The 129165-nt window shown below is 52.7% G+C and overlaps 2 protein-coding genes and 1 long non-coding RNA gene across 9 annotated transcripts; 2 read left to right on the top strand and 1 right to left on the bottom strand.

Moving 5' to 3' along the window:
• Positions 1 to 48235: 48235 nt before the first annotated feature.
• On the top strand, positions 48236 to 78562 carry LOC123933778 (mucin-17-like). Its single transcript, XM_045993330.1, has 14 exons — positions 48236 to 48351; positions 53525 to 53626; positions 54213 to 57291; positions 66157 to 66359; positions 68985 to 69086; positions 69585 to 69715; positions 70094 to 70152; positions 73696 to 73847; positions 74234 to 74299; positions 74418 to 74583; positions 75488 to 75649; positions 75801 to 75898; positions 76642 to 76721; positions 77995 to 78562. Exons 1-14 carry the CDS (start codon positions 48270 to 48272, stop codon positions 78034 to 78036), a joined length of 4524 nt encoding a protein of 1507 aa, XP_045849286.1. The 5' UTR covers positions 48236 to 48269; the 3' UTR covers positions 78037 to 78562.
• Positions 78563 to 78644: 82 nt separating this feature from the next.
• On the bottom strand, positions 78645 to 98824 carry LOC123933781. Of its 2 annotated transcripts, none has more exons than XR_006816673.1 (4): positions 98766 to 98824; positions 81818 to 81947; positions 80189 to 81720; positions 78645 to 78776 (listed from the first exon to the last, which is right to left on the bottom strand). It is a non-coding gene; the product is annotated as an uncharacterized LOC123933781 (long non-coding RNA). The 2 variants fall into 2 exon arrangements; XR_006816674.1 differs by lacking the exon at positions 98766 to 98824 and having other exon boundaries at positions 80189 to 80362; positions 81104 to 81720; positions 81818 to 82104.
• On the top strand, positions 94225 to 114068 carry TRIM56 (tripartite motif containing 56). 6 transcript variants are annotated; one of them, XM_045993335.1, is made up of 5 exons: positions 94225 to 94237; positions 98012 to 98017; positions 106102 to 106122; positions 106881 to 107021; positions 107138 to 114068. In XM_045993335.1, the coding sequence occupies exon 5, from the start codon at positions 107139 to 107141 to the stop codon at positions 109452 to 109454; it is 2316 nt and encodes a 771-aa protein (XP_045849291.1). In that variant the 5' UTR covers positions 94225 to 94237; positions 98012 to 98017; positions 106102 to 106122; positions 106881 to 107021; position 107138; the 3' UTR covers positions 109455 to 114068. The 6 variants fall into 6 exon arrangements, with proteins under 6 accessions (XP_045849291.1, XP_045849288.1, XP_045849292.1 ...); XM_045993332.1 differs by lacking the exons at positions 94225 to 94237; positions 98012 to 98017 and adding an exon at positions 105844 to 105860 and having other exon boundaries at positions 106045 to 106122; XM_045993336.1 differs by lacking the exons at positions 94225 to 94237; positions 98012 to 98017 and having other exon boundaries at positions 106017 to 106122; positions 106916 to 107021.
• The last annotated feature ends 15097 nt before the right edge of the window (positions 114069 to 129165 follow it).

Genomic DNA, 129165 nt, shown 5'->3' with positions numbered 1-129165 from the left:
AATCATGAGCTCCGAGGGAGGACAGGGACGGCTTATAGCCCAGATAGTTATCAACCAGTGATCCCTTACATGGATTAGAAGGTGAAAGGTATGTTGTAGGAGCTGGCCCAGCTCCTCCTTGGAGGGGTCAATGCTGAGTTCACAGTGGATCTGCCTTTGAGTCAAGGACAGGGCACCCAGGACGGTCTGGGATCTCCCAGGGGGAAAGACCCTGTATTCGGCTGGGTGGGAGTAAATGGATTTTGCCAAAGGGAAATGGTGCGGCGATGTGTCTGCTGGGACTGGAGTTGAGAGCAAGGACAAAGGCAGTTCCTGCCTGCTTGGGCATGGCCTCCGCGGGTTAGTACCTGAGGGATATTCATGGGAGGTAAGGGCAAAGCAGTATTGTGAAGCCAGTCAGAGCTCTATTCTTTCCAGGGACAGGGGTGGGCCATGGAAGTTCAGCCAGCAGGAGAAGGAGGGGAAAGTGGCATCGGAGGATGCTTGAGAATCTGGGGCGGGAAGAGACAGAAGCAGCCATTATGTCAACACCATCCTTGCCATCCCCCAGGCATGGGGAGGGCAGGGCGGGGCTGCACAGGGAAAGGAGAGGGAAGGCAGGCAGGTCTGGTAGAGGCTGGGCTGGGATCCCAGGAGCGTCTTCTGCTCCTGGAGAGCCCTTGATGTGCTCCCCCAGGACCTGGCTCAGGGAGGGGTCAGCTGAATGGCCAGTCAGCTGAATCGGCAAGTCTGCATGGAGGCCCAGGGTATGCGAGGTCTGTTCCTGCTTAGCGGGTACGGCCAGAGCTCTGCAGTGCAAACCAATTGGAGAGGTGTGCTCAGGGGACACAGGGGTATCCCTCAGCCTGCTGTTTGTCCCAGGATTGTGAGGTTGGAGGAGACCGTGCGGATTGTGTCCGATCTCAGGCAATCTTTGAATAGCAAGGGACCACCTGAGGGGGCCAGGACAGAGGATTCACAGGGCATTGGAGTAAACCTTGGACTGGGGTGCTGATTATTGGGTTCTTGCCCAGTGCTCTTCTGTCAGTGAGACTTCTGGAGAGTTCCACTCCTTTCCCGGGCCTCAGTTTCCCCACGAATAAAATGGTGGATCAGACTTGAGTGTATGTTAGAATGCATGGGACCACTAGAGGGATTGATCCCGCCAGTGTTGGGTGGAGTCCTTGAAGTCTGCGGTTTTAGCAAGTCATTAGGACAGTCTCATGAGGGTAGTCTGAGCTATGCTGAACTAGGTATCCCCACATTCAGTCTAAACTGACCTCCTGAAAGTGTGTGGATCAGAAGAAGTTGCTGTGGGCAGCCAGCAGGTAGAAGAACTAACAGGGACCCGCTCCGGCCACGAAGGGAGACAGTCAAGAATTTGAGCCTGTTCTTAGAAATGGTTAGAAATTTCAGTAACAGTCCTCTTTTTACCTTGAGCTTCTCCCTAACTTTTGTTAACACAAGGGGCCCCTACTTCTAGCACATCCTTGCCCCACTTCTGCCGACAAAGAGGATTTTTATCTCCTCTGTTTATTGGTTAGGATTCAGTTCAGCGATGTGAGACAGAAAACCGTACAATAATGGTGTGAATGAAATATAATGGAAATATATTTCTCACTTACATAAAAGAGACCCAGGAGTAGACCACACAGGATAGACAGAGCACCCTTAACATCAGGAACCAGGCTCCTTTGAACAGAATTTTGTTACTTAACATCCTCAGCATGTAGCTTCCACCACATGGGGTAATATGGCTGCTTGTGCATCGGTCATCACCTCTGCATTCCAGCCAGCCAGCAGGAGGAAGGACTGATGAAGATCACTTTTCCCTTTTTTTTTTTAATTTTTAAGGGTTAAACAATTTTTTTTTTTAGATTTTATTTATTTATTTGACAGACAAAGATCTCAAGTAGGCAGAAAGGCAGGCAGAGTGAGAGAGAGAGAGAGAGGAAGAAGCAGGCTCCCCGCAGAGGAGAAAGCCCAAAGTGGGGCTCGATCCCAGTACCCTGGCATCATGACCTGAGCTGAAGGCAGAGGCTTTATCCCACTGAGCCACCCAGGCGCCCCCCCAAAATCACTTCTCCCTTTAAGGACATTTCTTGGAAATCATACAGCACTTCAGTTTATATTGCTTTGGCCAGAATTTATTTATTTTATTTTATTTTTTTATTTTTTTAAAAAGATTTTTATTTATTTGACAGAGAGAGATCACAAGTAGATAGAGAGGCAGGCAGAGAGAGAGAGAAGCAGGCTCCCTGCTGAGCAGAGAGCCCGATGCGGGACTCGATCCCAGGACCCTGGGATCATGACCTGAGCCGAAGGCAGCGGCTCAACCCACTGAGCCACCCAGGTGCCCCGCTTTGGCCAGAATTTAATACTGAGGTCATAGCTGGCTATGCTAAGGTTCAGAGATGTAGTTTTTGTCCTGGAAGACTGTGTACTCACCTAAAATTTGGCTGTTCTAATACCCAGGGAGGAAAGGAAGCAGATACTGGGGGACAGCCATCCTCTGCCAAACTCCGTGGTGCCTTCCTTTGCCTCTGTCAGTGCAGGACTGAAACACGCTTCTAGAATGTCTCAATTCCGGGACGACTCTCCCCGCGCGCTTATTCTCATGAACACCGCCACACCCTGTGGGTTTTTTGTGACCTGTGACCCCCCTGCTCTAGCGGCTTCTCCAAGGAAACGCAGTTTCTCTGGCCATCCGCTGGAGGGCGCTGGGCAGAGGCCTGGCGGGGCCGCGGCTCTGTGGCCGGTGCTGCTGCCGGTGGTGGCGCTCGCTCAGCGTCTTCCTCGAGAGCTGCCGGAGGAGGGGCGGCCAAGGCGGCGAACCGGTTGGCACGCTGGGGTGGGGGCGAGGGCGGCAAAGGGGTCCCAAAGAGGGGACGGTCCGGCTCTGGAGGCGCACCGCCCCGACCTGGGTCCTCCCACCTTCCCCGCCTGCGGAACAAGGCAGGGACATTGGCACCAGATGTCCTCAAGGGAGGACATCCCTCAAGGGAGTGCCCCGCACTTCAGGCTGGAGGGCACCTGGCGAAGCCACCGTCCCTATCCCCATTTGGTGGGGTGGTTGACCTAAAGAGTTGGGAGCATGAGCCATGCAAGACACTCTCCTCCCCGTCCTCTGACCCCTTCTGCAGGCTGGGCTAAAATTCACACTTGGTCCAAGTTACCTCCTTATGCATGATTCCTGCTTGCAATAACCCATCCATCCTATTTGTACCTTGGTGTTTGTTTGTTTTTTTCCTAGTTTTGAGCATTTCACACAACTTTTAGCTTGTCTCTGGATAGACTCACTTTTGGGGAAAGATTTTATTATATTTATTTCTCAGAGAGAGCAAGAGCACACACAAGCAGGGGGAGCAGCAGGCAGAGGGAGAAGGCTGTTCGCTGAGCAGAGAGCCGGATGTGGGACTCAATCCCGGGACCCTGGGATCACGACCTGAGCCAAAGGCAGATGCTTAACCGACTGAACCACGCAGGGGTCCCTGGATAGGCTCATTTTTTCACCATTTTGTTACATACGTAACTGGTTTGCAGTATCCCCCATGCAGTTCATCAAACATCCTTTGACTTATCCTCACCCTCTCTCTGGCTGGGGCTGGGGAGAGGACGAGTGGGGGGTGTCATACCCTTGTGCCCCCAGATTGATTAATTACAGACATCAGCATGATTCTGGGGTTGATCTCCGCCCAGGAGCTGTAATGGTCCAAAAGGAGGGAGATGTGTGCTGTAACTCACCAGGTATGCCTTCAGTCCCATGTTTACCATTTAGCTGCCCACGTGTCAGAACCTCAAAGGAACCCAGGATCCTGGAAGAGAACTCAGCGCCCCCCCTGACAGGGTCGCTGGTGTGCTGACCCACAAGCCTGCTCCAATCCCATTTCCGCACAGGCATCAGCCAACACCGATGCTGGCTGTGATTGAAATGTTAGCAGCACATGCTGGGTGACTTCTCAGAAGCAGCTGGTGGTGAGGTCGCACTAGGTACTCTCTATGTTTGACACCCAGGGAGATCCTGAAAACATTGCCAGCCGCTCCCGGCTGCCCCGTAGGTATCAGCCAGGCAGGGAGAGCCATCCCGAGGCGGAGGTTGCCCTTGGATGAACCTGGCTGTGGTTACAGGGACAAGAAGCATCAGACACACACGTGGGGCAGAGGTGGGACGGGCGTGTCTGGGATCCCCCCACCTTGCCTGGGGACTGTGCAGGCTGGCTGCAAGGTTGACTTATGGCCAGCGGTCTTGTGGTCAGGGGAGGCCCCGAGGTGAATAGCCACACCGTTGGGGACACCAGAGTGCTGTTGGCAAGGAGTCGCAACCCCGTGTGGTGTCCACAGTAGCGTTACTGGCGGCCTGTGGCTTAGCAGTCACTGGCCTGAATGCTTTGCTAAGTGTCATCCCACTGAATTCTGGTTCCAGCCTTGCGGTGCGGCCGGTGCCCCGGTTCTTTCATCCTCGTGACGTAACAGTCAGGAAACCGAAACTGACGCACAGCGAAGTTAAGTTTTTGCTTACTTCCTCCTCCGCTGCTAAGTGGCGGCCCTGGATGAGAACTCTGACTTAGGACCGCGTTGCCATGCCTTGGAGTCACTGGCTTTTTTTCTGTGACTTCCAGAAAATTAACCCCTAGAGTCCGAGACAAGAGAATGTGTGGGGGCAGGTGTCCTGTGCTTCCTGGACAGCTTCGTCCCTGCCTCCCACTCTCCCCTACCGCCTTTCTGTCCCTCCGCCCTCTCGGGCCTCACTCAGGTCTGGCCCGGAGGCACTGGGCATCGCCCCAGCATTTTGAATGAAGAGAGCAGGTGCAGAACACCCAGCTCTGGGGGAAAAGAAGGATGTGTGACCGTCTCCGCGGTCTCCAGGCACCCTTCCTCCTCCCCATTTGGGACCTCACACCTCCACCTGACTCCCATAGCCAGAGACCTCTCCCGATGGGTGAAATACGGCCGTCCCGAGCCAGGCCAGAGCCCAGGGGTGTGGAATGCCCAGGCTCCACCATGGCCAGAGGAACTTAGTGCCTCCTGAGGCTCCCCGTTCTGTCCCGGACCCACAGCCTGGGGCAGGGGCCTCTCAATCCCAGGCTCCCTCTCCCCGACTCTTCCCTGATCACCTCCCATCTCAGGGTCTACTTCTGGAAACTCTTCCTTCCTCCCAGACCACTCCATTTCCTGGGGTTCCATGATTTTCATGATCAAGACTGAAGGGGGGATAGGCACCCCATCCCCTAGGTCCTTCTCTGTAGGCTGGAGGGCTGGCGGGGGTGGGGAGCATGAAATCCACAGGGAACCTGGGGTTGGAGGAAAGTGGCAGGACTTTGTCATGAGATGACAACACTCTAGCCCCTTCCACGCCCCCTTTCCCCAGCCCTCCCCCCCCCCCTTATGTGTCCCTTTGTCATCTCCTTCACCCAGGTGCCCTGGCCTGAGGCAGAGCCTGGTTCTCAGGCACAGGTGCACTTTTTTTTTTTTTTTTAAACGTAATCTCTACACCCAGTGTGGGGCTCAAACTCACGACGTGGAGATCAGGAGTCGCAGACTTCACCAACTGAGCCAGCCAGGTGCCCCACATAGGCACGTCTTTCAATTGCAAGACGGGCTCCTGGGTATCTCTTCTTCTCTCCCTGGCAGCCTGTACTTGGTGGGGAGCGGGGATACTCTGGAGAAGTCATGGGGGAAGTAGGGAGCATCTAGCTTTCTGTGAGGAAGGGGGCCTGGCAGGGCCAAAAGGCTGGGCTCCGTCCCAGTAGCGGGGGTAGGGCAGCACGTGTAACTTCTATTAGGCCAGGGGAGGGGCTGGGACTGTGGGAGGCAGGGTTTGGGCCACTGGCAGGGAGATGGATTAGCTTGAAGCATCTGGGGCTCTTTGGATTTAGAACGAGGCTCCCCCCTTTAGTTCAGCCGTGATACCGTAGCTCCCTTCCCCTCCTGGGCACCCCCCACAATGCCTGCAGTGATGGCCAATGCCATGTCCAGAAACGAGAGCTGAAGGATTTCGGAAGAGAGGGAAGAAGTTATTTCCTGGCTGGGGAATTTCTCTTGAAATTAGATTTTACTTCTTTGAACTGTTAATTCAAAAGGCGTAAAGTGCAAAGTCCCCTTCTTACCCTTGCCCCAGACACCCAGTTTTCATCTTTAGAAACGGGGTAACTATTGCCTGTGCATTGTGATCACTGGCAATAGATATTCTTCTACTCCCCACCACCCCGCCATTTTCACATAAATTGTAGCATCTTCTCTTTCTGTACCTTGACATTTTCTTTTTTTTTTTTAAGATTTTATTTATTTATTTGACAGAGAGAGATCACAAGTAGATAGAGAGGCAGGCAGAGAGAGAGAGGGAAGCAGGCTCCCTGCTGAGCAGAGAGCCCGAAGCGGGACTCGATCCCAGGATCCTGAGATCATGACCTGAGCCAAAGGCAGCGGCTCAACCCACTGAGCCACCCAGGCGCCCCCCCCCCCTTGATATTTTCTTTTAACCAAACAATGTAACCAAGGAATAGTTCCACATTGCTACATAGACTTCTTTATTCTTTCTTGTTTTCCTCCTTTAAAAAATTTTTTTAAAAAATATTTTATTTATTTGACAGAGAGAAATCACAACTAGGCAGAGAGGCAGGCAGAGAGAGAGGAGGAAGCAGGCTCCCCGCAGAGCAGAGAGTCCCACCTGGGTCTCGATCCCAGGACCCTGGGATCATGACCCGAGCTGAAGGCAGAGGCTTTAACCCACTGAGCCAACCAGGCGCCCCTCCTCCTTTTAAAAAATTTAAAAAAGATTTCATCTATTTATTTGAGAGTGAGAGGGAGAGAGACTATAAGTGGGGTTGGGGCTGGAGAGGGAGAGGGAGAAGCTGACTTCCCACTGAGTGGGGAGCCTGATGCGGGGCTCAATCCCAGGATCCTGAGCGGTAGGCAGATGTTAAACCAACTCAGCCACCCAGGTGCCCTGTTTCCCACCTTAAAAAAATATATTTTATTTATTTGTTTGAGAGAGAGAGAGAAAGAGAGAGGGCGGGTTGGGGCAGAGGGAGAGAATCCCAAGCTGAGGGTAGAGTCATCTGCCCAGCTTGATCTCATGACCTGGAGGTCAAGACCTGAGCCGAAATCAAGAGTCAGACACTAAACGGACTGAGCCACCCAGGTGCCCCCGTTTTCCTCCTTTTTAATGAAAAGCTGGGTACTTCACATTGCATGGACGTTACTCATGTTAATTTGCCCCACACTAAGGGATATTTAAATTGCTTTCAGTTCACTTCCTATTACAAACTTTATACATAAATCCTTCTGCAATGCTGCGAGTGGATCCTAGGATAAATTCCTAGATTTGTGTTGCTCCGGCAAAGAAAGTTACAGGTTTTCTACAGTCTTGCCAACACAGCCTGTTAGTTTTTTCCCTCCCCCCCCTCCTCCTTCTCCTTCTTCTTTTTTCCCCAAATCATGGTTCATTTAAGAGGCACATGGTATTTCAATATAGGTTTAATTTGTACTTCTCTTATTATGAGTGTGTTTGGGCATCTCCATTTTTCTGAGTTGGATATTTAATTCATTTCATTTTTTATTTATTGATGTAATTACTTACATCCTATGAATTTTCCTCTGAGTGTTGCTTTAGCTGTATCCCATAGACTTTTGTGGACTCTTCTCAGTATTTCTGTTTTCTAGTTGCTCTGTAATTTGGGTTCATACCTCCACTTTGTCCAAAGAGTTTTTAAGAAAGTGTTTTAAAATTCTAGGTGATAAGATTTATTTTTTAATGGGTTTGTTACTTAATCTCCAGATTTTTTGCATTAAGATCAGAGAATGTTGTCTGGTCTACCATATTCCGTTGAACCCAAGATGTTCAAGTTGTAAGATGTGTCATTATTTTATTTCTATACTTTTTGATTTTGGAACTTTCTTTTCTAAGGTATGGATTCAATGCTATACATTTCCCTCTAAGCACTGCTTCTGCCTATCCAACAACTCTTTGTGTTTTCATTTCCATTAGTTGAGCGTATTTTAAAATTTCTCTTGAGATTTCTTACCTGACTTGTGCGTTGTTTAGAAGTATGTGGTTAAATCTTCACATATGTTGGGATTTTTTTCCAGTTATCTTTCTGTTATTGAGTTCTAGTTTAATTGCATTTTGGTCTGAGAGCAGACATTTATGATTTCTATTTAAATCTGTTAACATGTGTTTTATGGCTCACCATGTGGTTTATCTTGGTGAATGGTCCGTGTGAGCTTGAGAAAAAAGGATTTGCTATAATAGTCCAATCAACAATGTTTTATTTAAAATCCATTGGGCTAAATTCCCTGTAGTATAAAGTATAAGAATAGTAGTGGGCCTGGTAATATTTTTTAAAAATATGCATTCATTCACACCATAAAAGTGGAACTATATTGTAAAAGCAGTTTCTGGGAAAGAAAAATGTTATGTAAATGTATGTATGTAAATGTTACCCAGAACAGTTAGTGACCCAACATTGTGCCCCAGAAACTCAGTTTTCTAGATCTCTATGCGTATAGCGTATATTTTATCTTAGATTTTACTTTAAAATAAAATACACACTTTAACAAATTCGGTAAGACCACATGGTATAGATACTTATAGATTGCAGTTTATGAATAGTACTTAGTAGTATTTTAATTAAGTTTTATTATAATAAATAAAACTGCTTACACTGTTGGTGGGAATGCAAGTTGGTGCAGCCACTTTGACACTTTGGAAAAAACACTTTGGAGATTCCTTAAGAAGTTAAAAATAGAGCTTCCCTATGACCCTGCAATTACACTACTGGGTATTTACCCCAAAGATACAGATGCGGTGAAAAGAAGGGCCATCTGTACCCCAATGTTCATAGCAGCAATGGCCACAATCGCCAAACTGTGGAAAGAACCAAGATGCCCTTCAACAGATGAATGGATAAGGAAGATGTGGTCCATATACACGATGGAGTATTATGCCTCCATCAGAAAGGATGAATACCCAACTTTTGTAGCAATATGGACGGGACTGGAGGAGATTATGCGGAGTGAAATAAGTCAAGCAGAGAAAGTCAATTATCACATGGTTTCACTTACTTGTGGAGTACCAGGAATAATAAGGAGAAGGAAAGGAAAAGTGAATTGGGGGAAATCAGAGGGGGAGATGAACCATGAGAGACTGTGGACTCTGAAAAACAAACTGAGGGTTTTGGAAGGGGTGTGTGTGGGGAGATGGGTGTGCTGGTGGTGGGTATTAAGGAGGGCACGTATTGCATGGAACACTGGGTGTGGTGCATGAACAATGAATCTTGGAACACCGAAAAAACAAAATTAAATTTAAAAGACCCCTGCTAAGCATACTTTTTAAGATCACCAACACAGAAAAACCAGTTTGGCTTTTTAAAACATTGCAGAGATTTGGGGGGCAAAAGCATTTACCAACATGGTTCAAGTTGGAGGTTGACCTAGATATCAGGGTTGAAAAGAACCCCAAGAAAACCAAACCCCAAACTCAGCAAGAACTGAGACTCTCCAAAGCCAAAAGGTGAATCGTACATTAATTTCTTCTTTTTTTATTTTTTAAGATCTTATTTTTAAGGGGCACCTATGGTTCAGTTGGTTAAGCGACTGCCTTTGGCTCAGGTCATGATCTTGAAGTCCTGGGATCGAGTCCTGCATCGGGCTCCCTGCTCAGCGGGGAGCCTGCTTCTCCCTCTTCCACTTTCTCTGCTTGTGCTTGCTTTCTCTCTGTTAAATAAATAAATAAAATCTTTTAAAAAATCTTATTTTTAAGTAGTCTCTATACCCAGTGTTGGGGATTGGGCCCACAACCTCAAGATCAAGAGTCACATGCTCTAGGGACTGAGCCAGCCAGGTGCCTCCGTCAATTTCTTAAACAAACAATGCTAGGAGAAAACATGAGTCAATTTCTTAAACAAACAATGCTAGGAGAAAACATGAGCTTTAGAGAAGTAAACCAGAAAACAGACCAAACCAAACCCAAGCCGACTTTGGAAGCAGCAAGACTGTAATTCATAGGGAGTAAAAACTGAGTGCTGTTTATGGCCTCGGCAAAGGGTTGGGTGTCATTAGCTTGGTTCAGAGCTTCAATCGTGGTTTGGGTGAGCGTTTACAATGCAGTATTCTGTTGACAAAAATGGCATCCTCTGTACTTACAGAAAACAATAGCTGTTCCCGGGCTGACCGTGGTGGGTAGGCTTGTGTTAACAGAACTTCCCAACACACCAGACTCTAGAAAGAAAACTGGATCAGAGACAAACAATGTCAGAGAACGGTAAGTTTCAGTTTCCCGGATTTGATATCACTTTGTTGAGCCATCAGAAAAATCCTCAAGCTGATGTGACTTCCTTATGCTCAATCTTTAGAAATCAATTCTCTGAGAAATGTTTGCACAAGCTTTCCTTGAATTTTTTAAAATATATATATTTTTAAAGATTTTATTTATTTATTTGACAGAGAGAGAGATATCACAAGTAGACAGAGAAGCAGGCAGAGAGAGGGGGAAGCAGGATCCCTGCTGAGCAGAGAGTCCAAGGCACGGCTCGATCCTAGCACCCTGAGATCATGAGATCATGAGGTTAGCTGAAGGCAGAGGCTTAATCCACTGAGCCACCCAGGCGCCCTGAGTTTGTTTTTTTTTTTTTTAAATCCTATCTTAACTTTCATTTCTCTAACTTAATGTGAGCATTTCTCCTAAGGGGATAAATCCCATGCTTAAGTTTATTACGATCTTTGTCCTCCTTAGGATAAGAAACAACAGCTTATTAAGTCATATTATGAGTAGAAGCTGGCTCTAGCTCTCTCCCTCCCTCCCCCTACTTTTCTTTTTTCAAGCCGGAGTGTTTGCTTTAAATCATACAGCCTGTGATGAATTTACAGAAACTAGATTATGGCAAGGGTGATCAAGTAAAATTGTCAATAAGAAAGTTAAAAACAGAACTGAAATGCCAGTTTGTGATCTTAGTTTGCTGAGTAGTGTAGGCTAAATCACTTGGTTTTATTCTAGGACTCACTCTGCATGCATAAAACAAACAAGGAGAGAGAGAGAGAGAGAGCGTGAGAGAGAGAGCATGGGATTCATGGAAAAATTTCACGTGGAAAAATTACACGTGGAAACGGAAGTTTTGAAAAATATATTGAAAAACATTTGCCCATCACGTCCCTATATCATAAACACATTACAGACATACAGTTGACCGCCGAGTACATGAAAAGATGCTCAGTGTCATTCATCATCAGGGAAATGCAAAACAAAACCACGAGGAGATCTCGCCTCGCGCCTGTTAGAACGGTTGTCCTCAAAAAGACAAGAAGTAACAAGGGTTGGCGAGGAGGTGGAGAAAGAGGGACCCTTGTGCACTGTTGGTGGGAATGCAAATTGGTAACAGTCACTAAGGAAACAGTACGGAGGTTCCTCAAAAAATTAAAAATAGAACTGGCCGATGATCCAGCAATCCTACTTCTGGGGATTTATCACAGGAAGCAGTAAACACTAACTTGAAAAGGTACCTGCACTCGGTGTTCACTGCAGCAGTATTTACAGTAACCAAGACATGGAAACCACTTGTGTCCATTAATGGATAAGGAAAGTGTCTCACACACACACACACTCACACACACAATTAAAGAATAATAATAAAAGAATAAGAATGAGGGGCGCCTGGGTGGCTCAGTAGTTAAGCCTCTGCCTTCAGCTCAGGTCATGATCTCAGGGTCCTGGGATGGAGCCCTGCATTGGACTCTCTGCTCCGCGGGGAGCCTGCTTCCCCCTCTCTCTGCCTGCTTCTCTGCCTACTTGTGATATCTCTCTCCCTGTCAAATAAATAAATAAAATCCTTAAAAAAAAGAATAAGAATGAAAGAATAATATAAGAATAAAATAAAAAATATAATAATAAAATAATAAAAGAACATGATAAAGAATAATAATAAAAGAATGAAAGAAAAGTAAAACTACACCCATATACCGACTGTCCAGCTCAGGAAATTGACCATTACATCCTTTAAGAAACTCCCTGCATGGGGGCGCCTGGTTGGCTCAGTGGGTTAAAGCCTCTGCCTTCAGCTCAGGTCATGATCCCAGGGTCCTGGGATCAAGCCCCACATCGGGCTCTCTGCTCCGCAGGGAGCCTGCTTCCTCCTCTCTCTCCCTGCCTGCCTTTCTGACTAGTTGCAATCTCTGTCTATCAAATAAATAAATAAAATCTTAAAAAAAAAACCTCCCTGCATGATTCTCACTGATTACATATGGCTCTTTCCTCCATGATAACTTCCTGAATTTTATATTAATGATTAATTTTTTAAAAAAATTTTACTTATTTATTTGACAGAGAGAGAGAACAAGAGGGAGAGCACAAGCAAGAGGAGTGGAAGAGGGAGAAGCAGGCTCCCCGCTGACCAGGGAACCTGATGTGGGGCTCCATCCCAGGACCCTGGGATCATGGCCCTAGCAGATGGCAGACGCTTAACTGACTGAACCACCCAGGCGCCCCTATTAATGCTTACTTTTATATTCTTCAGAGCATTTCTATACATGTATGAACTCCTAATCAAAATATCATTTAGATTAGCCTTTCGGATCAAACTGTATATATTTTTCTGTGAATTGATTGTTATCCTCAATATTACCCTATTTCAAGATGTGGAAGATCCTTTCCTACCAGCTCCCACCATTATTAAAATTCTTTCCATTGCTGCCTTATCTCTTCTGCTGAGTGCCCGGAAATGCCGCCAGGTACTCACGTCTTTGCTTCTCACACCAATTCCTGTGTCGGCACAGGACCCTGTGTTGAGAGTGCCTCCTTCCCATTGTTGTATTCACTTCCTGTGCGTCTGTGAGCACTTCGTCAGATCTCCTCTGTTCTGGGAGGACCCTCCCTCTCCCCACTTTTCAAACATAACTTCAGTGTTTAGTTTCTCCCTTATAGGAATTCCCTCTCCTTCACTATGGGTGGTTCGCCCATAGCCTTGACCGCTGGGTTGAGCCTACCAGCACCGGTAATTCTATCATCTCCATTAGCAGAGCTCTGAGAAGCCCACAAAGACCCATGGGGGGTCAGGGGGATGCCTGGGTGGCTCAGTCGGTTAAGCATCTGCCTTTGGCTCCAGTCATGATCTTGGGGTCCTGGGATGGAGCCCCACGTCAGGTTCCTTGCTCAGCCAGGAGCCTGCTTCTTGCTCTCCCTCTGACCCTCCTCCGACTTGTTCTCTCTCTCTCTCTCTCTCTCTCAAATAAATAAAATCTTAAAAAAAAAAAAAAGATCGCCAGGGGTTTGAGCATGTCTACCAATGTCACTGATGGCTCTTTTTTAAAATTAAAAAAAAAATTTTTTTAAAGAGAAGGACAGAGGTGGGGGGAGGGACAGAGGGAGAGGGAGAGAGAGAGAATCCACGCCCAGTGTGGAGCCTGAAGCAGGGCTCAGTCTCAGAACCCTGAGATCATAAACTGAGCCAAAATCAAGAGTCAGACGCTTAACCGACTGAGCCACCCAGGCGCCCCGCTGATGGCTCCTGATTAACATAAACCATAGCTACTGGTAGGATCCTAGCCATGGTAGGTTGTGTTATGGTTCAACGTGTTTGTTTTCCCTCCCTGGGGTGGATTATATCTCCCCATGCCACTGATAGCAGGCTTGGCGTCTGATGTGTGGTTCCCCTCCCTGACGAAGGATTTTACATTCTTGTCCCTCAAACTCAGGGCACCCAAGCGACTTGCTTTAGGGTGGAACGTATGTGACATCATGTCTGGAAAGAAGCTCTAAGAGGCAGCTCATGGTTTTGCCATCTGTCCTTTCCCAGCACCGTGAGGCTGGCAGTGTCCCACACAGGGGCTGCTCCATCAGCCCGGGTCCCTGAATTAACAGCACAGATGTTGGGATGGGCAGGTAGATGAGAGGGAAAGAAAGGTCTGCAGTGGCAAGCCACCTAGTCTTAAAGCATTGCCTGATCTCTCCTCATTAATAGGCCAACCATCACTGACTCCCACTTGTCGTAAAGCCAAGTATCAGGTTTTCATCTGCCATCATGCAAATCGATGTCCCCTCCCCCCCCCCCCCCCCCCCCCCGCCAACTTATCATGACTTCAGAGACAAATCTAGTCAGCACCTTTACTCCTATTACCTGACACCATCCATGATAATTGCTACCACAATCCAGATTATGACACAGTGGAGGGGACGGTGAGCACGTTTGTCCTAACCTTTCCAGCAAACTTGACTCACTCATGAGCAGCAAAGGAGTGACCTGCCCTTGGTCTTATCTTTACACTTTGTCCTTAAACCTTGGCTTTTGAAGGACGGTCCCAGCCTGTATTTTCCTGGGTTGATGTCCCCCCCTCCCGCCCACCGAGTACCTGTAAAAATAGTGGACTCTTGGAGAGAGACCAGTACCCCTCACTGTCCTTCCATGAACGACATTTTAATGTCACCTGGCCTGGGGGGTGAGGTGTGGGTGGTGGGAAGGGGTCAAATGGTGGGGGTCACTGATGATGGGCCTCATCTCACCAACCTCAGCCCCCAATCTCCCCACCCCCCAGCAGGCTTCTTGTTCATCTCAAACTTTGGCTGGGACCATATTCATTTCTGGAGGCACCTCTGGGTCTCGAGTGTAGGTTTCCCAGTTCCAGTGTTGCACAGTGGTATAGGGGGGCTAAGGTGCTTGCTGCTGTGTCCTTCCTTTCCAGCTTTCTCATGCAGGCTGGAGCCTGGCATGGGGATGAGGCTTCCCCCCAAAGCAGCAAGAGGACTCTGGCTGTTTTAGATCAACCATGTCCTCTGTGAGTCAGGTGGGGTTCTGCTAGCTCAGGGAGAAAGTGGCCACTGCCCCAGCTCAGGGTACGCTGGTTTCACCTTCCCCTCCCCTTCTGGGCAGGCATTCAAATGACTAATACCTGCCACCGAATGATAACTGAGCGCCATGGGAGAGATGTCAGCAGTAAATACCAGGACATTTCAAGAGTGGGAGAGGTCGCTTAATGATCACACATGGCTTCCTGTCGGAGGAAAGAAGCAAAGCCATTAAGAATGGGTAGGATTGGGGTGCCTGGGTGGCTCAGTGGGTGAAGCCTCTGCCTTCGGCTCAGGTCATGATCTCAGGGTCCTGGGATCGAGCCCCGCATTGGGCTCTCTGCTCAGCAGGGAGTCTGCTTCCCCTTCCCCCTGGGCCTGCCTGTCTGACTACTTGTGATCTCTGTCTGTCAAATAAATAAATAAAATCTTAAAAAAAAAAAAAGAATGGGTAGGATTTTTACAGGTTGAGAGAAAGAGAATGGGAGGAAGACAGGGCCATCCTAGTGTGGGAAACAGTTCAGGCCAAGGCCAGAAGGTAGGAGAAGCCTACTGGGTGGAGTAGAAACAAGTTTGTGCAGGAGAGGGAGAAGAAATTGAAAGGAGGGGATGGGAAGGAATCAGGGAACCTGATGTTAGATTGGGATCTGTCTCCCCAGGAGCCTGGTGGCCCCTTACAATAGGGGTCCATTCTCATCTGTATCCTTGGCATGGTAACTGGCTTTTCATGCTTTGTTTCCAGAATCTTGGCCAACACTGGTGCTTGACCACATAGCTCCAACCCCAAGGAGACTCTTCTGAAAAACAAGAACAAATCTTTCCAAAAACAAACTCGTTACTGTTTTGCAACTGGTCAAAGTGGAGGATCCCAGAGATGTGTTCCCCCACGAGATGTGAGAGGCACAGGGCCTCAAGGAGCTCCCAGAGGGTCTGGCATAGGCGAGTTTGCCAACTGCCTTTCCACTTTGCAGCACCCCCCCCCCCCAAACCTCCTGAGTCTTGGGCCTCCCAGGAAGAGGAGGATTTATGGGGTTCCCCTCTCAAAGACTCCAAGGCCTTAGGAATTGTCATATCCGATTTTAGATTCATAATTTTGTATTCTTTTCTATAAAGAGAAACCCCCAGTTGTGGCAAGTAGTACGTTGACTTCTGCCTTCAAATATTCCCCCCCTGGACTCTAGTCCTTCCCACACCTACCTCTGCCTCCAAGCTTTCTGGGCCCCCTGCACACTTCAGTTCACCTGCAACAGAAGCACCACCCAACTGTGTCAATGTGGGCTGGAACTGATGGCCCCTTCTGGTCTGAAGTCACATATGAAATCCATTTCTTGGCTGAATGGGGCTTCCATGGTAGACTCCACTTTCTGGGGTAGCAGCCCACAGTACCCCATGTGTATGTTCACATTCCTGGGCAGCCAGCCTCACCATCCACTTTTCTTCAATCTTTTTTTCCCAATCTTTCTTCCCATTTCACTGATTTAATAATCCATGGTCCTGTCTTCAAGTTTATTGATTCTTTCTTCTGCCTGCTCAGATATGCCTTTGAATCCCTCCAATGGATTTCTCATTTCAGTTGTTGTGCTTTACAGCTCTTTCTTTTCGATTTCTTTTTCGTTTTTCCATTTCTTTATTGACTTTTTTCATTTTGCTCATGCATCATTTTTTTTACTCTCCCCATATTTTCCTTTTGTTCTTTGAATATCCTTAAGCCAGTTGTTTTATTTTTTTTATTTTTTATTTTTTTAAAGATTTCTTTTTTTTTAAATTTTATTTATTTATTTGACAGAGAGAGAGATCACAAGTAGGCAGAGAGGCAGGCAGAGAGAGAGGAGGAAGCAGGCTCCCTGCGGAGCAGAGAGCCCGATGCGGGCCTCGATCCCAGGACCCTGAGATCATGACCTGAGCTGAAGGCAGCGGCCTAATCCACTGAGCCACCCAGGCGCCCAAGCCAGTTGTTTGAAAGTCTTTGTCCAATATATCTTCTACTAGGTCTTCTTCAGGGATGTTTCTATTTAATTCTTTTTTTCTTTGAATGGGCCATACTTTCCTGTTCCTTTGTATGCCTTGTGTGGTTGCTGTTTGGTTTTGTTGTTGTTGTTTTATTTGTTGTTGTTGTTTTTTTGACACAGAACATTTGTGTCTAATAATGTGGTAACTCTGGAACTCAGATTCTCCTCCTTCCCCACAGTTTTCAGTTACTGTTTTTGTTGGTTATTGTAGAGTGTCTCTGGCTGAAGATGGACACAAGGTGTAAACTAAGGTCTTCTTAGGTTTGTTCTAATCCTTTCCCTGAGCATGCTCGGTCACTTTCCAAAATTTCCCACATATACAGTCATGTTCGAATGTCCTAGTCTTTAACGTGCAACTCTCAAAGGGGGAAAAGCAAACACTGAAGGGGAGGAAAAAGGAGCTCAGCCTTTTAAATCCCCTGGAATTCATTTCAAATGGAGGAGGAAGGGCTTGTAAGAGCGGCTGTTTACCTCTTTGTTTGAACCTTTGTGATCTGAAACTATAATCAGGGACCGAAGTATGTTACATCAGACAGATTTTGCTAGAGCAGTTGCAGTTATAGTCTAGGTGGGGAGCTGGATTCCTGGTTCCTCCTCCACTATCTCTCCAGAATCTTCCTCCTCCTCCACTTATTCTCCTCCTTCTCCCCCTCCTCCTTCTCTTCCTTCTTCCCCTTCTCTTCTTCCTTCTCCTCCTCCTTCTCCTCAAGGATTTATTTATTTTAGACAGAGACAGAGCATGGGTGGGAGGGAGAGGGAGAGAGAGAGAAAATCTGAAGCAGACTCCCTACTGAGTGGAACCAGATGCGGGGCTTGATCCTACGACCACAAGATCGTGACTTGAGTCAAAATCGAGTTGGAGGCTTAGCCAAATGAGCCACCTAGCTGCCCCCAGAATCCTCTTCTAAATTACTTTTGCATTAGCTTCAAAAGCATAACACCATCTTTAAGTTGTCAAGGATAAACAAAGTCATACCCTAGTTAAAGTGTTAAGGACATATTTTAATCAGTAACATACTGTTGCAACAGGTAAGAGTCCGGCACAGAGGTCGCTGGGTGATTTAAGGGAGAGCGAGAGAGAGGGGTGGGAGGGAGTGGGGCTCGGGGACTGGGGGAGTGAACAGTTACAGGAAGGGGAGGGGATGTGGTCCATGTGAAACCCATCTGGGTTTGCTAACTGGTGCTTATCAAAGTTAGGCTTCTGCCCTTCCCCAAAGGCTGGGAGACAGAAGCCCTATCTTCGGGTGTTCTCTGGGACAGATAGTAAATCCTTTCGGTGGCCTTGAGTTCTCTCAGGCAGGCACTTTAAGAGAGGCTGGGGTCAACCTGGAGTGGGGCCTTGAGCTCTGAGAACTGTGTTAGTGATTGTTCAAGTCTTTATAGGCCACAGATGAGGGTTAGTTGGGAAGAGGGCTCAGGGGAGCCTGGTCAGAGTTCGGTCAAGGACAGAATCTTTGTCAAAGTAAAAAGTAAAAACTACGGATAGAGCTAATGTTCCCTGATTGTCATTCTGAACCCCAGCTACTTCTCGTTTCTCTGAATTAACCTTACCCTTGTTACTGGTGTAGGTGGTTTTTTTTTTTCCTTCAAATTTTGAATGCACTTACCTGTGTGTTTGTGTCTGTCTGTGTATTCATAGGAAATACATATGCGTGTATTTTAACAAAATTGTGTCTATTGGTTTCACTGAATAAGCCATTCTGAGAGTCTTTCCTTTACTCTTTTTTTTAAAGATTTTATTTATTTATTTGACAGAGAGAGAGAGAGAGATCACAAGTAGGCAGAGAGAGAGAGAAAGAGAGGAGAAAGCAGGCTCCCTGCTGAGTAGAGAGCCCAACGCAGGGCTCGATCCCAAGACCCCGAGATCATGACCTGAGCAGAAGGCAGAGGCTTTAACCCACTAAGCCACCCAGGCACCCCTCAGAACATCCTTTTGTTTGATTACTTCCACTGGCCATCTGTATTATCTTTTCTGGAGCGTGGCCCACAGCCTCAGATATGAAAATGACCTCCGACTGAACGCTGCATTGCTCCCATGGCTTTGATTATGGGGTCTCAGCCCAAGTCATGCTAAAGGGAGGATGGAGGGAAGCACAGGGGGCAGGGGGAGTGAGGAGAACAAATTTTCACCTCCCTCTCCTGGAGCTAGGACTGAAACTAAGGAGAGGCTGCGAGAGCCAGCCCCAGACTCCAGTAGCGTAGTCTCTGTCCAGTTTTGCTGGTTCTTGGTGGGGGCAGGAGAGGGGAAAGGCAGGGTTCCAGGCAGGGTCCCCCTCCTCTGAGCGGGCCCCCAGCAGCTCTCCCTGACACCTCCTGGGCTAGTCCTCCCTTCTTGGTGTCCTTCCCATAGCAGTAAAGTCAGCTACCTGCAGAAGGGGGGAGAGAAGGACAGCAGAGGGTGCAAAGGTGAACCTGTGCGTAGCCCCTTGTCCAGTGGGGCAGAGACCCACACCTTCCAGCTCCAGCTGGGTGCTGCTATGTACACAGTGGCTGCCTCCTGTAGCTGTCCCCGGTGCTGGCGCCTGCTTACCCGCTGCCCGAGGCCCATGAGGCTGCCCAGGGTCCTCGGCTTCCTCTGTATGCTCAGGGCCTCCACGGGGGCCAGAGGTGAGGGGGCCGGTGGGAAAAGGGCTGCAGAGACCCTCCTGATGTTCTAGGGCAGGGGTGTGTGGGGAAGTGGCTCTGAGGCCTCAGGGGAGACCGAGGAGGGATTCCTCAGAGCTTGCGGTGCGGGAGGCATTAAGGGGAAAGGAAGCTGGGTTTATCTGGTGCTGTTCTAACCCCAGGACCAAGCAGGTTGCAAGGGTTGGTGCGTGCATTGGGAGGGTGGGCATAACCTCTCTCCAGAGGAGCGTTCTTCCCTTTGATTTGGTGTTCTGAGTCCTCACTCCTCTTCTGTCCCTCCCCTTATCAGCCCCGGGGCTCTGGTCCACTCAGGACGCTTCCTTTACTTCCAGGGGCGCTCTCTCCATGACAGCTCCGCTTCTGCCCCTGGGGTTCTCTCCTCCCTCCGGGGCATCTCTGCCTTTGGCCCCAGTCCCCTCCTAAGCTCTGCCTCTATCTCTCCCTGCCCCCACCCAGCCCATGTTTCTGGGCACAGTTGTCATCGGCAAGGCCGGGCTGGGAGATCCCGATGGCTCCCAAAGGGTCGGTGTGTACCACCCGGCATGGGTTCAGGACTTTCTCTTTCCTGTCCCTTTGGAATTCCACAATTCCCTTGTATTTCCCTTCCCTCTTTCTCCTGCTGTCTGTTCCTGACCCCCAGTCCAACACCTTCCCAACCTAGAGGCCCGTGGACCACCCTCTCACTTACCTCCAGGGCTGCCTCCTGGCTCTAAGGGCTCCAACCCAGGAATCTTCATAATCCCTTCTCCCCACCTCCCTGACACACCCAGCTAGGCTGGGAAATGAAATCCCAGCCTCAGAACAAAGATGTTCTGGGTCCAAGGTGAGGAGGAGGCCAATGGTGAGTGGGCAGGGGGTCTGGGCACTTCCTGCCTTCAAAGGCTGTGGCTGCAGGGGTCTCTGCCACTCACCCCTTCATGACGAGATCTCTGACCCTCACTCTTAGGGAGGGGTTCAGGCTTGTAAACTAATTACCCTAGTGGGCAAAACAGAATGGGAGACAGAAAATATGTCTGTTTTTATTAACACTCACTGCTAAACCTTAAGGTCTTTGGAACTCATGCCTACTTTTTTTTTTAAGATTTTATTTATTTATTTGACAGAGAGAGAGAGAGAGAGGTAACACAAGCAGGGGGAGCAGCAGAGGGAGAGGGAGAAGCAGGCTCTCTGTTGAGCAGAGAGCCCTAGGGCTCAATCCCAGGACCCTGGGAGCATGACCTGAGCTGAAGGCAGACACTTAACCGACTGAGCCATCTGGGCACCCCTCACGCCTACCTTCTGAGTTATCCCTTTCTGGAAGTTTCCTTTTCTGTCCTGTCCCTCAGCCTGTCAGTGTGGGCCTCTCTCCCTGTCTCAATAGAGTCTGAGCCTCAATCTCTGGTTTTCCCTTTGCTGTTCCCTATGCAGCTTTCCCCTCTCTGATCCAATGGTTCCAGTGTCCATGATGTGCTCCCCACCCCACCCCGCCAAGCCCAGGCTTGCTGGGTTCTTTCAGAAGAGGAGAGTCAGCCCAGACAGCAGTGTGGCATAGGGAGAAAGGCAGAGGAGAGCCAAAGAGTGGGCATCCGGGGCAGGAGGTGGAGAAGAGGAAGGAGCAGGGTAAGGGAAACATGCGTGTGTGGAGAAAGGGGCGAATTGGGAGGACCCTTGGCTGAACCTGCAGGCTTGGCATAGCCATCCCGAGAGCCGGAAGGTCCCTGCTCAGAAGGCAGGCCAAGGACTGTGGGGGTCCCCTTGAGACCCTGAAAGGCCCTCTCCCCAGACTGCCTCAGATGGAGGGATACTTTCTGTGATACTATCTGGAAGTCGGGGCAGGGGATAACCCACGTGGTGTTTATGGTGTCAAGGCGATCTGCAAACGAATCCCGCTCCAAAGGTGCGGCAAGGTGGCCACTGAGCTCCCCCCACAGGGCCCCTCCAGCTCCCAATAGTAGGGAGCACACACTCCCAGCTTCCCCCACCGCCCCCCACTTTAAACCTATTTCTGAGCGGTTGCTCAAAACTACAGTCAAGTCCAACACCTCAACGATCCCAATGGCCAAGCTTGTCCTCAAGGTCGAAACCACCCCACCCACCTTCGCTGTCTACAGGAGCACCACAAAGGGCATCAACCCCCCCCCCCCGCAGCCTTAACATCACTACCACTTAGCCCACCCCCTGCACGACCCTGACCACCACTGAGAGACTCATCTCAGCCATGACCTCCCCTCCCACTACCACCAGCACTCTGTGGGGAAAACTCCCCCAACCATGACCCTCCTCTCTTCTCTGTCTCAGCCCCCCACACAACCTCCATTCCCCGCCATCCTCTACAACGGGTATCACAGAAAGGCCTCGCCTGACCCCAGCAAGCAGTCACACTCAGGTCTCTTAGCCCAGTAATCACTTCCGCCTCTATCACCCCTTCTCTAACGGCCGCGAACATCTCAGCAACCGTAACCAATAACAACTCCTCCTGTCACCGATTTCTCGATCACAACCACAGCTTCGTTTCCTCTCACTGCCAGTACATTCAAAACAGCAACCGCCCCCACTCACGATCCCACATCAACAAATACATTAACAACACCTACACCACGAAGTACATCTGCTCCTACCGAAGCCACGGCCATGCTCAGTGCACCAACAATTACTTTGAAAACAACGAGTTCCATGAAAACAAAGCTTATTCTGGGGAGGGACAGCCCGAGAGAAACTCTCAGAGCAGGCATTACTTCGATTTCTCCAACCCCATCATCCATCACTCCAACGAACACACAATGGTTTCCGCCACATCTGCCGCCTCCGAACCACTCTGGAACCCACCACCACCAATATTTACACAACATTCACAGCCACAGAACCACACTCCCCCACGACAGCCGCTACCTGCTCAGGCAAGATGGCCGTCGCCCCCTTCTCATGCCTTACCCACCCGGAAAACTACACTTATTCCTACAGAAGACATTTCCCCAGGACTCCTGGGTGGCTCAGTTGGTTTAGCAGCTGCCTTCAGCTCAGGTCATGATCCCAGGGTTCTGGGATCGAGTCCCGCATCGGGCTCCTTGCTCGGCAGGGAGCCTGCTTCTCTCCTGCCTCTGCCTGCTTGTGTGTACTCTCTCTCTCTGGCAAATAAATAAAATCTTTAAAAAAAAAGACATTTCCCCAGTGTCTCTCATGACAGAGATGACTTCTCCTCCCACAATTACATCCTTAACTACGCCCGGTAATACAGTCAGTTCTCCAACACCAGCCTCTTCTCCTCCAGTCACCACAATACCTTGATGTCGGCCGTGAGGATGCGTCTGTCTTCTCCACCTGCCCCAAACACAGAATCAGTCTCCACCTGGAGCACAAACACTAACCCTACATCCACCTTGATTACTACACTCCCTCCAACCCATGTCAATCCACCCCTATATCTCCCACGAGTCCTGGCACCATGGCCACCACTGAAATCACCACGTTTCAACCACTGCCACCTTGAACACAGCCTCTCTGCCCCCTTCCTGGAGGAAACTACCACCATGATTGTGGTAACAACACCCACACCCACAATGCCACACAGTACCCCAGGTGTCACTTCTTCAAACATCTACTCTAAAGGAAGCACAACCATGTCAGCAATGACCCCAACTCCCTCCACCGCTGCTGTCCCGAGGATGACCATCAACATAAACTCATCCTCTGTTAGTACAGGCATGACTAACTCAACACTGGCAACCATCACCCCTACATCCAGGGGCACCACTGGTTTGCTGACTACCATTATTGACCTCACCTCCACAATGATGGCTTCCATCATATTGGCCCCCCTCATTGTCCAAAATACAGACTTATCATCTGGTGTCATTCCAAGCTCGACCACAATGCCTGCTGTGGCAACCATGCTCCCAAGTACCCACACCACTCCACATCCCACCCTTGCCACCAACACTCCAGTTACATCTGTAGGCTCCTTCCATGTCTTCCAGCAGTACTGGGACCACACAGACAGCCAGTACCGTCTCATGTGCAACAGGCACAAATACATGGCCCACAAACGCTGACCCCACCCCAGCATCCACTACCACTGACACACACACAACACCCCTGACCACTGGCCTGCCCCCCTCTACTACACTTACTGTATACGCACACAAGCTGACTGTCACACTCTCTCATGCCCCATACCCCTGGAAAACCACACCAAGACTGGGGATGTCTGGACGCTGTCTCTCACCACGGAGATTACTTTTCCTCTTGCAACCACATCATCAATCATCCTACCATTACGGCTGATTCTCTGACATTGACCACCTCTACTCCAGTCCCCACCAATACCTTGACACTGGCCATGAGGATGCGTCTGTCTTCTCCACCGGCCCCAGCCACAGAATCAGTCTCCACCTTGACCACAAACCCTTTCATCCACCTTGATTACTACACTGCTTCGTACCAATGCTGTCTCCACCCCTGTGGTCACCACAGCCACAACTGACATCACCACTCCCACCAACACTTCAATGTCAACCTCCATCACAGCCATCTGCCCACTCCCTCTACCCCAGAAACAGCCGTGACTGTGACTACAATGTTGGTAACAACACCCACCCCCACAATACCACCCAGGACTTCTTGTGTTTCTCCAACATCATCTTTCCCTAGTCTGAGTACATCTACAAATGTAATAACTACTTCTCTTGATACTGTTATCTCTTCTTCAATATCCACAACAATAATGTCCTCTTCTCTATCCTCCACTAGTTCAAATTCAATGCTCACTACCACCCCTAACTCTCTTTCTACATCCTCACTTCTCTCTAGTGTGGAAAATACAGGCTCTTTTGCTACTGCTTTCCCTGCTCCTTTTTCATCTGAAACTGTAAGAACGTCTCCAGCCACATCTTCTCTGAAGACCTTTGCTACTGAAACAACCACCACGCTGGTTTATTTCTTCTGCTGCCCCATGTCCAGAATCTGTATCCGTTACCATAGCACCTGCCTCTCCCACTACTTCATTTGCGGGAATGGGTCCAAGTAGTGAAGTTTCTTCTCTGCCCACCATCCCAATGTCAGTGTTTACTCCCACTGCTGAGATGGCCACCTCCCCTAGTTCCACCAGTATGACAACCGTGTTTCCTGTGCATATGGACACTTCTACCGTTCTGGAAACTCATCCTACCAACAGCATAACAGATGCTCCTAGTTCTGTCAGCACTGGGACTGTCCCCATTCGCCCAGTTTTGACAAGCACTTGAAGACCCACCAGTGGAAACTGGATGGGCACCAATTCTGTAACCATCCCACATACGCCTGGATTCACTAGCCTCCCACTGACCACAAAACCAAGCAGCAGCTTTCCAACTGTGATGGTGACTTCAATCAAGTCGACTTGCTCCACCCCAACCACCATCGAGACTCCAGAAACACCAGCGGTCACCTCTCAGAGTGCTATCATCCTTATATCATCGAGGACAACTTCGACCGCCACTCAGATGACCACACGGTCTAGGTGGACCACCACCCCAGGCTGGAACTCCTGCTTCTCTGTTGCTTCCTCTCTCTCCTCTGATAAATTTCTGTGTCACCAAGGGCAAGCCCTATCCTGAACTTCTTCTTTTCCTTATGCTGTGACAACGGTGGCACCTGGACGCAAGGCCTCTGCCACTTCCTCTTGGGGTTCTCTGGGCCCCACGGTGAGCTCCAGGAGATCAGGTGCCAGCATGGGGGTAAATGGGATGGCCTCAAGTGCCACTGCCTTAGCACCTTCTATAGCTCCCGTTGTGAGTTTGTGGTGGAACAGGTGAATCTGGGTGAGTTGCCAGGACCCTGCCTTCTGCATTTTCTCCTGGGAGATGCCACTGACTCTCCCCGGGTCCGGCCCCGGGTTTGCCTGTCAGCACTCATGTCCTTTCGCCTAATTGCTCCATCCCTGCCTTCTCTCCCATGCTTTCCTCTACCCCACGTCATGCCTCCTTTCTACTCTCACCCCCAGGAGGTGGTAGGGATCACACGCCCTCCTGTGGTCTCCTTCCTGGTCTGGGCTGCTAGAAGCGGTATTAGCTTCTAAATGCTGCTGTAACAAATCACCATAAACTTAGCAGCTGAAATAATGCAAACGTGTTGTCTTACAGTTCTGCAGATTGGAGTCTGACATGGGTCTAAATGGGCTAACATCAAGGTGTCGGCAGACCTATGTTCCTTTCTGGAGACCTTAGGGGAAAATCTATTTCTCTGCTCTTGTCATGTTCCAGAGCCTCTCACATTCCTTGTCTCAAGCCTCCTTCTCTCCATCCTCGAAGCTGGCAACATTACATCTCTGCGCCTTTCTTCTGTAGTCACATTTTGTGACCGATTCTGACCTCTTCTGCCTCTTTTCCACTGCTAAGGACTCTTACAATTATGTTGAACCCACCCAGTAATCCACATTAATTTTCCCATTTTAGTCAGTGGATTAGCACTTTTAATTCTATCTGCAATCTCGATTCCTCCTTGCCATGTAGCATAATATATCCAGAGGTTCTGGGGATGAAGGCACGGGCATCTTGGGGAGCCATTATTCTGCCTGCCACTGGGTCAGACAAGGGAGAGACCCCAGGCCTGGCTGCTGTGCCTCCTTACGTCTAATCTTTCCCACGTCTTGGCACAATTCATCCTAGAAATCCTATCTCCCTTCTTCCTACTGTTCAGTCAGTCCTCAGGGAACGTGGAGAGGGGCAATGGGAGGAATGTCTAGGTCATGGTGGTGTGAGACAGGAGTGGATGGTGAAGTGACCAGAGTGGGGTATGCTGTGTGCAGATACCACGGATGCCGAAGTGGGCATGGAGGTCTCTGTTGACCAGGAGTTCTCCCCGGATCTCAGTGACAACACTCCCACAGCCTACAAGGATTTCAGTGCCACCTTCTGGGATCAGGTGACAGGGAAAGGGAGGGAACTCAAGGGTCCTTTGCTGAAGCTGAACTTGGGCCCCTGGGTAGGCACAGGTCACAAGGGTCAGGTGAGAGCCTAAGGATCTTGGCATTTCAGATGCAGAAGATTTACCAAAATGTGAAGGGGTTCAAGGATGTGGAGATCCTGTCATTGAGGAAGGAGACCCTTATGGGGCTGTGGAGGCAGTGTTGGGTGGGGGGAAGGGGGCACAAAGAAAAGCTGGAGAAGCTATCTTTTCATTTTGGAATTGTCAGATTTTAGAGAGAGAGAGGTGGAGGAAGGAGATAGGGGAACCAATCACTTCAGGGGAGATTTTTTTCCCAATCATTTTCTGTGGTCATTTCTCTGTAGGAGAGATGCCACCCCTCCTTTTTAAACATGATTGGGAGGAGAGATTACATGGGACACGCGGGGAGGTGCACATGAGGGAGGCATGGTGTCTGGACGGTGGCTCCTGGCCTCCTGAGTGGGTCAGCATGCGTGAGGCAGAGAGCGCAGAAGGGCCTGGTTCGGTAATGGCTTGATGAAAGGCAAGCGAATGTCAATCATTCCTTGTCCCGCCTTCTGGGCTGACTAAATCAGGGATGCTGGTGGCTCCTGTGAATCCTGTTCCTGGAATCCTCCCCGGGCTTCCCCGCTCTGCTCACCTGTCCCTGAGCCTTTAGCCTCCCCCAGTTCCCCCTGTGCCTGTGTCCCCTCAGCCCTGTGTTTTAAGCCTGACTCCATCAAGGTGAACAATAACACCAGGAAGGAGCTGACCGTGGAAGGTAAGGGTGGGCAAAGGGGCTGCGTGGCCCTGGGAGGCCATGACCCTCCCACCAGGAACATCTGCCTCTTGAAATTCCCTGGAAAGGAGGAGGAGACCTTTCAGGGAGGTGAGTGATGTGGCCCCAGGCAGGGCTGCCCTTCCTGGCCTTTGTTAGGAGCTGCCCCCTGAGGACCAGCAGGGAAGGTGGGGAGAGGGTGGCGGGTCCTGGAGGGTCTGCCCTCCCCTCATCTAATCCTAGGATCTCATCTAATCCACGACACCCCGCCCTCGGAAATGCGGTTTCCCCCACCTATTTTTGGAGCCATTATAACCAGGCCCCTGAGTACAGTGGATGAGGTTCCTGTTTTTCTGCAACCCTTTACCCACCCCAGCCATCGGTCGCCGCGTCACTGCCAAAGGCTATGAGGATTTCTACTTCGCCTTGGGGGAGGAGAACTGGCTTGGCTGCGTCACCCAATGCACTTCGGGCGCCATCCACTGTCAGCGGGGCCAGTGCCTCGTGGAGAAGAGCCGTCCTGCCTGCGGGTGAAACTCTGCGCACGCGCAGGAGCCCCGCCCACAGCCCGCCTGGCGGCCCCGCCCACGGCGGCGCACGTCGTCGTCGTCGTCGTCGTCGTCGTCGTCGTCGTCGTCGATGAGAGCCGAGGGGGTTGGGGGGAAGAGGAGAAGGTGTGAGGGTCTGTGGCTTGTGACCTGCTCCAGCTGCTGCTTCTCCACGGACACACTCTGGTTCTCGGGCCTGCGCTGCGAGGTGGCGTCGCTTGGAGGGCGCTGGTCGGGGACCTGGTGGGGGTCTTGGCTCAGCTGCGGCTGCTGCTGGCGTCCCTGGGCCTCTTCGTCGTCCCGCGCGCTCCCGCTCCGGAGAGATGGCCAAGCTGGAGCCCGATGAGCGCCCTGGGGGTGCGGGGGAGGGCGGCAAAGGGGTCCCAGCTGGGGCGGCCCTGCTCTGATGGTGCGGTGCGTTGCCCCGACTCAGGTCCTGCGACGACAGAAATGGTTCGAGATCTGGGATGAGGACACTATGGGGACTTTTTCAGACTTGGACTTGGAGGACGACCGTGGACAGGTGAGTCCTGCCTCCTAGGGAAGGGGGACAGGGGCTTTCCTGGGCACCATTGTGTCCTGGGAAGGACCCAGCGTCCTCCCTTGCCCAGGGCAGACACGTACCTCACGTACCTCGTGCAGGGAAGCTCGAGTCTCCGCTTCCGTGGGCACCTCCTGAGAAAGGTGAAGGTCCTGCGCCGGCCATTCCTGTAGGGCAGACACTGGGGCACAGGAGCCCCCCTGCCAGGCCTTGCCTTCCCCACCTTTCCCGCCCTTCTGAATCTCTCTTTCCACCAGTTGTCTCCTCCCCTCCTCTTTTCCCCTCTCTCTAGTCAAGGATGAACACGTCCAGGTGGCCTTGGAGAACGTGGACACCAGTGTTAGGGCGACGGGGCAAGGGGGGATGGTAGGAACTCTCCCACATCCAAGTCCAGGATGGCCTCCCTGCCCCCGCCAGGGCAAGGTGCTGGGCTAGGACCAGGAGGCGGTGACCTTCCAGCCAACCGGAGCAGGGTGGCTCCCTGTTCTCACTCCCTCTTTGACACGCACTCTCTGTGGCAGGTGCATATCCAGAGACCTAAGGTTGGCCTTGTGCTTGCTGTAAGCCCTGCCCTTCCCCCTCCAGCCTGCCCCGGACTGTGGGAAGAAACCCTCTGAACCACATCCTTTTCAGGGAATGGCTCGAGGACTTGGGCAGCTCTCTCTCCTGGTTTCCTGGAGCAAACTCAGACCACCTGCCCGACGCTCATCCTTCTCCCGACAAACACGAGTTTCACCTGGAGTTTCAACCAGTTCAACCAATGCAACCAGTTCAAATCCAGGTTCTTGCACTGTGGGGCGTTGGCCAAGTCAGTAACTTCTCTGAACCCTGTAAGATGAGTAGAGCATACCTGTCCCCATACGTTGTGTGGTTACTGTGAAAACCAGACACTGTCTGTCAGATCTCTGTCCCCGTGCACCTTCCTGTGTCCGCCTTTGTGCTTATGTGGTCTCTCGCAGATCCCTGTCCCCACATCCTTTGGGGGGGTCTCGGACCTCAATCTCTATTCTCCTGTGCTCGTCCTGACACCCATTCCCCACCTACACCTGTGACCATCCTCCTACCTGCTCCTCTGTAACATCTCGCTGCATCCCTTGCTCCCACTATTAAATCTCCCCCTATAAGGAACTTTTTTTTAAAAAGATTTTTTAAATTTTTATTTATTAATTTGTCAGAGATAGAGAGAGAGAGCGCGCACGCACACAAGCAGGCAGAGTGGCAGGGAGAGGCAGAGAGAGAAGCAGGCTCCCCACTGAGCAGGTCAGGCTGTCACGGGAGAGGGCAGGGGGGTGGTGATGATGAGGATGAAGGGCCCCACAGACAGCGAGTGTTGGCACCGTGCGCCTTGCCGTGAGTTAGAGATAACCACCAGTACAAGCAGACACCCCTCTTCCTAAGGTGCTCGGTATTTTTATGAAAAAGACAACACAGACATCTGTGAGTCCATTAGCATGCCAGAGTCAGAAAACATCTGTCAGGAGTGGAGAGGTCAGGCAAGTAGGGCCATTCTAGAAGACTCCAGAAAGTCTGATGGTACCCAGAGGGCCCCCCACCTCCTACCCACAGAGGGCTCTGCTTTTCACAAACTCATTTCACAGCAGGTAGCTCACACTTGTGTAAGGACATGTAGGCGGACAGGAGATCGAGGTTCAGAGAGGGTGAGTGACATATCTGTGGTCACACAGCAAATCATTAATATGACGTCCCCCTTTGACAGAAGGTTTGAACTGCCCCGTCCCTGCACTGGAGGACCTCAGCCCTCAGCAACGCCCCCCAACCCCTGGGTCTTCGGGGAAGAGTTCAGATGAAGGTTCAGGGACCCCGGGTGGCATCTGTCATTTTCTTTCTAATTGGCACTCTCGTCCGGGTATTCTGTGAGGACTGATGAGGTTTTGGACAAGCAAACAGTAGGGGGAAAGAATGCCAACCTGAGGAGGTAGGAAAGCACGGGCAGGGCTGTGTGGGGGAGCTGACCTGTAGGAATGCCCAGGTCAGGGGGCATGTGAGGGAGCGACCCTGGGAGACCAAGGCATTAGAGCCAGGTGGAGGCTTGGAGACCCCAGAGACCTCCGTGGACTGAGCAGGGGTGGATTGACCTGCCAGGGCAGACCCCTGTGTTGCCCTGAGAGCCATCCTGGTGTGGCTCTAGCCGGGAGCCCCACTTCCCTTGATGATGGGTTGTGCGGTCACCAGGATACACCATCCTAGACCGTGTATGAGTGGGAGAGCAGGAACTTCCTTCTGGTGGTTGATGGTGGCCTTCTGGGAGACCTGTTGCATTTGAGGGGACCATGGAGTTTCTGGGTGCAGCCGTCCTGCAGGCCTGGGGCTTGGGGGTGGATGTGAATAGGGCACAGGCTAGAATTCTCCATTCTCCATGTGCTACAGGGGCCACAGGGACCGACAATGCTGTGGGTCAGCATGAGGACTGGAGCCTGTGTCCTGTTTTGTACGCGTGAAGTTCTACAGAGTTCATGGGTGGGGAGGGGGAAGGGAGCGTCTCAGGAAGGCAGGGCGACAGGGTAGCAGTGTCTGCCCCGGAGGGGCTGGGCCAGGTACCTGAGGGGTCAGAGCTCTGGGGCTGAGCAAGGGGGAGGCGGAAGTGGAAAACGCTCCAGCGCAAAATCAAGAAGAGTGTGGTGAAGACGAGTGATTTGTTCACAATAGACAAAGGGACAACCTTTGAAACTTGCAGAGTATAAATTTAGAGCAATTAAAAGGAAGTGCTGTTTTATATGGAAAGTAATAAACTTACTCATTCAGCAAACACGACAGGCCTGACTCCTCCTGGTCAGGTGTTTGGTACTCTGGATGAAGAATGCTGAATAAATCAGTTTATAGTCAGGTTTACTGTGTGGAACCATGGCAACAGTACGGGAAGTACTCGAACCCAAGCGGGTGTTGGAGCTCTGAGAGGGACCGATGATGGAGGAGAGCAGGCGGGGCCTCAGAGTCTGCTTCAGCCCCCCCCACCTCCGGCCAACCTGCTTTTTGGGGAGGCTGCAGGGGGAGGAGGTAGCATTGTAGGTTGGTGGCTGTTGAGGAGTTGGGCCAGGAGGAAGTATTTTTCTTTTCTTTCTTTCTTTCTTTTTTTTTTAAGATTGTATTTATTTAGTTGACAGACAGAGATCACAAGCAGGCAGAGAGGCAGGCAGAGAGAGAGGAAGGGAAGCAGGCTCCCCGCCGAGCAGGGAGCCCGATGTGGGGCTCGATCCCAGGACCCTGGGATCGTGACCCGAGCTGAAGGCAGAGGCTTCAACCCACTGAGCCACCCAGGCTCCCCGCTTCGCTTCTCTTTCTTTTCTTTTCTTTCCTTCCTTCCTTCCTTCCTCTCTTTCTTTTCTTTTCTTTCTTTCTCTCTCTCTCTTTCTTTCAAGATTTCATGTATGTATTTGACAGAGAGAGAGCATAAGCAGGGGTAATAGCCTCGATCCCAGGATCCCGGGATCATGACCCGAGCCGAAGGCAGATGCCTAACCGACTGAGCCACCCAGGCACCCTAGAAGGAAGTATTAATAGATACTCAATGGCCTTAGATCAATTCTGAACTGAAAAAGCTGTATCTAACTATGGAGAGAATTGGAATATTGATAGGTGTGTGCAGCGGGGAAAGGGAGAGAGCCAAGGTGGCCTGGCCTGGCGTTAGCTCTGTGGCCAGTCTGCTGGGTGGGAATGGCCTTACAGAAAAGGAGACAGTCCCACGCCACTGAGCTCCTGTGTGGCAGGGCTGAAAGTACACTGGGACCTGGGGGGCTGAAGCACATCCCAGTGGCCCCCACACTGCTCTTATAGAATATTCTAGAGTGAGCAGCATAGTCATGGCAGGCATCATTGATCCCCATTTTGCAGGGAGAAATGGAACGCACTAGATCCTTCGGTTGTGCGATGACTTGTCTTGGAGGCGCTCTTGGGCTCTTCTGGGCCGCTCCCGGGGACCCCACTGACTGAGTTCACCACAAGCACAAATGTGTTTTGGAGGTGGCAGGAGGAAAGAGCCTCATTTTGCGGTGGTCGTCTTCAGACTTGCTTTCTAGAGCTTTTCCCCAAGGATGCCACCAAGTGAAAGGCTTGTCCAGCAAACTGGCTGCCTCACTCCAGTGCTTATCTTTCTAAGAAAAAAATCTAAATACACGTTTTGTGAAGAAGCAGTGAAAACTATCAACAGGGCAGGAAAGTAGGGAATTCGGCTTGTTAGGTAGGAGAGCCTCTGTCTTTGATGATGGGTATGTGGTTATAACACAGGCAAATCAGTTGACCCTTGAACAACAGGGGGGTTAGGGGCGCTGACCTCCGTGTTGTCGAAAATCTGCGTATAACTCTTAATTTCCCCCAAACGTATCTACCCGTAGCCTTACTGTTGACCGGAAGCCTTACCGAGAACATAAACAGTCAATTGACACATATTTTGGCTGTCATCTGTATTATACAAAAAAGTAAGCCAGAGAAAGCACAGTGTGATTAAGAAAAATCATAAGGAAGAGAAGATACATTTACAGTGCTGTCCTGTAAAAAAATACGGATGCAAGCAGACCCGCACAATTCAAACCTGTGTTATTCAAGGGCCACCTTTAGATCATTTCTTTTGAAAGATTTTACTTACTTATTTGACAGACAGATCACAAGCAGGCAGAGAGGCAGGCAGACAGGGGTAAGCAGACTCCCCACTGAGCAGAGAGCCTGATGCGGGACTCGATCCCAGGACCCTGAGATCATGACCTGAGCCAAAGGCAGAGGCTCAACCCACTGAGCCACCCAAGTGCCCCTAGATCATTTTTCTTAAGCATTTTGATGGCGAGGGTTTGGAGAATCCCAGCTTGGGAATCATTAACCGTGAGTGAATTTCCCTGCATTTTCTGAGGCTTGGGCTACACCTAACCTTTGGCTTTTGTGGCACGTATGTTTTACACATTAGAACACGGGTACATATTTGTTAAGAAACGTTGAGAAAGTACAGGCAAATGAAAGGAAGAAAATTTCACTTAATCTTATTGGTCAGAGCAACACTGAGCATTTTGTCTATTTCTGAATATGTATTTGATGTATTCTGTGGGCAATGTATTTTTTTTCTTTTATTAACATATAGTGAATTCTTTGCCCCAGGGGTGCAGGTCTGTGAATCATCAGGCTTACACATTTCACAGCACTCACCAGAGCACATACCCTCCTCAGTGTCCATCCCCCAGTCACCTTAACCCTACCCTGCCACTCCCTGGCAACCCTCAGTTTGTTTCCTGAGATTAAGAGTTTCTTATGGTTTGTTTCCCTCCGTGGTCCCATCTTGTTTCATTTTTTCCCCCTCCCTTTCCCCGAGGAAACTCCCCCCAAATTCCTTATATCAGAGAGATCGTATGATAATTGTCTTTCTCTGATTGACTTACTTTGCTTAGCATAATATCCTCTAGTTCCACCCATGTCGTTGCAAATGGCAAGATTTGGGGGTTTTTTTGATGGCTGCATAGTGGGCAATGTATTTTTTTAAGGAAGATTTGTTTATTTATTTTTGAGAGAGAAAGAGAACGCTTGAGCCGGAGAGGGATGGTGGTGGTCGTGGTGGTCAGGGCAGAGGGAGAGAATCTCAAGCTGACTCCCTGCTGAGTGTAGAGCCTGACTCAGGTCTTGGGCCCCTGAGGGCACGATCTGAGCCAAAATCAGATGCCTAACGGACTGAGCCACCCAGGTGCTCCTGCTTAGTGTATGTTTTGCTGGCAGATCAGCATTCCATTCTGTGGAGGATCATAGTCCTAAGTCCTTTAATCAGTTTCTTATTCTTCTATCTTGGCCACCTTTAGCCTATTTTTTGTTGTAATAAACAATGACATAATAAACATTCTTGTATGAAAACTTAAAAAGAAATCTGCCGCAGGTTTCTTTATTTTAGAATCAGTGTCTAGAAAGGAGATCATTAAGAATGGTCAGAGTCTGCCAATGGTCCCTGGCGCGTGTTTTCAAATTCTCCTTTGGAACCGATTCCGGGTGCAGTCCATGGGCATCCTGTGCGAATGCCCCAAGCAGCCCCTGCTATCATTATCATTTACTGTTAGAGGGGGGTGCAGTTTGGTAGGTGAAAATCAGTAGCATCTTGCTTTGTTTTGAATTTCTTTGCTTCCTGGTGAAGGTTATTTACTTTTCTTACAGGCTTGTTGACCATTTGGGTTTCTTTCCTTGGAGAATGGCTGTGCTTTTCTTTTAAAAGCTCAGCTTCCGGGGTGCCTGGGTGGCTCAGTGGGTTAAAGCCTTTGCCTTCGGCTCGGGTCATGATCCTGGGGGTCCTGGGATCGAGCCCCGCATCGGGCTCCGTGCTCAGAGGGGAGCCTGCTTATCCCTCTCCCTCTGCCTGCCTCTCTGCCTACTTGTGCTCTCTGCCTGTCAAAGAAATAAATAAAATCTTTAAAAAAAACTAAAAAACTCAGCGTCCTAGCGAAGCATCCCTGACCTGGACCTGGCCTTGGGCAGGACAGCCTGACGTGCTCTGCCACATCTTTGGGGACTCTGCCGCCACTAGAAACCTGGGCTCGGAGGGGCCGGAAGCTCTTCACCCAGGGTGCTGTTCAGGTCATGTTTCCTTGTCCCTTCTAGGAATGAGTGAAAGCCGTGAGCACACAACGGGTTGCCTGCTGGGAGGTGGGAGGTGCGGCAGAGCCTTTCCCTTGGGGGTTCCTCTTAGACAGTGAGCAGGAAGGGGAGCAGGGAGAAGGGTGAATAAGGTGTGGTGATGACTTAGAACCTGAAGGACATGAGAGATTCCAGAAGGGGGGAAGGCAGCCCGGTGAGATGGACAGGGACGCTCGTACTCAGAGCCTGTCCCTGTGCCCTGAGAGGCAACTGTGGTGGCGGATGTGGGGGTTTTAAGGACAGAGGAAATGGCAGCTGCGTGACGTAGATGCTATGAATCCAGGAATACAGATGAACGAGCAGGATGTCAAGGGTCCGTTCCAGTGAATGTCCCAGCTTTTGTTGGGGTCCTGGGTGGCCCACCATGTCCCTGCAATGTCGTCATCAATCTCCCGGCTTCTACCCTTGCTACCCATTCACTCCAGGGCTCCCTCCTCCTCCTCCTCCTCCTCCCCCTCCCCGCTCTTCGGGCTCTCTGCTTCTAAGGCACAGTTGGGACCATGGCCTTTTCTGGACGTTCTTCACTGCTGCTCGGCCGAGTCCAGAGCTGGCCTCACACCCACTTCACGAGCCTTCCCTCCGTCCCACTTGTCTCTCTACTCTCTTGGATTCTAGCCTACCAGCTGGTTGAACTTGGGGAGAGTTTACCCTCAGAACTCCAGGGTATGGGTGAGACAGAAACAGGAACGCCTGCCTCACAGGATAACAGTGAAACATTAGGGAAGAGCCTGGGGGACTTTTCACTATTCATTCACTCATTTGCTTCAGAAGTGCTCCCTGAGCACCTGCTCTGGGGCTCCGGGGTCGTGGAGACTCTGCTCTGAGTGGGGGAGGGGGCTGTCGGGATCGTGTGGGCTGTTCCCACAGAGCCGATGGGTTGCAGTTGTGATAAGGCTCGTTTGGGACTGGGACGCTGATAGGCGGCCAGTCAGTGCCGGTGCTCCCCACCCCTGTTCATTCTTTGTGATTCAGTTAGATATAGGACCATAAACGGCCTTTTCGCGTCTGCGTTGTTTGACTTGTCAAAACAAACAGTCTACTTTTGTGACTTAAAAAGTCCAATAAAATTTATAATGCCTAAATCCACAAAACCGTTTTTTAAAGGAGGAGGAACGGCAGCTCAGATATTACTTCCTGGCTGTTCCCTCCCTCCCCACACCGCCCTCTGGGGTTGCTCCCACTCCCATCATGTGGACCTCGACCACCCCCACCTTGCCCTGGAGGGGCCGGGAGGCCCAGCAAGGGCAGAGGGCGGAGTGGTCAGCCATCCCACGGCTGGTATGGTCTCAGCAGTTACAAGGACAGGGGTTGGCCAGAGCTGAGCAGTGGTTCTCCCAGGGGCACATGAAGGTAGGGAGGCTGAGGACTGTGGTCACCCCCGGGTGAGATACGCAGAGGGCTTCAGAGAGGTGAGCGGAGGAGGCACCCTCTGAGACCAGGAGGGCAGAACGGCCACCACTCAAGGGAAAGATGAAAAGAAAGTGTAGGCAGCTCTGAGGTCCTACAGCCAGGCCTGGCTTTACTCTGAGCCCTGCCACCCTCTACTTCGTGTTGACCAGAGCCCCTGAGTGCCGCCTCTCTCTGATCTGCCTCATGCCCACGACTCAGGGACGCTCCCCACCTTGGCAGCCTCCCCTCTGCTCCCCCCACACCGCATCAGACAAAACCGAATTCAGAGGCAAGAGGACTGGGTGAAGCCAACGTGTCTACTGACTTAAAAAAAAAAAAATCAGCCAAGCGATCTTTTCAGTCTTTCTCATTAATGTAGAATCCCCAAAGTCTTAGGGGTTTTTACACCTTTGACCTGAACTCATCGATTTCGGTGATTTGGTAGAGCTGTTCCTTAAGGGTTCCGATGGTGGTCTGCCAGACCAGAGATCCGGAACTGTTGATGTGAATGATCTGTCTTGACTCATTGTCCACTCCCTGTTGACCCTGGTTTCCAGTCCTTATCCAGCTCCTGGTCTCTCCCCGGGACTGTCTGTCCCGGGGACGCTTGTGAAAAGGGAAGCGTCTGGAATGGCAGGGGGTGACTCTGCTCTGAAGGCCTCCGTGGTACTTTCTGGCAGTGGCAAAGGTCCATCCTCATGAGAGCTGAGGAAGAGGCAGCTCCGGGCATCTTTGGGGAGGGGTGGGGTCCTGGCAGGAGGGGCAAGAAGCCGTATGCCCTGCCCTTTCAAGGAAGTCCCCTCGTCCTATCCTGGAGAATTCCTAGTACTCCCTACCTTTACGGCCCTCTTGTCGCAAAGATTCTTTTCATCTTCGATCTTCTTCTTCTCATCGGCTGAGAAGAGGAGCCAGGATTAAAGTCCCACCTTACATAGGAGGATAGAGTCCCGCACATGCAATCCCAGGTCCTAAGTGGTGAGGGGATGACAGGAGGAGACCTCCAGGTGCAGGGTGCCTTCCCAGCACTCTTCCCCTCAGACATCTACAGTCTGTAGGGTTGGCTGTGGGGCCAAGGAGCAGGAGGAGCTCACTTGGGCCACAGGGTGGTGACCAGGTAGAGGGGGTAGCGCGGCTGGCTCTCCAGGAAGTGTGTCTGGAGAGAACGCACAGGGGCTGAATTATCCACGGAAATGTCCCTTAGCTCCCCCGTGCCTCCTGGCTCTGTGAGAACTGCTAGGCCAGAGTGTGTGTGGGCGTCGTCTCCCACATGAGAGATGGGGAAGAGACTCTTGTCCGACCAAGTAACAGCCAGATGACTCAAGGTGACTGTGTGGCCTGCAGATCACAGAATGTGGGGAACAAAAGTCCATGTGTCATTTGCGTGAGTGCAAATGTCCTTTCAGATTTATGCCAGAGTGTTTATGTTTATGTTATGTTTATTTACTTAATAAACATGTCCCAGAGTGCTGAGGGAAGATGGGGCAGGCAGTTTGGGGCGGAATACATGTGTTTCTGAGCGGCCATACGGATTTGTCAGGATCTGTAACCATACAACCAACAATCCAAGTCATAAATCTCAGGCCACATCCAGAACCTTATCTAGCGACAAACTGGTATATTCCAGAAGGGACAGAAGGCTAGACCGTTGCCCTCTAGACAAACTAGAGAGTCACTGGTAAATTGTCCTAATACAGAGTTTCCTCTGATATTTCCGGTACCTCTGAAGAGAGAAGTTGTGCCCCAGTATCATAGGTTGACCAGCTATCCGGGACAGATTGTCACGAAATTCAGTGACAAATTCACAGACCACAGCATCATGTCTGATTTTATTTATTTATATTTTTAAAAGATTTTTATTTATTATGTGACAGAGAGAGACTCAGAGAGAGAGGGAACACAAGCAGGAGGAGTGGGAGAGGGAGAAGCAGGCTCCCCACCAAGTAGAGAGCCCGATGTGGGGCTCGATTCCAGGACCCCGGGATCATGGCCTGAGCAGAAGGCAGCCGCTTAATGACTGAGCCACCCAGGTGTCTCAAGTGTCCAATTTTTTTTTAAACCCAGAGGGTCGTGTGCAACCACCTCTACCAACTATGCGTCCACATCGACTTCCCTCGACCCATTCAGCCACATCCCCTTCTGCGGAACCCACTGTCCCCACAGCCGGTGCAGGGTCACCAGATTCTGTAGTCTCGGTTTATACTACAAGTTCTCCTAATTCCTCGAGCCCCGGTGGATTTCCTACCACAACCATCAACACTGGTCGCAGCATGACAGCTTTTACTGAACTGACCTCTGTCTTCACAACCAGTCCTGAATTGTCCAAACCGGCTGTTCCCTCCTCTCCCTGGGAAGATAGAAGTGCGTTCCATTCAAGGCCTGGCCATCCAGGTACCACCCCCGCTGACTCGCCGTGTATGCAGGCACCTCTGATGTGTCCAAGCCTACGGTCCCCTCAGCGCCCTGAGCAAAGGGGGTGGGATGCGCACTTCCTCATTAGGGCCTCTCTGGACTCTTCACCCACCAGCAGTGATCATGGGCAGGTGACCCCATCTTTGTCTCAGGATGTGACCTCAGAGGTTTCCTCTCTGACATTTCCTACACACCGTTCCCACGGCACAGACAAGGCAAGTCCGGCTTCCTCGTCAAGCCCTGGTAAAATCTACACCCTCACCACGTCTGGGGGACAGAGCGCCGCACCTCTCCCAGAGGCCATAACCACCTCTACCACCGTCTCTGATTTTACCCTTTTCATCTGAGCCTTCCCACACTGCAGACCTAGAGAGTTCTGCAGCTGCATTGAGGCCTGGAGACTTCTGTACCAGCCCCATTGGTTCCGGACCAACCGTGATCACCCTGAAATCCACAGACCACAGGCCCATCTCTGACTCCCCTCAGCGCCTGGACTCAGCGGCAACCACTTGTTTATACCAGGGGTGACGGAAGTCCCGGGTCTCCATCAGGTCCCACTGAGTCTGTAACTGCCTCTCCAGGGTCGGGACCATCAGCCTCCCCCAGCGCTATGGAGTCCTCACGCATCTCAGAGTCTCCCGAATACACAGTATCTTCCTGTACTCCCGGTTCTCCCAAGTTCCTTACACTAGGGTGGATTTCCCACCACCTCCCTGACCACAGCGCCACAGCTTTCACGGGCTTGCCCTCCAATCTCCCCAACTGTGTCTGATTTGTCCCCAACGACCGTTACTTCTGGAACCTCCCATACCGAGGATGACGGAAGTGCTGGGCCCCCTTCAAGTTCTGGCCTACCGTCTACCGACCTCTCTGTCTCAGCACAGACAAGCACGGGCCTCTTGGGGGGATCCCGTGCTGATCTGGGCCCCCCTCATTCATCAGATCCCAGTTATGTCAGACGGCACCGTTAGTGGAGGGGACGGAGTTTCTGCTCCCATGCCGGGGACCGCCACCACCTGGAGTCCCCCGGCCAATGGCCAACAAACAGCCACGTCCTTCGCCGCGAGGTCCACTCTCCACGGCGCCCCCTCAGCGTCGTCCTCACCAGGGTTCGCCACCCAGTTCTCCCACAGCACAGACGGTGCGAGTCCTGCCCCTGCTTCGAGCCCTGGTGAGCTCTCTACCCCCACGCTGGTCCCCAGCCAAGCGGACTCAGCTCTCAGCGGGCGAGATGCCTGTCCTCGCCACCGTGCCAGTTTCATCTGAGCCCCCAGTGTCCTCCTGCTTTCGCCTGCCACAGGCACTGGGGGCTCCGCGGCTCCGTGGAGCCCCGGGGAGGCATCCCCCAGCCCAGCTGTCTCAGGAACAGCGGCCGCTGGTGTCACCCAGAAACCCACAGACCACAGCACCGTCTCTGATTCCTCTGCACCCACAAACTCACCTGTAGCCACCGTTACCGAAGAGGATGGCAGTTCCGTGTCCACATCACGGTCTGTTGATCCTTTTGCCACTTCCGGTGATGACCCCACGACCTTTCCTCCAGGATCCACCTGGAACACGATAATCTCACCAGCGTCCACAGCAACATCTTTCCACCTTCCTGCAGCACAGACGAGACTAGTCCTGGGTCCCATCAAGCCCTAGTGACCGCTCGCACCCAAGTCTGCTCTCGGGACTAGCCACACTGACTCTCACAGAGCAGTCAGCGGTGTATACCGTGTTTCTGACTTGCCCAAACCTCCTGTTTCCCCCGAAACTTCTTTTACCAAATTTGAAGGACGTTCTGCCTCCTCTTCAGGTTCTGGCCACCTTTCTATCGCCACAGGTGCCTCACAACATACATCTGTAAGTCTAAGTGATGGGGCTGCTGTCTAGACCGGCAGCCCTGATATGCCCATACTGACAGCGATTTTGGACAAGACTTTCCGAAGAGCGCGGGTTCTGCTTCTCCTTCAAGTTCAGGTGAAACTTTCCCCACTGCAGGTGGATAGCAAGAAACACGCACATCCTTCACTGTGGAATCAACTGTCTCTACAATCAGATTCATCAAATCCAGCCGTCCCCATGATGCCTTCTATACCACTCATAACGCAAGTCCTTCCTCCCCACTGGTCCTGGCGTGTTAACTTCCCCCACTCTGGTCTCTTTACGGAGACTGTTGTGAGTGTATGGGGTAGGGGTCAGATTTATAGACTCTGGGAAGCCCCCCTCCCTCTGCTGTCTTGTCTTCTCCCATCTTGAATGAGTATCAGTACCTAGCTGGCCCAGAGGGGGCCCCAGGCCATTTCTTTAGTCATTCATTTATCCTTCATCCTTTCAACAAGCTTGTACCGAAAGCCTGCCCTGTGCTAGGTGCACGGAACACAGTGGTCCTGGTGTCCATGGAGCCAAGACTGGCAGAACACAGCAGTATGGCTGTGCGACATGGTTCGAGTTGATGGTAAGAGACACACGGGGTGCCGTGGGAGAGGTTGAATGCAAGCTGGGCGAGGTAGGGGGAAATCTTTCTGGAAGAAATGACAACTAAGCTGAGACTTGACTCGTGAGGGGCAGTAAGCCAGGTGGAGGGAGTTGACGAGGAGCCTACAGGTGAGAGAGAGGAGGCTGGATTCCAGGGACATACAGAACAGCTGGCAGCTTGAGATCACGCTGGGAGAGGAGGTGGAAAGATGACCCGTACCAAGTCACTCAATCTTTAAGCCTCAGTAGTTTTGGCTCACCCGGAAAAGTATCTGATTTGCCCTTGAGACGGCTCAGTCTGGCTACAGGACTGGGAATGGGCGGACAGGGATGGAGACTGTAGTGACCTGGACCAGAGGGTAACAATAGGGAAGAAAAGTAGGCCAGTGTGAAAGGTCTTTGGGAAGCAAGACCAACGATCATAGGGATTTGATGGGTGTTTGGAGAGAAGGAGGAATGACGCCAGATTTCTGGGCCACTGGGGTGTGGAGCACTCTTTGCTGAGATGAGGGAGGTTAAGAAGGAGGGGGGTGGGAGAGATGATAGATGGGGCGTGTGGAGTTTCAAGTGCCCGGGGCCCGGCCACACTGAATGGTTGAGGAACGGAGCGACGTGTGGTAGAACGTGTAACAGACAGTGTCTGCTACGGAGACGCTGGTGCTGGTTTCCCTGGACAGAAGATGCTGGAAGCCCTGGGAGTAGTCCAGATGGCCTGGGAATGGTCACAGCACAGGGGCAAACATTTCCCAGGAAAGACTCATGGGAAGCCCCAGCATCTAAGCGACAGGGAGGAGAAGCGGAGCCCCCAAAGGAGAGTGGCAAGAAGTAGACAGATGCGTGGGAGGGGAGCCTGGAGGGTGTCTTGTCCCAGCAGGGGAAGAGGGAGATCCATCCTGGCAAGGACCCATGGGGCTCCGTGGCTCAGCGTCCTCTACCCCACCCTCACCCCCTGCCCAGTACCAGCGCTTATTTCCATCTCCATTTTGGCACAAGGTTTTGTTAGTTTTTGTCCTTCTGTGTCCTGTTCCTGACTTCTCTGTCACAATGGCTGTGACTGAGGACACACCTTGTCTTAAGATCTCTCAGTGCTCCATCGGCTGTCAAACAAGGAGCTTCTGGGCTGGAATGTTAGATTTCTTTCTTTCTTTCTGTTTTTTTTTTTTTTTTTTTTTTTTAGATTTTATTTGACACAGAGAGATCACAAGTAGGCAGAGAGGCAGGCAGAGAGAGAGAGGAGGAAGCAGGCTCCCCACTGAGCAGAGAGCCCTATGCGGGGCTCGATCCCAGGACCCTGAGATCATGACCTGAGCCGAAGGCAGATGCTTAACCCACTGAGCCACCCAGGAGCCCCTGGAATATTATATTTCTAAAATGACCTCATGTTTCTTCATTTCTAAAACAATGCTCATTTGGTCTTCAAAATATAATCCAACAGCCTCTATTTAAAAAATTTTAACTTAAAATTTTTTTTGAAGATTTTATTTATTTGACAGAGATCACAAGTAGGCAGAGAGGCAGGCAGAGAGAGAGAGGGGAAAGCAGACTCCCAGCGGAGCAGAGAGCCCGATGCGGGGCTCGATCCCAGGACCCTGAGACCATGACCTGAGCCCAAGGCAGAGGCTTTAACTCACTGAGCCACCTGGGCACCCAACTTAAAATATTTTTTATTGTGGTAAAATACCCATAACATTTGCCGTTAACCATCAAATGAATCATTTTAAGTGTACAGTTCCGTGGCATTAAGTACATTCCCACTGTTCTGCAATCACCACGGCAGTCCATCTCCAGAACCTTCTCATCTTCCCAAACCGAAGGTCTGTACCCTTTAAACAACAGCTCTCAAGCCCCCCCCCCCCCCCGTGCCCCAACCCACCTTGGACAACCCCCATTCCACGTGGTGTCTCTGTGAGCTGTATATTCGGACTCATGTAAATACTCATACAGTATTTGTCCGTTTGTGACGGGCTTATTTCACTTAGCACAGCGTCCTCAAGGTTCATCCACATCATAGTACGTGTCCAAATTTTCTTTTGTAAGACGGAATAACATTGCTCTGTACCGCGTACCACATTTGGTGCATCCATTCATCCATCCATGGGCGCTTACATCATTTGCTTCTGCCTTTGAGCTGTCACGAAGAATCACGAAGGGACATGGGTGTACAATGATGTCTTCAAATCCCTGCTTTTTGTCCTTATGGGTGGATACCAAGAAGTGGAATTGCTGGGTCATAGGGTAATTCTATCTTTAATTTTTGGGGGAGCTGCCGTACTGTCTTCCGTGGTGGCTCTACCCTTTGCGATTCCCACCCACAGAGCCCAAGGGTTCAATCTCGCCCCATCTTCACCCAGGAGACTGCCATTTTTACAAATGAACTTCCCCCAGGGGCATTTACTGAGATCGCTGGTATTTTGGAACATTCGGATCATTTGACCCTGCAGCTTCCCTCTAGGATGTTAACTGTCGGAGGGAAGAGTTTCGAGTCTGTCCTGCCTCTGGGTCACGCAGCTCATTGTCTCTCATCACCCCTCTTGCTTTGTGGGCCCCGCTTTCGGGGAGGGTGGGTGGCCCAGGGTGACTGATGCATCACTGCGTCCTCGTTCTAGCAGTGGCAGTATTGTGGCGGCACATGACACCGTCATGGGGACAAACTACACTTCCGATCTCCGGGAACTGTTTGAAACCCTCACTGAAGTCATAAAGGTCAAGATTATGAATGAGACGGGCGCCTGGGTGGCTCAGTGGGTTAAAGCCTCTGCCTTCGGCGCAGGTCATGATCCCAGGGTCCTGGGATCGAGCCCCTCCTCAGGCTCTCTGCTCAGCGGGGAGTCTGCTTCCTCCTCTCTCTCTGCCTACTTGTGATCTCTCTGTCAAATAAGTAAATAAAATCTTAAAAAAAAAAAAAAGATTATGAATGAGACCAAAAGGCTCTCTGGTGATTCTGAAGCGGACAGAGGTAGGCCCGACCCAAACCTTTGATGGTGGTGGGGAAAGGATGGGACGGGTCCCAGAGGGAGGTCTCAGCCTCTCCCTGCCCTGCATCTCTCCCCTTTTCTGGAACTCCAGAGGCTTCCCTGTAGGGATCCGGAAGCCAGGCCGGGGTGCCTTCTCCAGACTGCGGCAGGCGCAGCAGCTGTTCCCAGTCTCGGGCTCAGGTGGTCCCCAGCCCTAGAGCCCCTGTCTGAGCTTGCTTACAGACCCAGCCACATCTAGGGATGGGCCGAGCCCTGGCAGGGCAGAGGCCAGTGTCTGTTTTGTGTTTTCCACCATGCTTGGCAGCCTCCTCACCTCTGTGCCACGACGAGGCCAGCATCGTGGGCAAGACGGAGCTGGGCTTTGACCTGCAGGGTAAGGACCTCCGAGGAGTGCTGGGTGTTTGGGGGCAGAGTGTGGGCATCACGTGGGGGCTGGGGGCACTTCAACCAGCCTGATGCTTGCTGCCCACCCTCCCCCCACCCAGAGCAGTGCTCTCAGAAGGCCACGAAGGACTATGCCCAGTTCTACTACATGGACGAACTGGATGGGAAGCTGGTCTGTGCCACCAGGTACACCGCAGGGACGAAGTTGCGACTGAACTGTCATGAGGGTGAATGCCAGCTGCGACCACGTGGCCCCTGCTGCCTGTGAGTATCCAGCCCCTCCCAGGCCCCCACCCTCCCCGGTGGTAGGACTGCATTCTCCACCACAGTCCTGGAGCAGGGATGAGGAGGGGGAGGCAGAGGGGGTCAGGCGGAGCTCGCAAGCCGCTTCCTCCCCCACCGTCCCTCTTTCTCCCACCTGGGTGTCCCTTCACCCCCTCGCCTCCACCAGAGGGAGGAGCCCATGCAGCTTATAGACGTGGGCATCCTAGGACTGAGCGAGCCCTTCCCGAGACAGTTCTCGTTCCCAGTTTCCAAATCTGCATCTGTAGATCCGTCTCTCCGTTTCCTTTTCCTCTCCACACCCTAGCACAGTGCTAGGGTACAGCGCCTCTAGCTATAGCTGGGCACTGAGTTCAGGAGGTGCCAACCAGAGGTTAGATGGGTGGATGTCGAGTGTCTGGGACGAGGCGTCCAACACTGACTCTGAAGCCTGCTCTGTAGTAGGGGGTGCCCCACCCCTCGCTGCCCCTCAAGTGCTGGGGAGCCTCCCTGCCTGAGTCCCTCCTAACTGGTGCCTGCTCTGGAAGGGAGAGCCGATTTCCTATGCTTTGGCATTCGGTTTTTTCTTTTGGGAGACTTTTGGGTATAAGGGACGCTAGTGGACTGGCTTGATCTCGCATGTGTCCCCAGATGCCCGGCCTCAGATGCTCAGTGGTGGGGGGAGAGACTTGTTCCTTGAGTGCCCCCAAGAGCCTGGTGTCCGGGAGTGTGGGGGCTGTGGGAGCGCGACTGGTGGTCACGGTGGCGGTCCTCACCGTCTTCCTCTGCTGATTCCAGAGAAGACGGCACAGGTGAGCTTCTGGGGCCGGGCCCGGGGATGGGGGACCACAGTTGGAACCTCCCAAGGCTCTGTCCCTTTCAGCTCAGCGTTCCGGGGCCTGATGGCCACCCAGCCCCTCTCAGCTTTGGGAAACAGCAAAAGGCAGCCTGCTGATCTGATCTGATCTGTTCCGCAGAGAAATGCCTCCAAAACCTGGGGGCCCGAAATTGGATTCTTTAACAACAGTACCTGGTGTTAACCCTTTGGTTGCCACAGTGCCCCATTGTTGCACCAGGACACTGGGGATGAGCTGTCCTACGTGGCTGTCCCAGCTGTAAAGTGGGGGGAAATCAATGGACACAGCCCCTCTGACTGTCAGAGGGAGTGGCTCTGGCTGGGTCCGGAGCTCCCAGCTCATAGATAAGGGAATGGAGGCCCACTGAGGGCAGGGCAGGCAGGTCGAGGTGACGTTGTTTTGTTTTCTGCTGCTGCCCTGGGGACAGGCCCCTCCCTGACCTAGGGCTTGGCTGCGACAACCCTTTCTAGAAGACAAGGGTCAGGGCCCTCTAGGCCCCCTCCACCTCCCTGCTCCCAGTGGTTCCCCGCGTTTCTGTGGGCAGGCAGGAATAGGATTTGTCTCAAGAGTGGCACAGAAAAGATGTTCCTGGCAGCTTCCAGAACACAGGCATCTGGGAAGGTGCTTCTCACCAGGGGCAAGCTGGTGGGTAGAGAAAGGCCTAGAACATGCTACGACCAGCCCCAGCGTGGCTGTGGGCCACCAGCCTCTGCCAGCCACTGCGCAGTCTCCTGACCCCAAGCCCCCATGCAGCCGCTGCAAGCCTCACCCTTCCTCTCTATCCCTCCTGCCTGCGTGCGACCCACACTCAGTTTCCCTCCTCCGTGCCAGCCTGTACCACTGTCTGGAAGGTTCCCCTTGCTGGGGGCTCTGCACGTCCCAATCCTGCTCCAAGATCTGGTCTGTTGGCCTCATCCTCTCTCGGTCCGTTGCTGTACGGAGTGGGTGCTGGTGACCCCAGAGCAGCGCCTTCCTCCTGTTCCACCCCTCCCAGGTCGCCCGGGCGCCTGCCTGTGGCCATGACTTTTGACCCCGAGGCACATCAGGAGGTTGCCGTTCCCTCCTGTCCTCTTGTCACACGGGGCCAGCTCCCCGGGCGCGGGCGCGCTGCAGAGTCCCGTCACAGGACATGAGTGGCGGGAGAGTGGAGACACTTCAGGGAAAATGTGGGACTGCTCTTCAAACCTGTCCCTTCATGGGAAGAGGCCCCTCTCTGTGTCTCCAGCCTCCCCCAGCCTCACTCAGCCCGGCCCCTCTCTCTGCAGGTGAGCATCTGAAGCGGGACCCAATCAGCCTTGAAAACATCCACAGCCACTTCCAGCCCTCCCTGGAGAACGTTGACCCTACCACGGAGGTGACGCGGGGGCCCGTCCCCAGCTAGGAACTGTGCCGTTCCTCCTTCCTCTGCCGCCCACCACCCTGGGGCTGCCTGGGGAGGGTGGGCACCCTTGGTCTAGGCACAGGTAACTTCCGCTGGATGTGGTCGTTGCTGAAGGGCCCGTTGGCCTCCCCTCCTCTCTCCCACCCCCAGCTCCACATCCAGAGGCCCAGAATGGTGACTGCGGCAGAGAGTGAGTGAGTCAGCGGCTCCCGCCCATCATCCAGGTTTGGACAACAGAGCGGCGGACGGAGCCCACCACAGTGCTACTCGCCCACCTCCCCCACTGGTCCGAAAGAAACAGGCATCGGGGCCCAAGGTGGTCCTGCTCAGAGCTGGTGGGCTTGGCCCGGCCCCTGCTCTGAGCCCCCCTCTCCTCCCTTGCCCTCCATCCGGGAGCCCCAGGGCTGCCCAGATACCCCAGCTTCTTTGTTTGCTCCAGTGACTCTCCACTCTGGAATTTGCCTCCCAATAAGAGCAAAGCTTAAAGCAGAGAGCAGGGAGTAGTTTCCTTCTCTCCCCTGCGGGGCCTGCCTCTCCACCCGGGGCTCCAGGGGGCCCTTCCTGGGGAAACTCCTGCTTCCAGGATTAGAGACCAGACCTGCACAGGGGATACTCACCACTCTTAGCCCCTTCCTGTGACCACATGTTGAGCAGGGAGCATGGTCCCCCTTTTCTGCTCCAGGCTGGGGCAGGATCAGGCCCACCTGTGCCTGAGGTCACTGTGGCAGAGGAGCCTGGGATCAGCCCCCGGGAGTGAGGCGTGGCGGCCCACAGAAGGAGTGAGCACTTGGCTTTGCTGACCTTGGGTGGGGGCAAGGTCACTCTGGTTGGCCATGGAAACTTGCGCTGACCTGTGAGTGAACTCAGAGATCGATCTCTAGACCCACAGAGCAGCCATCCTAGAGCGGGGCACTAGCCCAGGTGTGGCCATGATTTGCTTCCTGGTGGGGTCCACACAGGGCCAGTAAAGAGAGCTTGAGAAGAAGGGAGGAATGTCCTTACTGGGAGTTGGACAACGGGCGCCCTTCTCCTCTGCGGTTCAGGCCCAGCATCTTCTCTTCCACCCCCGCCTCCCTCCACACGTCTCCGTCCTCCCAGGCTGCTTCCGGCCGCTGCGCCTGCCCCTCTGTTGGGATGAAAACTCTGACGGCTGATATGCTCGTGTGCTGCCCGGAGAGGGAAGGGCTCCCCGCCCTCTGCCCTTTGGCCTGAAATAAAATCCGTGCCCCCACCCCCCACCACTCGTCATGGGAGAAACTCATACACTGACTCAGGTGGGCTGGCCCCAGTTGGCCAGTGTCTCAGGGATCAAAGGGCTCTGGGGCCCATTTATTACTGGGGTTCCTTGGCTGACAGTCATTTTGCCCGTTCTCCCAAGGGTGGATCGCAGGTGCGCTGCCCTCCGAGCTCCGATGTCAAGACCCGCAGCCTTAACGCTTTGCCTGCTGCCTCTCGTCCTCCACCTCCTGTCGTACCAAGCTGTTACCGGCCATGGTGAGTGAACCCCGGCCTCACCTCCTCTCCTGGATCTGCCTAGGCCCAAAGGAGGGCTGCTTCCTGGGGGGCACAGGTGGGGGTACCCTCTGCCTGGAGCTCAGCCTTATGCCCATCGCCCTCTCCTTCCCTCTCCAACTACGTTTGGGAGAAGAATTGAGACTTTGGGTTGCCTCCAAGTCTCTCTGAGCCGCCTTCCTCTCTAAAAAGAGGATAAGAGCTCAGACTCAGGGACCCTGGCATATGGCAGATGCTTGGCCAATGTTAGGATCTGTCCTAACCCTGTGGATTTGTCCCTCCAACCCACCAAATGTCCAGGTTTTCTTGTTATGATGGGGACAGATGCCTGAAGTCTCCGCTTTCACATCCGAGCCATTTCTGCATCACCCCATCCCGAGGATGTCCCAGGGATGTCAGGCCTCCCAGAACCAGGCAGGGGGCCACTGCTGTAGCCAGATGGGCACAAGATGGGGTTTCGGGAGCCCCAGATTCCAATCCTGCATTGAAACAGCTGTGCACCACAGGACAGCTCCATTCATCTCTGGCCTCAGTGTCTTCCCCTAAAGGATACGGGTTGGATGCCATACGGGTTCCAAGGCCATGGGGACGGGGCTCAGGTTGGCAGAGGTTGATGGGGGGACCTGATCAGACCCTGTATGGGTTCCCTCTCCCACTCGCCTGCCCCCAGAGAGAGAGGGAGGGGAAAAGGCAGGAACCAACCTGCCAGCCTCAGGCTCTCCCTCCCTTGAGATAGATGTCCTCCTGGGATGGTCCGGGTGGGGTGAGAAGGGGACTTGGAGGCAAAAGCGGGAGGCTGATACTGGGCCAATGGATGGCATTCAGACTGCCATAGCCTGGGCTCTGTCCTGCATGAGCTCCGTACGCCAGGAGCAGTGGGGGCTCCTGGTCCCCCAGCCCCAGACCTTGGGCAGCTCTTCTCGGAAGAGAGAAAGAGGTGGGAGCAGAGGAGAAAGTACCTGGGACTGCGGTCCTGGAGCCCGAGGCCTCTTTGGTCCACCACCCCCCCCCCCCCCGCCACAGGAACAGGGCCTTCTCTGGGGACCAGCCTGAGGGCTGATGGGCCAAACGAGGAGGGTGAGACGAGGCAGGGGGTGACATTCTGGGGCAGGGTGGGGCAGTGCTTGGCTTGGTCTAAAGGGCTGGTTCACTGACCCGAACCCTGCCATCTCTTGGCACAGACTCCCAGTGTGACAGCACCCAGAGCTGTCACCTTGTTAGTTACAGGAACGACACCCTCGGAAGGATGCATACCTACCATTTACACTGGCCTGACGGAACCAGAGGGGATGATGCGAAGTGAAATGAGTCAATATGAGAAAGACGAGATTACGTGATCTCACTAGTATGTGGAACGGAAGAAATAGCGCAGAGGATCATGGGGAAGGGAGGGAAAACTGAATGGGATGAGATCAGAGAGGGAGACAAACCGGGACAGACTCTTGACTCTGGGAAACACACTGAGGGCTGCTGGGGGGGGGCGGGGGTAACTGGGTGATGGGCATTAAGGAGGGCCCGTGACGTCATGAGCACTGGGTGTTCTGTGTAACTAACGAATCGTTGAACACTACATCAAAAACTAATGATCTGCTATTTGTTGGCTAATTGAATTAAAAAAAAAAAAAGAGTGACACCGTCTTCCTAGGCACTGTCTACGCTGTCTAGATTCTTAGTGACTTACTTCTAACAAAGCCATTTGAGGCACAGTGATGTGCCTTAGTTGGGGAAGATGTTTCTAGCTCCCTCTTCCTCCGCCCCCACCTGCCCCTTTCTGGCCCGTCTCTCCCCCCCACCTCTCTTTGCCGCCTTCTTTCCCTCCTCTTCCCTGCCCCCAGCCTCTCCCACAGGCTGCACGCTGTGGTTCACTGCATCTCTTGCCTCAGTCTCCCCCTCAGTGAAACGGAGCCTTGCAGACTCTCTGCTTCTGCTCTCTGGGATCCCGGGGTCCCCATTCTGCGTCTGGCATCAGCTGGTCTGTGAAGCTCTGGCCAGCTTTGAGCGGCACCTGACTCTCCCGTATGCCCTCTCTGGGGACCCAGCGCCGCATCCCTTCTCGGGCTGCTGGGCAGGGGATGACTGAGTCGGGTGTGGACCGCAAGGAAGAGCCTCGTGGCCTTCAGCTGGCTCTTCCTGGCAGGCGCACCCTCTCATGGCCACCTGGTCCCCCCTTCCAGCACGCCCTGGTTATATAGTGCTTATCAGCAAAACAACATCCCGCACCCAGCTCGGCCCTGTCCAGCTGTGGCAAGTGCCTCTCCCCTCCCACGGCCAGCACAGATGTGTCCGACGCTGGGTGCTCAGGCCTCTCCCCGTGCCCTCTCCCCGACTGCCTGTCCAGAGTGTTTCGCCGACCCACGTCCTCAGCACTGTCCCACTGTCAGCCTCCAGAGCGAGTCTAGAGGCTACCTTCTCCTCCCCTCCATCAACACGGTCCGCCTCCTCCGAGAAGCCTTCCTGGGTGTTCACCACGGACTTCTCTCCCCTTGAACCCATGGCTGCAGCCACAGATGACCAGAAGGAGTCTCGCTCCCTGGACCACCACAGCAAATTAGCATGACCTGAGTGGCTTAAACAACAGGGAAAATCCTGACTCACAGGTCTGGAGGTCAGAAGTCCAAAACCAAGATGTCAGCAGGACCATGCTCCCTCTGAAGGTGGTGGGGAAGGAAGGATCTGTCCAGGCCTCTCCTCTGGCATCTGGTTGCTGCTGGCAAGCTTGGCATCCCGTGGCTTGCAAGCACGTTGTCTCTGCCTTCATCCTTCCCGGGCGATCTCCCTGTGCGCATGTCCCTGTGTTCAAAACATGGACCCGGGTCCTTCTTAGAAGGATACCAGTCGTTTTGGATGAGGGCCCACTCTATTCCGGGGTGACCTCCTCTTACGTAATTACATCGGCAACAATCCTAATTCCAGATGTAACGTGCTGTGGTCCTAGGGGTTAGGACTTCACCATACAAATCTGGGGAGGGGGCCACAGTGGGGGGCTAAAGCACAGAAGTAACCCCACACGTGTGTCATGAAGGGATCCCTCTAGCTTCAGCGTGTAGGAGTGCTTGGCATGGAGGCCTGGCTGGGAAGTGTGGAGACGGGGCAGGAGGCCAGGTGGGAGTCCACGGCAGGGCTGATCCAGTGGCTTCAGGAGCCACGGAAGGAAGTGGACACATCCGGGATGTGCTCTGCCGGGAACACCAGCAGGCCTGGGTAACACTGCAGAGGTGGGAGGCGATGCGGGGGAGGGGAGAGGCAGTGCCCTTCAAGGGACTGCGCTTCAGCAGTCCGTAGAAGGCTGCTTGCTCCAAGGGGTCTAGCAGAGAACCCAGCAGCTCTGTTTTAACTGAGTCTGGCATGTCTACTTAATGTCGCCTGAATATGTCCGGTCAAAACGGGAATCAGCTTGCCGTTGGGGTGGGGAGGACGGAGCAAGAGGCGCACACACGGTGTGTAGGGCTCTATTTCCTAGGACTGAAGTAAGATCTTCCCGAGTTCTCTGCCCCATCCCCTGAGAAGTATAGGTTTTTCCAGTTCGGCTGGTGGGAACAGCACTGTTCCCATCCCTGCACGAGAGCCTGGTCAGCTTCCTTCTGATCTTTTCCAGTGGCACTTTCTGGATCTTGGGGAGTTGTTTCCTAAGCACGCTCTGGTCGGTAGAGCGTGTGGTGAATATCCAGGGGCCCCTCTGTGCAAGTCTGCCTCCCCAGTCAGTCTGTCCTGTGAACTCCAGCTGCTTTGGTCTCTCAAAACACTGATGTGCATCTCCTTAGCCCAGGAGATCAGCTGGGCTCCAGCTGGTTCTCCCTCCGGGCCCTCTGCCTGGAAGCCCTCTGCCGTCAGCAAGCCTAGACCATCACAGGGCTCCCCTTGTTGGTTTCCTCGTGTGCCTCTCGGGAACCGCTGTCCTCTGTTGCCTGACATCCTTTGTACTGACAGTCATCATTTCGTGTCTCTTGAGTGGTGATGTGGGTATCTAGGGGCTGGGTGTGGTCTCAGGAGGGTGAATTCCACTCCCTGACGCTCCTTCCTGGCCAGAAGCAGAAGTGTAACACTTTTATAACGACCTTTGATTAGTGTGTAATCATTTTACATACTTGGCTGATTAAATCACTTTTCAAGCTTTCAAGTTACACTTATAAAATGAATACATCACTTTTCCTGTTGAAAGTCTTTCATGGCTTGATTAATAAAGAAACGTTTCCAAGTATTCACGAAACTCCACAAATCTAGTACATTAAATATAGATTTTTTTAAAACTCCCCCAAAACTTCACGTCTAATACATTGTAATTATCTGTGTGGTAGCTATTAGCTTCTCTTAAATGTTTTCATATTGTTTACAGTCTTAGCGAGATTTTGATGTAAAATGACAAGTCTAAATCAATCACTCAATTACATGTTACAAATTGAAACTACAGGGTTGGCATGTTAGGCCAAATTCTCTTGAACATTACAGATATCTTAAATCGCAAGTGCGAAGAATTATTTAATACAAAAGGTTTACATTTCTTAAAGATAATGAGAGTAAGTGTATGTTCCTAGAGCATAAATGAGGGTCTTTCCCATATTATTAGGATATTTTGTATCTGCTATAACAGATAAGCCTCAAATGTGAAATTGCTCAACCACAAAAGATTTTTTTCTTGCTCATGTAATAATATGAGGCAGATATTTGTGGTTGGCAGGTAACTTTCCTTCATGTGGTGACTCAGGGACCTAGGTTCCTTCTTCCTGAGGCTTCCTCTTCTCTTGGGTCTCCTTGCCATCGGCCTCCAGCTGGAAGAACAATGAGGGCCAGGACGAGAAGTTTCTGGGCTGGCCTGGAAGTGGTATGCTCAGTTGTGCTCACGTTCCATTGGAAGGGCTCACTCACATGGAAACACTTAATGTCTTGAAATCTGACTCCCGAATTGGGCAGAAACTCCATTTCTTACTGCTCTACAACACAATGTTGTCCCATCGTCTCAAAATATTCCAGAGCTCATCCCCCCAACCCCTACATCTTGTCTCACCTCTAGATCTTGAAACAAGCAAGATGGCCCCTTCCAGAAGAGATGGGGCTGGGCTCGGGGCTGGAATCACAGAGGTTTGGAGGGAAGGAAGGACTCCCAAAAGGGAAGGAAAGTTATAGCTCCAGGAGACTAACTTCCCTCTCTGTCTTTCAGGTCTCCAAGGAGACAGGGCTGTATGGGATGGAGGAGGGTGTGAGCCACAGGAGAACGCCCGGGACCCTCAATGCAAGCAGATACAAGACATCAGGGATACAGGTGAGGCACAGCAGCCCTGAAGGTTGGGGAGGGAGCGCCTTTGTGCAAAAGGACTGGAACAAGCCTCACAGGCCCCCAAACCCCTAGACATTACAGTCCACGACCATGTGGCTTCTAGGGCCTTATAGAGATTCATAGGTAGATGGGAACCAGCCAAGGTCAGTGGATAGGGGTTCAGCTCAGCAAAACTCAAACAGCCTGCAGGAGAAGGCAAGAGAGACCAGAATGTACCTGCAGCAAATTCTTCAGATTCATTTAGACAATGGTTCGAGACAACAGATTTTCTGACAGCACTATGAAAGAGGAGCCCACTTAAAGTAGCATGTGCTTTCCTTTCTGCTTTGAGAGATTGAGCAGTCTCTTATAAAGAGAGAGAGAGACGGTGCGCATGAGCAGGGGATGGGGAAAGGCATAAGGAGAGAGAAAGAGAGAGACTCGTTCCAAAACCTGGAACCCGATGCTGGGCCCAACTCATGACCTGAGGTCATGACCTGAGCCAAACAAGAGACAGAGCCAAAAGAGCCTGAGCCGCTGCAGGTGCCCGTAAGGACCTAATTCTGACACACACATTTGTGATTGCCTACAGATCCAAGAAAAATTGAAAACGCAGAGAACGAAGTTAAAAACCTGAAAATGTTCACACAACATGTACAAGAACAACGAAATTCAACTGAGAATAAGACAGTAAAAAAATTGACAAACACGACAGATCATAGAGAAAATACCAGAGGACATTCTGAAAAAAGAAATATAATGGCTGGAAATCGCAATGACGGGACAAAAACAGGAAGGACCAAAACCAGGAGCGACATCACCCGGGATAAAACTACAGACAACAACAACGCCGCAGAGGTCAACGACCAGGATACTACTCCCGACACGACCACCGCCACAGACACCACCACCCCGGGTACTACTCCAGACACCACCACCGCAGCAGACACCACCACCGAAGGTACGACTCAAGACACCACCACCGCCACAGACACGGCCACCGAAGCTACTACTCCAGACACCACCACCGTTGCAGAAACCACCACTGAAGCTACAGCTTCAGACACCACCACCACCGCAGACACCACCACCGAAGCTACTACTCCAGACACGACCACCGCAACGGACACCACCACCTCGGCTACGTATCCAGACACCACCACCGCCGCAGACACCACAACCCCAGCGACGAATCCAGACACCACCACCGCCACAGACACCAAGACCGAAGCTACTACTCCAGACACCACCACCGCTGCAGACACCACCACCCCGGCTACGACACCAGACACCACCACCGCCGCAGACACCAGCACCGAAGCTATTACTCCAGACACCACCACCGCCGCAGACACCACAACCCCGGCGACGAATCCAGACACCACCACCGCCACAGACACCAAGACCGAAGCCACTACTCCAGACACCACCACCGACGCAGACATCACCACCGCGGCTACGACTCCAGACACCACCACCGCTGCAGACACGTCTACCGAAGCTAATATTCCAGACACCACCTCGGCCGCAGACACCACCACCGAAGCTATTACTCCAGACACCACCACCGCCACGGACACCACCACCCCGGCTACGACTCCAGACACCACCACCGCCACAGACACCACCACCGAAGCTACTACTCCAGACACCACCACCGCCACGGACACCACCACCCCGGCTGCGTATCCAGACACCACCACTGCCGCAGACACCACCACCCCGGCTACGACTCCAGTCACCACCACCGCCGCAGACACGACTACCGAAGCTAATATTCCAGACACCACCTCGACCGCAGACACCACCACCGAAGCTATTACTCCAGACACCACCACCGCCACGGACACCACCACCCCGGCTACGACTCCAGACACCACCACCGCCACAGACATCACCACCGAAGCTACTACTCCAGACACCACCACCGCCGCAGACACCACCACCCCGGCTACGACTCCAGTCACTACCACCGCCGCAGACACCACCACCGAAGTTACTAGTCCAGACACCACCACCGACGCAGACACCACCACCAAAACTACTACTCCAGACACCACCACCGCCACGGACACCACCACCCCGGCTACGTATCCAGACAGCACCACCACCGCAGACACCACCACCGAAGCTACTACTCCAGACACCACCACCGCCACGGACACCACCACCCCGGCTGCATATCCAGACACTACCACAGCCGCAGACACCACCACCGAAGCTACTACTCCAGACATTACCACTGCTGCAGACACCACCACCCCGACTACAACTCCAGACACTACCACCGTTTCAGACACCACCACCGAAGCTACTACTACAGACACCACCACCGCCGCAGACACCACCACCCCGGGTACTACTCCCGACACCACCACTGCCTCAGACACCACCACCGAAGCTACTACTCCAGACACCACCACCGCCGCAGACACCAACACCCCGGGAACTACGCCAGACACCACCACTGCCGCAGACACCACCACAGAAGCTACTACTGCAGACACCACCACCGCCACGGACACCACCACCCTGGCTACATATCCAGACACCTCCACCGCCACGGACACCACCACCCCGGCTACGACTCCAGACACCACCACCGCTGCAGACACCACCACCGAAGCTACGACTCCAGTCACTACCACCGCCACGGACACCACCACCCCGGGAACTACGCCAGACACCACCACTGCCGCAGACACCACCACCGAAGCTACTACTCCAGACACCACCACCGCCACGGACACCACCACCCCGGGAACTACGCCAGACACCACCACTGCCGCAGACACCACCACCCCGGCTACGACGCCAGTCACTACCACCGCCGCAGACACCACCACCGAAGCTACTACTCCAGACACCACCACCGCCACGGACACCACAACCGAAGTTACTAGTCCAGACACCACCACCGACGCAGACACCACCACCGAAGCTACTAGTCCAGACACCACCACTGCCGCAGACACCACCACCGAAGCTATGACTCCAGACACGACCACCACCGCAGACACCACCACCCCGGCTACGACTCCAGTCACCACCACTGCCGCAGACACCACCACTGAAGCTACTAGTCCAGACACCACCACCGCCACGGACACCACCACCGAAGCTACTACTCCAGACACCACCACCGCCGCAGACACCACCACCGAAGCTACTACGCCAGTCACCACCACCGCCGCAGACACCACCACCGAAACTACTACTCCAGACACCACCACCGCCACGGACACCACCACCGAAGCTACTACTCCAGACATTACCACTGCTGCAGACACCACCACCCCGACTACAACTCCAGACACTACCACCGTTTCAGACACCACCACCGAAGCTACTACTACAGACACCACCACCGCCGCAGACACCACCACCCCGACTACAACTCCAGACACTACCACCGTTTCAGACACCACCACTGAAGCTACTACTCCAGACACCACCACCGCCGCAGACACCACCACCACCGCAGACACCACCAGCGAAGCTACGACTCCAGACACGACCACCGCCGCAGACACCACCACCCCGGGTACTACTCCCGACACCACCACCGCCGCAGACACCACCACCGAAGCTACTACTCCAGACACCACCACCGCCGCAGACACCACCACCGAAGCTACTACTCCAGACACCACCACCACCACGGACACCACCACCCCGGCTACGACTCCAGTCACTACCACCGCCGCAGACACCACCACCGAAGCTACTAGTCCAGACACCACCACCACCACGGACACCACCACCCTGGCTACGTATCCAGTCACCACCACCACCGCAGACACCACCACCGAACCTACGACTCCAGACACCACCACTGCCGCAGACACCACCACCGAAGCTATGACTCCAGTCACCACCACCGCCGCTGACACCACCACCGAAGCTACTACTCCAGACATTACCACTGCTGCAGACACCACCACCCCGGCTACGACTCCAGTCACCACCACCGCCGCAGACAAGACTACCGAAGCTACTATTCCAGACACCACCACCGCCGCAGACACCACCACTGAAGCTACTACTGCAGACACCACCACCGCCGCAGACATCACCACCGCGGCTACGACTCCAGACACCACCACTGCCGCAGACACCACCACCCCGGGTACTACTCCTGACACCACCACTGCCACAGACACCACCACTGAAGCTACTACTCCAGACACCAACACCGCCGCAGACACCACCACCACGGCTACGACACCAGACACCACCACCGCCGCAGACACCACCACCGAAGCTACTACTCCTGACACCACCACTGCCGCAGACCCCACCACCAAAGCTACTACTGCAGACACCACCACCGCCGCAGACATCACCACCGCGGCTACTACTCCAGACACCACCACTGCCGCAGACATCACCACCGCGGCTACGACTCCAGACACTACCACCGTCGCAGATACCATCACCGAAGCCACTACTCCAGATACCACCACCGCTGCAGACACCACCACTGAAGCTACGACTCCAGACACCACCACTGCTGCGGACACCACCACCGAAGCTACTACTCCAGACACCACCACCGCCGCAGACACCACCACCGAAGCTACTAGTCCAGACACCACCACCACCACGGACACCACCACCCTGGCTACGTATCCAGTCACCACCACCACCGCAGACACCACCACCGAACCTACGACTCCAGACACCACCACTGCCGCAGACACCACCACCGAAGCTATGACTCCAGTCACCACCACCGCCGCTGACACCACCACCGAAGCTACTACTCCAGACATTACCACTGCTGCAGACACCACCACCCCGGCTACGACTCCAGTCACCACCACCGCCGCAGACAAGACTACCGAAGCTACTATTCCAGACACCACCACCGCCGCAGACACCACCACCGAAGCTACTACTGCAGACACCACCACCGCCGCAGACATCACCACCGCGGCTACGACTCCAGACACCACCACTGCCGCAGACACCACCACCCCGGGTACTACTCATGACACCACCACTGCCACAGACACCACCACTGAAGCTACTACTCCAGACACCAACACCGCCGCAGACACCACCACCACGGCTACGACACCAGACACCACCACCGCCGCAGACACCACCACCGAAGCTACTACTCCTGACACCACCACTGCCGCAGACCCCACCACCAAAGCTACTACTGCAGACACCACCACCGCCGCAGACATCACCACCGCGGCTACTACTCCAGACACCACCACTGCCGCAGACATCACCACCGCGGCTACGACTCCAGACACTACCACCGTCGCAGATACCATCACCGAAGCCACTACTCCAGACACCACCACCGCTGCAGACACCACCACTGAAGCTACGACTCCAGACACCACCACTGCTGCGGACACCACCACCGAAGCTACTACTCCAGACACCACCACCGCCGCAGACACCACCACCGAAGCTACTACTCCCGACACCACCACTGCCGCAGACACCACCACGGAAGCTACAACTCCAGACACCACCACCATGGGTACTACTCCAGACACCACCACCACCGCAGACACCACCACCGAAGCTACAACTCCAGTCACCACCACCGCCACGGACACCACCACCCCGGCTACGACTCCAGACACCACCACCACTGCAGACACCACCACCGAAGCTACTACTCCAGTCACCACCACCGCCGCAGACACCACCTCCGAAGCTACTACTCCAGTCACCACCACCGCCACGGACACCACCACCCCGGCTACGACTCCAGACACCACCACCACTGCAGACACCACCACCGAAGCCACTACTCCAGACACCACCTCCGTCGCAGACACCACCACCGAAGCTACTACTCCAGACACCACCACCGCCGCAGACATCACCACCGAAGCCACTACTCCAGACACCACCACCACCGCAGACACCACCAGCGAAGCTACTACTCCAGACACCACCACCGCCGCAGACACCACCACCGAAGCTACTACTCCAGACACCACCACTGCCGCAGACACCACCACCCCGGGTACTACTCCCGACACCACCACTGCCACAGACACCACCACTGAAGCTACTACTCCAGACACCACCACCGCCGCAGACACCACCACCGAAGCTACTACTCCCGACACCACCACTGCCGCAGACACCACCACCGAAGCTACTACTCCAGACACGACCACCGCCGCAGACACCACCACCCCGGGTACTACTCCCGACACCACCACCGCCGCAGACACCACCACCGAAGCTACTACTCCAGTCACCACCACCGCCGCAGACACCACCACCGAAGCTACTACTCCAGTCACCACCACCGCCACGGACACCACCACCCCGGCTACGACTCCAGACACCACCACCACTGCAGACACCACCACCGAAGCTACTACTCCAGTCACCACCACCGCCGCAGACACCACCACCGAAGCTACGACTCCAGACACCACCACCACTGCAGACACCACCACCGAAGCTACTACTCCAGTCACCACCACCGCCGCAGACACCACCACCGAAGCTACGACTCCAGACACCACCACCGCCGCAGACACCACCACCGTAGCTACGACTCCAGACACGACCACCGCCGCAGACACCACCACCCCGGGTACTACTCCCGACACCACCACCGCCACGGACACCACCACCCCGGCTACGACTCCAGACACCACCACTGCCGCAGACACCACCACCCCGGGTACTACTCCCGACACCACCACTGCCACAGACACCACCACTGAAGCTACTACTCCAGACACCACCACCGCCGCAGACACCACCACCCCGGCTACGACACCAGACACCACCACCGCCGCAGACACCACCACCGAAGCTACTACTCCAGACACCACCACCGCCACGGACATCACCACCGCGGCTACGACTCCATACACCACCACCATGGGTACTACTCCAGGCACCACCTCCGCCGCAGACACTACCACCGTAGCTACGACTCCAGACACGACCACCGCCGCAGACACCACCACCCCGGGTACTACTTCCGACACCACCACCGCCGCAGACACCACCACCGAAGCTACTACTCCAGACACCACCACCGCCACGGACACCACCACCCCGGCTACGACTCCAGACACCACCACCGCCGCAGACACCACCACCGAAGCTACTACTCCCGACACCACCACCACTGCAGACACCACCACCGCTGCATACACTACCACCGTAGCTACGACTCCAGACACGACCACCGCCGCAGACACCACCACCCCGGGTACTACTCCCGACACCACCACCGCCGCAGACACCACCACCGAAGCTACTACTCCAGACACCACCACCGCCGCAGACACCACCACCGAAGCCACTACTCCAGACACCACCACCGTCGCAGACACCACCACCGTAGCTACGACTCCAGACACGACCACCTCCGCAGACACCACCACCGAAGCTACTACTCCAGTCACCACCACCGCCACGGACACCACCACCCCGGCTACGACTCCAGACACCACCACCTCCGCAGACACCACCACTGAAGCTACTACTCCAGTCACCACCACCGCCGCAGACACCACCACCGAAGCTACTACTCCAGACACCACCACCGCCACGGACACCACCACCCCGGCTACGACTCCAGACACCACCACCTCCGCAGACACCACCACCGAAGCTACTACTCCAGTCACCACCACCGCCGCAGACACCACCACCGTAGCTACGACTCCAGACACGACCACCGCCGCAGACACCACCACCCCGGGTACTACTCCCGACACCACCACTGCCGCAGACACAACCACCGAAGCTACTACTCCAGTCACCACCACCGCCGCAGACACCACCACCGAAGCTACTACTCCAGACACCACCACCGCCATGGACACCACCACCCCGGCTACGACTCCAGACACCACCACCACTGCAGACACCACCACCGAAGCTACTATTCCAGACACCACCACCTCCGCAGACACCACCACCGCGGCTACTACTCCAGACACCACCACTGCCGCAGACATCACCACCGCGGCTACGACTCCAGACACTACCACCGTCGCAGACACCACCACCGAAGCCACTACTCCAGACACCACCACCGCCGCAGACACCACCACGGAAGCTACAACTCCAGACACCACCACCATGGGTACTACTCCAGGCACCACCTCCGCCGCAGACACCACCACCGAAGCTACGACTCCAGACACCACCACCACCGCAGACACCACCACCGAAGCTACGACTCCAGACACCACCACTGCCGCAGACACCACCACCCCGGGTACTACTCCCGACAGCACCACCGCCACGGACACCACCACCCCGGCTACGACTCCAGACACCACCACCGCCACGGACACCACCACCCCGGCTACGACACCAGACACCACCACCGCCGCAGACACCACCACCGAAGCTACTACTCCAGACACCACCACCGCCACGGACACCACCACCCCGGCTACTACTCCAGACACCACCACGACTGCAGACACCACCACCGAAGCTACTATTCCAGACACCACCACCTCCGCAGACACCACCACCGAAGCTACTACTCCAGACACCACCACCACCGCAGACATCACCACCGCGGCTACGACTCCAGACACTACCACCGTCGCAGACACCACCACCGAAGCCACTACTCCCGACACCACCACTGCCGCAGACACCACCACCGAAGCTACTACTCCCGACACCACCACTGCCGCAGACACCACCACCGAAGCTACTACTCCAGACACGACCACCGCCGCAGACACCACCACCCCGGGTACTACTCCCGACACCACCACCGCCGCAGACACCACCACCGAAGCTACTACTCCAGTCACCACCACCGCCGCAGACACCACCACCGAAGCTACTACTCCAGTCACCACCACCGCCACGGACACCACCACCCCGGCTACGACTCCAGACACCACCACCACTGCAGACACCACCACCGAAGCTACTACTCCAGTCACCACCACCGCCGCAGACACCACCACCGAAGCTACGACTCCAGACACCACCACCACTGCAGACACCACCACCGAAGCTACTACTCCAGTCACCACCACCGCCGCAGACACCACCACCGAAGCTACGACTCCAGACACCACCACCACTGCAGACACCACCACCGAAGCTAAGACTCCAGACACCACCACCGCCGCAGACACCACCACCCCGGGTACTACTCCCGACACCACCACCGCCACGGACACCACCACCCCGGCTACGACTCCAGACACCACCACTGCCGCAGACACCACCACCCCGGGTACTACTCCCGACACCACCACTGCCACAGACACCACCACTGAAGCTACTACTCCAGACACCACCACCGCCGCAGACACCACCACCCCGGCTACGACACCAGACACCACCACCGCCGCAGACACCACCACCAAAGCTACTACTCCAGACACCACCACCGCCACAGACATCACCACCGCGGCTACGACTCCAGACACCACCACCATGGGTACTACTCCAGGCACCACCTCCGCCGCAGACACTACCACCGTAGCTACGACTCCAGACACGACCACCGCCGCAGACACCACCACCCCGGGTACTACTTCCGACACTACCACCGCCGCAGACACCACCACCGAAGCTACTACTCCAGACACCACCACCGCCACGGACACCACCACCCCGGCTACGACTCCAGTCACCACCACCGCCGCAGACACCACCACCGAAGCTACTACTCCAGACACCACCACCGCCACGGACACCACCACCCCGGCTACGACTCCAGACACCACCACCGCCGCAGACACCACCACCGAAGCTACTACTCCCGACACCACCACCACTGCAGACACCACCACCGCTGCAGACACTACCACCGTAGCTACGACTCCAGACACGACCACCGCCGCAGACACCACCACCCCGGGTACTACTCCCGACACCACCACCGCCGCAGACACCACCACCGAAGCTACTACTCCAGACACCACCACCGCCGCAGACACCACCACCGAAGCCACTACTCCAGACACCACCACCGTCGCAGACACCACCACCGTAGCTACGACTCCAGACACGACCACCTCCGCAGACACCACCACCGAAGCTACTACTCCAGTCACCACCACCGCCGCAGACACCACCACCGAAGCTACTACTCCAGACACCACCACCGCCGCAGACACCACCACCGTAGCTACGACTCCAGACACGACCACCGCCGCAGACACCACCACCCCGGCTACGACTCCAGACACCACCACCACTGCAGACACCACCACCGCGGCTACTACTCCAGACACCACCACCTCCGCAGACACCACCACCGCGGCTACTACTCCAGACACCACCACTGCCGCAGACATCACCACCGCGGCTACGACTCCAGACACTACCACCGTCGCAGACACCACCACCGAAGCCACTACTCCCGACACCACCACCGCCGCAGACACCACCACCGAAGCTACTACTCCAGACACCACCACCGCCGCAGACACCACCACCGAAGCCACTACTCCAGACACCACCACCGTCGCAGACACCACCACCGTAGCTACGACTCCAGACACGACCACTGCCGCAGACACCACCACCCCGGGTACTACTCCCGACACCACCACCGCCACGGACACCACCACCCCGGCTACGACTCCAGACACCACCACCTCCGCAGACACCACCGCCGAAGCTACTACTCCAGTCACCACCACCGCCACGGACACCACCAGCCCGGCTACGACTCCAGACACCACCACCGTCGCAGACACCACCACCGAAGCTACTACTCCAGACACCACCACCGCCGCAGACACCACCACCGAAGCCACTTCTCCAGACACCACCACCGTCGCAGACACCACCACCGTAGCTACGACTCCAGACACGACCACCGCCACGGACACCACCACCCCGGCTACGACTCCAGACACCACCACTGCCGGAGACACCACCACCCCGGGTACTACACCCGACACCTCCACTGCCACAGACACCACCACTGAAGTTACTACTCCAGACACCACCACCGAAGCCACTACTCCAGACACCACCACCGCCGCAGACACCACCACCGTAGCTACGACTCCAGACACGACCACCGCCGCAGACACCACCACCCCGGGTACTACTCCCGACACCACCACCGCCACGGACACCACCACCCCGGCTACGACTCCAGACACCACCACTGCCGCAGACACCACCACCCCGGGTACTACTCCCGACACCACCACTGCCACAGACACCACCACTGAAGCTACGACACCAGACACCACCACCGCCGCAGACACCACCACCGAAGCTACTACTCCAGACACCACCACCGCCACGGACACCACCACCCCGGCTACGACTCCAGACACCACCACCACTGCAGACACCACCACCGAAGCTACTACTCCAGACACCACCACCGCCGCAGACATCACCACCGCGGCTACGACTCCAGACACTACCACCGTCGCAGATACCACCACCGAAGCCACTACTCCAGACACCACCACCGCCGCAGACACCACCACTGAAGCTACTACTCCAGACACCACCACCGCCGCAGACACCACCACCGAAGCTACGACTCCAGACACCACCACCGCCGCAGACACCACCACCGTAGCTACGACTCCAGACACGACCACCGCCGCAGACACCACCACCCCGGGTACTACTCCCGACACCACCACCGCCACGGACACCACCACCCCGGCTACGACTCCAGACACCACCACTGCCGCAGACACCACCACCCCGGGTACTACTCCCGACACCACCACTGCCACAGACACCACCACTGAAGCTACTACTCCAGACACGACCACCGCCGCAGACACCACCACCCCGGCTACGACTCCAGACACCACCACTGCCGCAGACACCACCACCCCGGGTACTACTCCCGACACCACCACTGCCACAGACACCACCACTGAAGCTACGACACCAGACACCACCACCGCCACAGACACCACCACCGAAGCTACTACTCCAGACACCACCACTGCCGCGGACACCACCACCCCGGCTACGACTCCAGACACCACCACCACTGCAGACACCACCACCGAAGCTACTACTCCAGTCACCACCACCGCCGCAGACATCACCACCGCGGCTACGACTCCAGACACGACCACCGTCGCAGACACCACCACCGAAGCCACTACTCCAGACACCACCACCGCCGCAGACACCACCACTGAAGCTACTACTCCAGACACCACCACCGCCGCAGACACCACCACCAAAGCTACTACTCCAGACACCACCACTGCCGCAGACACCACCACTGAAGCTACGTCTCCAGACACCACCACCGAAGCCACTACTCCAGACACCACCACCGCCGCAGACATCACCACTGAAACTACTACTCCAGATACCACCACCGCCGCAGACACCACCACCGTAGCTACGACTCCAGACACGACCACCGCCGCAGACACCACCACCGAAGCTACGACTCCAGACACCACCACCGCCGCAGACACCACCACCGAAGCTACGACTCCAGACACCACCACTGCCACAGACACCACCACCGAAAATACTACTCCAGTCACCACCACCGCCGCTGACACCACCACCGAAGCTACTACTCCAGTCACCACCACCGCCGCAGACACCACCCCGCCTCCCGCTCCTGGCACCCCCACGGGACAGCCTGCCACGGGACCCACAAGCACTCCCACTCTACCTGACAGTAGCACCAGCAGCCGCACATCCTCCGTCACGTCAACTGTGTTCAGCAGCTCCACCACTGTTACAATGAGAAGCACCCGGACCTCCACATCATCTTCTGCCACCACAGCACGTAAGCAGTTTCTTGTATTTGCCTTTTGCAGGTGTCATTTCTTTTCAATTTCCCCCATGGGCTTCTGAAATTTTTCCCTTTCATTCTCTTCTTTTGCTTTTAATTGTTTACTATGAGATCAAGTGTCATCCATGTGGCACCCTGTCTCTGTCCTCTCTGGCCTGCCTGCTGTCTCTTAAGCTAGGTCATCTCTGTCATGCAATACACTTTACCTCTCTTTGCCTGGACCCCATCAATTCCCTGGGAAGTGTATCACACTCCATTTCTTCCTTTTTTTACTCTGGGAAACTCTGTCCCACTCTGTTTTTTGTTTAATATTTTATTAATTTATTATTTGTCAAAGAGAGAGAGAGAGAGAGAGAGGGAGCGCAGGCACACAATCAGGCAGACACAGAGAGAGAAGCAGGCTCCCTGCCAAGCAAGGAGCCCTATGTGGGACTCGATCCCAGGACCCTGGGATCATGACCTGAGCTGAAGGCAGCGGCTTAAGCCACTGAGCCACCCAGGCGCCCCTGTCCCACTCTGTTTTTAAATCCCATAATCTCATTAATTTTTATCTTCATTTGGATTTCATTTCTTTTTAAGGTTTTTTTCTCATATATTTTGCTCATGCTAAAGTGCTAAGGTTTTTTTATTTTTGTTGTTCAGTTTTGGAAAAGGATATTGCCAGTTTTACTCACATATGCTGTTAGTCTCTATCTCTCTGCTATCATTCACTTACTTTTTCTTATTTTCTGTTCATGACTATAGAAACCACGTAAGTTCACTTTTATCAGCTCTGAGCTCTGCTCTGTGTCCTTGAGTGTTTCCATGTCCTTAAGCCTCCCTGTCTTTTTGCTGTCTCTAGAGTTTCCACTCAGCTCTCTTTGCTCTGGGTGGGATGAGATCTGCCCCAGTCCATATCTACCATTAAAACATCCTCTCATTATGTAGTATATAATATACAACATATATTATAGAATATTCTGTTACACTTGTGAGATTTATTGTCACAGTGAGAGAGGATTTTTGCCATACATTAAGAAAAACACACTAGTTAAAACATTCGAAGACATTTACTTGCTTAGATGAACCATAGATATGCCCAGAGAGATACGATCTGTGTCTGCCTGGGCACTTCCCAATCCTGTCTTGAATTCAGTATGATGAAGGGAAGTTCTTCGGCATCTGGCTACTGCATTTTCTCAGCACTTTGGGAATTCTTCTGGCGTGTTCTTTCCCTGGCCTTTATTTTATATGGCTTCATTCTTCGGTTTCTTTCCAGTGTGGCATCATCATGTTGAACTCTCTGGTTCTCAGAAGGAGGTACTGAGTGTTCTCAGAGGGGAGGTCTGGACCTTGCATCCCTAGGAAGTCCCACAGGCGTCCAGTAGTGAATACATGACTGCCAGGTCTACAGCTGGTGCTGATCACCTGAGGCAGACGGTCTCCCTTCATCTTCCTCTTAATCCCTGGAGGTTGGCTTTCCCTGTAGACCCTTGGGCAACAAGTCACACACCCCAATAGTTGCTTTTGCTGCTATGCACAAAAGATCTGGACATCTTCAGTAACACACAGCAGAGAGAGTGAGAGAGAGGCTGATTGCATTCGTGGATCTTTATCGTGTCACCAGGAGGGCACTCTTGACTCGGCTCTTTCATTCTTCCTCGGTGTCTTGGACCAAAGGCCTGTAAGCAGAGGCTGTGTGCTCTGAAGGTCATGGGTGTGGCCCACGCACTCTGTATCTGGTAGGGGAGGGGTAGACCAGGAGGCCGAGGCGGGGCTGGTCTTCTAGAGTAGGTGCTTATCTCCTGGGGCTCCCTAGGCCAAACACACCTGGAACACTAGTCAGTGCAGGTACAGCTCTTTTCAAGAAAAGCCAAAGGGAGGGATGCGCTCAGCCAGTTGAGCATCTGCCTTCGCTCAGGTCATGATCCCGGAGTCCTGAGATCGAGTCCTGCCTCAGGCTCCCTGCTCAGCGGGGAACCTGCTTCTCCCCTGCCTGTCCCTCCCCCTGCTTGTGCTCGCTCTGTCTCTCTGGCAAATAAGTAAATAAAATCTTTTAAAAAGAGAGAGAGAAAAAGAAAAAGCCACAGGGAGCAGAGCCGTCACTTTTCCAGGCAGGTTGAGGGAGGTTACGCTCCTCCCTCAAACTCCACATCCCAGAAAATAAAGAGGACTCAGGAATAGTCATGATGGCAACAGTTTCCAGTTTGAGCTCTTCTGAAGCAGGTGTTGGGAGACGATGACATACTCGTTCTCAGGCTTGCTGGAATCTAGACCTGTCAAGTGCCTCTGGGTGCTCCGAGTTTCTGTTTCTTCTTTTCTCTTCCTCAGCCTTGACTGTGTTGTCCCTCACTCCTGACAACACTCGGTTTCCTGTCCCTTTCTTTTCGGGGCTAAAGTAAATCATACAGGAATTCTCCAAGACCGGGTCAAGTCTGGTCTCCACATGGACCCTCGGGCAGGTGTCTAAGCCTCTCTCCACTTCACTTGTCCCATCTCTAAAGCGGGAATGACACTAACTGTCCCTTCCACCCCAGGGTCTCATGAGAGTATCAGACTAGGCGTTGCTTGGGAGAATGTGTTGCGAGCCTGAAGTGTTGTGCAAATACGTGTGGGTAATCGGGGCCTTGTCCCTTTCAGGGACCTGCTCAAATGGAGGCACCTGGGACGGGATCAAGTGTGTGTGCACCAGCCTCTACCAGGGGCCGAAGTGCGAGGAGGTGGTCCCAAGCCTTGAGATAGGTGAGTAAGACCTCAGGACCCCGCTCTCCCCGGAGCTGGGCCTCCCTTCCTGCCCTTCTGCATACCCAGGAATATGGCCTCTTCCAGGGGCAACCATTTTACTCAATGGTAAGAAAGTTGAAACATGAAAAAAATGAATAAACCAAGAAGACTTGGTTTGGAACAAAACACAAACTGATACAGAATTTTATCATAAAATACCCTTGAGATGAATGAGCGAGTGATGGAGGAGAACACAAAAAGTGTGTGGGATTCTCATAGAGGATGTAGGACCCAAGATCCCCTGGGCTCAACCCCAAAGCCATGAGGAGTGCTGTGTGCTCCCCACCCTCTGGGGGCACCCTGGTGGGACCTTGAGTGGGAGTCGTGGGTGCTGGACCCAGGCCACTCCCCTGCCCAGGGCAGAATTGCTGGAGGTGTGGGTCTCCTTGGGAGGGAGCTCAAGGGCAGGAGGGGGCTCCGTCCTCAGTAAGTGGTGCTTCTGTCCGACCCCCTTAGAGCCTCCGCCTCAGACTGTCTCTGCCCAGATGGAAATGACCGTGACAGTGACCAGTATGGAGTACACCAAAGATCTAGAAGACCGGGATTCTGAAAAATTCCAGAACTTCAGTGCGATATTCACAAAGGAGGTGAGCCTGGGAAGGCAGGTCCCCGTGGGCCACTCAGCTCCCTTGGAGTCGTCTCCGGAGGTGAAGAAAGCTGGTGAGGGCTGTTCCCATGTTAGAGGTTTGTGAGCTTCTCAGCTCATTCCTTTCCTCAGGACTTGCCAGAGAGCTCGCGGAAAGACAACGCAAGGTTCCATGAAAGGGCAGTGGGGGCCCCTCGGGGCGGGGCTGGTCTCTGAGGAGGGCCCGACCCATCGGGACCCATGCCACTGCCAGTGCGGGGCAGGGAGTGGGAGATGCCGCACGTCCGCCCGCCGTCTGCTTTCCCGAGTTCCTGCGGAAAGCCCGGTGGGCTCTAAGTTGGGGCCTCTGTGATGACACAGGGATCTCTTTGCCTTTCAGATGGAGAAAGTTTATTCCGGAATCCCTGAGTATAAAGGGGTCAACATCACGAGGCTGTCGTAAGTATCCGGGGCTCCCGGGAAGAAAGTCTTTGCAGTGGAACAGCAGTCACAGTTACAAAGACGGCTGCTCTGTGCCCCTAGGTTAGCTGACGAGGGCTCCCATAACAAAATGCCCCAGACTGGGTGGCTCAAGCAACAGAAATTTATTTCTCATGGTTCTGGAGGCTGGAAGTCCATGATCAAGGTGTTCGGTGGGTTGGGTTTCTTCTGAGTCTCTCTCTGGCCTGTAGACAACCGCCTTCTTGCTGGGTCCTTACAGCTTTTTTCTGTTCAAGCATATGCCTCGTGTGTCTTTGTGTGACTGAGTTTCCTCATCTTCTCTTTTTTTTAAGTTTTTTTTTTTTGACAATCTCTTCACTTAGCATGGGGCTCGAACTCATGACCCTGAGATCAAGAGTCGCACACTTTTCCAACTGAGCCAGCCGAGCGCCCCCCACCCCAAATTCCCAAATTTCCTCTTCTTATAAGGACACCACTCAGGCTGGATTAAGACCCACCCCAACAGGCTCATTTTAACTAATTCGCATCTGTAAAGACCCTGTCCCCAAACACAGATGCGTCCTGAGGGACTGGGGATTAGGGCCTCAACACACGAATTTTGGGGGAACACAATTCAGCCCATAACACCCTCCAACAATTACGGTTTCGTGCATATTTTCCAATTTGGAAGCTCCTAACCACCCTGTGAGAGAGGCCAGTAGGCCTCTTCCCATTACACAGATGAAGAAACAGAGACCCAGAGATGGGCACTGAGTTGCCTGGGGTGTCACTGATGAGGTGGGAGGGCCCAGCCTCACACCCAGGTCCTCTTAGGCTGGAGACGCTGATACACGAGAACCCCTGCAGGTTACAGCTTGTGCGGTGGACACCCCACTTGTCTTCAGAGATGAAGCCCAGTAACTTAGCCTGGGAGGAAACCCCAGGGAAGATGTGTCCGAGTCCCCAGCTGGCCGGTGTTCACTCCCACTCCCCTCTCACAGGATTCTGCCCCCCTCCCCCCATCAAATTTCGGCCCGGTTATCAGCCTCCGCTTTTTTTTTTTTTAAAGATTTTATTTATTTATTTGACAGACAGAGATCACAAGTAGGCAGAGAGGCAGACAGAGAGAGAGGAGGAAGCAGGCTCCCTGCTGGGCAGAGAGCCCGATGTGGGGCTCGATCCTAGGACCCCGGGATCATGACCTGAGCCGAAGGCAGAGGCTTTAACCCACTGAGCCACCCAGGCCCCCCAGCCTCAGCCTTTTGAAGTCCATGGAACGGTGCTGGCCAGTGAGGTTAATTCACGGCCTCCCAAGGATCCCGAGGGAGCCGTCTTTCCCACGGTTTACAGAGTCAGGATAATTTTCAAGAGGAACTTAGGAAGTTCGTAGGAAGAACGTTGCACAAAAATCGTAGCGGGGAGAATGTGTCTGCCAGCCTGTTTTTCCTCTTTCAATTGTGTGGAACCCAAACCTCCTCTCTCAAACAGGAGAGGCCACCCCAGGTGGGACCAGGTGGGCTCGCCACGCCCCCTCCCCATGGTCTGTGAGCCCAGCAGCTGCCCCGCGTCTGCCCTTCAGCAGCTCAGCTCCCCTGGAAGAGAAAACCATTTTTCTTTCTGGTTCTAAAGCTTCCTCTCTGGGTTGGGCATGCGCTGATCCCACGGGGCTCTCGCCCTTGGGGATGGGGCGGTCTGTAGGTGCGGACGTCATCCTTCTTCCCTACGTGTCTGTCTCTATCTCTCAGGCAAGAGAGGGAGGGCAGGCTCTGTGGACCAGGCGTGTTTACATTCCTGCTGGGTTTTCTATCTCCCCTATCACCTGCGGCCAGATAAGGGGAGACAGCTGGGCTCTGAGGGCTCCAGAGAGTTCTGGGAGCGGGCAGATAGGAAGTGAGAGTCATTCACCTCGGAAGCATGGAAGGAAGAGTCTTGGGAATCACCTACCCTCATGTCACAGATGAGGGACCTGAGGCCCCACGGGGCCAGCTGCTGGTCCGAGATCAGCCAGCAACTCGGGGCCAGAATCAGGCTTCCTCCTGCACCTCCTATCCCCACTACACCGGCCAGCCTGGATAAAGCCGCGTTTCTCCATGGAGGCTTTCAAAACGGGGACTGAGGACAGCGATGGAGTCTGGGAGATGCCTGAAGCCACCACCACCTGGCTTTTTTTTTTTTAAGATTTTTATTTTACTTATTTGACAGAGAGAGAGAAATCTCAACTAGGCAGAGAGGCAGGCAGAGGGAGAGGGAGAAGCAGGCTCCCCGCAGAGCAGAGAGCCCGATGCAGGGCTCGATCCCAGGAACCCGGGATCATGACCCGAGCCGAAGGCAGAGGCTTTAACCCACTGAGCCACCCAGGCATCCCCCCACCTGGATTTCTTGACCCCCACGTCCTTCTCGGGAAAGACGGCCTTGAGCTCCACGATGCCCTGGTCCCCCCAACTCGTTACTCTGCAGACTATGTGGATTCCACTATCGTGTATGTTTTGAGTATCATCATTCTCTCCTCGAACTCAGTTATTCTGTATTGTTCTACGCCTCGTGTTGCTCAGGAGTATTGCCCCCTCCCTCCAGTCTTCGATTTTTGTTTAAGCCTCTGAATATCGTGGTAAGGAGAAAGCAAGGGAAAAAGAGTGTTTTGGGCTTCCATTATTTAGGAATCCGGAATTGTAAGCATGGGAAGCTGGACTTGTTGCTGTATTTTTAAACGCAAACAGCTCATTCCTGGGGTGCAGATGATCCCCACACCCACGGGAGAGAGAAGTAGTTGGCGTTCTAGAGTAAGGGCTGGAAGTTCGTTGACTTCCCCCCGTTCCTGACCCTGCTTTGCACGCGCAGAAGATGGACCGCTCGGGGGATGTGGAGCGAGGGACGAGAGAAAGAAGCAACTAGAAGCTGTGAGCGTGTCTAAAGCCATGCTTTCTTGGTGGCCTTGCCTCCGTCTGCTCCTAGCTCCTGGGCAGAGAATCGGAAGAGACTGCTGGCTAGAATTTTAACCTTCTAGGTGTCAGAGATTCGTCTTAGAATTGATGCAAGTGCTTATGAGTAGAAAATACGCACATAAGAGCTTCAAATCTGTACATGCTCTTAAGAGGCTCGCAGACCTTCTGCAGCCCTCCCCCCAGCAACTCGAGGCTCCTGTAAGAGTCCCCGGTGTCCTCCGACTTCCTAAGAACCCCTTTGCCAGCAGGTGCCCAGTCCCCTGCTGGAATGTATCTGATGGCACCGTGAGGACAATCTCCTGTGGTCCCATCCCTCTATTCATCTTTGCCCTTGAGCCTTCCTGAGACTTCCACACATGGCCGCCGAGAACCTAACCTTTGAGACAGTCCCCTTAGGCACCAGTTGTGGTGTGAGTCCTACGGGGAAGTGCCTAGCACTGCGCCTGGAATGAGCCTTCATCCAGGGAACCCTGGGGGGGGCGGTCATTTCAACCGCCCTCCCCCAGCTCTGCCTTCCCGTGGGGGCAAAGGGCATACCTTGCCTGGGACAAGGGGTCGGAGAAGCGAGCACCTGTTATGACCTAGGAGGCTGCTCACGGACATCCTTTTCTCTCCTCAGGGCCGGCAGTATTGTGGTGGAACATGAAGTCCTCTTGGAGACCAGCTTCACCCCAGAATACAGGGAAGTTTTCACGAAGGCCACCCAGCAAGTGACGGAAAAAATCCAGAAAGTAACCACGGAGCAAATCAGCACAAATAATACCTGCTTAAGTAAATTCCTAGGGACGGAGGGAGGGGCTGGAAGGGGTCCTGGGGGATCTTTTAGCTTCGGCACCCCGGGGTGGGTGGGGGGAAGGCAGGTGCACCCCCAGGCTCAGTCCTGCGGGGCCTGGGGCGGCGGGAAGGTGAGCAGAAGCATGGCTTGCGATGCAGAGCGCTCCTCAGAATGTCCTGAGTGGTGTGGGGGTCTTGGTGGAGGTGCACGTGGGAGGAGACACGGGGAAGGCACAGGGCCCTTGGAGGGTCATTGTTCTGGCGAGCAGGGCTGGAGGCTGGCCTTCCCGTGTGCGGGACCCCTCGTGACAGCCTCACTCCCCGCTCCGCTGCCCCCACTAAAGGAATTTGCTTCAAGGGGCTCTATGTGTTTCCTTCCACAGCTGTACTGTGTTACAACGATACTGCCACCAAGGTGCAAAACATTACAGTTGATTACAACCCTGAAAGTAGGTGACCGGTGCCGGGGAGCGGGGGGAGCGGGGGCGTGTGGCGCTCCGGGGTGGGTCCGGGGAGGCACACAGGTACCTGGCGGCCTGGTCACCGCAACTCCTCCGTGCCCCGCAGAGGAATGCCAGGAGAGGGCCGGGAAAGACTACGCCGCCTACTTCTTCGTGGAGTACAAGGAGGAGAAGCCGTACTGCATCACCCGCTGCATGCCCGGCTTCAACAGCTCCCTGGACTGCAACTTCGGGAAGTGCCAGCTGGAGCCCAGCAGCGGCCCTCAGTGCTAGTGAGTGTCCCGCCACGGCCCTCGGGACCCCGCCTCCAGGCCCAGGGGGTCCTGGCCTCCCTTGAGTGTCGCCAGAGCCCCAAGGCCAGGTCCAGGACGGGGCCGGGCCACAGTAGCTCCCCTCCCCTGCCCAGGGCTTGTGCAGTGGAGTCAGGACTGGGACAAGCTCTGGGGAAGCAGAAGGAAAGCCCCAGCTTCGGGAAACTCCCAGTCAGATGGGGAGGATAGAGCCCGGCTTCCGGGGGGTGGGGTGGGGGGGGGGGGAGTCCTTTGCTGATGCAATGAGAAGGCAGCCCATCCCCACGGGGAGGGTAGAAAGCCTGTAAAAGACCAGCCACAGGCTTTGGCTACTGAAACAAAACCAGAGAGAGACCAGGGGGAAGGAGTGACACACGTGCAAAGGCCCGAGTCGCTGTTCTGGTCCTGGGCAGGTTTCCCGAAGGATTCTGCGGGTTGATGTGGGGAGGGGAGGAACAGGGCTTAGGGGAGGGGGCTTCAGACGCACAGTGTGTGCTGGGGATCCAGGATGGGATTTGCTTTTCCTGATGGAAAGGGAGAGGCTGAGAACGTGATGGTTAGCGCGTGGATAAAAAGGTTGCCAGCGGGGTTTCCAGTTCCTGGCTACAGCCCAGGGCAACACCAGAGGGGGGCCGACCGCTCTAGATCCTGGGCTCCAAAACCTAAAAGTACTGGGCTGAGTCCTGGGCCTCTCTGAGGCCCCGTGCCGTGGAAGCTGGACTTGGCCTCTGCCTGCCCCCCTCCGGCTCCTTGTTCTGCGCCCCAGCGACGTCACCCTTACCCTCTGCTCATCAAGCTCCCACGGGCTCATGGCCAGATCTGAGGCAGGGAGGCTGTGGCTGTTGGCTGCCTCCCTCCCTCCATCTGCCCCCTCTGTGCCTTTCAGCTGCTTGACCACAAACACCCACTGGTACAGTGGAGAAACCTGTGAGTTCAGCACCCAGAAGAGCCTGGTGTACGGGCTCGTGGGGGCAGCGGGCGCCGTCATGCTCCTCGTCCTCGTTGTTCTCTCCATGTTCATGCTCCGTTCCAGGAGAGAGCTGAAAAGGTGAGTCGCTGCCGCCGCCTCCTTTTGCCTCCAGCTCCCGCTCCTCTTCTGGGCCCTCTGCCTGCACTCATTGGTCCTCGGGGTAGACAGCGGGGGAGGTCCCCAAATCCCGGTTCCTGATCATCATGGAATCTGGTGTTTCTGTCAACAGGCAGAAGTCTAGAGTGTCTCAGTTGTACACGTGGCATGAAGAAGAGGGACGGCCCACCCCTGGAACCTTCCGAAACATTGGCTTCGACATCCATGAAGGTACTGGAAGTCCTCAGTGCGCTCAACATGTCTCCAAGTGTGGAGACAGACACACAGGGAGGACATGGGAGGACGTAAAGGAGCAAAGAGAACAGCATTTTCATCTCTAAAACAGCGGGTTCCCCATCTGTACCCCTATTTCCACTTGTGGCTCCCACAAGGCCCTGGATGAGGTGTGAGGACGGGCACAGCATAACTAGACCACGACCACTGGGGCACGCGAGGTCACCGATGATCTAGGTTGCTCCAGCTCGCAAACCCGCCCGTGTGGACACGCACTGGGCGAGCTCACCGGGCAGTGATTTCCCTCTCTGCCGAGTGGTGGACTCTGCACATTTTGTCAGGTTAAATGTACGTGTTAAAATTCCTACAGATCGAGTCTTTACATTCCGAAGAAGGGACACATGGAACGAGGAGACCGGTTTAGTCAACCCACAAAAAAGCAGGAAAGGGGGAGCACATGATCAGGAAAGGGATGACAGACAGGAAGCACAAAATAAGGGAGAAAATAATCTACCCTATCCACAATGACAATTATACGTGGGTTAAACGCTCCAGATAAAAGAGGGAATTTTTTTTTTTTTAAATTGGTGGTTTCCTGTGAATGGAAGGCAGAGCAAGGATGCAGGCAAAAGTGTGGGGAAAGACAAAAAGAAATTCTGGCCCTGCAGCGGGTGACATTAGAGGGAGAAACGGGAGCTTATCTTCTAACCAGCTGCTTCCATGGGGCTCCTTCCCTCCAGATCGAGACGACTCCGTGCACTTGGACTCCATCTACAGCAACTTCCAGCCTTCCCTGGACCACATAGACTCCGAAACCCAGGTGAGAGACACGCAGGTGAAGTGCCCGCCTCCCTCTGCGCTGAGGCCCCGTGTCCTCTCCTGCCACGGTGGGCTCTTCAGGAAAGCAAAGTCGTGTTTACGGTTTGCTAGTCCAGGTGACCTTGCCAAGAAGTGAGCAGTAACTTGGGGCGGCAGCAGGAGGAGGAGAAGGAACTAAGCAGCAAGATGGGGTTGACCTGCCCGAGACCCCTGGGGCTCCAGGTGCAGAAATTTCTCTCCATGTCAAGTATGTCCTGATGGCCAACTTAGTTCATTTGTTTTACTTTTCAACCCCACATAAAAGTCAGAATAGTGGTGCGCTAAACACCCCACCGAGATCCCCAGCGTTTCGTGCTGCCACGTTTTCGTCTTACGGCCCAGCGTGTGTAACCACGATACACATTCTCGTCAAACTTTGCCGGACCACCCGCAGTCCATGCAAACATTATGGCACTTGATAAAATGATAACAGTCAGAAAACACTTCAGCACACACCCCCAAATACCATTAGCATTCCCAACAAGTCGATGATAGTTGCACAGTATCACCCCGTATCCACTTTTCCAATGCACCCAAGAGTGATTACTAGTTTTTTGCAATATGGACAAATTTCACACACTGACTTTTGTTGGGTCACGTTGGTCTTTTTAATCTAGAACCGATTCCTACCTTTTACATTTATAGTTTCCTTTTTTAAGATAATTGTCTTAAGGAATGTCCCACATTTTGAGTATATCTAATTATTCCCCCATGCTATCCTTTACTTTGTCCCTCAAGCCTCTGTTCTTCCTGTGAACCGGCAGTTAGGCCTAGAGGCTTGATTCGTCCCAGCTTAGATGTTTTTGTTAAATATTTGTCATGGAAAAATAAAGCTACTGCTCCACCTCAGGAGGTACCTAATGTCAGGATGTCCCACTAGGACTGAGACCAAGATTGGTCACTTGGCAAGAGGTGATCACTCATTGCTTGCGACCTTGATTTTATTTCAACTGGATGGATGTTCCAGGGCCAAAGAAATGCACTCATAGTATTCCCACTTCGGAAGGAGTGTGTTGGCTTCAGGCACTGTACTCCCTAGGGAAGGCCTTGGGGCGAAGACAAACTCCCTCACTAGAATGCCTTTAAAACTACCCAAGTTGGGAGTTAAGTGGGGGGGGACAGTTGATTTGTTCTAGACTCTAAGCTGAGCACTTCCCCAGTCCCAACACGTAATGTTTCCAAATCCCAGGTTCCTTATAAGCCTAGCCCTCACCTGGTTCTGTCTCTCTTTCCAGATCAGAATTCAGAGGCCCCAGGTGATGATGACGTCGATTTAAGGCAGCTCCCACGTGGGGCTGTGGGGTGTGAGAGTGAGGAGAGCTCACTTTGGCCAAGCCTGGTGGAACTTTTCCCCATTGAGAGCATTCATGGAACTGGATGAAAAACAAAAGCCGTACCAAGGAGGAAGATGGGAGAGTAGAGTGCTGGGAAACTCTCAAACAGGAAACCATGGAAACTCCGATGGGCTTGTTATGATCTCAGGCGAGGCACCCCTCCACATCCAGGGAAGGGCTTCCTCCTGCCCGCCCCACTTCAGCACCAAGGACAGCGTCTGACCCACACGTTAGCTTGGAGACAGCTCTAACCCAGCTCACACAACTTTACATGATACAAAATCTCTTGTAGGATTTATTGTACTTCATTTTCATGGAAAATGCTTTAAACCATTCATTTTCTTTGAATATATAGGATTATAAGTATTTTTAAAGTTCTAATATTTATCTGTCGGTTCTGATTTTGTATTAGTCAATATAATAATATATATTTCTAGTAACTAAAAACAATGAAAGCCAATTCATTAAATTTTGCATGGCTCCCAGTCCTTTCTGCAGCTGACACCCTACACCGGCTCCTGTTTTTCACCGGCAAAGCTCTCTCACCTCCTCTCCCTCAGGATGCAGGGTGTGGTGAGTTTGCTGCTTCTTCTGGAAATGGGCTTGTGTTTCTTCCCGAAGATTTGCAGAGATAGAGTCCTGGGTCTTATTTCCAGCTTTCTAATCCAATCCCTGTGTTAAGTCTGGGGGAAAAGCATATTTGATCATTCAGACTCAAACTCGCCTTTTGCTGCATAAGGACTAGGTTCTTCCTAAAGTCCCTTTACTGCTGTCCTCCTTCACATGTCCAGGATGCTTGATCGCGATTCCGGCCACACAGCTCAGGACTTAGTTTGTTCTGGATGCTGTCTCCCGCAGGAGACCCCATTTAAACCGTAAGCTAAAACCAGAGCCTAGCCTCTGCTGCCCCCTCACGGTCACTCGGAGCAGCTGCAGGCACCGGTCGGCCCCTGGCCACCCCCCTCCAGGCCCCTCCCCACCCCCACCTCCCCCAACCCCAAATCGGAAAGCCATAGAATCCCCAGCTCTTAAAACTGGGCTTAGTCCATTTGGCTCAGTGGCTTGGAAACAGCACACATTTATTTCTCACAATTCTAGAGGCCAAGATCAAGGTGCTGACAGATTTGGTTCCTGGTGCACAGACCGCTCTTTGTTGTGTCCTCACAGGGCAAAAGGAGTGAGGGAGCTCTCTGGGGTCTCCTATAAGGGCACAAATCCCACTCAGAAGGGCTCCATCCTCACAACCTAATAACTCCCAAGCGTCCCCCCACCCTTCCTGCTAGCATCATCACATTGGAGATTCAGTTTCAAGCTATGAATTTGGGGGTAGGGAGAGACAGACATTCATTTTATAGCCCAGCGGAATCCAGATGTCTTCCTTTTTTTTTTTTTAAAGATTTTATTTATTTATTTGACAGACAGAGATCACAAATAGGCAGAGAGACAGGCAGAGAGAGAGGAGGAAGCAGGCTCCCTACTGAGCAGAGAGTCTGATGTGGGACTCGATCCCAGGACCCTGGGATCATGACCTGAGCTGAAGGCAGAGGCTTTAACCCACTGAGCCACCCAGGCGCCCCTGTCTTCCTTTTTAAACCTGTTTCCTGCTTCACACAGGCCAAGGCATCCGTGGTCATGGGAGGGACTGTTTAAAAGAACTGAGACCCTGTATTCCGTCTAGAACCACATTATCCACCTCAGCTCCTTCCTGCTCTCTGGTCACATCTTCTTCGTGGACAGGCAGGCTACAGTAACTAGACACATGGCTGCTCTGGGTCCAACTTACTACCTGAGTGAACTTGGGAAAGTAACTTCTCTCTGGACCTCAGTTCTCTTATCTGAAAAAACTGCCCACTCCTTTTGCGCCCGTCACCATTGTACACTCTAACTCATTTATTCCTACAACCCTATGAAGTGGGAACCGTCATTATCCCCATTATACGGATGAAGGGGTCAAGGCCAAGGCACACCCAGTCACTTGCCCAAGATCGTGTAGTCAGTGTGAAAGAGAAGTGACAGACCAGGGAGTCTGGCCGTCAAGCCTGTGTTCTGACCAGCAGTGACGGGCCCTCCCTGTGGGGCCACTCTTGGGACTAACCTGATTAATGCCTGTAGAGCGCTTGGAACAAAGCCTGGCACATAGAAGTTTCTCGGCAGGAAGGAAGGAATGTTAGTTACCGCTCCATCAGCGTCTCCCCTCACGGTTCTCTCCCCACTACCCCTTCCCTCTTCTCCCTCTCATCGTGCAGCCATAGGAGAGCCATCGGCGGGACTGGGGGCAGATGAAACACAGGCCCTGTCATTTTGCAGAAACAGGGAAATCCAAAGGCACAGAGAAGCACGAAAGAAGACGGGGGCTGGGAACACTGGGTGTGAGGATGAGGGGCTGTTGGGGGCTTAAAGGCCAAAAGGAACTTGGGAACCACCCCTCCAGGCTCACCTTTGGCCACTGGCATCGCCCCCACAGTTACATGGTTCCACGTCCCTACTACTACCCTTGGGGGCTGCTCTTGCCCTGACTTGGGGGTCTTTATGCATCACCTCTGGCCCAGTCCACAGCCTTGTCGGCCTCATGGCTGATCTCCCTGGGGCCTGCCCTCCTGCCAGTCCTTCCTCCTCCCTGTGCAGCCAGCGGCTCCTTCCCAGTTGTGCTGTCCACCTGCTCAAGAACCCCGATGCTCCCACCCTCTTAGTAAAGCAAGATCCACGCTCCTCAGTGTCTCCAAGTTCCCTAGAACTGGCTCCATCCCTCCCTTACCTCCAGGAGCTCTACGACCTCACCACAAGGACAGACAAAATGCCATTCTCTCCCCTCGGCTGCTGCTTCAGCCTGCAATGCCCTTTTCACACCTTCCTCTGTAGAACCTGACTCTTGCAGCTCCAATTTCACCTCCTCCAGGAAGCCCTCTGTGATCGAACCCTTCACAATCTCTCCCATCTGTGCCTCCCTGTGGGTTGCCATGACAAAATACCAACACCGGGCGCCTTAAACAGCAGACGCTTATTTTCTCACCATTCTAGAGGCTGGAAGTCAGGGTGCCAGCGAGATCATGTTCTGCTGAGGGAATCTCTTCTTGGTTTGCAGACCGGCCTACTTCTCGCCGTGTGCTCACATGACCGCTTTTCTGTGCGCGCAACATGCGCGCACACACACACACACACACACACACAGTGCAGGGGCGGGTCACAAAAAAAGCAAGCTCTCTGGGGTCTCCTCTTAGAGGGCACTAATCCCACAGATCAGTGCCCCATCATCAAGGCCTCAACTAACTCCTACCTCCCAGACTCCCTGCCTCCAAATACTGTCACATGGTGGGGGAGGGGGGGCTCCCACATATGCATGTTAAGGGGACACAGACACAGTCCATAGCGCCTTCACACTGTTGTGTATGTCTCTGTCATGCTCATAATTTTCCCTACACATCTGTCCCCACAGGGGGAGGATGCGGCTTTGTTCCCCTCGATCCCCTCCACCCCCGAGTGCCTAACACAGTGCCTTGCGCATCAAAGACGCTATTAACGCCTGTTAAACTTAACTGAATCAAGACTCATTTTCACAATGCTGTCCTTCCGGCTTGTGTCAACATGACATAATGGAATTCTTGTTCTCTGCTTCATGCACGCTTATGTCTGTTGACAAAGAATAAAGAAAGAAAGAGAAACAACACGCCCCAAATGGAGTCACTCGTGCTAAGCCCCTGTCAGCAAACGAAGACTTAGCACCTACCGTAATTGCGGTGTTAGCCTCTCCCAGGACTGTGACCTTTAGCTGGCCAATCTGGAACTCTCCGATCAGCACTACGGAGGTGATCCGTCTGACAGACCCCCGTTCTTCCCGCAAGTGTGGGTGACCTTGCCTGAAACAATCCACTCTTTGTTAGAAACTTCCTTTTTCTGCCCCCTTCTGCCTACAAAAGCCTTCCATTTTGAATAGCTCCTCAGAGCACCTTTCTGCTTGCTGGATGGGACGCCGCCCCAGCCCTGAATCATTGACTTAAGTCAATTAGATCTTCAAATTTACTCAGCTGATTTTTTTTAAACATTTTCTAGTCCTATGGAAAGAACCTTTTTTTTTTTTTTTTAAGAGACAATCTCTACACCCAACGTGGGGCTCAAACTCACGACCCTGAGATCAAGGGGGACTGAGCGAGCCAGGCGCCCTGGAAAACACGCTCTAGAGCCGGAGAATTTAGCTCAGACCGTGCACACCAGGGCCTCTCATACATCCTGGTTTTCTCCTTCCCTCTCATGGCTAAGCCTTTCCCTCTGTGGAAGAGATCAAGACAGGAAGAACGGCAGCAGAGGGCCCTGGGTTCAGGAATCTCTCTGAGATCCTGGTCTCCCTCCTTGGCCTTTTCTGGGTCTTCCCAAGTCAATTCCAGCCACGCAAAGACCCTGGCGGTGGGGCAAGGGTGAAATGAGGCTGGACCCTGGAAGGGCCATTCCCTGATGAGAAGCTAAGACTAATCCACTATCCCACCCTTGGAAATAATTTTCCAAGGCGTTCTCTAGGGCTCAGCCCTCTTGCAGGCAGATGATAGTACAGACGTTTGGAAAACACTAAGGCGTTTAGAACCAGAGATTTTACTGGCTTGGGAAGACGTGACAGTCGCATTTTGCTGCTGAGGGTGGTGTGTCTCTAGCGCTTAGATCACACCCCCGGGCTGGGCAGGCCTGGTTCATCTGCGATGATACAGCAGGTGGGGGGAGCTGGCGGCTGCCTGACAAAAGGCAGGGCTCGCTGGGGAGCCAAGCAGCGGAGGAAATTTACTGTGCATCGTAGCCAGGGAAAGTGGAATTGGACCTGGGTGATCATCAGCCTGATTAGCTCCGGGCCTCCTAGAGAGAGCCCAGGGCGGGGGAGGCAGGGCAGGGCGGGGGCGGGAAGGACGGGTCAGCCAGCGGGAAGGTGGAGGCCCAGAGGCTGGGGTTTACTGAGGTCAAGAACCCGGGCCCAGAGAAGTCTGTGGGGGCAGTGAACCTGGAGAAAATGAGTCTAACACCCAGTGATCGGGGTTAAATTAAAAAAAAAAAGAGATAACAGGCCCAAAATGGAGTCACTTGCGCTAACTACACAGACTCATTAGCTCACCAAACTACAGTTTCAGCTTCTTACGGGAACAGAACCTTTAACCCGTCCATCCGGAACTGCCTGGTCAGCACTAGTGTGGTCCTCTGCCTGACCGACCCCTGGCCTTCCCCCAGCCCGGGGTGACCTTGCCGAAACAATCCACTCTTTGTTAGAAACTTCCTTTTTCTGCCCCCTTCTGCCTATAAAAGGCAGAATTTCCCATTTTGTAGCTCCTCCGAGCACCTTTCTGCTTGCCAGCCGGGTGCTGCCTGGTCCAGGAATTGCTGAATAAAGCCAATTAGATCTTTAAATCTACTGGGCTGAGCTTTGTGATTTATCAGACCTAGTGGCCGCGATGGGAACTTCCACTGGCTTCGGGGACAACGAGAAACACAAACATGGCACGCACGAACCGTTCTGAGTTCTCTCCTTTTCTGGCCATTTCTGAGGGCCGGGCCAAGTTCCTCTCAGTTCTGAGCCCCACGCTCTCTGCTTTAGGCTCCTGAACGAATCGGCTCTGCGGTCACTTCCATGATGGAAGCTGCTAGAATCGAAGCTGCAGTTACCTAGTATTTTACCTGCTTTGAGTGGAAAACCCCAGCCCTGGTTCTGTCCCCAGATTCCACACTGGGAATTGGTGAGGGCACACATAGGCCCTCCTCGGGGCCAGGACGCGGTCGCGTCTCTTGGTTACCACCGACATACTAAGGTGCACAGGTTTGTTTGTGTTGTTTTGTACAGACAAAGTCTATTGATAATGGGGATCTCAGAAGCAGCCACAAAATTGGTGAGGACTGGTTGAGCATTTAACAGCTGTTAGAGAGCTCACTGCCTAACCCAAGGACTCCCGTTAGAGACACATGAAAACGTGCTCCACATCACTCGGCATCAGGGAGATGCAAATCAAAACCACAGTGAGATCCCATTTCACACCAGTCAGAATGGCTAAAATTAACAAGTCCGGAATGACAGATGCTGGCGAGGATGCGGAGAAAGGGGAACCCTCCTACACTGTTGGGAATGCGAGCTGGTGCAGCCACTCTGGAAAACAGCATGGAGGTTCCTCAGAAAATTGAAAATAGAGCTACCCTATGACCCAGCAATCGCACTACTGGGTATTTACCCTAAAGATACAAACGTAGTGATCCAAAGGGGCACGTGCACCCGAATGTTTATAGCAGCAATGTCCACAATAGCCAAACTATGAAAAGAGCCCAGATGTCCATCAACAGATGAATGGATAAAGAAGATGTGGTGTATATACACAATGGAATACTATGCAGCCATCAAAAAACCAAAATCTTGCCATTTGCAACGACGTGGATGGAACTAGAGGGAATTATGCTGAGCGAAACAAGTCAATCAGAGAAAGACAATTATCATGTGATCTCTCTGATATGAGGAATTTGAGAGGCAGGGCGGGGAGGGTCATGGGGGGTAGGGAGGGGAAAAATGAAAGACAATAGGATCAGGAGGGAGACTCAATCTCAGGAAACAAACTGAGGGTTGCTGGGGGGTGCAGGGGGAGGGATAGGGTGGCTGGGGGATGGACACTGGGGAGGGTATGTGCCATGTGAGCGCTGTGCATTAGGTAAGCCTGATGATTCACAGACCTGCACCCCTGGGGCAAATAATACATTACATGTTAATTAAAAAAAAAAAAGACTCCAGTTAAGAGAAGCGAATGATGGGATAAGGTTACATGCACTCTAGGTTACCCACCAACCTCAGAAAAATTTCCGTGCGATGAGGTTCACTGTAAAACACCACAGAATCCCTAACCCAGCCGCTGATACACCTTTCAGGTATCAGTTTGGCTCTGAGAGACCTAAAGGCTTAGCCCGAGTAAGTGAGTAAGTAAGAAATCCCTAAATTCCGAAGAAGTGCGCACACACCACCTTTGGCACACCCGCTTATTTCTTGGTCCAACGACTATGGTTCTGGAAGCTATGAGTAGCTACAAAAATGGTGAAATCTTACAAAAGTTAACTAGAATCATAACGGCCATTACGGGGAACGTTCCAGCCAGACAAGATCATTTAAGAAATGCACTTGAAAGGAAAGCAAGGATTCCCAAGTTCAACGCACGGAATGAGATACTCATTTTATTTTTATTTATTTTTTTTAAAGATTTTATTTATTTATTTGACAGACAGAGATCACAAGTAGGGAGAGAGGCAGGCATAGAGAGAGAGAGGAGGAAGCAGGCTCCCCGCCAAGCAGAGAGCCCAATGCGGGGCTCGATCCCAGGACCCTAGGATCATGACCTGAGCCGAAGGCAGAGGCTTTAACCCACTGAGCCACCCAGGCGCCCCGAGATACTCATTTTAACTGGCACGCACAAGCTTCCAAAAGCTTTCAAGATTCCCAAATTCCTTCATTTAAACAATTCATTGCCAAGGCTAGTGAAAAATTAAAGACACATGAGATACCTCACACGACAGATGATAAAACTGGTAGGTCCCCTCCGTCATTTACCGGACTACTCACATTCTACTAATCCTCTCTCTGAACTGCCTTCCCATTCTGAAAAGACTGTTGATCAATTAATTACCTTACAAACTAGGGGCGCCTGGGTGGCTCAGTGGTTTAAGCCTCTGCCTTTAGCTCAGGTCATGATCTCAGGGTCCTGGGATGGAGCCCTGCATTGGACTCTCTGCTCAGCGGGGAGCCTGCTTCCCCCCTCTCTCTCTCTGCCTGCCTCTCTGCCTACTTGTGATCTCTGTCTGTCAAGTAAATAAATAAAATCTTTAAAAAAAAATTACCTTGCAAACTAAAACCACTGAGATTTCAGGAGACCCTCCTCAGGTATCTTTGCCTTCTTGGTCAAAGACCAAACTAATGGCCGGAGTTCAAGAATTTCCTAAACCCAGGGAAGATCCCCAAAAGTTTTCTGTAAACTTTATAGTCATCGTCAGGGCTCCTGACCCCAGGCTGCCAGATCTCTATCAGCTTGTGCATGAGCTGGTGAGACCCAGTGAAGCCCAAAAATGGTGCAAGGAAGGGGCGTCTGGATGGCCTAGCAGGTTGGGCCTCTGCTTTTGGCTCAGGTCATGATCTCAGGGTCCTGGGATCAAGTCCCACATCAGGCTCTCTGCTCAGTGGGGAGCCTGCTTCCCCTCCTCTGCCCGTCTCCCTGCCTACTTGTGAGCTCTGTCTCTCAAATAAATAAACAAAATCTTTTAAAAAAATGGTGCAAGGAAGCAGGCTGACATAACCCTGAGGAAGATATCCAAGACCGTCGACCTTCAACATGGTCCCCTCGTGGATTAAAAAAAAAAAAAAAGGCTTGCAGAATAGCAACTGCTCTTCTAAAAGCCACTCCTAGACTCTTCCCTGCCTGCACGGATGGGTCTCTTATTCAAACATGGAACCACAAGAAAGATGTATTTGTGGCAAATAAACCCAACTGGAAATTCTCTTCCGAGCGCAAGCCAGGTCCTATGCAATAAAAAGGTCACCCAACCTTCTCTAGCTGTTCTTCCTGTAAACTGATTATCTTCTGAGATTAGTGGATTGATAAAAAGGCAGAAAATAGAACAGAAAATCACCAGTCTGACTCAGCTTGTGACTGTCCCCGAGCACTTTGAAAGGACTTTGGAACAAGATTACAAACAAGCGCCTGCCAAGCTATTGGCCTTAAGGTCTGACCCCTCCAAGTTCAGGCACCGAAAATAACCCCTGAGCGCCCACATCACACCCTCCTAGGGATCCACCATCAAAACACAGCCCAAGGGTCACTATTTCATTTGTAATCCATTGGGATGCTGGGGGGGGGGGGTGTCCTCAAAGACCCTACGTAAATGTTTCAAGGTCAGCTAGAGGTTACTATCTCTTTGGTTCAAAGCTGATCATCAGAACCTGATAAGAAATTATTTTTAGACCTTCTCACCTAAACTAAAATAAAACTGTGTACTTGATGGCGGGGGCAAAAAAATCTTTGGGAGCCCTTTGGAAAGGATTCGGGAAAAAATCCTTCGGAAGGATTTTTGGTGGGTCAGTTTATGATGTCATGTAAGTTGCAACCCAATTCCTTGAGGAATTAAAATCAACCGTCCTTAACTTACAAATCCTTACAAGACCAAAAGTGGCCCCAGGAATAATTCAAAGTCCGCTTTCTTCCCTCCACCCCCCATCCCCAAACCTCTTCTATTTACCTCAAAAGGCTTATAAGTACGGTGAAAATGTTACCTTTAGGAAACAACAGTCCTAACTGGAGAAACTTGCTTTCTTTCTCAATGTCTTTGAAATGTAAATGTTCTACTTCAACCTTGTTGGAACTCTTATCTAGACCATTTGTTTAAGATACCGGCTTCTAGCACCTTCTTAGCGCAGTAGGCGGCGGGTCAGTCTTGTAAGATACCGGCTTCCGGGGGGGGGGGGGGGGGGGGGGGAAGAGAGGGAGGGGTATTTAAAAGTTTACGGGGCTGGTAAATGTGGGGCACCTGGCTGGCTCACTTGGCGGAGCATGTGACCCTTGACTCATCTCAAGGTTGTAAGTTTAAGCCCCAGGTTGGGTGTAGAGATCACTTCAAAATAAAATGTCGGGGCCCCTCAGTGGCTCTTAAGTGTCCAGCTCTCGATCCCAGCTCAGGTCACGATTTCAGGGTCCTGGAATCGAGCCCTGCATTGGGCTCTCTGCTTGGCGGGGAGCCTGCTTCCCCCCCCCCCCTCTGCCTACTTCTGATCTCTGTCTGTGAAATAAATAAATAAAATCTTTAAAAAAAAAAAAGGTGGTTTTATTAAAGTTTGGGGACGGGACCTGTGAGCCCAAACAACGGCACGGGGCTGGTGATGGGTGACTGATGACATACTTTCAAGTTGGGAGGGGGTTAGGGAGAGCGTAAGTCTCTAAGGGATTTTGGAAGCCAGGTCTCCAGGACCTCGAGAGGGCCTAGCTGTTGTTAGGAAAAGGTCATTTATTACTGTCTAATAGAACCTGAGTCATGAGACCCTTCAGATGCATATCCGTGGGCCCTATGCTTGGAGCTTGATTGCCAGCATGTATCTTGTGGAGGTACAGATAAAGGAAATTTCCAAAGGATTTTTTTTTTTAAAGATTTTATTTATTTGAGACAGAGAGAGAGCACGTGGGGGAGGAGCAGAGGGAGAGGGACAAGCAGACTCTGCCTGGAGCGTGGAGCCTGACTCAGGGCTGGATCCAAGGACCCTGAGATCATGACCTGAGCCAAAACCAAGAGTTGGACGCTTAACTGATTGAATGATCCAGGCGCCCCCCCCCAAAGGAATTTTTATGTCTTACAGGATCTTGGGGGTGTTGAGGTAAGATTGCCTTTGTCCTTAGCAAAGTCTTAACAGTTGAGTCCCTAGAAGAATGTCACTCTGCCTGTTTCAAGGACTCGTCCATGGGCTGTGAGTAGTAAAGACATTTAATTTTTTTTCTCCTGCCTTCGTTGCCCACATCATAAGAGCCAGTCCATAGTTGTTTACATTTATTTATTTATTTATTTATTTATTTATTTACTTGACAGAGAGAGATCACAAGTAGGCAGAGAGGCAGGCAGAGAGAGAGAGAGAGGGAAGCAGGCTCCCCACTGAGCAGAGAGCCCATGTGGGACTTGATCCCAGGACCCCGAGATCATGACCTGAGCCGAAGGCAGCGGCTTAACCCACTGAGCCACCCAGGCGCCCCAGTTGTTTACTTCTTAATCTTCACTTGAAATTAAAGTTTTTAAAGTGTTAAGAATTCTCATATAAGTAATGATGGCCACTGGAAATAATAAAGGAAACGTCTCCATATGCAGGGCAAGTAGGCTGTGTGTTTTCCGTAAGAGGAGGTGTGACGAACAGAGACGCATTTTTGTTGAGGGAAAAAGGAATAATATTGTCCGAAAGTGAGGCTGGTTTTTCCAGAATGGGAAGGAGGAAACACAGGACAAAATCTGAATGTGAAAAATAAAATCTTAGATCTCTGGAAAACAAATCTTGGAGAAGGACTTTTATGTGTAGTCAGGATGGCTAAGATTGGAATAAATTTATTTAAGTAAAAAGAATGATGAGTTTTAATATCAAAAGTACACAAGCGCAGAATTAGAATTGCTTTCTCACGGTTGGAAAAAACAGTTTTCTTGGACTTTCAGTTTGCTTTTGGCAACAGCCCGTGAAGTTTCTTTACCTTTTAAGCAAATGTGCACAGAAAGTAAAGATTCTGTGTCTTCCATAACAGTTTACTGTGTTTCATGTTACCTTTCTCATCACATCTGTGATTACTTAAGAAAACTGAGTCTCCTCTATTAAAAGAGCTGAGGTTTGTTTTTTTTTAAACCACGATTGAACACCTGCCTTTGGCTCAGGTCATGATCCTGGAGTCCTGGGATGGAGTCCCTCGGTGGGGGGCCTGCTTTTCCCTCTCCCACTCCCCTTGCTTGTGTTCCCTCTCTTGCTGTCTCTCTCTCTCTCTCTCTCTCTCTCTCTCTGTCAAATGAATAAATAAGATCTTTAAAAAAAATTAAAACACACAACTATTTACTCTCTGTATTTGATTGCAAAGTCTTCAATTGTCCCTATGGTTAAACAGGTGAATAAAGTATTGGTTCAGAGTGATCCAGGATACTATTTGGCCAAGTGTTTTTGTTTTGTTTTTTTTTGAAGACTTTATTTATTTATTTGACAGACAGAGATCACAAGTAGGCAGAGAGGCAGGCAGGGGTGAAGGATGTGTGGGGGTGGGAAGCAGGCTCCCTGCTGAGCAGAGAGCCCGATGCGGGGCTCGATCCCAGGACCCTGAGATCATGACCTGAGCCAAAGGCAGAGGCTTAACCCACTGAGCCACCCAGATGTCCCCCAACCAAGTGTTTTTAAACCTTTTGGTATTTTTGACAAACTTGCCCCAAATCAAATTCTAAATCAAGAATATCTGACCCCAAATTAACTCTGAGATTTTTAGGAGGGGTCCTGGAGCATCTCAAAAGATTTGTTTCCTCTCCTTGTAGAAAGAGATGTTAAACTAGTAAGATGTATGCATCAAGGTAAATTACCTTGGAAGCACCGTCAAATAAGAAGCAATACTAAGGGGCGCCTGGGTGGTTCAGTGGGTTAAAGCCTCTGCCTTCGGCTCAGGTCATGATCTCAGGGTCCTGGCATCGAGCCCCACATCGGGTTCTCTGCTCAGCAGGGAGCCTGCTTCCCCCTCCCTCTCTCTGCCTGCCTCTCTGCCTACTTACGATCTGTCTGTCAAATAAATAAATAAAATCTTAAAAAAAAAAGTAATACTAAGCCTTCCTTACATTGAATTTGTATAGGAATGTAAGTGTTCCAGAAATTATAAGACATTCCTGAAGTCTGATACGTCCTGCCTGGTATAATGTTATCATCATAATTCCAGTTCATTTAAAAACGTCATGTGCCCCAAGAAAGACCGAGTTTCCTTGTCAATTCCGCTATAATGAACTCTCATCCGATCTTCAGTAGTAGGCATTTTTTTGTCTGTGGTCATTTATGGATCATTATTGTTTTACTCAGGTGCTTTTGCAATAATGTCCCTCCCAAAGTACGTCATCTTCAGGAAAATTTACAAAGAGGACTTTGGTAAGTACAGGTTGATAATAACTTTAAAGTCATAAAACTGAACCGGATAAGAATTTCTACAACTAAAAAAAAATTCTACAACTACTGGAAAACATCGGATTCAAGCAGAACATTAGTCACAGAACTGAGCGAATGGAGGAGGACGACTGTAATCCTTTACGACTTTTTGTTTGAAACATCGCTTGTTTTGGGATATTGTGGTTTCCAAGATTTAAGAAAGCTTTTCTTAAGCTGTGACCTATGGCAATTTGGTAAAGGATACCTCTGTTACAAGATGAAACATTTACCTTCTCTCCCTGCCTGATTCCTCCAGAATTCAGAAACTCTTGAGGATTCTTTTCATGGCCATATAACTAGTTATTTGCATAAGTTCAATTAAAAATGTGTTCTCCTTGAAACAAGACACAACTGGAAACGTTGGCTAGAGTCAAGGCTTTGGCTGGAATGCGTTATTGGAGCGAGATGTGTACGGACTCAGACATGGCCGGACAGCTTTCAGGAACGGCTTGGAAAGTCAGCCTAGTACCTTGCTTATAGGGTTTCCAGCGGCCTTACCAGGGGAGTAAGGAAAGTCACTACCTGGCAGGCCATGAATGGCTCAGGATATTTGGGGGGACCTCAAGAAGAGAGGAATTCACCCAAACTATAGTATTGCAGGTAAAAATCTCAAAGTGAGTCCTTGGTTTAGCTTCCTGGCCTCGGGGTTTTAAGAGCTCGATCTGCGATTATGAAAATCCCCAGCAGTCTTAGAGAAGAGTTTATATGGCCAATCACTTGCTACACTTATGTAAACAAACAATCAGGCCAAGTTTAATGCAAACTAGCTTTACTGTGATTATCTGTGGTTAAAACAAAACAAAACAAAAAGAATGGGGCTAATTATAGAAAGAGAAATTACACTTGAACCTTCGTAGAGTTTAGATTTTAATCTTGTCCGTTGTCCTTGAGTTTCAGATCAAGACATGTTACTTGAACTGACATAAAACCGTTTAGTCTTGGGGCGCCTGGGTGGCTCAGTGGGTGAAAGCCTCTGCCTTCGGCTCAGGTCATGATCTCAGGGTCCTGGGATCGAGCCCCATATCAGGCTCTCTGCTCAGCAGGGAGCCTGCCCCCCCCCCCCCCCCCCCCCCCCCCCCCGCCTGCCTCTCTGACTACTTGTGATCTCTGTCTGTCAAATAAATAAATAAATAAAATCTTAAAAAAACAGTTTAGTCTTTTCTTTCTTTCCTTTACTCTGTCTTGGCCTGAACTGTGCAGTAGTTACCAAACTAGATCCCAGATAAACAAAATGTCTTTGTTGGTTAGCTTTTTACTCTTATTTTAAAGTGATTCACTGCAGTCAGAAACCATAGTTTCCATCATGGAGATGGAATCGGCCAAGCTTCCTTGGTAACTCAGCGCGTGGTCACTGTCTGTGGACACCCCATGTGTGCTCTCAGAGGATGGGTCGTTTCTGTTTCTTGGGCAGCGAGAGTAAAGATACTCTCAAATACGTTAATATGCATAATGAATTGTCACTAGATCATGTTCAGCAATGGCTTGTTCAAATATTCCGTTTCAGGATTAGGCTGAAATAGGTATTTCCTTAGGAGAAAGATACATAAGGGGAATTGAGATCTGGAAGGCCAAAAAGACTTTAAGGCAGAAGTGTCATAATATAAAGGCTTGGCTGATGTTCGCATGTGGTGTTAGCATAATGGTAAAAATGGTCAATTAACTGGAAATATATAATAATTCTAAATGGGGGGGGGCGCCTGGGTGGCTCAGTGGGTTAAAGCCTCTGCCTTGGGCTCAGGTCATGATCCCAGGTTCCTGGGATGGAGCCCCACATCGGGCTCTCTGCTCAGTGGGGAGCCTGGTTCCTCCTCTCTCTCTCTGCCTACCTCTCTGCCTACTCGTGATCTCTGTCGAATAAATAAATAAAATCTTAAAAATTAAAAAAAAAGATTTAACCAACTGAAGCACCCAGGGCCCCTCAGCTTTGTTTTTTAACAACACCTAAATCTAATACAATGTTCTATGTTAATTGTATCTCAATTTTAAAAAAAGAAAAGAAAAATGGAATCAAGGATGATTACAAGGTTCGTGGTCTCTGCAGTTGGAAGATGGATTCCTATGACAGAGACGGAGATGCCGGAGGTGGGGGCAGCAGGCTGAGTTGTGGGGTGAGCATGTGAGCACGTCAGGAACAGAAGTCTGTTTGATTGACAAGTGGAAATGTCCCGTGGGGCAGTCAGGCCGAGTCTAGAAGTGAGCGGAAAAGTCTGGTCTGGGGCTGAGGTTTGGAAATCGCCATCTTATCAAGGATCTCACGTCATTGGGTGAGACCACCTCGGGAAGTTGTGTGGACAAAGAGATGGTCTCAATGCACCGTGATGTTTCGATTCCAGAAAGACAGGAGACCCAGAGTAGATGCAGGCGGCAAGGTAGGAAGGGAACCAAAAGGGCTATAGGGGACCAACCCGCCAACAGGAAAGAGTTCCAGGAAGCGGGTGATCTCCTCTGCCCAATCCTCAGCCACATGAGAGGAGCACCAACAAGGTGCAGGTGGTTGGTGACCTTGGCCAGCCAGCTTCCAAGGGCGTGTTGGGAACAAAAGCCTAATTGTAGTCAGTTCAAGAAAAAGAGGAAAACAAAGCAGAGAAATGATAGTCGGGGCATGTGAGGTCAAGCGGGGACTGTTTTTCTTTTGTTTTAAGACAGGAAACATGCTAAAGAAGGATCCAGGTGGGAGAGGAACAGGTGACCTTGCGGGACAGAGGCAAACACAGAAGACAAGTCCTTGAGTAAGGTGGTAGGGGGTGAGCCCCCGCGGTGCAGGGCTGAGCCGCGTGGAAGCCAGAGGCCAGAGGAAAAATCAGCAGTACTCATTCAGTCCTTACTCAAAATTTGGGTATTTTGCTCATTATGGATTTTTTTGGCATTGATTTTGATTTTTAAATATTGCATTAAAATGTTATTTATGTTGATTATTGTGTTCTTTGGTGCTTTTTTAGATTTTTGCACCTGAGGCAGGATGGAGGGGAATCTTCTGGCGAGATTTCCTAGTAGGAGAAGGAGGTTTGAGTGGGGGCGGGTGTATCAGAATAGAGGGCACAGGGTCTCTCTTATGATTGGAAGGAGCAGCCCGCAGGCTGACAGGCATCCCCCAAAGCAGAACCCAATATCAGTGGTTTGTGTGGGCGGCTTGATAATGGACCGTGACCCAGACTAGAGAGTCAGCTTCAGCGGGGACACAGCTCCCTCTGGTGGGCCTGGGTGGCAAAGGCAGCTCAGAGAGGATGGTGCGGGAGGGTCTGGGATGTGCAGGGGCGCCGCTGACCCAGGAGGGGGCAGAGGTACAGAAGCTCTGGAACAGACCAGGGTGGTCAGAGAAGGAGGCCAGGCCGCCGCTGGTAGAGAAGCGTGTTATGAGAAGGAAGCGAGTGATCCATGGTTTCAGACATCCGAGAGGCCTCCTTTACCTCTGGCCAGGTTATTAGCCACAAGAGGCGTAAATCAACACATCTAAGTCTCTCCAGGCATATGGTATTTTCCAAACTAAGACACAAAAATGATCTCTATGTGGAAATTTCCTAAAGGAGTTAAGGCTTGAACTTTTAAAAGCCTTTATTATTGTTCTTCGACCCTGAGTATAGGACCAAGGCCAAGAAACTCCCTTTGTGAAATTTCACCTGTAGAGCCTGTAAGCCAGGTGAATTCTCATCTCAGGGATATTCCTGACATTCTAAAGCTTCTGACGATCAAGAAGTGCCCTTCTTTACCACTGCGGGGCTGGGACCTTAAAAAAATAATAAACAGTGTGTCCCAGAGGCTGGGGAGTGTAACAGGTAAAAAGAAGCTAATGTCAACCCTGGGCCACAGGGCAAGCTCTTCCGTCACTGGAGTCCTGATCATGGGGCCTTTGGCTCCGGGCCACCAGGGCTGGCTGGCCGATCACAGGATGGATTTTTGAGTGACTCAGAGCAACTTTGGTTCCTATTAAGACGGACTGAATTCCAGCTTTGTGCCAACAAAAATATCAGGACTGAGTTCTCCAGCTCTGTTATCCAGAAGGTGGGCCGGAAGTTGGACGCTGCTCCCAGTCTCACCTGGGCAGCCGGAGGTAGGAACGATTTCTTTGGAGCAGGAGCTATGGGCAGTCATGCTTCTCATCAGAAGTGAACACATCCAGCCTGAAGGGTTCAGGAGACACACAGACCTGAAGCAGACATCAAACCCACGCTGTCTGCTCTGCTGGGTGGCACGCACCGAAGCCAGGGCCACAGGCAGGGTCTAGCACTATAATCTTGCTTTTAGGGGGCGCCTGAGTGGCTCAGTGGGTTAAAGCATCTGCCTTCCGCTCAGGTCATGATCCCAGGATCCTGGGATAGATCCCCGCATCAGGCTCTCCACTTAGCAGGGAGCCTGCTTCCTCCTCTCTCTCTGTGCCTGCCTCTCTGCCTACTTGTGATCTCTGTCTGTCAAATAAATAAATAAAATCTTTTTTAAAAATCTTGCTTTTAAGTGAGAGTCATACAATCATTTCATTTTAAACTAGTTTGCAGCATAGCTGCCTTTAGAATTGAATGGTTCCTTTTTTTTTTAAGATTTTATTTATTTATTTGAAAGAGAGAGAATGAGTGTGCCAGAGAGAGCATGACCAGGGGGGAGGGGCAGAGGAAGAGGGAGAAGCAGACTCCCCGCAGAGCAGTGAACCCAACCCTGGGGCTCCATCAGAGGACCCCGGGATTTTGACCTGAGCCAAAGGCAGACACTTAACAGACTGAGCCACCCAGGTGCCCCTTTAATGGTTCTTTTTAATGACCCTTGTCTGGGATATAAAGATTGCTAAGAATCCCATCATGCCAGCATGTTGGTTTCCTCCAGGAAACTGAGGCAGCCCAGCAGAATATAAAAGCGGAGGAAGACATGAGTACAGCCTACAGTCTGGTGATCTGGCAGAAGGTAGAAGCCTTACAGGGTCTGGGTATGTGAACGAAACCTCTGCCCAAGTCACTGACTGACCGACAACTGAGCTATGCAGACACCAGGAGATCCCAAAGTTAGACGAGAGTGAATAAGAATGGAAGAACCAAGTAGAGGTACCAGTGACCACACACGTCTGGAGACACGAAGTCTAGTTTAAGTCTAGCTAAGTTGCTAAGGCAACAACCCTCAGCATCGAATGCTCCGAGATGCACAAAGGGATAGGAAAGCATGACCCACGCTCAGGAGAAAAGAGTGGTCAACAGAAACCGATTCTGCGGGGGCCCAGGTGTGGCACTTAGCGGATACTTCAAAGCCACTCTTAGGAACATTTGCAAAGAATTCAAGGGATTGCACTGATGAGAGCGACTCAAAAATTAGGAAATCTCAGCAGGAAAACAGAAACTATTAAAAAGAAGAAGAAGAAGAAGAACCAGATGGAAATTCTACCGGTGGAAATTCTAACTGGAATGAAAATTTTATTAGAAGGGTTCGACAGGACAATTTGAGATGGCAGGAGCAAGAATCTGTCAATTCCAAGGTAGATGGATTGAAATGATCCAATCCCAAGAAGAGAGAGGGAAAAGTTTAAAGAAAAATGTACAGAGCCTCAGACACCGAGGGACAGCAGTAAGCGTATCAACATACGTCTAACAAGGAACCCGGAGGGAGAAGAGCCAGAAAAGCAGAAACAAAATATCCTTTAAAATGCAAATGACTTTCCTCGTCATTGACCAGTCCTGGTACTGCTTATGTGCCCAGGTGGAGATCCTGGAAGTAGCTCCTCCTAGCTCTGATGAAAAACCCAAGAAAGAAGTCCAGATCGAGAACGGTGGTGGTAACATGAAGGCAGTGGGCAAGGTGGTTCTGTGGGGCAGTTGAAGATTAAGAAGCATACGCCATTTGGTAAACTGATGAAAACCTATTGTGAATGACTAGGTTTGCCAAGGAGGCAGATGGGATTTTGATCTGATCGGCAGCCCATCAATGAGATAGATGCACCTGCCTGGTTGGAAACAGAGGGCAAAGGTACAACTGGCGTGTTCCCTCATGGCCAGGAAGTATCTGCTAACTGTTCCTTTAGTCCAGAATTCTGTTCCCACAGGCCAAGAACATCTTCTCAGCTAGAAATCTGCAGTTTGGATGCACATCTTGAATAGCTTTCCTATTCTTTCACTTGCTCTCCTCCCTTCCTTTATGGTGCATGAAGTGACTGGGGCATAAGCACAAGCAACTTGCTTTGGTAGTGGTTGTTGTTTTTTTTTTTTTTGTTTGTTTTCATTTGTTTTATTTATTTTTAAAATTTTTTAAAGATTTTATTTATTTATTTATTTGACAGAGATCACAAGTAGGCAGAGAGGCAGGCAAAGAGAGAAGAGGGGAGGCAGGCTCCCCACTGAGCAGAGAGCCCGATGCGGGGCTCCATCCCAGGACCCTGGGGTCATGACCTGAGGCTTTGACCCACTGAGCCACCCAGGTGCCCTGTTTTTTTGTTTTTAACTAAATGGTCAATGATGGATTTTCAAGCCTTTGCCTTTGGCTCGGGTCATGATCCCAGGGTCCTGGGATCGAGCCCCGCATCGGGCTCTCTGCTCGGCGGGGAGCCTGCTTCCTCCTCTCTCTCTCTGCCTGCCTCTCTGCCTACTTGTGATTTCTGTCTTTCAAATAAATAAATAAAATCTTAAAAAAAAATACCGCCTTTCTCCATTAGGAACATGCTCATGTAGCTCTAATATTATATTCCAATAAGTTATTAGCTCTCGCTGATTTAACAGAAACAGTAACAAATATATTCCTGCATATCTTGGGGGCACCTGGCTGGTTCAGTCCATGGAGCACGTGACTCTTGATCTCAGGGTCATAAGTCAGAGACTCGCACTGGGTGTAGAGATGACTTAAAAATAAAATCTTAAAAAAAAAAAATTCCTGCCTATCTTATTAGAAGACGTTCAACGGTTTTCACTTGTCATTGTAAAATCAAAGGCAAATGTATGTATTTCTGTGTAGCTGTATTACTCATATGGCAATGTCTTTAAGTAGTGATAAATGACTTTTATTTATAAATCTTTTTCAGTAAAAAATACATACTTACTTATTTATTTTTAAAATGCCAGTATACCTGGGATGCCTGGGTGGCTCAGTCAGTTTAGCCTCTGACTTTGGCTCAGGTCATGATCTCAGGGTCCTGGGATGACCTCCACCCTGGGCTCCCAGCTCAGGAGAAGCCTGCTTCTCCCCCTGCCGCTCCCCCTGCTTGTGCTTTCTCTCTCTCTAATAAATATATATAATCTTTAAAAAAAATTCCAGTATAATTGACCTACAGGGTCATGCTAGTTTCAGGTGTAAATATAGTGATTTGGCAATTCTGTACATTACTCAGTGCCCATCAGGATAAGCACACTCTTCATTGCCTTCATTATTTCGCCCATCCCCCACCCACTGACACCTGTTTGTTCTCTATATTTAAGGGTCTGGAGGTCTTTTTGCTTATTTGTCTCTTTTTTTCCTTTGTTCATTTGTGGGTTTTTTTTTTAAGATTTAATTTATTTATTTGACAGACAGAGACCACAAGTAGGCAGGGAAGCAGGCAGAGAGAGAGAGGGAGAAGCAGGCTTCCTGCTGAGCAGAGAGCCCGATGTGGGGCTCTATCCCAGGACGCTGGGATCATGACCTGAGCTGAAGTCAGAGGCTCAACCCACTGAGCCACCCAGGCGCCCCTGTTCATTTGTTTTGTTTCTTAACTTCCACAGGGAGTGAAATCATATGGTATTTTTCTTTCTCTGACTGACTTATTTCACTTAGCATAATACCCTCTAGGTCCATTCATGTTGTTGCAAATGACAAGATTCCATTCCTTTCTTTTTTTTCATAGCTGAGTAATATTCCATTGTGTGTGTGTGTGTGTGTGTGTGTCACAGTGATAAATTACTTTTAGAGGATCTGAGGTAATTTTTTTCTTCAAGTCAAGTATATTGTTGTTTAAATCAATTTCTTACTAAAATTTTTAAAATTAAAGCAAAAATAAAGGCAAAGAAGAACATTTCATAATTATATGAAGAAGATATAAAAACTGTGAACATAGGGGTACCTGGGTGGCTCAGTCGGTTGGATATTTGCCTTTGGTTCAGGTCATGATCCCGGGGGCCTGGAATCAACTCCTGCATTGGTCTCCCTACTTAGTGAGGAATCTGCTTCTCCCTCTGTCTGCCGCTCCCCCTGCTTGTGCGCTCTCTCTCTCTGATCAAAAAAACAACAAAACAAAAACGTTAAAAAAAAAAAGACTTGAACAACACTATCAGCCGATTTGATCTAACAAATATATATTTTTTTTAATTTTTTATATGTTTTAAAGATTTTATTTATTTATTTGACAGAGACAGACATAGCGAGAAAGGGAACACAAGCAGGGGGAGTGGGAGAGGGAGAAGCAGGCTCCCTGCACAGCAGGGAGCCCGATGTGGGGGCTCGATCCCAAGAGCCTGGGATCATGACCTGAGCAGAAGGCAGACGCTTAACGATCGAGCCACCCAGGCGCCCTGATCTAACAAATATATATACACAACGCTCTACCCAGCAACAGCAAAGCATCAGTTCTTTTCAAGCACACACGAAACATTGTCCAAAATAAACCACACGCTAGGCCATCAATCAAGTCTGAGTAAATTTAAAAAGATTGAAATCATACAATGTATTTTCTTCAACAACAACAGAACTAAATTAGTCATCTTTTTTAAAAGGAAGAAATCTGGGAATCCCCAAATATTTGGGAATTAAACAATGTACTTGTAAATAACCTGCAGGTCAAAGAAGATAGGGAAATTAGAAAACATCTGGAATTGAATGAAGAGACAAACACGAAAATCACAATTGCTAAGAGACAGAGAAAGGCGTTACCGGGGCCGGCGGGTAGTTCCAATGGTAGCTGTCTCTCCCCAGCTTTGTGTTCCGGGGCCTCACATTGATAGCCTGAAATCAATCATGGTGGGAGTATTTTTTAAAAAGATTTTATTTATTTGTTTGAGAGAGAGAGAGCGAGCATGCGCGAGAGACAGCACAAAAGGAGAGAGGGTCAGAGGCAGAGAGAGAAGCAGGCTCCCCGCTGAGCAGGGAGCCCGATGTGGGGCTCGATCCCAGGACCCTGGATCATAACCTGAGCCAAATGCAGATGCTTAACTGACTGAGCCACCCGGGCACCTCTCTATCAAACTTTTAGGGAAGAAATAATATCAACTCTATATAAACCCTTTCAGGAAACACACGAGAAGGGGCCATTTCCCAACCTGTTTCATAAGGTTCATATTACCCTGCTATCAAAGCCAGACGAAGACCTGACAAGAAAATAAAATAGTAAACCAGTATGACCCAGGAACATAGATACAAACATTTTCTTCAGTTTTTACTTATTTATTTTTAGTGATCTCTACACCCGACGTGGGGCTCGAACTCATGACCCAATATCAAGAGTCGCATGCCCTTCTGACTGAGCCAGCCAGGTGCCCCCAGATACAAAAATTTTTAACAAAATATTTTCAAACCGTATCCAGCAGCACATAAACAGGATTATACAGTATGACTAAATGGAGTTTATTCTAGGAATGCAACATCGCTTTCACTCTAAAAATAATGTATCACATTAATAGAACAAAGGAAAATGTGTGATTATTATCTCAACAGATGCAGAAAAAGAATTTGGAAAATTCATTCTCATGATTTTTTAAAACTTCAAAACCTCTCAACAAAGCAGGAAAAGAGGGGATTTCCTCAATCTGATGGAAGGCATCTGCAAAAAACATACAGCTAACATCAACACTAATGATGAAAGACTGACTACTTTTCGCCTCCGACCAAAAACAAAACAAGGATGTCGGCTCTTACCACTCTTATTCAACATTTTCTGTAGGTCCTAGCCAGTACAAAAAGGAAAGAAAAAAAATTAAAAGTGGACAGATTACTGTTAAAGAAATTGATCCCAGGAAGAAATTAAACTGTCTTTATTCATAATGGCATGGCTTTGTATGTGGAAAGTCCTAAGGAACGTATAAAAAGAAAAAAAAAACCTATTGGAACTCATAAGTGAGTTTAGCAAGGCTGTATGACCCTACATCAAAATATAAAAGCCAGTTATAGTTTCCTAAACTAGCAAGAAGTAGTCAAAAATGAGATTTTAAAAAATAATTCCACTCACAAAAGCATCAAAAAGAATAAAATACTTAAGAACAAATTTAGCAAAAGAAGTTCAAGACCTCGGGGCACCTGGGTGGCTCAGTGGGTTAAAGCCTCTGCCTTCAGCTCAGGTCATGATCCCAGGGTCCTGGAAACGAGTTCCACATCAGGCTTTCTGCTCAGCAGAGAGCCTGCTTCCCCACCCCCCCACCGCCTGCCTCTCTGCCTACTTGTGATCTCCGTCAAAACAAAACAAAACAAAAAACAACTTAAAAAAAATAAAAGAATACTGTTTCACAGTTTAAAAAAAAAAAAGAAGTTCAAAACCTGCACAATGAAAACTGGAAAAGATTGCTGAGAGATCTGCTGGGAAATTGCTGAGCTAGTTAAGCATCTGACTCTTGATTTCGGCTCAGGCCACGATCTCAGGGTTGTAAGATCGAGCCCCATGTCGGGCTCTGTGCTGGGCATGGAGCCTGCTTAAGATTCTCTCCCTCTCCCTCTGCCCAGGCCCTCCTCCCCTCCATCTTCCTCTTAAAAAAAAAAATCCAATTAAAAAACTGGCAAAAGAACAGACATTTCACCAAAGAGGATACACGGATGGTTAGATCAGCACGCGAAAAGACGGCCAACATCATTAGCCATTAAGGAAATGCAAACTAAAACCAAAAATGAGATATCACTCCTTTTAGAACTAAAAATAAAGAAATCTGACAATACTTAATGCTGGTGATGATGTGGAGAAAAGGAATCTCTCATTCATTCCTGATGGGAAGGTAAAATGATATAATCACTCTGGAAAACAGTTGAGTAGTTTCTTGTAAAATTAAACGGATGCTTATCTCACCACTGAGAAATCATACTTCTAAGAATTTATCCCAGAGACACGAAAAGTTAGGTTCCCACAAAAACCTGGTTTTTAGAGAAGTGGTTATAGTAGCTACCTTTGTGCTAAGCCAATAGAGAAACAGTTATACAGCTATCTAATAACCCAAACTAAAAACAATTTGAATTCTTCCAACAAGAGAATGGATAGACAAACCAGGGAACTCCCAAACAATGGAATGTTACCCTGAAATAAAAGGAATGAACTATTGCCCTGTGTATAAAAACTTGGGTGGATCTCCAAAGGACTCATAGATTATGATTTTATTTATGTAACATTCTTGAAATGGCAAAATTATAGAGCGTGGAATGGCTCGCCTGCTGCCAGGGGTTAGGGGTGGGGGAAGGGAGTTTCTTAGTGTTTATGGGACAGTTCCGTCTGTTGATTACGCTGGTGGTTACATGCGTCTGTCTTTGTAATAAAACTGTATGTAACTATACGCGGCACACACACGCACAGTAAAAAAATGAATAAGGTCTACAGTCCGGTTAACGTGCTTTTGTCCCAATGTCAATTTCCTTATTTCCATATTGTACTACATATGATTGTGTTGATAATTATTAACGACATACATTTGTCAAAACTCACTGAACCATACACTTAAATAGGTGATTTTGACTGTGTGCCAATTATACCTCAGAATGCTAATTTTGAAATATAAAATAATAAATAGTACAGTCACCAAAAAGGAGAGGAAGGAAGGAAGGGGGGAGGGGCAGGGAGGGAGAGGTGGGGGAGGGAAGGAAAGAAGAAACAGTAACTTGGGGGTAAACAGAAACCACCCAAAGTGAAGGAAACACACACACACACACGCACACATACATGCACGAGTGACAACAATACATTCATGTGCTCAGAAAAGTAGGAAAAGATACTAGATCAGTGCAATAAAAATCAGATATAAAAAAAAAAGCTAGGATACTCATGAATTAAAACTGACAGCAGATTTGAAAAAGCCAATAGTTAGAAGGCTTAAGTTGAAGCCATCTCCCGGAAAGCAGGACAAAAAGACAGAAATGGAAAATGAGGGAAAAGATAAAATTGGATGACCTATCTGGGAGGTCCAGCATCTGAATGGTGGAAGTTCCAGAGGGGGGGAACAGAGGAGAAACCGGAGAGGAGAGAATCCTCAACAACACAGAAGAATTTCCCAGACTGGATGGGAAACGTGCTTTGAGACCGAAAAAGCCCAATAAATGCTCAGCACGACGGTACTCATTGTGAAAACCAGAACACTGTGGACAAAGAGAAGATTCTAAAAGCTTCCAAAGACGACTGGCTCCTGAAAGCTCATTGTTAAATTTTGGGAATTTCGCAGCCTGTTGTTAAATTATTGGTAGCATGAAATCAGCTCTGATGGGAATATTTACATCGTTATTTACATCATGAACATTGCTAAGGGGGGGCAAGCTAGCTTACTGGCATACTTCTAAATAGTTAAGTAAATTACAGCATAAAGCTTATGCAGATGTTAACAATAATAACTACGAAGAATATAGGAACAGCAATGTTGGGGCGCCTGGGTGGCTCAGTCGGTTAAGTGTCCGACTCTTAGTTTCACCTTATGTCATGATCTCAGGGTCCTGAGATAGAGCCCTGTATCTGTCCTCTGCCCCCCCATCCCTCGCAAAATAAGTAAGTAAATCTTAAAAAAAAAAAAAAAGGAACACAGAAAATGTTGACATAACATTAAGTTAGATAAGTAAACAAAAAGTAGAGGCACACTGTAGATAAAATTATGTTAAAATTCGTAGGGATAGAGACCAAAGGAAATAAACGGAAAAAAGTTATTTTGTTACAGTGAATGCTAGAAGTGTTTTAAAGTTTACTTTAAAGGATCCCTATTATTCATATTCATTAAGATTAAAAACTTTTGCTCAGCTCAGCCTCCCCAAATTCCTACAGAACAAAGGTCAAACTTGCTTAATGAAAATCCTATAAATGGTGACTTGTTCTGTTAAGGCCTTCTAGGAATCTAGGCAGGTTAATTTTTCATTTTGTTCTGCCTGCCCACCCCGGGCTTATCTTGAGGAACCAGGCCTGTCTGGGGAGAATCTGCACACCCCACTCCCATGTGTGTCTCTGTGGTTAACATTTATCTCTTGGGCTGGAGGTGAGTTAACCCTTAGCTTAGGAGTCTGTTCTCTGGGGAAGAAACTGTCTTGTTGGGCATACACTGTAGGCATTTTAATTTTTTTTAATTTTTTTAATTTTTATTTTTTATTTATTTGACAGAGAGCACAAGTAGGCAGAGAGGCAGGCAGAGAGAGAGGAAGGGAAGCAGACTCCCTGCTGAGCAGAGAGCCCGATGCGGAGCTCGATCCCAGGACCCTGAGATCATGTCCTGAGCCGAAGGCGGAGACTCAACCCACTGAGCCACCCAGGCACCCCCACTGTAGGCACTTTAAACAACTAGTCAGTGTTTGGGGAGTCAGGGTAGGATGGCCACGTTAATGCCGCCTCTTCCATGAAGCCCTCCGGATTCCCACACCGCCACCACCCTTCCGGGAGAAATCACACTCTCCCTCTCTCGTGCTGGCCCAGCACTTGCCGTGACCTGGGGCAGGCCGTGACCTGGGGCAGACGGACTTATTCTCTCTGTAACTCAGCTTCCTCATCTGTGAAGTGGAGGCGATAACCACACCCATGGCAGCAGGTTCCTGTGAGGATTAAACCAGGCTGTGTTTTTGACGCCCGCACACCAAGCTCGTGGTAAACGCCCAACCAAAAGAAGCCACCGTGGTGATTATTTTGGCATTTGCCTTGCTGTCTCCTATTGCGACACGTAACACTCTCACCTCCCCTGTTTGATTGAAAACTCCTCTTGGGCGGGGAGCGTATCCTGTTTATTTCCCGTCTGTTCCATAGCCCACCGCATGCTGTCTGGCCACAGCACACATGCGACGAATCGCTCGCGAGTGTGCACAAAGAAGCACACACGGGGCCACAGGCATGTGCAGGTGTGTGCACACGTTTGGGGACACACCTGCCCCCATATGTCCTTCTGTTGGCTGGCCTGTCTGGTCTGTGACCACCTCCACCTTCTGGAAGGCAGCGGCTCCTCGGATCGCTCTCTCTCTTGGATCTCCCCCTACTTCTCTCACCATTACTGCTCAGCCTCCTATACACACCCCCAGCCCCTCCCCCGCTGGCCCTTAAGTGTCTGGTCCCCACAGGGCCATCTTAGCCCTGTTCTTCTCGCTTTGGGCACTGTTGAGTGCCTTCATCAGAACCACAGCAGAGGACAGAAAGTTCGCAAGCCTGGGTATCATCAGCTTCACCCTCCAGACCTACAAAGCCTGCCAGAGCCATGGCTTCGCGGTCTTCCCCGATAGCTCCCAGATAAAAATCCCACCCTCCACCCTCCTCTCTGACCCGTGGCCACGGTGTCGGCTCAGACCCCTCCACTTTTTCCCCGGACCTTGCTGCCACAGGGAGCTCTCCTTGGGTCCCTGTGAACAGAGGGGTGCATACACGGACAGATAGCTAATAAATCCGCTATCGGGTCTTAACTATAGAATCAAAGTGGTAGGTCTATGAGTATTTGTGGCAATTCCTTTCACTTTTTCTTTGCTTCAGATTTTTCATGAGATACCGGGAAAAACTCAGACTCCTTCAAGGAGACCATAAGGCCCTCTACCACCTGGCCACTGCCTCCCTCTATAACGGCATGCCACCACTCCCATGTCCCCTTCCCTAAAGCCATCCCAAACTACGAAGCCACTGGGAAGAGTTGGGGTATTTCATTCCTCTGCACCCACGGTCTTGCTGTTCCCCATTCCCAGAACGTTCTTCCCTGTGTTCTTCCTCCCAAACTCCTGTGTGCCCCTCAAACTCATCTCAAGCGATGCCTCCTCCAGGAAGCCTTCCCTACGCGAGTTCCAAAGCTCCTTATCTGGTTCCCCTGCCTCTCCCCTGGCTCAGAAAAGGTCTGAGAGGCCCCTTGGAAAACTGGTTTTGTACCTATGCTGCTTCACGGGAGACCTGGCCCCAGGACTCGGCTCTGAATCACAGAGGATCACTAATTTCTCCCCTAAGAGGACGTGTCCTCAGGCTGTTCCTCTGTGTGTGTGTCTGGATGCGTGTCTGGCTGAGCGGATCCCGGTGCTAGATAGGACAGACCAACCTGAGGAGGTCCGTGGAGCCCCGGGGCCTGCAGGAGGGGTCCCGTGGCCAGGGGTGGAGGCCCCCCTCCCGAGGAAGAGGTCCAGGCTGGGGTAGGGAAGAAGGCGGGGCCTGAGGCTGTGCTAGTCGGTGTCCCGGGCTGGGGACGGAAGTTGCTGAAGTACCATTAGTTTCAGTTTTGTTTCTCTCTCAGGCACCCAGCCGCAGCAGCGTCCAGGCCTCGGGGGTCCCCCCACTCCCCATCCTGGAGGCCAAGGTCAGCTCAGGCTTGGTAAGGAGGGCCGGGGAGGGCACCTGAGGGAGGAGCTGAGCTGGAGGGAGTGGGGGGAAGGGAACGGGAGGAAGAGGAAGGGGGAGGGGAGGGACCCGGAAGGCGGGAGGAGAGGAGTGGGTGGGCGGGAGCACCCCACCGGCTCCCCACTCTGGGACCAGAGGCCTGACACCGATCTCGGAAAGACCCCCTCTCTGTGGCCTGTCCTCCCGGCCTCACCCCCAGAAGTTTGGGGCCCTCCCCCCCACCGGCAGTCCCTTCCTGGAGGATTTTGCCACTGTGCTGGCATCTGGGCAGGGGGAGTCACAGATGGACCCACACAACTCAGAGGCTTCTCGGAAAGCAGACGGGCAGCAAGGCCTCTAGGGGATGAGACACAGGCCCTGGAGAGCCTGAGGTCTAACAGCTGGAAGGACAGCAGGACAGTCCCCTCCCCACAGCCTGCCTTCTGCTTCAGAACCACTTACCAAGTTAGTCCGGCAGGAAGTGGGGCCCCCACATCCCCTGATGCTGCCCCCTGGGTCTAGAAGACCGGTGTGTGGGGCTGCAGGAACCCGGGCCCTTATCCTGCCCCAGCTGCCAGGAGTCAAAGTGACTCTGGCCACCGGGACCCTCCCTGTGTCCCTTCTCTGCCTGCCCCCACCCTAGCCCCTGCTCCCCGCTGGACCTCAGCACTCTGCACATGGTGCGGGGCTTGGCCCACACTTGCTCCAGGCCTGTCCGCCCGGTGCTGAGCATTACCCTGGTCATTCCCCCAGGCTGGGCTTCCTGGTCTCATTTCTCACGGCCCTAGGCACCGGGCAAGCAGGTGGTTCCTCTTGCGTATCCCCGACTGCATAGCTCAGAAGCAAGTGGCCACACACCCTGGGAGACCAGAAGAAGATTTCCTGGCCATTCAGGTGAGACCCCCCAGACCTGGTGGGGTTTGAGGATGTTGGAGGGGGGAGGCAGGACGGTAGGCTGGAGGGACCATGGAGGCACCCTCTGCCCTCTGACCCTGAGCCCTCGCTTGCAGCATGGTTTCCCAGGGATCCTCGCCCTCCCTCCTGGAAGCCCTGAGCAGCGATTTCCTGGCCTGTAAAATATGCCTGGAGCAGCTTCGCGCCCCCAAGACGTTGCCCTGCCTGCACACCTACTGCCAGGACTGCCTGGCCCAGCTGGCCGATGGCGGTCACCTGCGCTGCCCTGAGTGCCGCGAGACCGTGCCCGTGCCGCCTGCGGGCGTGGCCGCCTTCAAGACCAACTTCTTCGTCAACGGGCTCTTGGATCTGGTGAGGGCCCGGGCTGGCGGAGACCTGCGCGCGGGGAAGCCTGCCTGTGCGCTGTGTCCCCTGATGGGGGGGGCTGGCACCGGGGGCCCGGCCACGGCCCGGTGCTTGGACTGTGCGGACGACCTATGCCAGGCGTGTGCCGACGGCCACCGTTGCACCCGGCAGACCCACACCCACCGGGTGGTGGACCTGGTGGGCTACAGGGCAGGCTGGTACGACGAGGAGGCCCGGGAGCGCCAGGCGGCCCAGTGCCCCCAGCACCCTGGGGAAGCCCTGCGTTTCCTGTGCCAGCCCTGCTCCCAGCTGCTGTGCCGCGAGTGCCGCCTGGACCCCCACCTGGACCACCCCTGCCTACCCCTGGCCGAGGCGGTGCGCGCCCGGAGGCCCGGCCTGGAGGAGCTGCTGGCGGGTGTGGACAACAACCTGGCAGAGCTCGAGTCCGCCCGGATGGTGGAGAAGGAAGCTTTGGCTCGGCTGCGGGAGCAGGCGGCTAGGGTGGGGACCCAGGTAGAGGAGGTGGCCGAGGGGGTGCTCCGGGCCCTCCTGGCCCAGAAGCAAGAGGTGCTGGGGCAGCTGCGGGCCCATGTGGAGGCTGCAGAGGAGGCCGCTCGGGAGAGACTGGGGGAGCTAGAGGGCCGGGAGCAGGTGGCCAGGGCGGCGGCCGCCTTCGCCCGGCGGGTGCTCAGCCTGGGCCGCGAGGCTGAGATCCTCTCGCTGGAAGGGGCGATTGCCCAGAGGCTCCGGCAGCTGCAGGGCTGCCCCTGGATGCCTGGGCCGGCCCCCTGCCTGCTGCCCCGGCTGGAGCTCCATCCTGGGCTCCTGGACAAGAACTGCCACCTGCTACGGCTCTGCTTTGAGGAGCAGCAGCCCCAGAAGGACAGTGGGAAAGACGAAGCTGGAGGCCAGGGAGGGGATGAAGCTCAGAGCCAGAGAGAGGGGGGAGCCAAGTCGGAGAGACAAGGTGGAATCCAGCCCCAGAGCAGGGATGGCGCTTACACCCCAAAGGAGAACAGAGCCCAGACACCCCAGGAAGAGGGAGCCCAGACACCGAAGGAGGAGAGAGCCAAGATGCCCCAGGAAGAGGGAGCCCAGACCCCAAAAGAGGGCAGAGCCCAGACACCCCTAGAAGACGAAGGAGCCCAGACCCCAAGGGGCAGCAGATCCAACAAGAAGAGGAAGTTCAAAGGCAGGCTCAAGTCCATTTCCCGGGAGCCCAGCCCAGCACCTGGGCTAAATTTGGAGGGTTCAGGCCTCCTCCCCAGGCCCATTTTTTCCTGCAGCTTCCCCACGCGCATGCCTGGAGACAAGCGGTCTCCTCGGATCACGGGGCTCTGTCCCTTCGGCCCCCGGGAGATCCTGGTGGCTGATGAGCAGAACAGGGCACTGAAGCGCTTCTCCCTCAGTGGTGACTACAGGGGCGCGGTGCCCGTCCCTGAGGGCTGCTCCCCGTGCAGCGTGGCCGCCCTGCAGGGGGCAGTGGCCTTCTCGGCTGGCGCGCGGCTCTACCTCATCAGCCCCGACGGCGAGGTGCAGTGGCGCCGGGCCCTGAGCCTCTCCCAGGCCAGCCACGCCGTGGCCGCGATGCCAAGCGGGGACCGGGTGGCCGTCAGCGTGTCGGGCCACGTGGAGGTGTACAACATGGAAGGCAGCCTGGCCACCCGGTTTATCCCGGGGGGCAAGGCCAACAGGGGCCTGCGGGCTCTGGTGTTCCTGACCACTAGCCCCCAGGGCAATTTTGTGGGGTCCGACTGGCAGCAGAACAGCGTGGTGGTCTGTGACGGGCTGGGTCAGGTGATCGGGGAGTACCGGGGGCCCGGCCTGCACGGCTGCCAGCCAGGCTCTGTGTCCGTGGATAAGAAGGGCTACATCTTTCTGACCCTTCGCGAGGTCAACAAAGTGGTGATCCTGGATCCGAAGGGGTCACTGCTCGGTGACTTCCTGACGGCCTATCACGGCCTGGAAAAGCCCAGGGTGACCACCATGGTGGATGGCAGGCACCTGGTTGTGTCCCTCAGTAATGGGACCATCCATGTCTTTCGGGTCCGCCCTCCTGATAGTTAAAGGGCTAGGACTGGGGAGGGACTGGGGTGGGGGAGGGGTTGGGGGAGGACTGTGGGAGGCCAGGCTGCCTGGGATGTGGTGGCCGAGGGCATTTTCCGGAGGCCAGGGGCTAGCAGCCTTTCAGTGTGACGTGCCAAACTGCTAATCCGTCTTCGGGTGCGCAGGGATGGGACCAAGGGCGGTGGTGTGACCACAACTCTTAATAGCAGGAGCGGGGGGGGGGGGGGGGGGCGGTGCGCCGGGGCGGGGGGGGGGGGTGCGCCAGGAGCTAGCCATGCCTCCTGCTTTTTGTGGGGGCCTGTCCGCCTCCCCCCACAGGTTTCTGAAATTTGTAAGCTTGTGCTGATTTGCATTCTTCCAGACCATTCCTCATGGAATGGCCCGGGGAGAGTCTGTGTGTGTTGGTGGGGAGTTGAGGGGGGTGCGCTGGCAGAAGGGAGCCAAGGAGAGGCCAAGAAAGGCTCAGAGGACGTCAGGCATGTGCCTTTGGAAGAGAGCTGAGAACCCAGCTTCCCCTGAGACTACAACAGGGGGACAAGCCAGATCATAAGAGGTCAGGGATTTTGACACAGCTGCAGCCAGGAAGTAGAGATCCTTGGGTCAGAGTGGCCCCCAGCCAAATACAGAAAAAATCTGGACTTCGTTTGGCTGAACTTGAGGGGAAGGGATGTGCCCTCAGATGTGCCATTATTGCTGAGGAGAACAGCCTCACCCGAACCCTGGAGGCCAGGTGTGGGACTGTGGGACCAAAAAAGCAGCTGGAAAACTTGAGAAGTCAGTAGTGGGGCCAGGCCAGGTGGAGGAATGAAATCCACAGGGGAGGATTCTGCATGGGACAGGGCAGCGCCAGAACCCAGGTGGACGTGTCGAGCCAGGGGCTGTCATGAGATGAGCAAAGGGAATTTAATGCAGGGATCGTGGACAATGGAATGTTCATGGGAACAAGAGGGATTTTGGACAAGTCCAGAGGGAAAGTGCAGGGCATTCAGAGTGGGGGAAAGAAATCCCTTTTCTGGAGAGGTCATTGCTTGTTCATTGAAGGGATAAGGGAAATCATCAACGTCAAGCAGACAAATTCAATTACATAAAAATTTCAAACATTTGCATGGCAAAGAGTAATGAAAAATGAAAGGGAGGCCAGTTAAGAGGAGGAAACTATGTAGAATTGGGTTGAGCAAGAGCTGAGCCTCCTTTAGAAACAGTGACCGAGAGATGTACTTGGTTCCAAAGACCAAACGGGCTGGCATGGCACCCAGGAGAAAATGCACGCAGGCCAGCACCAGGGAGCCAGCAAATAAAGTCAACCCTTCGCATTCGCCAAAAATATATTGAAAAATTATGTCGTGGAGTGATAGACTCCCGGCGCGATGGAGAGACGCATTTTGGAGAGCCATTTGGTAATACTCGACCAAGGTAGAAAGAAATGATGATAAGACTAAGTTATCTCACTTTGTGGAATACGTTCTGGGAAAATAATTCAAAAGAAAGAAAGTATTTGCACAGAGATATTTGTGGCCACTTCTATGTCAAGTCATTGGCTGGAAACTGCTCGGCTGTGGGGGACAGCCAAGTAGACTGTGGTCTGTTAGGACCATGAGCTGTTGCCTTCACATATGACAACTATGAAAACTATTCTCAAGAACATGGTGCTGTGTGATGCAATCCTAGCCAAGTAGGGAGAGAGAGAGAATTTGGAATTATGATCACGTAATGGCAGGAACAAGGTTAAAGTACATCTGAATAGTTATTGAGTGGAAATAGGTTCCACATTTGTAAATAGTGATTTGGGACACTGGGTTCTGGTCCTTCCGTGCTGTTACCCATATATGCACATTTCTATTTCAGTTATAACTGACCATCAAATAACACATAGGCTTGAATATTTACTTCGAAAGCATAATCTCTATAGATGATATTTGAGAAGAGCTACTGGGTTTGCAAATGAATGTATCAGTGCAAACGAGACTGGCCAGTGGAAGGAAAGGCGGAGAGGTGGGAGTCGGGAGGAGAATTCCCAGCTGGCCGGGGCCCCAGCAGGGAGAAAAGGCTATCGGAGCAGGGATCCGTTTGGTGACTGACCGAGGAACCTGCCCCGGGGAGGTATGCAGAGGTCCAGGGTGTCCTCTGGCGTGATCAGATCATTGTGCGGTGTGCACAAGGCAAGGGAAGGTGCTTTTGAGTTCGCCCACTAATTCAGAGTAAGTGGTGTTTCTAGGGGACCAACTAATACCGGGTTGTTGTGTGGGGGTGGGGTGGGGACAGTGTCCTCTCCTCTTTGCAGTTCTGTTAGCAGAGAGCATAGTGATGGCTCATAGTAGGTGCTCATTGAACGTCTGTGAAATGAATTAATAGCTAGAAGAAGCACAGGAGAGTGGGAAGACTCTTTCCAGAGGTTTCCCACCTCAGATGTCTAAGCCCCGGCCAACCAAGTTGTCCAAAACCTTGGCTTGTGGGAAATCTCTGGTAGCGGACACTGTGGACACAGGCCACCATCTGCGTCCCAGGGGGTGGCCCAGCGGAGTCACAAAAGAGATGAGACTGGGGTGTCTTGCTTGTCTGTGAAGGGGGACCCGGTGAGTCATAGGCTCTGGGAGATCGTACACCTTCAGGTTAGAAAAGCGGTTTTGCAGAGTGGCATGGGAACCGTGGGGACGTCACCTGAGAGAGCCCCACAGATGCGTCAGAGTTGCAGGGACCATGCATGTGACTTTCCAGGAAGCTGTGGGAATCCTGGGAGGCCTGGCTTTGGAAGACTGTCCGAAGTACTAACTTTTCCTCACCAAAGGGCAGCGGTAGCAAGGCACAGAACACTGGCAAAAGGTGAAACGGAAGGAAAGTTCAGCATTGTGCATAATTTGGGGCGTAAAATCCCCAGCACCTTAACCGTGACCTAGGGATCCCACTTGGCACCATGAAGAAGTCCTTGGTTAAACTACAGATGTTAAGAAATCAGGGACATCCTGAAAGATACACACACACCGCCAACACACACACACAGCCCCCGCATTCGACTATGACCGTTAACTTGATCAATCATTCCATTTCGTGTTTGGAACTTTCCAGGTAGTGCTTATACTGGGGAAAGAAGCATGCCGTTCGGGTAGAGAGAGAGGGAGTAGCAAACCTCTTCCATAGGCTTTGTGTCTAGTAAAGGAAGGGAATGAGGTCGCAGAGACCTGGGCTTCTCCACGAAATAGCTGTGCGATCTTGGCTAGCTTCCTAACTTCCCTGAACATCAGTTAGTACCTCAGTGAAACGGGGACCACAACAGGCGCCATGCCCACCTCACGGGGTTGTTTGTGAGTCCTGGGGGAGGAGCACGGGGAAGTGCTTTGTGCACCATGAAGTTCAAGGCCGAGGTGCGGGTTAGGCACAGGCTCAACCGATCTGTCCTGACCTAACACGGACTTTTCCACCGGCGCAAGCCTGCGCAGGGGTATAAGTTGCACGTATTGTGAGGTCAAAGTTCAAGAAGGTCCGTGTAGAGCTGTTTCCTGTTTCTCCTTTGGAGGAGGTGTTTTGTTTTGCTTTGTAGCAATTATTTGCAGAAGCCATATGTGTAAGACACGGCAGTAACTGTAGGAGCAGAAGGGACCAATGGCCAGCTTGCTAAGACTCAGTCCTGTTCCTAAAAGCCAGCTGAGACCCAGCCTGTGCCAAGGAAGGACTGATAACCATAGACGCTTAGGAAAAGTTCAAAACGGCAAGCGTGGCCCGATCTTTTGATAATTTAGAGGAAATATAATTTGGGAGGGACTAGCTCTCCTGTCATTGTAATCTTGTTATTACTGTACCTATAAAGCCATGTCATTCTAACACAAGCTACAGAGATAGAGGTAGAGGTCTGAGAGGGACGTCAGAAATCTTCCGAGGAAATCGGTGAGGTTGGTGATCTGGGCTGGGCAGGATTCGATAGGTGGGTGCCAAGAGCAAGGTGTCTGACCATCTGTCCGTGGCGGGCTAGCTGACGGTTACGGCTTTCCTGCAAATGAAGTGGGAGATTGGACACAGGGCACAGAGGTCTGCTTTGGCGGGGAAAGCAATTTTGGACTCCCTGGGGCAGAGAGCGGCCGGGACATACTTAGGAAGATGTGCCTAGCAGAGAAGGACCAAGTTCAAATGCAGGTTTAGGGACACAGGTAGCTTGACTGAAGATAGCAGGACCAGCCTGCCCAGCTGGTTCATGAATATTGTTTAATTAAATGGATCAGGACAGGAGCAAAAATAGGTTTTCCAGGGACCACGGATGGCCTTCGGTAGGAGAGTGGAGTAGGTACGGTGGGTTCAAGGCAGGACCTCACCTGAAGCCCCAGGTGAGGAGCCTTCGGGACCAGGTAGAGAAGGGCCTGTATATAAAGAGGCGATTGGGAAGGAGCTTTGGGGAGATTTGGGAAGACAACCTGACTTGTCTCCAGAGAGTCTGAACTGGTTGGCTTAGCAGCCAAGAGAGATGGGTTGGCAAACAGAATCGGGACCTCGGTACCCATGGTGCCAGCCCAGCAAATTTGTCTTAGTTGCCATGGGCTGAAGAGTCTACGTGGGACACTTTCATTCCTTCGTGTACTTCCTATCTTTATTCTGTTTCTTAATAAATTCTTTTGGAAAAAAAAAAAATGAACCTTCTCTCAGATGGATTCATGGACGTGGGCGACAGTCAACACCAGAACCCGGAGGGCGAAAGGCCCCGGATGTCGTGATCGCCCCTGCTGTCGCTCCAGAGATGCCAACACACGGTCCTTGGGGGACACTGCAGGAGCAGGGTGACCGCCACAGTCACCGTGTGTGGTCCCCTCCTACTTCCCGCCACTCCCACCTCTACAGGGAGGGGGGCTTCTGGGAGAGACATGGACAGATCTTCCAAGCTGAGCCCTGGTGGGAGCCAGCAGGTGACCTGACTCAGCAGGAATGCTTGTGGGCACACTCAGGTGGGGTACGTTTGCATGAAGGGGTGGGGTGGGGGGAGGCGGGCGAGGGGCCCAGGTCAGGGTGGCTGTGCCTGCCTACCACTGGTCTCTGCTTGCTTTCTGGTTTGGAGGAACCAAACAGGCAGCTCTGGGCACCTTCCAGCATGCACCGTGGGCCCTGCAGGGCTGGGAGGTGTTGGGTCTCTAGGGATGTCTGCCTACCGGCCAACCCAGCCCCTCTGACCGAGTCGTGTCTCCGGAGCCCCTCGAGGAACTCCCGCCCCCTTGCCGCCAGCTGTGCCGAGCCAGGAGGGGAAGGCGCTTCACCCACACAACCTCAGGCCTCCCCATGGAAGACAGAAGAGCAGTTACAGAGCGCCCGTCTTGTGCTTCTCCCCATCGGCTTCCAGAAGCCTCAACTCCTACAAAGTAGACATCATTGACGTGATTGGACAGGGACCCCGAAGGTGGGGATGCTTGCTCGTGACAAGCAGGTTGGGATTCTGACTCCAACCAGCTCTGACTCCCAAGCCCGTGTCCCTCTTCCTGCATCCGTCAATGACAGCTGAATGGAAGGAGATGGGAGGTTCTTTCCTAAGCTCACAGACCAGGCCCTTGTCCCTATAATAGGTCTGGAATCTAGACACAGGAAGGGAAACTCAGAGATGCTTCTGAGCATCCCACCGTCTAGTGCTGACCGGCGAGGGTGGGGACGGGGTGCTGGGCTGGGGGGTGGGGGCAAGATGGAGAAGACAAGAGAACCGAGAAGAGAATGTTTTGAGTGGCTTGGTAGGGAAGTAGGGGGTGGCGGTCAGGGCCCACCACTGCTGCGGTGACAGCCTGAATAAGAATTCCACAATTCATCATCGAATGACTCAGCCCGGGCTTTGGACCGGCGCCTCTCTGAACCCCGGGGAGTGTGACTCAGCAGCTGAGGGGGCCGGGCGCAGGAGACACAGCCGCAGTCCATGTGAGCGGTGACTGTGGGGAGAACGGCCTGTTCCCAGCTCCAGACCCCAAGGCGGAGCGTCTGCCTCTGTGGTCAGACACACACACACAGCCTGGGGTTCCTAACCATGCGGCCGAGTCTCCTCCCTCAGACCTGGGTTTCTACTAGTCTGCCATTGAGAAAGCAGCCCCAGAGATCGCGGGGCTATCCCCTTTCCCCTCTGGCCTTGGGGTCTGCAGCAGGATGCCATGGTCACAGACGCTAGGGGCGTCTCTCCCCTGCACTGTGCTGCCAGGGTGAGGCCAGCCTCCCTCTAAGGGCAGCAGAGGCCTCACTGTAGGGGCGGGGAGATGGGCACGTGGCCCAGAGTGGGCCACACGACTGGACAGATGGTCACAGCATTCTTCCTCACTGCTGAGGGCAAGGGAATGGGGCTCTCTGGCCTTGATTTTGCTCAAGGGTCAACTCAGAAAATGTCTCTCCCCCTCAGACATAGAGAACTGTCTCCCCTTAACACTAAGGTAGGGGCAGACCGTCCCTACCCCGTTTTGGCAGAAAACAGCCAAAGCAAGGCAAGATGGAACAGCCCCTCCCTGAATCCAGTGGCGGGGGTGGGACACAGAGGCTGTAGGGCACCACGCAGGACATACAGACCCGCTTGTCCCTGCCAGCGTCCCCGATCACTTTCTCACCTTGATTACTCACACGCAGTCCTCTCCTCCCCAGGACAAGAAGTCCTGATTCACACGCAGCATTCTGCGATCCAGTGTTCGGTAAATATTTATTGGGTGAAAGAACAAAGGAGCGAATCAGGGCTGGAAACTAGTCACTGTTCCTCACTTGGGACTCCATGGCGGGAGAAGCAGGTGACAAGGCCGGCAGGCCCTGGGGCTAAAGAGGCTTATCCCTCCTCCTTAGAAGGGAGACATGAATAAGAGCGAAGTTACCCAAATTCTGGGGAAAAAGTAAACCCACTCTACCGTCCTCTTTCTTTTCCCCCTAGTCCTTCCAGCTTCTACGGGACTGTTTCATTTCATTGTTTATCCTGGTGACTGACTGCTTGTTTCCTCTCCAGTTGCCACCCCGGGAAGGATGCAAGCCGTAGAAGGAAAGGGCATTTTGCCTGTGTTGTGCGCTGTTCTATCCAAGCCCGTAGTACAGTGCCTGGGATGTCGTAGACCCTGAATGAATGAATGAATGAATGAACGCTACCTTTTGAGCGTTTCCTCTCAACCGGGTCCCTTCCTACCTGCTTTGCATTTTGCATGTATGACCTCATTTAGCGCCCTCAGAGGTTCTAGGAGGTAGCTATTACTATCATCCCTGGTTCAAAGATGGGGCAGTTGAGGTTGGAGATGATATAACACAGACAAGATCGCTGAGAGCTGAGCAACGGCCCGGGTAGAGGCCAAGGCCAGCTGTGGCTCATCTGGGGTCAGCTCTCAATCACCCCCTCCCCGGCCTGGGGGGACGCTGCCCACAAGGCCTTCCAGGGAAGCCACACCCTGCTCATCTAACCCTTTTGGTTGATGTTTTTCCCTATCACTCTTCCTACCGGCTTCCCCCATCACCCTGTCCCACCCCCAAAAGATATTTCTGCCCTGAGATGCAGCACTCCAGCTTCTAGGCTTTTCCTGGCAGAACCACACAGACCTCCTGAGGGCAGAGAAGGAGACTAGGGAACCTGGGCCCTACAGAGCTGGGCAGGGCTGTTTCCATAGCCCGCTTCCTAACACCTCCCTTCTTGCTCTCTCCGAGACTGTGGGGGGGGGCTCCCAGCCCCAAGCTCAGGGGAGGCAGAACCCCCCAGATCAGTTTCTATGGGTTTCCTACTGGCTGGGAACTGAGCTAGAACGCAGGAAGGCCCCTGCCTACTCCAGAGTACCAGCACTCCCAGACACTGTCCCCTCACCCGGGGCGGCTCTGCAGGGCCCAGGCAGGGGGAGTCAAACCCCTCACCTCCTGCCTCTCCCCCCAGTCCGCTTCTCTGACCCCAGGCCTCTGTGGTTCTCCTGCCAGGAAGAGTCTGGAAGCTGAGGAAATGCTGTGCTTCAGGGCAGAGCTATCTTTTAGGGGTGGGACGGGGTGGTGGGGGAGGTCAGTGGAAGAGTGATGAAGAAGAGCATCAACCAGAAGGAATGGAGGAAGCAGGGTGGGCTTCTCTGGAAGGCCACCGAGGACAGCGCCTCCCTGGGGGAGTGATGGAGAGCTGGCCGCTGGCGTTGGCCTCTGCCCAGCTCCTTGCTCCCCAGAGACCCAGGAACATCAGGAGGGGCAGGAAGCCTGTAGAAACCTGAGGACACACACGCTCAGGGAGACACAGCGCCTGTGTCACCATCCAGGGGCTCAGGGAGGCAGCGGGAGAGGAAGGGAAAGAGGCTGGGGCGTCTGAGCAACATCGCCAAGTGGGTCGGCCGGGGAGGCGGAAGGTGGATAGGGGGTTGTTGGGGAGAATCTGAGTCCAGATGTTAGAGAGCAGGACCACGCCTCACATATGGGTTTCTGCATGTGGCTGGAGCCGAGCATCCTCCCTGGTGTTTGCGGGAGAGAGGGGGTTGTAAACAAAACCGGGGGGGAGGCTTGCTAGGAGGGTGTTCCCAGGCAGGCTCCATGCCAGCTTGCGCCTCATCAAAGAATCAAGACTGGAATTTCCCTGAAGCTCATTTCCTATCATTATACCCTCAGTCGAGGACCACAGCTGCCGAACCTGCCCCCCAAGGGCAAGTGAGGGGGGCAGGGGGTGGCAAGGAGCAGAGCCCTCCAGGAGCACCTCCGAGCCCTGTCCACCTCCCCACCCAGAAGCCTCTCTTCTACCACAGGGTGCCATATGCCTCCCCTCTGGGATCCTTCCTCCTTTCCTCCAAGAAAGGGACTCAGGATGATGAGAGCCACAATTCACCCCAGCTCTAGCGCTCATTAAGGGGTGACCCCTGCATCGTTTTCTTTCTTCCTTTTTTTTTTTTTTTTAAGATTCCGTTCATTCATTTGAGAAAGACAGAGAGAAGAAGAGAGGGGCGGGGCAGAGGGAGAGGGAGAAGCAGACTCCCCACTGAGCAGGGAGCCCAACACGGGGCTCCATCTCAGGACCCCAAGATCATGACCTGAGCTCACACTTAACTGCTCGAGCCAGCCAGGCGCCGCCACCCGTCTCCCACCCTCGCATAGTTTTTTTTTTTTTTTTTTTTTTTTTTAGCCTCTCTGGACCCTGTTTCCTCATCTGTATAACGGATGCAGTGAGATGTCGTGGGGCCCCCCCCCTTGAAGAAATGAGATACAGAATGTAAATGCACCCCAGCCAGTGCCTGGCACAAAGATGTCCAAAGTTCATCGTTCCTTCCTACCCTCACCCCTCAGGACCATGTGCCTTCTCCCCACAACTTCTGTGGACAAAGCCCCTGGGCTGAGCTGTTTTCTCGCCCCCAACCTTGCCCCTCCACGCACCCATCCATAGGTCCACCATACAGAAGGCATTTCCCGGGCCCTTCCTCTAAGGAACCAAGGCAAACAGCAAGTGCAAAATTGTGAAGGGAAGACATGGCCAGCTGGGGGGGGGGTGTCACCAAACGAAGTGACTTTACTGGGGACGTCCATCACGCCCCTCTGGTTCCCTGCTAACGTGTGCACACCATGGACAAAGCCAGCTCAGGGCCAACTAATGGCAACGGGGGCATGAAGACCAGTGCTAGGAACCAAATGCCCACGTATTAATTCACTGATAGAGACACAGTCCCCAGGCACCTGGACGCATCTCTTCCGGCAGCATCAGAATCGAATGGCCGGGACACCTGGGTGGCTCAGTGGGTTAAAGCCTCTGCCTTCAGCTCAGGTCATCCCAGGGTCCTGGGATCGAGCCCCGCATGGGGATCTCTGCTCAGCGGGGAGCCTGCTTCACTTCCTCTCTCTCTGCCTGCCTCTGCCTACTTGTGATCTGTCTGTCAAATAAATAAATCTTTAAAAAAAAAAAAAAAGAATCGAATGGCTGAGTATGGGGTCAGAACAAGGCCCGGGCATGGGATGATTTCAAAGACTGGAGGATAGCCGGAGGCATCCACGCCATCTCAGGACAACCCAACCGCACGGCCTGATCCCCGAGGTTTTTGGGACAGAGCACCAACTGTCCCACATAGCCTAGAGACTGGGCCCAAGCTGGACCTCCCTGGAAGCCCCATTCTTAATGAGAGGGAAGTCTCCCTTCTGTTGGCATCTGCCCCCCCCAACCCAGGCAGAAGACAATGCAGTTAGGTCCCTAAAATCATTTGCAATCTTATCTGTCCTGAGATTTTCCCAGGTCTCCTTAATTGAATTTGGGATATTTACAGACAGACAGTCTCCTAGGTAATTTCTACAGAGGGCTAATATCCTCTCCTAACCCGTGTTTCTTCCTAATTGAATTCTCAGAAGGCAATGTTAACTTCAAGGTACTTGGCTGTCAGACCCAAGTCCCGCCCCCGTGGGGCAGTATTAAGGCCCAGAGGAGGAAAGTGTAGATCCCAACAGTTCCTACAACTAAATGGTGCACCACCCTGCAGGGAAAACAAAATCAGCACGGGGGGTACAGTTGAAGAATGAGCTAAGGCTGAGCCGTGTGTCTGACTGTGGGTCTGATCTGAAGAGCGTTTAAGTTCACAGGAGTGACAGCTTAGGGTGGCCTGGAGGAGGCTGGAAAGCCTGTGGGGGAAAGGGAGGATCCAAACTCCCTTGGGAGGCTCTGTGAAGGGCTGATATACGTAAGAACGGCAGGGTGGATGGGTGGGAAAATGGGAAAACAGGATGTGTAGATGGTGGGGACAGATAGAGCAGAAGAAGATCCTGTCCCCATCATGAATGCCTTCCCACTTTCCTTCTTTCTCCCACTGTTCCTGCTATCTTCCCCAAACAGGAACGGGGTTTGGGGAGAAGCCCAGCAGACCTAGGGAGGCCCTGCAGTTAACAGAGACCTGGCAGGTGCCCATCCCCCCAACCACCACCACCATCCCCCCACTTCCTTTCCCCCCACCTGCCTGCCCTGTCCTGCCACAGAGCTAACATCCACCAGCCGGAAACCCGGACAGAGGGCAGGCAGGGGAGCCTCTGCCCCAGACCAGAAGCAGCAGCCCCGCGTCTTCCACCTGCTGCCCTGACTGTGGGCCTGATTCAGCCCGGAAGCCAGCTCAGTGTGCCAGACACAACAGGACCTCTTCCCCTTACCTACCGTCCCTTGGGCTTCGCAGAAATGATAACGGGGAGTTTCCGAGTCAGGGGCTTTCCATCTGGGATCCTCTGCCGCCTCCCACCTCGGCCACTGCCACAGAGTGCATGGCAGGCCACTTCCTGAAAGGATAAACACTTGAGGACCCGGGTCCCCTGAGGCTGTCCTGAGAGTCCAGCCTTCTTGATACCTCCAGAGCCTAACGGGTTCTGTCAGCGCTGGTCTAAAGCAGGAGCTCAGAATGAGAAGGTCTCCCCGCTACATTTCCTAGACCCCAAAGCTCTCCTGTTGGTCTCTCTGTAATTCCACCCGTGTCCCTTCTGAAGGAGCAAGACCCTGGACTTGAGACAATTGCCCTTCTGCTTTCCCAGACTGCCGATCATTGCCAGGGCTGGCCTGTGCAGGGTGGAGGGCTCGGGAAGAGGGAGCGGTCTCCAGCCGCAGGGCCCGAGCTCCCGCCGACCCTGGCATGACCCACAGAGGCCGTCTGGGTCTGGGGCCAGCCCTCTAGAGTGGTGAGCTGGCAGGCTGGGCTGTTCCCTGGGAAACACGGAGTGCGCCTCGGGGAGCCAGCTGTCGGTTCGGGCTGTGAATAACGGGGGCCTCATCCCCACCCCTGAGCTGCAGGCGCAGGAGTACCCAGCACCGGGGCTGACTAAGAGAGCAGGTCCGGACGGGTGGGTGACAGGCACGGCGCAGGGAGGCTCCGCCAGGCACCAACGCGCAGGGCGAATCCGTCGGCCTGCTCTCTGGTGTTCTCCCTGCCCAGGCCCTTCCTTCTCCCCACATGACTCCCGTTTCTCCAGACCGACACCTCCTCCCCGTCCTCTCCACCGTGTGCCTCTGCCTTAGCCCAAAGGTCGGGTCCCTGGACCCTTCGCTGTCTGCCCCAGGCCTCAGATATCCCTTGGCTGGATGCCTGAGCTCCCGGATCACTCAAGAGGCATTTGGCACACCCCTCCTCGGAATTCCCTGTCTTTATAACTGCTTTCTCCGAACAGGGCCCTAAATCCCTCCAGGGCCAGAGCCCTGGCTCCGGCCCCAGCACCTTTACCTGCCCCATGGGCAGAAAAGGCAATGAAAGCTGCTGTCCAGGAAAGCTCGCAGATGACAGCGAGGATAGCGGACAGTGGCAATCCTACAGATCCAGCTCTCAAGCTGACGCTCACAGGGGCCTATCCGAGTGCTTCATGTGTCCCTCTTTGAGGCATTTGAGGCCCGTTCTGGCTCCTCTGGCCCTGAAGTCGAAGTCGGTCCCTCCGTGCCTAGGACCTGCCAGCTTTTTATCTCCTCTCTGGCCTTTCCCACCCACCTCCAAGTCCAGCCTGAAGTCCAAGGTCAACAGATAACCAGGCCACAAACAGGAATGGCGCCAGAAACTGCTCACAGAGCAGATGGGTCAAAGGGCAGCATGGCACGTCCTCCTCCCCAGCCCTCTCCTGGGGCGCTACCGCTCCCTGTCCCCAAGTGGCCCAGGCTCGAGGCCTCGGGGAAGACTGTCAGGCAGATTCTTCCTAATGCGATGAGATCCCTTGCCTCCAAAAGCCACCTCAGAGTCACAAGGGTCTGAAATCGCACACCACTCACTGGGGGCAGGGCGGGGGGGGTGTCTCAGGTTGGAATCTCAGTCCCAGAGAGCCCCTGGACCGAGATTCAGAACGTCACCGTTCCTGAGCAAGCATGGCCGGGGAGCGTGTGACGTCATCACAGGGAGAGTGTGGCGTCATCACAGCTAGAGTGGGGACCAGTTTCTTGCACAGCAGCAGCTCTGGGGGCAAGGAAGGAGTCAGGGGTGGATAGGGGAGCCGTGGGACCTAATAAAGGAGAAGCCTGGGCCCATGCTGGGTTGGGGGTTGAGGGGAACAGGTGGGCAGGGGATCCCATGGGGACAGCTGAGGCACTAAAAACAGAATGGAGGCGGGTTGAGAGCTGGGGATGCTGGAGCCATCTCCTCTCATTAGCTGGGTGCCCTCGAGCAAGAGCTCCAGGTCCTCTGTGGGTCTGGACAGTGCCACTCCCGGTCTCTGAGCTAGAGGAGAATGAACGCAGGTACTGAGCGTACAATAGGGTCCTGCAGACAGCCACCTTTCTGCACAACCTAGCCTTCGGTACCGCTGCAACTAGGGGAAGGGACTTCCCTGAACCTCTAAAGAAGAGGCATGCAGACCCCCCAACACCTTAGGAATGAGTGGATGCACAGAAACTGCCTAAACCCATCAGCCAGGCAGCCCAGCGGGAGTTTCCAGATGCTCAGCATCCTCCTTCCCCCAGCTCTACCAGCATGGGAGGCTGGGATGCATCCCAGGGCCACTGTGGCCCTCTTGGGATGTCTCTTTCCATCTCTTCCAGATGGAAGCTCCTTCTAGGCTCTGAAGGAGGAAGGAAACTCCCCACCTCTGGCACTGCACACGGTGGGAGAACCCTAAGCTGCCCTCCACCCTGGCCTGGCCTGGCCTCCTTCATCCCAAATGGAGCCCCCATGGGCTCTGACATCCTGCCCTAGAACCTAGAGTTGTCTCGCTTGGTTTCCGGCAGTCCACTGGCCATTAGGGGCGAAGGCTATCCCAGCCTCCGCAGGGCTGGCCTTCTTTGCCAAATACCCCTTCAGTCCTGCCTTTGGCCTCCCTCTGATCCTCCTGACCTTGGCAGGAGGTCCTGTTTTTACACTATAGACCCTCATCGGCCTCAGAAGGCCAGAAAGGGGGCCAGGGACCATTTCTCCCAGTTGTCACAAAGCAGGACCCAGACCTCTCGCTTTCCACGCCGGCATCCATACCTGGCAGACAGCTCACGAGGGGGCTTCCCCAGGCTGCGCGTTGTTTACCTGCTCGGGGCAGGAAGGCCCTGTCCTGTTCCTTGCCGCTTGCTCTCTAGAGGGTGACTGTCTCCCGTGAATTGTTTTCTTTCCGGTGGAATTTTGTCCTTGAGGACTCAGTGTTCTGTCTCAACCACTCCACCGCCGCCGCCACCACCAGGCCTCACATCCCGGTTTCCTCCTGGCCAGACAGTGCTGGCCACCGGCCAGGACCTCGGCCATTCGTGGCGAGGACAGGGGTTGAGGACAGCGGAGGGGAAGCAGGAAGCGGGAAGCTGAATTCCTCCTCGGTCTGGGCTTCGGGCGTCTTCTGTGGGGCCTGCGGCGTGTCCGCCGTGGGTGGGTGAGCCCTCCCCCTGCAGGGGTCCATGTGAGCCCAGCGAGCAAGCCTGGGGTGGACGCGTGGAGAGGTTTCACACAGATTGGGACACACCCTCCAACTTGGGGCTTCATAATCCCCAACTGGTTTCCCCTGAGATTTGTTGCAAGACCCCCCGGCCCTAACGGAGTCAGGGAGGCCTGATGGGCCAAGACTGAAGCCAGTCTCCAGTGTGGTCGCAGGGCACGGGGTGGAAGGCGGAGGTGACAGGCAGGACTACAGGCCCAGCCTACACCAACTCCCCTGCCCTTGGCACTTCCTGTGGGGTTGCACAAAGCCAGAAGAAGGGGCAGGTGTGGGTGGGGGTGGCTCATGCCTCCTCTTTCCGGCCCTAGACGTTGGCCCACACAGAGGCTCCAGGAAAGAGCCCAAGTCCGATTCCTGGGGAGTTAAAGGCAACCCAGGTCAGCCTGCCCCACCAGGCCCGGAGCCCTTGTCAGGTCTGAACTGCTTCACCTTGCCACCTTGGCTCCCCTCACCTCTGCAGCCCAAGCTCCTTCCCCCAGCACCCCTACCCTGAAGGCAGAGCTGTGATGTAAGTTACTCACTTGGCCTGCATCAGCCTTTACTCCCAGTCCTGCTCTTTCCTGACACACTTCGGGGGGGGGGGGTGCACACCAAGGCCCCCTAGGCAAGGGACTCAGGAGGAGGGCGTCGTGTATTTCAGGGTCCTGGACGACGAGGGACGGCAGGCACTGCCAGCCCTAAGCACCCGCTTCAGATCCAAGTTCTTAACATGATGACCATGCTTTCATCATGCATCCACGGGAAGCCTGGTCCCCTCCTGCCAGTGCCAGACATGGGCCAGAACCTTTGATGGCCCTCCTTGCCCCAGCGGGGGTTTTGTCCAGCCCCACCAACTGAGTTTCTGGAGTTCCTCACCAGAGGGCCTGATTAGCTGGCCCCCTCTGGCACAGGGGTCCCAGTCTCTGCTTGGGAGCCAAGTGGCCCAAGAGAGGACACACAGGGAGAAAAATGAAGAATACAAGTTTTTTGTTTTTTGTTTTTTCTTTAAAGTAGGTTCCATGCTCAGCATGGAGCCCAACGCAGGACTCGAACCCATGCTCCTGAGATCAAGACCTGAGCTGAGCTCGAGTCGGACACTTAACCGATGGAGCCAGCCAGGCGCCCCAGGAAGGCAGGATTTAAAGTCAACTGAAACCTATGGGGCACTCTCTCTGTATGGACAGAGACACTCGATCACTTCACCCATGCTAATCTTTGAAATCCTAACAGCGCTATCATGAAAATGGCATCCTCCTCCCCACTCTGCGGAAGAGAAAAGTGGAGGCTCAGAGGGACCAAGGAAGCTGCCCAGACGCTCCTGCTGGTCCTTGGGCCACATCTGCCTCTTTCTACAGAAGGCGTCTGGTTCTGAGTCGTGGCGTCTGTCTTAGGGAGAAGGAGGCTCTAGGAAGGAAGCGGGATAACCAGGGCTGGCAGCGTCCAGTTTCACGGCTGAGCGTCAGAGAACCGTGCGTCGAGAGCAAGCATGCTGTGCCCATTCTCCCGGACCCAGCTGCAAATCCTGGGAAGGTTATGGGGAGGGTCGTGGGCCCTGGAATAGCCAAGCACGCCAGCAGCCCGAGTGCATCACTGCTCATCAAGTCAGCTGCTCACGGAGCGGCCCGGGGTGACTCAGAGAGAAAGACATGCAGAGAGAGCCTGCTTCCATATGGCAAGGAAGTGAGGGAGAGGAATGGTCAGTGACTCGAGAGGTCCCTGACTCTCCAGTGGCAAATTCCATCCAGGCGATATCACGCAGGCTGCTTCATCCCTGGGTCCTCTGCCACCCACAGGTCCCCCCACTGACCTGGGGTCACCGTCTCTCTGGGCATTCACTCGGGGGAGCTGTGGTGTCCAGAGCTCGGAACCAAACCAGACTAGAACAAGTACATCTATTTCAAGGAGCTAGAAGGCGGGTACAGAAAGAGCAGAGGCCTGCTCATTTCTGGGAGGACAAGACAGAGGCAAGAAGCCTCAGCCAGAAGAGAAAAAAATTGGTCCCTGGAGAGGAAGGTGGGGAGAGAGGGTGGGCGCTTTTTCTTCTCTTCGCCCATGCAGCTCTGTGCCTTCTGGGCCCACCCCATCCCTCCGGACCTCCCTGCTTCCCCGCTGCCGAGGCCAAGCTGCCTCTCCCTCATAAACCAGCACCTCCGGGGAGCCTTCCCCCACATTCGAGCCTGCGCCCTGACACCCTGGCCCACAGCTTGGCATAGCGACAGTTGTAGCTTTTAATCTAATGATCGCGTACACATTAAATCTGTCCCAGCGTGGCCGTTCCTTCAGGGAGCGAGACGTGTCTCTTTCTCGAAATCACACCAACTAACACTTGTTGTCAATAAATATCTGGCCATCTCCGAGAAGCCAAGATTCACACAGGAGCCTGGCTAAAATAAAACAGGATGTGTCCGGAGAAAGTTACAAAGGGAGTTTCAGGAATTCAGAGAACGAGGAACAAGTTCTGGTAAGGATGAGAGAAGTGAATCAGAGCTGGACCATCCACATACGTGAGTAAAGAAAAATGGAAGGTGGCCCTGGGGAGCCCCACAGGCCTGCACTGCTTCGTTCTGGCTGACACCAGCAGACCCTGCGGTCACAGCTACCCCAGCAATTGCACACCCCAGCCTTCCCTGTTCATCAGACTTCCTCTTGGGGCCCCACTGGGCCCCACTGGCTCCCTCTGCCTCTTTCCCCCAAGAGAGGAGGCTCACTTTTGCCTGGGGGATGTGGGGCTCTTGGTGATCATTGAACAGCAACACTATGAGAGAGCCCCCAAGAGGATACGGCCCCTTGGGGCCCTCCCAGGACATAAAAATCAATGACACACAGCGACAGCACAGGTTTGCTGAGTACAGACATGACCGTGGGACAGGGGAAATGTGTACAAAGGATGAAGAGTATGGGGACCCAACAAGGGACGGGGCATGTGGGGAGCAGAGAATGGGTCAAGGGGGCGGTCTAGAAGAGTGGGTCAAGCTCTGTTGGATTTTTTTTTTAATACAGATTTTAAAAAAGATTTTATTTATTTATTTGACAGATCACAAGTAGGCAGAGAGAGAGAAGGGAGGAAGCAGGCTCCCCGCCGAGCAGAGAGCCCGATGCGGGGCTCGATCCCAGGACCCCGAGATCGTGACCTGAGCCGAAGGCAGAGGCTTTAACCCACTGAGCCACCCAGGCGCCCCAAGCTCTGTTGGGTTTTTACCTTTTGCTACAACAAGCTCCCCTCCTTCCCTGCATGCTCAGGGGTCAGGACAAGCGTCGGATGTCAGAAAGGTCCACATGTGACCCCACAGCCCAGAGAGCAACATTTTCCTAAGATCTAAACTCGGCAAAACCAGCCAGAGGTTCCCCATCAGGCCGGGGGCGGCAGTGGGAAGATGTGGCCCAGAGTAGATGAGGGCAGCTGGCATTTGAGGCCAACACTCGCCCCGGGCCAAGGGAGGTGAACAGAACATCTAACATCAAGGAGCTCGAGTTGTATCAAGATTAACAGCTCGATGGGGCACCTGGGTGGCTCAGTGGGTTAAGCCTCTGCTTTCGGCTCAGGTCATGATCTCAGGGTCCTGGGATCGAGCGCCACATCAGGCTCTCTGCTCGGCGGGAAGCCTGCTTCTCCCTCTCTCTCTGCCTGCCTCTCTGCCTACTTGTGATCTCTATCTGTCAAATAAATAAAATCTTTAAAAAAAAAAAAGATTAACAGCTCGAGCTGTCTATGTTCCTGTTCTGGCTCTGTCCCAACCAAGTATGGCTGGCTGCCACTTAGTGAGAGCCTAGAACATTGCCGCATGCTCATAGGCAATATTTCGAAAGGTGGGAGTTGTTCTCAGCCTCTCTATAAACTGTCATCTACATGCCTATCTACGAAAAAGAAGACTGATGGGCGCCTGGGTGGCTCAGGGGGTTAAGCCTCTGACTTCAGCTCAGGTCGTGATCCCAGGGTCCTGGGATGGAGCCCCGCATCAGGCTCTCTGCTTAGTAGGGAGCCTGCTTCCCCCACGCCCCCGCCTGCCTCTCTGCCTACTTGTGACCTCTGTTTGTCAAATAAATAAATAAAATCTTAAAAAAAAAAAGAAGAAGAAAAGAAAAGAAAAAGAAGACTGAAGCATCTGAAGGTTAAGTTGTGCCTGAGGACACATAACCAGCAGGTGTCAGATCCGCGTGTCCGGGTGGGTCTGTCCTTGGTCGTGACCGCTCTTCTCCTCCACTGGATGGTGCTGTGTGGCCTCACACACTTCACGCCCCCTCTGTAGACCGCAGGGCCCATGCCTGCAAATTTGAAGGACCAGACTAAATGGTTCCCAGTGTCCCCTGCTCTGAAACCCTGGGATAGAATTGCGGGAAAAAGCAGCCACGGACAAGCAGGCTGGGCTAGGTGGTGGGTTGGGGCTTCTGCCTTCTTCAGCCGTAGGTTTATAGGAGTGTAAGGAAAGAAGGCCAGCAGTGGCCAGAGAAGGGGAGGGGGCTGTGGAGGCAGAGGAGGGGGCCTAGGGCATGGCACCTGTGTGAGAAGGGACCCTGGACACGCCAAGGAGGCACGTGCCTGTCGGGGTCCCAGGGGCACAATCTTAAGTGAGGAGAGGCCTGGAGACAGGCCACTCACCCCAGCTCACTCCAGGGAGAGGGGCAGCGCCAGGCCAGCCCAAACACAGGCTATTTTTGGCTTTGTGTTGTTTGGAAAGCAACCAGGCCAGAAATAGTGCTGTGAGTTAGAAGGACCCTGTCTTTCTCCCACCCCCGGCTCTCCCAGTGAAATCACCAAGAATCGGCAGGGCAGGCCCCAGCATTCCAGGGAGCCTGTGTAACTGATAGGGGGCAGCGCTCTCCTCCCCACAGGAAGACTTGGAGCAGAGCATTTGACTGTAAAAGGGCTTCTGCAAGAGGAGAAGCCAGAGAAGGGGGGACTGAGTCAGAGCGGAAGAGAAAGAAAGGGGGAAAGTGGGAGAGATCTCCTGTGGCCAGAGTAGGAGTGGAAACCTGTTGAGGAAGGGTTGAATAGGGAAGTCAGGAAGAGGGAGGCCCAGGGGGAGAAAGGGAAAGTGAAAAAGCCAGTGGGGGTGGTGGTGTTGGGAGAGCAAAGGGAAAGCAAAGAGGAAGAGAGGAGAGCAGGCCAGGGGCAGCTGGAAGGCAGGAGGTGAGGGGTAGGGGAAGACCCACTGTTCTGAGGCCAGAAGCGAACCAGGGCTGCTGGGGTCTGTGGGTGGGGGTGGGGGACAGTCATGGAAAATGTGACTCTGGTCTAGTCACGAACCACCTGCTGGTGGACAGATGGCTGCATCTTTCCCAGTTGGCTGGAACTGAAACTTCCCCAGAAATTCACAGTCTTATAACTCACCCTCTTATCTCTGACCCTCTGGGAATCAGAAATCTAGCAATTTCAAAAGCAGGGACTTTTCTCTTTCTGTCTGTTTGATCCCTTACAAAAGAGCTCTGGCTTGAGCAAGGTCAAGGCTGTTCGGTTGGGGTTCAGGAAAAG

This window comes from Meles meles, chromosome 21, assembly GCF_922984935.1.
Source record: "Meles meles chromosome 21, mMelMel3.1 paternal haplotype, whole genome shotgun sequence".
NCBI classification, from domain to species: Eukaryota; Metazoa; Chordata; class Mammalia; order Carnivora; family Mustelidae; genus Meles; species Meles meles.
Note: the sequence above shows the minus strand (reverse complement) of the source record. Positions and strands in the feature narration are given on the sequence as shown.

What these genes read in the sequence shown, in the direction of transcription:
- LOC123933778 (XM_045993330.1), top strand. Translation starts at nt 48,270, where the DNA reads ATGTCAAGACCCGCAGCCTTAACGCTTTGCCTGCTGCCTCTCGTCCTC. An exon ending in TCCAGGAGAGAGCTGAAAAG is followed by an intron (nt 75,650 to 75,800) that starts GTGAGTCGCTGC and finishes TTCTGTCAACAG; the next exon opens with GCAGAAGTCTAGAGTGTCTC. An exon ending in ACATAGACTCCGAAACCCAG is followed by an intron (nt 76,722 to 77,994) that starts GTGAGAGACACG and finishes CTCTCTTTCCAG; the next exon opens with ATCAGAATTCAGAGGCCCCA.
- TRIM56 (XM_045993335.1), top strand. Translation starts at nt 107,139, where the DNA reads ATGGTTTCCCAGGGATCCTCGCCCTCCCTCCTGGAAGCCCTGAGCAGC.